The 144179-nt window shown below is 45.5% G+C and overlaps 1 protein-coding gene across 4 annotated transcripts; it reads left to right on the top strand.

The window, feature by feature from the left end:
- Window positions 1-42106: 42106 nt before the first annotated feature.
- On the top strand, window positions 42107-113861 carry GDPD2 (glycerophosphodiester phosphodiesterase domain containing 2). Of its 4 annotated transcripts, XM_088444994.1 has the most exons (18): window positions 42107-42256; window positions 44203-44273; window positions 45889-45936; window positions 46066-46180; window positions 52951-53054; window positions 53177-53270; window positions 57204-57263; window positions 57358-57456; window positions 82882-82975; window positions 87324-87469; window positions 87570-87652; window positions 87734-87884; window positions 88504-88722; window positions 89041-89186; window positions 97842-97989; window positions 100165-100247; window positions 108797-108822; window positions 112780-113861. In XM_088444994.1, the coding sequence occupies exons 4-18, from the start codon at window positions 46085-46087 to the stop codon at window positions 112827-112829; spliced, it is 1599 nt and encodes a 532-aa protein (XP_088301120.1). In that variant the 5' UTR covers window positions 42107-42256; window positions 44203-44273; window positions 45889-45936; window positions 46066-46084; the 3' UTR covers window positions 112830-113861. The 4 variants fall into 4 exon arrangements, with proteins under 4 accessions (XP_088301120.1, XP_088301119.1, XP_088301122.1 ...); XM_088444993.1 differs by lacking the exon at window positions 44203-44273; XM_088444995.1 differs by lacking the exons at window positions 42107-42256; window positions 44203-44273 and adding an exon at window positions 45272-45290.
- The last annotated feature ends 30318 nt before the right edge of the window (window positions 113862-144179 follow it).

The following is a 144179-nucleotide window of genomic DNA, read 5'->3' as shown; positions in this document are numbered from 1 at the left end:
GCTGAGCTCTCCTGTGCGTTCTTTCTTTTTAAGAATATTCCAAACAGTTGATTTGGCCACACCTAATGTTTTTGCTATCTCTCTGATGGGTTTGTTTTGATTTTTCAGCCTAATGATGGCTTGCTTCATTGATAGTGACAGCTCTTTGGATCTCATATTGAGAGTCAACAGCAACTGATTCCAAATGCAAATGTTACACCTAGAATCAACTCCAGACCTTTTACCTGCTTATTTGATAATTAAATAATGAGGGAATAGCCCACAGCTGTCCATGAAATAGCTTTTGAGTTGATAGTCCCATTACTTTTTGCCCCTTAAAAAGTGGGAGGCACATATAGAAACCGTTGTAATTCCTACACTGTTCACCTGATTTGGATGTAATTACCCTCAAATTAAATCTGAAAGTCTGCAGTCAAAGTACATCTTGTTTGTTTCATTTCAAAGACATTGTGGTGGTGAATAGAGGCCAAAATATGAAAATTCTGTCAATGTCCCAATATTTATGGACCTGACTGTACATGTAACCATAGGGATCATTGTGCCTTATAACCAATGCAGGGAAATTATACTAATTATCCCATTTAAATGTATATATCTCTGTTTTTTCTTTTATAGAACAGTGTCATAATGGGGGTAAGGTGAAATGAGGGAGATTGGTAGACTCTTCAGGGAGTCAGGGAGATTGCTGCTATTTCATGGAGTCTCCCTGACAATGAGGGAGAGTTGGCAAGTATGATTATAATAAATGACCAGGAACATGACCCTCCAACATGGTTGCTCCCAGCAGGTACACAATGCCCTGCTCCTGCACTGCCCATGTCAGGTATGATTGCAGTAACTGGTGCTGAAGTCAGTCATTGCTGAGAAGGGTGATTATATCCCAGGTGAGTGCAATCATACATTACATGGGATGTACAGGAGCTCTGTGTACCTGGTGGAAGGGGCCATGTTGGAGGAGACTGCGGTCTGTGGGGGTCATTCAGACCCGCTCGCGAGCGCAGGACGCTCGCAAGCGGGTCAGTGTTCCCCCAATGCGCATGCGCACGACGGAGGGAGCTCCGTCGTGCGCATGCATGAGACCCGAATAACGACGGCCAAGCCGTCGTTATGTGTCTCGCACTAAAGGGGGCGTGCTGTCGATGGTGACTGACAGCACGCCCCCTTTAGCGGGCGTGCCGGGGGCGTGGTTGCCAGACGGAGGCGTTCCCATGGGAACGCCTACCGTCTGAGTCCGGCCCCACTGACATCACTAGTGATGTCAGTGGGAGTGATTTTGGCTCTGATAGAGCCAAAATCACTCTAGGGCTTGCGGCAACGAGACCCTACCACAAGGGTCTCGTCGGAAGCCCGACCATCGCGACCATCTTTTTGGCCGCTCGCATATGCTGTGGGTGGTCACCCAAAGCTATGCGAGCGGCCAGGAGGCCGCTCCATTTTAAGGTAGGAGGGCACTGATTCAGAGCGAGCACTCAGGTTAGAGCGTCCGGCTCTGAATCAGGCCCTGTGTGTGTTTGGCCTCTGACCTACTATGTGACTGTACTCTCTTTCCCTACAGCTCTCCAGGCACATCACCAGAAGAAGAGAGCTGCATATGAGGCTACTATCACCTCCCTCCAGGTTAGCTTCTGTGTTACACCTATTATAGCATAGTCAGGGCATTTCTCAGCTGCAATACAAGGAAAACTCAAAACAGTCCTCTGCAGGGTTGTACACTTTCATGTCACTGTAATGTACTGGTATAGCTACCCATGGCCTTTGCTAAGTATAAAGGTTTCAGTATTGTGTGCACCAGGAGCTGACACTGGGGGCGTGGCTGTGGTGGTCACATGGTGGGCGGAACACACTCTGGTTGGTACGTTAGTGAATGTCTTAGTCTGTTTTATGGCTTTCCCTTACATATACTGAGTGTGTGACCAATCCTGGCACCAGTACCAGTCTGGGAGTAATTTTTAGGTTGGTATGTGGTTGCCCTGTCCCCTGTAATCCTTATACATCTGACTGTAAAGCATACTTGCCAACATTCAGCTCCCTCCTTCTGGGAGGGAGCTGAATGTCAGTTTACAGCGGGGGGCGTTGCCGGATGATAGTGATGTTGTGGGGCAGAGCCAGGGGCGTGACTGCAAGACTGCATCATAGCGGCTCCATGCCCTCTTCACAATGTCGGAATAAATGGCGTAAATCAGGGGGCAGGGCCACAATGATGCAATTCAGCACAAATCACGTTACCGGGCCCCCCTGCTGTGGAGGTTTCTCTATTTACTCTGGGGGGGTCGGCAGGCTTGCTTGCCTTTTCGGGGAGCCAGGAGCGGCACCCGATATTCGGGAGGCTCTCGGCCAAATCGGAAGGGTAGGCAAGCCTGCTGTAAAGGTGATGAGCATCTGTAAGACAAATGACTGGTTAGGGGCCACATAGGCCACAATATATTACAGTGTACTTTGTACAAGGAGAAGCTTGTATTGTAGCTGTGCTTAGCTATAGGGATTTCTCATATTACAGATTATATGAGAGTCACAGCTGTCATTCTATACCCCTCTGGATGCCATGATGTGACTGAGAGCTTGTGACACAGTATCTGCTTCTCTTTATAGGAGACTGTGGCAGCCCTGCAGGCTGAAGCGGCAGCAGCAGAAGCAGAAAAGCCAATGGAAACAGCCGGGGCCTCATCAGCTGTTCCACCAGTGGTGGCATCACCTTCACCACTGGTGGAAGATATACACATAAAGGTACTAACTCATATGACAGCTAATGGCAAAGACATAGTTGATGTAAAGATTTGGATCTGATCTGGGCCAACATTCAGCCTATGACATCGCTGGGGGCTACAGGTATAACATCTTTTATCCAGAATCACAGTATCCAGAATTTTAGGGCGTTCCAGAAAAGAACACGCTGATATATTACTGGTGTTCAATGGTTTTGTCATTTGCACAAACTGTGACAAGATGGGGATGTCAGGATATTGGAAATAGGGATTTAGCCAGATTGACACACTGCACACACTGCTACTATTGTGTAGGCATACCTTGTGTTTGTGTATCATTAGTTGTGTATTAGGCCACCTGGCAGCTGCGTCTATACACAGTCAGTAGACATACCACTGAGTTGCTGATCCTGCTTTAGCAGACATGCTGGAACCACGCATAGTAGGATGTCTATGTAGGTTGTCTTATGTACAATAATGATTCTGGAAAATAGACCCCATACCTGCAGTTTCTTGTGATTTAATTGGCTGCATTCTCATTAATATTATTTCAGTCTCCAAAATGGCTGCCTCCACTGCAGACATGGCTGGTGCCTGTAAAGAACAATATCACTTTCTATTATATACCATTAACCCTGCACCCTCCGCCACCAGTGGTGCAGAGACCCGGATAGCGACGGGCAATCCGTCGCTCCGGGTCTCGCACCAAAGAGGGCGTGCTGTCAATGATGAGTGACAGCACGCCCCCTTTGGTGGGCGGGCCGGGGTGGGTGGCTGCCCTGGCGCAGGCGTTCCCATGAGAACGCCTACCGTCTGGGGGCGGCTCCACTGACATCACAAGTGATGTTAGTGGGAGAGCTTTCGGCTCTGTTTGAGCTGAAAGCTCTCTGGGGCTTGCGGGCACGAGACCCTACCACAAGGGTCTCGTCGCAAGCCCGATGGTCGCGATGGTCTTGACCATCGCTCCCATCATCATGGCCACTCGCTATAGCGACCGGCTCTGAATCAGGGCCTGAGACCTCAAGTGGACCTGGTTCTACTAACAGTAAATCAGAAGACGCAAGTATCAGAAGACGCAAGTACCAATGCAGTTTTTTTATCCAAACGCCCTCCAGCAGGGATGACTACCAGCGGGCAAACAGAAATCATAGGAGAACATTTACCCGCAGAGGCAGACAATACAAAAGGCAGAGGACAATGGAATATAAAGAAGAAAATCTAATTTATAACCTCTCCTCAAGAGTACTCACTGGGGATGAGACCAATCTAAATCAGTTCCAGTAAAACAACATTTGAAGTAGAAAAAATGGCCAATTTATATGTTTAGGTTGTATGACCTGTAGTTATCTCCAAACAGGTGATTTTTTCCCACATCTGCATTCAGGTAAAAAAAAAATATAAATTAAGTTCCCTTTGACATGCACATCTAAATGAGTAATTTATTTTATTAGATGTCCATGCGGACTTGTATACAAAGGCAAGACAACCCGCATGTGTAAGGAGAGGATGGCGCTCCATAGGAGTGCCATCAGATCCTGTTTGGAAGGTACTATTAATGAACAACTTACTGCCAGGCATTTTAAAGAATGTGGGCATTCCTTAGTGACCCTCAGCTATAAGATGATAGACTTTGTGCCAGATAATAAGAGAGGTGGTGATCGTGCTAAAACTTTATTACAGAAGGAGGCATGGTGGATACACTATCTAAATACGGGTAAGCCTTTTGGGTTGAATGATTCTTTTTCTCTGGCATGCTATCTGTAAAAGGTTTATAGGTAGTTATTGCTATGTTTAATTATTTTCTAACTTTCCCTTCAGATCTCCGTTGTCATGGTGATAGTGCTTTTGGTAATAGTGACATGGTGCTTGAGGTCCTGGTGAAGTCTCTGCTGCTGCCACTGACACTGCTGATGACTCTCCTCCCGAGCACACGTGCTGCTACTCCTGTGGATGCCGGACAGGGTGATGTCTCCTCTCAGCGTTGTACTGAAAAATAACAAATACTTGTTGTGTCTTGTGTTGGAGAGCGCTATTGGAAGAATCGGGAGGCAGAGACATGACATCATCACATAGCGCTTTCAGCCAGACGGACGCCGCAGCATGAGAAACATCCAGCCGAGTAGCAAGCGCCGTGGAAAAGATAGGCAGAAGTAGGGAAAGCTTAGACAGCCCACTCCCTATACCGGACAAACTTACCCGGCACGGAGAACGCTTAACCCAGCACAACACGTGGATCTCATCTACACCCGTTCTTCCTCAATTAGTCACTAAAAGACTATAAACATCACTTATTGATTTTTAATAAAGGTATTGCAATAATACACACTTCATACACTAATAGCGCTTTGTTTTTATGGTTTATGATTCCTTGTATTTATTACGAAGCAGCTTACATAGCCACATTTGAGCGCGGTCCCACCACTTTTCAATAAATACATGGCAGTCAGTGCAGGCTCTCATGCTGGGGATGTAGTCAGTATCCGGGTGTGCGGGATGCCGACTGTCAAAATACACAAACCAAAAATCCTGACAGCTCCACCCGGCTCCAGCATCCTGACTACCAGCATTCCCAAGGTAAGTATCAGGGGTTAGGTTTATTGGTTATCATTAGGCACCAAGGAAGGAGGATTAGGATTGGTTTGCGGGGAGGGAGAGGTTAGGTTTAGGGTTAGGCACTAGGGGGTGGTTAGGTTTAGGGTGCAGGGAGGGAGAGGGTAGGTTTAGGGTTAGGCAGTAGGGGGAGGTTAGGTTTTGGGTGTGGGGAGGGAAAGGTTAGGGTTAAGCACTAGGGGGAGGGTAGGTTTAGGGTGTGGGGAGGGAGAGGTTAGGGTTAGGCACTAAGGGGAGGTTAGGTTTAGGGTGCGGGGAGGGAGAGGTTAGGGATAGGCACTAGGAGGAGGTTAGGTTTAGGGTGCGGGGAGGGAGAGGTTAGGTTTAGGATTAGGCACTAGGGGGAGGTTAGGTTTAGGGTGTGGGGAGGTAGAGGTTAGGTTTAGGGCTAGGCACTAGGGGGAGGTTAGGTTTAGGCACCAGGGAGGGAGGGTTAGGTGTAAAGCTTAGTGTTAGCGAGTTTACCTTGTGGTGTCTGGATTATGTCGGAATGCCGCTGTCTTGGAGGGGCACCTGCTGCTGTGTTATTTCCAGCTGTGTATCAGTGAAGTTGCCCGCATGAGACTGTAGCTGTCAACACTGCACCAGCTGCAGGTACAGCTGGTGGTCACAGTCATGATTAGACCACCACCCCTCTCCCCCACAGAGGTCAGGCCGCTGTGCAGAAAAGTCCCTGTGAGCTACTGCAGAGCTGCATAGGTGACCACTTGTTATCATTAGTGTACAGATTCCTTCAACAGAGATTCCCCAATGTTATGTACCTTATGTTGGAACTTTATTTGGATTCACTACAATCAGACTAACTTTTAAGGTTTGGAATATATTTTTAATTTTCTGACCAGCTCCTCTCCTCCTACCACCATTAACCTATACCCCCTGCGCGAGTTATAATCTTTGGGGGGAATCCAAGTAGTCTCTGGATTAGCAGCATGGGGAAAAGCTACAGGTTTTTATGTTAACCACGTGTTTCCCAAACTGTGAGCCGGGGCACCCAGGGTTGCCACAGTGCGCACTTACAAGGGTGTCACCGCTGGGAGTTCTAGTAAGGTCCCAAATCAAAGGATTTGGGCCGGCATGTTGTGCGCTGCTTTAAACTCAGGTACAGCACGCGGCCAATTACCCAGAGCTACAGACTGTGGCTCCACCCCCTCTCCTCTCCTTCTTTGCACAATGAGGGAGCATTGGCAAGTATGATCCCGAGAAGGAGGACAAAGAGGAGGAGGAAGAGGATGTGTGCAGCAAATCACGGCGGCCAAACTCAGGAGCAGCATGATGAACTGGGTGCCCCACTGAGCTCCAGGAAGGCACGGTCACCAGGGCCGGATTATAGGAGGGGCGACAGGGGCGGTTTGTCCCGGGGCCCCCACACGTAGGGCCACATCAGAATATTTATTTTTTTAACTGAGGTCCGTGAATAAGCCTTGCCCCTCTGTCATTTGGCTCCACCCCCTTTCAAAGGACCCGCGAATTGCGCCAGCGAGGGACCATCTTCTGCTGCTGCTGCCTCCTCGAGTCATCTGACGGAAGCAGCTAGATCCCCTTCAGTAGATTGACCATGAGTCCTCTGACACCAGGAGACGTAAGAAGACAATAAATGTATGTGAACCTGTTTCTGTGTTAATATATATATATATATATATATTACATACTTGTGTGTGTGTATATATATATATATATATATATACACAAATATATATGTACATATTAGGGATGTGCGCCGGACCATTTTTGCCGGATTTGGATTTGGATTTGGTTCTAATTCGTCGTCCGGCTTTGGATTTGGATTTGGATTTGCCAAACTGCGGTGACTGGCTTTGGATTTGGATTTGGATTTGGATTTTTTTACAAAAATTGACAAAAAAAGCTAAAATCACATAAATTGGTCTTTTTTTTCTTCCTAGAGTATTATTAACCTCAATAACATTAATTTCCAGTCAATTTAGACCATATCACAGCTTATAATATTGTTTTCAACATTATTGGCCAAAGGTTGCAGTGAGCTGACTGGTTACTAAGCGACAAAGCAGCGGCACAACGACACAGACACCACAGTATAAAGCACATCTATGACACATTGCCACACAGCAGTGGCAGAAATGAAAAGTAGTGCACCCACCCAGTGGGGTACGGCCAGCAGAGTCACAGTACTTGTTTACAAAGTGGGCTACGGCCCTAGGAGTCACAGTGCACAATCTTATTAGCATTACACCGCACATAGGGCCTGATTCACATTACACCATAAAGTAGTGTCTCTTATTTATGTTACGACACACAGTAGTGCCCCTTTTACACAATGCCCACAGTAGTGACCCTTTTACACAATGCCCACAGTAGCGGTGTCCCTTACACAATGTCCCCCAGCAGTGGTGCCCCCTATGCAGTCCCCTTAGTAGTATGGTCCACTATGCAGTGCCCCCAGTTGAATGCTCCCCAGTAGTATGCCCCCCATTAGCAGGCCCCCCCAGTAGTATGTCCCCCATTAGCAGGCCCCCCCAGTAGTATGCCCCCCATTAGCATGCCACCCAGTAGTATGCCCCCCCAGTAGTATGGCTCCCCCAGTAGTATGGCTCCCCCAGTAGCAGGCCCCCCCAGTAGTAGGCTGCTCCAGTAGTAGCCCCCCCTGTAGTATGGGCCCCCCCTGTAGTATGGCCCCCCCTGTAGTAGGCCCCCCCAGTAGTATGGCCCCCCCCAGTAGCAGGCCCCTCAGTAGTATGGCCCCCCCAGTAGCAGACCCCCCCCAGTAGTATAGCCCCCCCCAGTAGCAGGCCCCTCTGTAGTATGGCCCCCCAGTAGTATAGCCCTGCCCAGTAGCAGACCCCCCCCAGTAGTGCAGACCCCCCCAGTAGTATAGCCCCCCCCCAGTAGCAGGCCCCTCTGTAGTATGGCCCCCCAATAGTGCAGATCCCCCCCAGTAGTATGGCCCCCCCAGTAGCAGACCCCCCCCAGTAGTATAGCCCCCCCAGTAGCAGGCCCCTCTGTAGTATGGCCCCCCCAGTAGTATTGCCTCCCCCAGTAGCAGACCCCCCCCAGTAGTGCAGACCCCCCCCAGTAGTATAGCCCCCCCAGTAGCAGGCCCCTCTGTAGTATGGCCCCCCCAGTAGTATAGCCCCCCCCCAGTAGCAGACCCCCCCAGTAGTGCAGACCCCCCCCCAGTAGCGCCCCCGGACCTTTGACAAGTAAAAAAATTAAAAAAATAAAACTTACCTGTATCCCCGCTCCCGCGCCGTCCGCTCTGTCACACGCTGAGGAGGGAGCCGGAAGACGGAGCTCATGTGTGAGCTCCAGCCGGCTCCCTCCGTGCAGCAGCCAATGAGAGTCTGTGTGACTCTCATTGGCTGCTGTAACAAACACACAGCTGCCGCTGGCGGCTGTGTGTCTGTGTCTGTGTAGGGCAGAGCGCTATCACTGCGCTCTGCCCTACACGCGAGGAGACCTGATGTCGGATTCTCTAGTGAGAATCCGACATCAGGCGGCCGCCGTTCGGCCCCGAACGGGGATCCGAGTCAGGCGGTGAACACCCGAACAGGGTTCGGGTGGACTCGGATCCCCAATGTTCGGAGCGGTTCGGATTCCACAGAATCCGAACCGCTCATCTCTAGTACATATGTATATATATATATATATATTGTGATAGGATCACTGGTAAAGTGGTCTGTGACAGGGACATTTATCCCAGATTCCTGTCATGTGTTTTAAATCCCCAGGAGAAAGTCTGCAGTGTAGCAGGCTTGAGTCTCGTCTTTTTGAAAAGCCGGTTTGGGACCTGGGGGTTGTGGGTGAGAGGAGAGGGAGGGCTCCACCCACGGCCACTCCAGGTTTTGGTTCTCGCAGCCTGGTAACAGGCTTGATTGGGTTAACACCTGAGGGTGGCCAATATAAGCCTAGTGTGTTGAGGGCTGATTGTCTCACCTGGGAGAGCAGACAGGGAGTTTGCTCAGAGACACTTGAAAACCCTATTTGTAAGTACTGTGCTGTGCTTTGTTGCTGGTGGGGGCATTAGGCCCTGCCAGGTTCTGGTAGTGAGGGAACTACCTGTGAAGTTAGTGCCCCGACAGGGCTAGGATTTATGTTTGTTTTCTTTGTGTTATTTCTGACATTGTACAATAAAGACTGGCGCCGACCAGCTTGTACTCGCATCCAGACTGGTGTGCTGCTTCCCTGCTGGTGTGTGTGTGTGTAAGGAAGGAGTCCCCTACCCAGGAGAGGGACCTCCTAATCTGACTGTGTCACAATATGGTGGAGAATGCGGGCAACCACACACACTGAAGTTGCAGTGAGAGGAAAACTTTCCGTTTAAAAATTAAAGGAACAGACACCCAATTTGTGAGTGTGGAAATAACACTGTGTCCTTGGAGTCCCATAGAGGAGGTGTCAGCCAATGCTCAGAGAGGCAAGGTTCAGCTTCCAACCTACACCCCAGGACAAAATGGAGGACATTATTAAGGCCTTGCTCCAAGCTACAGCAGCTCAGCAGGAGACAAACAAACTTCAGAAGGAATCTACCAGAGCTCAGCAGGAGATGAACAAACTTCAGCAGGAAGCTACCTGGGCTCAGCAGGAATCTATCAGGGCTCAGCAGGAATCCACCAGGGTGCAACTGTTGGCCTTGGAGACAGCCCAGAGGCAACAACAGGTCGCCATCGTGAAAAACAGCCAGGCCATAAAAGAGGTGGTACAGCACCTGGTTGCCCGGCCCAGAGATGTTAATACGGGTCCTCCCACCATCACTCACTCCATACGAGCCAGTCACTTCCTCCAAAAGATGACTTCGGGTGATGATGTGGAGGCCTATCTCGCCGCATTTGAAAGAATGGCCGAAAGGGAGAGTTGGCCCCAGGAGCAGTGGGCAAGTCTGGTGGCACCTTTTTTGTCTGGGGAGCCACAAAAGGCCTATTTCGACTTATGCCTGGCTGATGCCAAGGACTATAAAAAACTAAAACAGGAGATCCTAACTCGCTTGGGAGTCACCACCTTTGTTCGTGCCCAACGGGTCCACCACTGGGAGTTCCATATGGACAAGCCTCCACGTTCACAGATGCATGACCTCGTCCATCTGTCCTCAAAATGGCTACAGCCCGAGACGCTGACGGGACCACAGATCATGGAAAGGGTCGTGATAGACCGGTACCTGCAATCATTACCTGCGACTCTGCGCAAGTTTGTGAGCCATGCAGACCCTAAGTCCGCGGACCAGTTGGTTGAGCTGGTGGAGAGGTACGTGGCGGCTGAGGAGCTGAGGAGTATGCCCCAGCAAGCCCCGATGGCGCACCGGCGAACTCCCACAGACACCAGTAAGACTGTTCCAGGGGAGAAGGGTGCTGGGTGGTGGGATGAACCTAAGACTGAGGGTGTAGAACCTGGAGACAGGCCTGCCAGGCCAGGAAGGTTCTTGCCCCATAAATGACTAGACATTAATATGATTCAGTGTTTCCGGTGTGGTGACTTCGGCCATATTTCCGCTAATTGTTCACTTACAACTGAACCTATGCAATGTGATACTGCTCATGTCTACCGAAGGGGGTCTTTCTTTGCACAGACAGCCTGTACGGCTGACCGGCAGGCTGAGACTGATAAGCACATGTGTGTACTTACTGTAGATAGCAACCGAGTAGAGGCACTGTTAGACTCTGGTAGCTTGGTGACACTTATAAAAGCTGAGCTGGTGAACCCCTTGAGGCATACAGGGAAAACTGTTGGTGTGACCTGCATACATGGGGATACTCGATATTATGTTACTGCCGAGGTGAACATCGAGACACCCTGTGGCTCTGCTATAGTTTCTGTGGGTTTGGTGCCTGGTCTGATGTACGATGCAATATTGGGGAGAGACTTTGCTCACTTCTGGAAGTTGTGGGAAAGTCGTTTTGTTCCAGAGGTGAACAACCCCGGTCCATTTGAGAAGGTTGTCGATGTAGTGGAGGAGGGAGTTTCTTCTGAGTCAGAGTTATTCCCTTTTTTTATTATGGTTGGCGAACTAGAGAATGCGGAGCGTGACGGTGGCCCGCCAACTGATGTGCCTCCCATTGAGGTGGGAAGTGTTGTTGGGCCAGGTGATCGTCTGCCTGATTTAGAAGTCAGAAGAGAGGTCTTTGCTGTGGAGCAGTTGAATGACCCTACTTTGGTAAAAGCCAGGGAGAATGTAAAGGTAGTTGATGGTAAACCCGTAGTCCCTGATAGTCCTTTGTCCTAATCCCACATGGCAATGTGTCAGGATCTATCCTGCCCTGAGTGTCAGTATCATGCTCCCAGACCACATTTTAAGGGTCCACTAGTTCCATTGCCTATTATAGAGGTGCCGATAGTGAGAGAGCACCTGGAACAGGCTCAACAGGCACAGCAGAGGGTATACAACCGCAATGCTCGGTTACGCAGCTTTGCTCCTGGGGACAGAGTGTTAGTGTTGGTTCCCACTGTGGAAAATAAACTTTTGGCTAAATGGCAAGGGCCCTTTGAAATCTTAGAAAGAGTGGGACAATCAATTACAAAGTTTACCAGCCGGGGAAAAGAAAGCCGGAACAGATATACCATATAAATCTGTTAAAGCCCTGGAAAGATAGAACGGTACTGTCGGCCGACCGAGCCCTCCAGTAAATCTAAAGCCCTATAGGTTGCCAGTAGCACAAAGACAATCGGTGTCGAAAGAAATCAAAAATATGCTAGAGTTAGGGGTTATTGAAGAATCACATAGTGAATGGTCAAGTCCCATTGTGTTGATTCCAAAGCCCGACGGGAGTGTGCGTTTCTGCAATGACTTCCGAAAGTTGAACAGTGTTTCAAAATTCGATGCCTACCCGATGCCACAGTGGAGAAGGAGGCGTTGGCCATAAAGTGGGCGTTAGAGGCTCTCAGGTACTACTTGGTTGGAAGAAAGTTCAAATTGATCACTGATCATGCCCCTTTGAAGTGGATGTCCGGAAATAGGGACAGTAATGCGAGAATTACGAGATGGTTCTTGGCGTTACAAACTTTTAAATTTTCAGTGGAACACAGGCCAGGGGGCCTGTTGTTTAATGCAGATGCGTTGTCACGCGTTCATTGTTTGGGGGCTTCAGTTGTTCCGCCCCATAGGTCGAAACAAAGGGGGGGGATATGTGATAGGATCACTGGTAAAGTGGTCTGTGACAGGGACATTTATCCCAGTTCCTGTCTTATGTGTTTTAAATCCCCAGGAGAAAGTCTGCAGTGTAGCAGGCTTGAATCTCGGCTTTTTGAAAAGCCGGTTTGGGACCTGAGGGTTGTGGGTGAGAGGAGGGGACGGCTCCACCCATGGCCAATCCAGGTTTTGGTTCTCGCCGCCTGGTAACAGGCTTGATTGGGTTCCCACCTGAGGGTGGCCAATATAAGCCTAGTGTGTTGAGGGCTGATTGTCTCACCTGGGAGAGCAGACAGGGAGTTTGCTCAGAGACACTTGAAAACCCTATTTGTAAGTACTGTGCTGTGCTTTGTTGCTGGTGGGGGCATTAGGCCCTGCCAGGTTCTGGTAGTGAGGGAACTACCTGTGAAGTTAGTGCCCCGACAGGGCTAGGATTTATGTTTATGTTTTCTTTGTGTTATTTCTGACATTGTACAATAAAGACTGGCGCCGACCAGCTTGTACTCACATCCAGGCTGGTGTGCTGCTTCCCTGCTGCTGTGTGTGTGTGTAAGGAAGGAGTCCCCTACCTCCGTGTTTTAGTTTCGTGTTTTGGTTTTGGTTTTCTTAAAAAATCAAAAAAACTGCTAAAATCACATAAAATGGGCCTTTTTTTGTTCCTACAGTATTAATAACCTCAATAACATTTATCTCCACTCGTTTCCAGTCAATTTTGACCATCTCACAGCTCACAAGGGGACCAGGAAGTGTGCTTTCCAAAAATAAACAAATGACTTAAATAAGGCTTTGCAAATCTTCTATAAACTGGCATTACCCAACCTGTAGAGGGACATAAAAGAAACATAATTAGTTCAAACTGCCGTTGTTCCCACTGTCCACTTAACCATATGAGATATACTGTGAACAAGCGGAACTGAGCAAATGCAACGTTTCTGACCTAAGGTTTAAGTATTACGTTGTGCGGCTGCGCCATGCCTGCTTGCTGGCATTTTTTTTCATCCCAGAAGGGGACCAGGAAGCGTGCTTTCCAAAAATAAATCTTCTGTTCTGTAACGGAATTTTTCCAACCTGTAAAGGGACATTAAAAAAAACAGAGTTAGTTAGTGGCCTCCAAATTGCTATTGTTCCCACTGTCCACTTATTCTTGGACTGGAGCAACCATGGCGACTGAATTAGTGTCATAACTTGAGGAGGCTGCAAACTGGGTGTCATGTTATGAGTTGGCCATATGGGGTATGTTGCTGTTAAGGGATCAGGCTGGTTATATCAGTGGACACATTAATTATAGTTTTTGTTATTCTGGGTTTCCATCTCCTGAAGGGTGTTTACCAACAGACAGAGACTACCTACCTATCAGCTCAGGCATAGACAGTTCCTGAGGAACAGAGCTCTGTTCTCTGGATGGAAGCCAAATAGGTGGGAGCCCCTGTTCCAAGTCCAACATTTGAAGCTCTTATTCTCTCCACATCATCTATGATAGAAGAAAAAAAATGTCATTGGGGACATCTATCTCTTCTTTCTGTACCCTGCTTACCCTTTTTGGACAGTAAGTCCAGCATGGATGGTTTGGAAGAAGAAGGCCTAGCAACAGATGGGGATGGTCATTATCAAGATCTGGTCCCCCAAGTGGGTGTAATCTGGAAGTTATTGGTTGGCATGCAGGCAGCGGAATAACAAAGGTCTCCATGTTGTCTGTGCTTACTATTCCGTATTTCAGTTTGCCGTTCAGGTAGGAATAAACTAGTGGGTTACAGAACACAGTGACAGAATCACTGGATGTCTTAGTGCATTCAGGCCAAATACGATCCATGAATTCCCAGATTCCGGACAGATGAATCCTTTGCTTGGCTATCTTTGGCTATCTTTGGCTATCTATAACACCCACCTTGGCCAGGAATTACCAGACACTTTGAAGGCTGTAACTTTGAAATGCTTTATAGAAAACATGTGAATGAAACCTTTCCATACTGCAGAACATGATGGAGAAATCCCTTGAAGTTCAGCACCTAGAGCATCTTTTTTCATGTTCTCTGAGGCCTCTCCTGACTGTGAAGAAAGATTTTCCACACTGTAGTCTTCCATTGTGACTTTTTAATGGTGATTTCAATGTTGTCCATTGGCTGAGTTCCATCTCATCTGAGGGTTGAGGTTGTGTTTTCCCCATGCAAATGAGACAATTCACATCCAGAAAGTGACTCTTATGTTTAGCCACGGTGTCAGTCTCTCATTTGGCTGAATTAGGCTTTAGTTTTTTTACAAATATTATAAATATAGGCTTTAGTTTTTTAGAGCATATAACTTTATAAGCTGTTAGGATAACATTTCTGCTATGTTTAAGATTAAAACAAAATAAACTTTTTGTAACCAAATAACTTAAAAAAAAAGTTTTCATTGCAATATTCATGCAGTCCCTTGCCAGACAGCAGCACAACACCGCTGCGCAGCTATGCCGATGACAGGTGTGGCTGACACGCACATAAAAAAAATGTTTATTTATTATTTTGGGCAGCAGCCCCTCGACAGACAGGAGCACAGCACCCCTGCGCAGCTACACCGATGACAGTGTCAGCCAGGTATAAAATTAATAATAAATTAATTAAAAAAACAATTCATTGGTTGCAGCCCCTGGCTGTTAAATTGATCATAAATTAATTAAAAAACAATTCATTGGTTGCAGCCCCTGGCTGTTAAATTGATCATAAATTAATTTAAAAAAATTCATTGGTTGCAGCCCCTGGCTGTTAAATTGATCATAAATTAATTAAAAAAACAATTCATTGGTTGCAGCCCCTGGCTGTTAAATTGATCATAAATTAATTAAAAAACAATACATTGATCATAAATTAATTAAAAAACAATACATTGATCATAAATTAATTAAAAACAATTCATTGGTTGCAGCCCCTGGCTGTTAAATTGATCATAAAGTAATTAAAAAACAATTCATTGGTTGCAGCCCCTGGCTATTAAATTGATCATAAATTAATTTAAAAAAATCATTGGTTCCTAAACCAACCATAACATTAATTTAAAATGTCATGCACCAATGCCCCAATCAGCACATAATGGAATGGAAAAAGGTGCAAGATGGAATAGTCCTTGGGACCTCCCACCCACCCTTATGTTGTATACGAAACAGTACAGTTTAACAAACCAATCATTTCAGCGACAAGGACTTCCAATTGTGGCTGAAATGATTGGTTTGCTTGGACCCCAATAAAACAAGTTGCCAATGTGCTTTGGACATGGAAAAGAAAATAATTCCATACACAAACTAGCTTTACATTACACGTTGTCATCATCGTCATCTTCGTCCTACCCATCAGTGTGTACATCCTCTTCTTCACACAATGTCAATTCATCCCCGCTGGATTCCACCATAGGCACCTCTGTCATTTTTTGATGTAATTGTTGGTCGAGGTCTTCCTCGAGGAATTTGTAATTCATTTTAATGAACATCATCTTTTCCACATTTTGAGGAAGTAACCTCCTACGCCGACAGTGACAAGGTTGCCAGCTGCACTGAAAACTCTTTCGGAGTACACACTGGAGGGTGGGCAACTTACGTAATGCAAAGCCAGTTTGTGTATGGGACTCCAAATTGCCTCTTTTTCCTGCCAGTACTGAAAGGGACTGTCTGACATGTCTATTAGGATGTTATCTCTGACATAGTCCTTCACCATTCTGTGAATGGAGACTGTATCACACATAGTCACGGTAGAAGACATGTTGCTAGTAGGCAATTCTCTCAGGCCCGATCAGATGTCATTTTTTGGTGACTGATCTGCATGACCAGCAGGCATTCTGTAAGGAAAATGTAGTTTTTTCCTGGTAGCTGTTGAAACTGAAGGAGGAGATGAAGGCGTTTCACATGCGGCTGCAGCTGACAATTTTTTGACCAATAGCTCTTTGCATAGTTTTAGATTTTGGTCTTTTGGAAAAAACTCAAAAGGTAGGACTTAAACCTAGGATCCAAAATGGTGGCCAAAATATATTTTTCTGATTTCAATAGATTGATGACTCTTGGATCCTGGTGAAGTGAATCACGGGTTTGATCCACCAGTCAGACATACTTTGTGCAATCGCTACATTTCAGCTCCTCCTTCAGTTTCTCCAGCTGTTTTTGCAAAAGTCTGATGAGGGAAATGACCTAACTCAAGCTGGCAGTGTCTGAAATAACTTCACGTGTGGCAAGTTCAAAGGGTTTGAGAACCTTGCACAACACGGAAATTATTCTCCACTGCGCTTGAGTAAGGTGCATTCCCCCTCCACGGCCTATGTCATAGTCTGCTGTATAGGCCTGGATGGTTTTTTGCTGTTCCTCCATCCGTTGAAGCATATACAGGGTAGAATTCCACCGACTTACTACCTCTTGTTTCAGCTGATGGAAGGGCAAAATTAACTGTACCTGCTGGTCATGCAATCTTATACAAGCGTTTGCCGAATGTCTAAAATGTCCGGATATTTTGCGTGCCACCGAGAGCATCTCCTGCACGCCCTTGTCACTTTTTAAAAAATGTTGCACCACCAAATTAATTGTGTGAGCAAAACATGGGACATGTTGGAATTCGCCCAGATGTAATGCTCTCACAATATTGGTGGCATTGTCCGAAATCACAAATCCCGAGAAGAGTCCAAGTGGGGTAAGCCATTTAGCAATGATTTCCCTGAGTTTTTCTAAGAGGTTCTCAGCGGTATGCCTCTTAGTGAAACCAGTTATACAAAGAGTAGCCTGCCTCTGTATCAGCTATCATTTGGGAGATGTTGCTGCAGCTGTTGCTGTTGTAGGCAATACACCTACCCAGTCGGCTGTCACAGTCATGTAATCCTTAGTTTGCCCTGTCCCACTTGTCCACATATCAGTGGTCAAGTGGACAGTGGGTACAACGGCATTTCTGAGGACATAAGGTTTTTTTAATGTCCTTGTACAGATTTGGAATTGCTCTTCTAGCGAAGTGGAATTTAGAAGAGATCTGGTAGCAAGGACACAGGACCTGAATTAACTGTTGAAAACCCACTACAGTAATGGCGGATACTGGACGCACATCTAATACCAGCATAGCTGTTATGGCGTCAGTAATCCGCTGTGCAACTGTGTGATTGCTGTCATACTTGTTTGCCCTTGCAAATGATTGTTAACAGTTAATTGCTTTTTGGAGGATACGCTACAAGTAGTGTTCCTCTTGGTCCCTTCTGGGATGAAGATCCACCAACAGCAGCAGCAGCAGCAACAGGCATAGTCACAAGGATCCTTCTGAGGAATCACGGATAGGAGAGGAGTCAATCATGTTTGGAATACCAACATTGTATGCAGCAGGACTACTCCCGATGACGAATGAGGATGTTGATGATGCAGGTGTTGGTTTTGGAGATCGAAGGCGCTTGGATCTCACAGAGAGGGAGCAGGTAGGTGACACTGGACTTGTTGTTAGGTTTTGAGTTTTAGACCTGGCAACGTACACTTTGATATTTGATGAATGCGCTCCAAGTGACGTAACAAGGAGGAGGTTCCTAGGTGGTTTAGGTCCCTCCCTCTACTCACTCTTGCATGGCAATGGGCACATATGGCTTGACAACTGTTGTCCGGATCAGGATAGAAATAATTCCACACGTGAGAAGTAGATTTTTTTGTCTTTTGTCCCGGCATGACAACAATGGGCTTTGGCTTTTTCAAACCATGGGCAACAGCTGTTGCCTTACTTACACAAAGGACATCCTCGGCATCAACATCCTCATCACCAACACCAACATCTTCATCATCAACATCCTCATCATCTTTAGCGCCTTCATCCACCAAAATATCCTCCTCCTCCATGTGCAATTCCACAGAAGCATCCTCAATGACTACATGTGCAAGATGTTGACTGCCCTTCCCTACATTTACAGAGGGCACACAAATGTTGGAACTTGGAGGATCCTCCAGTACACTAGTATTTAGGCGGGCTCATACATGGCAACCGCGGACACACTTGCACTCTCCTGGGGGATTTGCGATTTCGATTTCTCAGGGCACACAGTTGGTTTTTCAGGAGCTGTCTTAACAACTTTCACATTTTTAATTGGACTACCACCACTACTACTACAAGCAGAAGGGCTATCAGAATCAGCAGTCTTCTTCATAAAGTAAGAAGGCCAAGTCTTTATCCTTTCCTTGCCACTTTGTGTAGTGAATGGCATATTGCCAATTTTTTGTTTATCTAAAGTCAAATATCCTTTCAATTTTTTTTCCTTCATTTCAGTAAAACCTGCTTTACCATATCGATGGCGTGACAAAAGCCCTGGGGCATGGGCCGTCCTAGAGGTCGAGGAAGTTGACGGCCTTGCATTGCTGCCGGCAGCTACAACATGTTGTCATGTGACAACCCTCCATATTTTTTCTGCAGTCTAGAAGCAGTATCACAATCACCAATAGTGTAGCCAAGGTGCGGTTACAAAATTAACACACGTGCAGTCGTGCGCACACACAAAAATATTTGAAAAAATGACAAATGATGATTTATATTTTTTGTCAGCTCCAGAAGAACTTGGCCCCAGAGTAACGATTGATCACGACTGGAGTCTGTCAGCACAAGGTTGCAACTTGCGTTGCTGGCTGGATCTTGTCCACTAATGGGGTTAAGCCGAAAACCCGCCCATACAAACAAAAAAAAATATGCCACTTTAATTGCATTTTTTTAAGAACGATTGGAGTCACACACAGAAGAAAAAAAAATATAAGACAGTGACACTTGTATTGTTTTTTTTTTAATTGAACACGACAGCAATCGCTGGATCTTGTGCGCTAATGTGGTTAAGCCTAACACCCACGCCCACACAGAAGAAAAAAATATATAAGACAATGACACTTGTATTGTTCTTTTTTTTGTTTGAACACGACTGTACTGTAGTCTGTGTTGGGAATTGTGTGTGCTGTAGCCACACGTGCATCAACAAAGTAGCGCCAAGCGTGCGCCTGTGTCATAAGTAATGGGCCGGCTGACTCGTCTGTTAAAGGGTGGTGTAACCCACAAAGTGCACTCCATACAAATAAAAAAATATTTTTTTCTGTGTTTGTGAATTTTGTGCGCTGTAGCTGCACATGCATCAACAAAGTAGCGCCAAGCGTGCACCTGTGTCATAAGTAAAGGCTCGGCTGGCTTGACCCTTAAAGGGTATTGTAACCCCCAAAGTGCACTCCAGACAAAATAAAAAATTATTTTCTGTGATTGTGTGCACTCTGGCTGCAGGTGCATGAACAAATGAGCAGTGCCAAGCGTGCGCCTGTGTCCCATAAGTAAAGGGCCGCTGGCTCATCGCTTAAAGGGTGGTGTAACCTCCAAAGTGCACTCCAAAAAAAAATAAAATATTATTTTCTGTGTTTGTGAATTGTGTGCACTGTGGCTGCACATGCATCAACAAAGGAGCAGCGCCAAGCGTGCACCTGTGTCCCATAAGTCTGTTAACGGGTGGTATAACCCCCAAAGTGTTCTCCATAAAAAAAATTTAAATTATTCTTTTCTGTGTTGTGAATTGTGTGCGCTGTAACGGCATGTCCATCAACAAAAGAGCAGCGCCAAGCGTGCGCCTGTGTCATAAATCAAGGGCCGGCTGGCTTGACCATTAAAGGGTGCTGTAACCCCCAAAGTGCACTCCAAAAAATTTTTTTTAATTCTTTTCTGTTTGTGTGCGCCTTAGCCGCACGTATATATCAATCAATATAACATAAAGGGAGAACCAAACTTTGTCCCCTAAAAATAAAATAGGGAAAGATCAAGAACCACTTCCTCCTAGTGCTGAAGCTGCTGCCACTAGTCATGACATAGACGATAAAATGCCATCAACGTCGTCTGCCAAGGTCGATGCCCAATGTCATAGTAGAGGGCATATAAAATCCCAAATGACAAAGTGCAGGAAAATGACCTTAAAAAAACATTTAAATCATCTGAGGAGAAACGTAAACGTGCCAATATGCCATTTGCGACACGGAGTGACAAGGAACGGCTAAGGTCTATCCCTATGTTCATGACTAGTGGTTCAGCTTCACATGACGATGGAAGCCCTCCTCCTGCTACAAAAATCAAAAGAGTTAAGCTGGCAAAAGCACAGCAAAGAACTGTGCGTTCTAAGAATATATCACAAATCCCCAAGGAGAGTCCAAGTGTGGTGGCGGTTGCGATGCCTGACCTTCCCAGCACTGGACGGGAAGATGTGGCTCTTTCCACCATTTGCACGCCCTCTGCAAATGCTGGAAGGAGCACCCACAGTCCACTTGCTGATATGCAAATTGAAGATGTCACTGTTGAAGTACAACAGGATGAGGATACTGGTGTAGCTGTCGCAGAGGAGGAAGTTGGTGAGGAGGATTCTGATGGTGATGTGGTTTGTTTAAATCAGGATCCAGGGGAGACAGTTGTTGTCCGTGGGATGAAATCACGGTCATGCCTGGGCAGAAGACCAAACATTCCACCTCTTTGGTCTGGCAATATTTCTATCCAAATCCGGACAACAACTATCTTGCCATATGTACCACATATAAAGGTGAAATAAGTAGGGGTAGGGATGTTAACCACCTAGGAACATCCTCCCTTATACGTCACCTGCAGTGCGTTCATAAAAAGTTACTGTCAAGTTCAGAAACTTTGGCTAAGACCGTAAGCAGTCCAGGGACACCTAAATCCCGTTGTCATGTTGTATCTAAGCACCTGCAAACCACACCATCAACTCCCTCCTCGTCAATTTCCTCCTTAGTTAGGATCGGAAGTAGTCCTGCAGGCCATGTCACTGGCATGACTGACTCTCCTATCCGGGATTCCTCCAGAGGATCCTGCATTGCTATGCCTACTTTTGCTGCTGGGAGTCGTTCATCATCCCAGAGAGGAAGTAGGAACACCACTACTTTTACTAAACAATTGACCCTCCAACAGTTCTTAGCGAGTAGGATGAAGTACGACAGCAGTCATCCTGAAGCAAAACGTATAACTGAGGCCTTGACTGCTATGTTGGTGTTAGAGGTGCGTCCGGTATCTGCCATTAGTGCTGTGGGATTTAGACAATTGATGGAGGTAGTGTGTCCCCGGTTCCAAATCCCATCTACATTCCATTTCACTAGGCAGGCGATACCGAGACTGTACAGAAACGTCAGAAAAAGGGTCCTCAGTGTCCTGAAAAATGCGGTTGTACCCAATGTCCACTTAACCACGGACATGTGGACAAGTGGAACAGGGCAGACTAAGGACTATATGACTGTGACAGCCCACTGTGTAGATGTATCACCTTACGCAGCAACAACAGCAGCGTCACCAGTAGCAGCATCTCAGAAACGCCAGCTCGTTCCAAGGCAGGCTATGCCACCAATATTGTGCGGGCATTATATCTGGGCAAATTCCAGCACATCCCATGTTTTGCTCACACAATAAATTTGGTGGTGCAGAATTTTCTGAAAAGCGACAGGGGCGTGCAGGAGACGCTTTGGGTGACCCAAAAAATTTCTGCTCACTTTTGCCATTCAGCAACTGTGTGCCGAAGACTGGAGCACCAGCAAACACTCTTGAACCTGCCCTGCCATCACCTGAAGCAAGAGGTTGTGACGCGTTGGAACTCAACCCTCTATATGCTTCAGAGGATGGAGGAGCAGCAAAAGTTGATTCAAGCCTATACATCCACCTATGACATAGGCAAAGGAGGGGGTATGCACCTGAATCAAGCGCAGTGGAGAATGATTTCCATGTTGTGCAAGGTTCTCCAGCCCTTCGAACTTGGGCGTGGTCACTTAAAAATGGGGCGTGTCAACATGACACACCCCTTTATTTTCACGCTGAACATTCCTATCCATATGCACCTTAACCCCAGTAGTACCCGTTATACAGTACCCCCAGTATGCAGTTGTGGTCCCTCTTATGCAGGCCCATAGTAGTGCCCCTTATACAGTATCCCCAGTAGTGGTCCCGCTTATACAGCCCCCAATTAGTTCCCCTTACTCAGTACCCCCAGTAGTGGCCCCCCAAATGCAGTGCCCCACGTAGTGTGCCCCCTTATGCAGTGACCCCAGTAGCAGTCCCCACAATGCAGTGCGCCCAGTGGCAGCATCCCCTTATGCAGTGCCCTTTATATGGTGCCCCCAGTAGTAGTCCCCCCCCCTATGCAGTGCCCTTTATATAGTGACCCAGCAGTAGTCCTCCACCCCAATGCAGTTTTCCCAGTAGTGGTCCCCTTATGCAGGCACCCTGTAGTGATCCCCCCTATCCAGTGCCCCCTGTAGTGGCCCTTCCTATTACTTTCCCCAGTAGTGGTCCCCCGAGTGCAGTGCCTCTAGTAGGCCCCTTTTATAATGCCCCCAGTGGTAGTTCCCCCCCATGTAGTAGTCCCCAGTAGAGTAGGTCCTCCCAATGGTGCCCCCAGTAGTAGCCACCCCTCCCCCAGTAGAGGTCCCCCCAGTAGTAGCCAACCCTCCCCCAGTAGAGGTCCCCCCAGTAGTAGCCACCCCCCTCCCCCGTTGTGCAGATAGGTTAAAAAAATATATATATATATATATATATATAAATATACTTACCTGAATCTCTGCTCTTGGTCCAGGTCCTGGTCCTGCTCTCGACGCCGCTCCCGCCCGGGCGGGCGCGCTCAGCATTATGGGACAGACGTCATGACGTCAGTCCCATTACCCACTGCAGGAGCCAGACGGAAGTCCAGCTCTTGCAGTGGGTGCTGCAGCAGTCAATGAGAGTCTATCTGACTCTCATTGGCTGCTGTTTAACACACGCATCGCCGCCAGCGCTGGCGGCGATGCGTGTGTTATGCACAGCCTGAGCCCGCCTCCTGGCGCTATTGGGCAAGCACTCAGGGGGGAGGAACGGGCTCAGGCGTGCAGCACAGGACCGGCGCTGGAAGCCTAGCGCCGGTCCTGTGTAAATGTGTAGCGCTGACCACACTCACTGCGGTCAGCGCTACACTGGCTAACTAGGGCGGGCGGGCCGGTATCGTGGCCGGCGGCGCCCCCCCGCGCCACCGGTCCAACGGCTCCCAGGGCACGAACCCCGCCCACCCTACCCTAGTTACGCCACTGCTGGTATGGTCGTATCTAATATGACCATGCCAGGCAAGTGGTTAAGCCCCGCTCACCTCGTGGAAAAATGCTGTGAGTCACGGGTCAATCGGGAAGAGGAGGAGCCAATATGAGAATTACAGTACGTCTGATCACCCCCTCCCGACTGACCTGCAAACCGCAACATTTTGTAGCTAGGGGGAGGGGCCTAATGACATGGTGCAAGGTAAGTGTGTGTGACGCGCGTGTGTATGTATTTGTGTGTATATATATATATGTGTGTGTACTGTATATTAGGGATGTGCGCCGGACCATTTTTGCTGGATTTGGATTTGGTTCTGATTCATCGTCCGGCTATGGATTTGGATTTGCCAAACCTGCCGTGACTGCTTTTGGATTTGGATTTGGATTTTTTTTTTCAAAAATTGCCATTTACAGTCAATTTAGACCACTTCACAGCTCACAAAATTGCTTTCACCATTACTGGCCAAAGGTTGCAGTGAGCTGGCTGGTCACTAAGCGACAGAGCAACGGCACAGACACAGCAGTTTAAAGCACATCTATGAAACATGGGGGTAGAAGTATGAAAGCGGCACGATAAGTGCCGCTATAACGCTTCCTGCTTCGCCTCTTTACTGAGTCGAAGCAGGAAGCACTACCGATGAGATGTAAGAACATATTATCAGCTGGAGAGGGGGAGCGTTAACTCCCCTCTCCGGTGCTACCCGCTAGAGACAGCAGTGCATCAGCCTAGTGCTGATGCGCTGTGTCTTTGTCCCGGCCGGCTCCACTGAGCATGCCCATTTTTTGCCGCGCGCCTTTGGTGCGCACACATAGGGGGGTGAGCCTCCATTTTTACATTTGCCCTGGGCTCCAAATACCCTAGCTACGCCACTGCTGACCTCACTCAGAAATTGCTAACCTCATTGCACACTGTGAGTACACTAGCTGTGTATGCCATCACAGTGACTAATTTATGCACACCCATGCAATGGCGTTCAAATGGACAGGCATGTCTGCGTTTCTCCAACCACTCCCCCGTCACCACCTCCAAACACTGATGTCCTGTCCCTCGGTCTGCGATGGCTTAGTATCAGCATAGGTGATTGCAATGCTAACTCATGCATGCACTGCGATGCATACGCATGTGCAGTATGCACCATCGGCCAGTCTGCATACGCTGTTGCAGTTGTGATCTATAATGAATCAGGCCCATAGTCAGGTAATAATAATCATCAATTTCATATTTAGAAACAGCTGTGTATGATGCTTAAAACTGGGTGAGGAACAGCCCTGCTACAAAGGTGAGGTTGTGGAAGACAGTTTCATGCCACAGGTTGTACACCATGGCAAGACTAAGCACAGCAACAAGACACAAGGTAGTTATACTGCATCAGCAAGGTCTCTCCCAGGCAAAGATTTCAAAGCAGACTGGGGTTTCAAGATGTACTGTTCAAGTTCTTTTGAAGAAGCACAAAGAAACTGGCAACGCTGAGGACTGTAGACACAGTGGTCAGCCAAGGAAACTTAGTTCATCAGATGCAAAATTGGAAGATGTCCAGCAGTGCCATCAGCTCAGAACTGGCAGAAACCAGTGGGACCCAGGTACACCCATCTACTGTTCAGTCTGGTGGTCTTCATGGAAAAAGCCATACCTTTGACATGGAAACAAGGCCAAACAACTCAACCATGCATGAAAACATAGGATCTGGGTGCAGAAAAATGGCAACAGGTGCTCTGGACTAACAAGTCAAAATTTTAAATATTTGGACTTAACAGAAGGCAGTTTGTTCACGGAAGGGCTGGAAAACTGTACAATAATGAGTGACTGAAGGCAACAGTGAAGCATGGCGGAGGTTCCTTGCAAGTTTGGGGCTGCATTTCAGTAAATGGAGTTGGGGATTTGAACAGGATTAATGGTGTCCTCAATGCTGATAAATACAGGCAGGTACTTATCCATCATGCAGTACCATGAGGGAGACATCTGATTGGATCCAAATTTATTCTGCAGCAGGAAAACAACCCCAAACATACAGCCAATTGTCATTAAGAACTATCTTCAGCGTAAAGAAGAACAAGGAGTCCTGTAAGTGATGATATGGCCCCCACAGAGCCCTAATCTCAACATCATCGAGTCTGTCTGGGATTACATGAAGGGACAGGAGGATTTGAGCAAGCTTACATCCACAGAAGATCTGTGGTTAGTTTTCCAAGATGTTTGGAACAACCTCCCTGCCGAGTTCCTTCAAAAACTGTGTGCAAGTGTACCTAGAAGAATTGATGCTGGTTTGAAGGCAAAGGGTGGTCACACCAAATATTGATTAATTTAGATTTCTCTTCTGTTCATTTACTTTGCATTTTGTTAATTTATAAAACCAGTATACACTTCTATGCTTGAAAGCATTCTTACTTTGCAGCATTTTTTCCACACCGGCATAAAACTTTTGCACAGTACTGTACATATAGCAACATTCACAGATAAAACATCATAAGCAATGAAAATCAAAATTGCTAAAATAAATAAATAAAAAAACAAAATAAATGAAAAAGGAGTTCTCACATTAAAGGTACTTTTGTACTACTGCTGCAGCCTAGATAAGGTTCATCATTCCCTCCATTACAGGGGCTGTGCAGCAAATTAGGACAGTGCACGGCCACTGCCTCCTACCCAAAGGCCTGTCCTCCTCTCTGCTATGGTTGGACACTGGGCCTGATTCAGAGATGAACAGAAATGCAATCTAAACAGCACACTCTCACGGTTTGCAGTTGCAATCTATATTCCCTACCACATGTGTACACATACAGTACACACTAGGGTTAATTTTTTTGTCTGGAGCTTATTAACCTATCAGTTTATTTTTGGAGTGTGGGAGGAAATTGAAGTACCTGGAGGAACCCCATGATAACATGGGGAGAATATACAAACTCCACACAATTAGGGCTGTGTTGGGAATTGAACGCTCAGTGCTGTGGTCCACAAAAATGCTCGATTATAATGGTCACTAGAATGCTTTCTGTTTTTATATTGAAGTCATTAAATGTTCTCTGTAGTGAATGGCAGTCTTTAGGATGTTCTCTGTATTGTATGGCAGTCACTAAGATGCTCTTTATATAATTTAGATTACTAGGATGCTCTCTGTATTGTATTGTGATCACTGGGATGCTGTTATGATTTATCAGGAATTAAAGTTCATCATTAGAGGTATGAATTGATTGATAAAGAAGCTTTAAAGGGTCTATTGATAAAGGGGCTTAGAGGAGTCAATTGATAAGATGCTTTGAGGAATTGATTGATAAGGAGTCAATTAATAAAGATGCTTTGAGGACTGGAGTATGGCCTGATGACCAAGTTGCAGCCTTGAGGGCTGATATAAACTTGGCTATTGGCAGTCTTGAGGGCTGATGTGTACTTGGCTGGTTGCAGCCTTGTGGGCTGGTGTGTACATGGCTGGTTGCAGCCTTGTGGGCTGATGTGTACTTGGCTGGTTACAGCCTTGTGGGCTGGTGTGTACTTGGTTGGTTGCAGCCTTGTGGGCTGATGTGTACTTGGCTGGTTACAGCCTTGAAGGCTGAAGTATACTTGTCTGGTAGCAGCCTTGAGGGCTGATGTGTACTTGGCTGGTTGCAGCCTTGAGGGCTGATATATATTTGGCTGGTGGTACCCTTGAGGGCTGAAGTATACTTGGCTGGTAGCAGCCTTGAGGGCTGATGTGTACTTGGCTGGTTGCAGCCTTGAGGGCTGAGGTATACTTGGCTGGTAGCAGCCTTGAGGGCTGATGGATAGCAAGGAATCCACACAGATGCTGGAGTGTGGCAGAGGCTGCTGATGTAACTAGCAGATAGTCCACACAGACGCTAAAGTGCAGTTGTGACTGCTGTAATGTAAATGGCGGATATAGGGCCTGATTCAGACCCACTCGCGAGCGGCTGTCCGCTCACAAGTGGGTCGATGTTATGCACTGAGCATGCGCACGACGGAGGGAGCTCCGTCGTGCGCATGCGCCAGACGCGACGAGCGAAGGAAAGTCCTTCGCTCGTTGTGTCTGATCAAAGGGGGCGTGCTGTCAATGTTGATTGACAGCACGCCCCCTTTGGTGGGCATGCCGGGGGCGTGCCTCCCTGACGGGGGCGTTCCCACGGGAACGCCTCCCGTCAGAAGCCGGCCCACTGACATCATTAGTGATGTCAGTGGGAGTGATTTTGGCTCTGATAGAGCCAAAATCACTCCGGAGCTTGCGGTTGAAAACCTCAACCGCAGGCTCCGGCTCGCAATTTCGATGGTCGCGATGGTCTCGACCATCGCGGCCATCACAAAGCACGCTCGTATAGCCTGTGGGTGGTGACCCACAGCTATATGAGCGTCCAGGAGGACGCTCCATGAAAATGGAGCCCGGCCCTCATTCAGAGTGTGCGCTCTGCTCAGAGCGTACGGCTCTGAATGAGGGCCATAGTCCACACAGATGCTGTAGTGTGGTTTTGACTGCTGTGATGTAACTGGCAGATAGTCCACCACACAGACGCTGAAGTGCGGCAGAGACTGCTGTGATGTTACTGACTGAAAGCCCACTCTGGTGCTGCAGTGTGGCAGAGACTTCTGTGGTGTTACTAGCAGATAGTCCACACAGACTCTGAAGTGCAGCAGACAGTAGAGATAGATGCTGAACACGAGGAGCTGGAACATACAGGTACATGAACTACTCACAGGAACCGGTAGCTACGTACTGAATGATATAGCTGGGATCAGAGCAGAGAACCAGTGGGGGTAAAAAAAAGAAGATCCATTCGTTGCAGGGAGGAGGTGATGGAGCAATAAGGTAGGAGGACCTCATGGAGTAGCAGCCCAGCATCCTCGCCGGGCTGCTACTCCATGCCATACAATACATTCTGTATTGTATGGCAGTCTCTAGAATGCTGTGATCAATCAATGTGCACTTTCTTCTATCAGTAATTGCATATGCAGCAAAGAAAGCACCTAAATAATGGCAGAATATGCACCTGCCCACAGAGACAATCTAATAGTAGAAACACAGCAGAGCACTAATCTCATTTGGGATCCTGATTCATAAAAAAAACAAGTCAATGCAAAAAGTTAAAAAAGTTCTAAATGCAAATACTAACATCTCTCTCTATATACAGTATATATTGTAACACGGGTATAGAAATGAGGACTCCAGTCAGGCAGGTATTCGGTAAAGCAATGTCTTTAATGGCAGCAAACACTGCTGTTAGAGATAAATATCTTGGATGAAGGCATTTACTTATATAGGTTACAAATTAATGATTAGTCAATCTGATTGTAAGAGATCTGATTGTATGCTATTGTGATTCATAATATTGCACCATTCATTGGGCTTGTTCTGTTCTGTTATCCAATAGGATAACTTTGGTGACCCTGCACAAATCATCACACCGTGCGGTTATGGAACATCATTAATATAATGATCTTATTTTAAATATACTTTAAGTATATTTATAATGTTACATAACTGTATATTGATGTTTAGTCTTATTTTAATTAGCATTTAATTTGTTTTGTATTATAGGTAAATACTGCATCTCTGTTGTAAACATAAATGTAATATTATTGGTATAATGTTTCAGATGCCTTTTATTTGCAGTTAAGCAATGTAATGTGCTTCCCCTGAAACTCAAATATTTCCCCCTCTCCCATGATACTGTAAGACAAAGGAATTCCATAATGGGATAGTCTTCGGCGGGGCCCTCTGGCTAATGAAGATACAGCTGCACACACAAAGAAGAAGGAACTGACCTATCCGACGTTGAGTATATACAGATCCCTGCCTGTACCCAATGATTTTATTTCCTGAGGACTATTTTTGAATGTGAACTTATACTGCAGTGACCGTTGGAAGTCAGTGCATTCAGAATTGAAGCCTTGTGTTGTGCCAACCACGCATTTGCAGTGTAAGGGGTGGTACTCTATTTATTTCTTTGTGCAAATAAATCTTTTGGACTTTGGAACTCCAAGTAAGCTGAGCGGACTTCACAATTATTTTACTTTGATACTGCACTTTAGCATATGTGAGCAAACACAAATAAACAAATAAAGCAAATTTCCCAGCACTCCTCGTAGTCAGCAGTGGCTTGCAGCCACAATCGGCCATGCTCTCCCAGCATACCCCTTGGTCCCTGACACTACAGACACTTAGTCCTACTACCTTGTCGCTAGACAGCATCAGGGCAAAGAGCATCAGATGTGTGAGAGTTTTAAACCCTTCCTGTGCTGCTGACTTCCTGCTGTCTCTGGGCAGTTCCAAACTTCTATTGCAGGTGCAGAATGTGCCGGTCTTGTTTTCCTCTCCCTTGGAGGGAGCTGATCCCACCAGAATGTGGGCAATTCAGGTGAGAGACCACCCCTCTCACCACAATATAAAATAATACGGTCAAATTTTGATGGGGTTTTCACTATTCTATACAGCATTGGGTGAGGAAAATTTAGGTGTATGAACCATTCATATTTGACAAAAGGGAGCCAAGCAGTGAAGCAAGTTTTAGTGAAGCAAGTCACAGAAAAAAAAACTTGCACTTAGCTGCTATATAGGAACTGGCAAGGGTGTTTAAACAGCAAGAGAGCATCTGAAACTGAGGCTTGGAATAAAGCAAGTCACAGAAAAAACTGTTGTGCTGTGTGTGTGTGTGTGTGTGTGTGTGTGTGTGTGAGTGACTGACTTTGTGACTGACTGCTGCAGCAGGGCCGATCAAACATAGCAAGATAACAATGTACCCTGTTGCTTAGCAGCAGTCTAGAGAGGGGTGGGAGTCAAGAACTGAGCAGTGTCAATTCTGAGGTAGGTAGAGAATGAGAGACAACCTCCAACGAACCAATGCAGATGCCCTGATGCAGACACAGAAGCCAGGGGTGGCATAGCTATCGCAATAACAAAAAAAAATATTTCCTTTTGATAGTGGCAAAAATCGGACCTCCACCATCAAATGGTGAAAACAATTCCATTGGAACAAAAACATTGATGGTTAGTAACCATCGGATTCTGATGTCCATCCCTATGCTGAACTTGCAGGTAGATTCCGGTAACCACTTCTCCACCGTAAATTGCTCCCTCTCCAGCATGATGTTCTTGCTCAGCCACAATCCCTAGGTGAACAGGAGGCAACTCCCATGGAAGTCAGCACTGTTTTTGGACAGGGGAGGGGCACCATGGTGATGAAGCTCAACAGTATATCCCGGAAATACAGGGTACATTTTGCAAAGAGTATATTGCTCATCGCCATGTCCGGCAGCTGGGGAGGGGTGCGCATGGAGGCTGTGGAAATATGAACAGATGCCCCAGCCAGGGGCATCTTAAGAGAGGAGGGGGCATGTGTGCACTCCTCGTGCCGGGCCCCCTCCTCTCTCCCCAGTGGCCAGCAGCCGACTGATGTGGCTGGCCATCCACCATAGCATTAGTAGACTCCGGGCACTAGAGTGTGCCCAAAGTCTACTGCGCATGCACAGAGCACCGGGAAAATGTCCGCGGCAGCCATTTCCTGGTGTTCTGAGCAGCGCTGACACCCAACACGGGTCCACGGACAGGTAAATTCTAACTAATATGGGTGCAGGGTGTGCGGTGCAGGGTCCCCCTGGACCCGGGGGCCCGTGTGCACCGCACACACTGCACCCATTATAGATACACCACTGGCCCCAGCCCTGGGGACATGCTGCTGATAATGCATACATGATCCTCCTGCCCTTCCCAGCACATCCCAGTAGCTGGGCCCAGCCAGGTGCAGGGCAGCAGCAGTGGGGGTTGTGGTGGCACTATGAGATGCAGGGGGCAGGATTGGGTAGCGGGGGCTTGTGGTGAGATGCAGGGAACTGTGGTGACAAGGCGTAGGTTGTTATGAGATGCAGGGTTTTTTTTGGCAAGATTAAATTGCTCCAGTGCGAAGCCGGGGCAGGTCGCTAGTTAAACAATAAAAACAACATTATGAGCCAAATATTGGTAGATACACTATGATCAATAAACAGGGAGTAATTGTATCATTGTTAAGTTTCAATGAAGAGCACTATTAATTAATGTAATTTTGGATCTCCTTATCAATGTTTTAGTCCATGTACAGTATGTACAAGAAAAAGCTTCAAATACTTGCTTAGGATTTTTCTGGGACTTGTAGTCCCTCCAAGAGGAAACCAAGTACAATGACACTGCTATCTATATAGTCTAATGTCCTACTGTGTAGTGGATTAAGGGCAACTCATGGATATTGGAAAGCAATGATGACACAGAAATCTTCTCAGTGAGTACATGAGCCCAATGCATGCATATCAAGGGACCTATATACTAAAAATTGCAGAAGTGCAGAGATTTTTTTTTTTCAATCTATATCAATTCGAAATAATTATATTTTTTTACATGATTATTCCTGCAATGTACTAACAATTTATACAGGGACAGTGCTTTTGATAAAGTGCTGTCCCTGTGAAATCTTCCCGGCACATTGGAGGAGTCTTTGGCATGCGCACAATGTCAGTCTTTGAAACTCCTGTACGCCGGACAGAGTCTGCTTCCATAGGCATCTTCTATGTGGCTACTGCTATCTGAGGATGGCAGCAGTTTTCAGGTCCATTCATAGGGATTCAGGGCCTGATTCAGTACTGAATTAGGGCGTCCCTATTTTTTTTTAATTCTGGCCTCCAGGCCGCTCGCACAGCTGTGGGTGACCACCCTCAGCTTGTGCGAGCGGCCTGGCGATGGTCGTGATTATCACTACCATCGGCATTGCGAGGAGACCATTGTGGTAGGGTCTCAGCACTCGCAATGCCAAGTGGACTTCCAGCTCTAATAGAGCCGGAAGTCCACTACTGACATCACGACTGATGTCAGTAGGGCCCCCCACAAATGGCAGGCATTCCTTTAGGAACGCCTCAGTTTGTTCAGCCACCCCCCCCCCTGCCCGCCTACAAAACGGGGCGAGCTGTCGATCAACATCGACAGCCGCCCCGTTTTGCTGCGAGCTCCGGAGCAAGTAAAGGTCTCACTTGATCCGGGGCTCACGCACGCGCATTGCACTGGGCCACCATCGACCCGCTTGCGAGCGCAATGCGCACGCGAGCGGGTCTGAATCAGGCCCTCAGTTTCACACATAGGGATCGAATTGCACTCCCCTTCGAAAATAAACAGGACTGAGATTTGCAGTGGTAGTTAGTCTTTTGCAGCTGTGGTAACATAGCTGTGATACATAAAATTATGCAGAAACTGTAGTTTCTGCATACTTTTATGAAATACGGGGGGAAATTAGGGTTAGGCGCCAGGGTAGGGTTAGGTTACTCATCTTCTCCTGTCGGGATTTTCATACCCAACCCCATAGGCAAACAGAGGGGGATTTCCGGTTGCCTGGAACCCACCCACCCCCCCTTCCCCAGGCCACACCATGTCCACTATAGAAATAGTAATATAGAATTGTATTACTGTTGCATGTTATTCTCAGTATAACAAATTAAATAATTAGCACCGCCTGTGGATATTTTGTGTCAGACAGTAATAATTAATTACACCTGTACACCAATTAGGAGATCTGTAAAAACAAAAAACATGCACTGTAAAGGGCCCCACACATCTGTGATGGATTACTGCGATCCTGCAATGCTGCAACCCGGCATCGCAGGATTGCAGAAATCCAACATGTTGGATTTTCCCGATTTTGACGATCGTAACCAAAAAATTATCGTGACTGTCTAATCAGGGACATTTAACATGGAAAATTTCAGCGATCCTGCTACAGATCGCTGACCATCGATGGTGGTCGGCTGACGTTTCCACCCAGCAGATCGGCATTTCCGATAGCGTCGTCGCAGGATCGCGGAAACCCCTCTCTGGGCACCTTTTGGGGTGCACTACTATAGAACATCAATAGGGTTAATTATTAATACCATATACTAATACACTATCCAGTGCATGATGAGACCAACATGTACATATATGTCCAGGGCAGTGCTAGGTTCTTCTGCCCGGACTTGCTCCAATGCTCTGGAATGGTGCCCACATCTGAAATAAAAACATTCAGCTCAGGCAGGATGGCCCTACTGCTGCATTTACAGGGTTACTGTGGTTGCTGGTCCTGTATATGCTGGAATTATGACACACAATATACTTTATATGATGCATAATAAAGCTGATTAAGTGATAAGTATGCCCTCTTCATGGTCTGGCCACACTCACTCTAAAATTAAGCATTTGGAAACCCCCCTCTATAAATCCTGCGTTTGCCACTGAACCCATCCATAATATTACCACCTCAAAAAATTGGCTCATTTGTACATAAAAATGGTATAACTCTATGTAAACAATATAACAAGGAAATAAATTAAGATTGATTTCATGTGGAATCAAACGAAAAAATATAGACTAAAACATAGTGGTATATTTTCTTTGTATTAGACTGGATTTCCACGCCGATTTCGGATTTTTCCCGGCAAAAAACGGGACTCAGAAAGAGGCAAAACGTAATTTTTCATGGACAAACATCATCATTCCTGGACTTAGGGCCTGATTCAGAGGCGCTCGCAAAAAGCGAGCGCTCGCTCTGAATCAGGGAGGCCGCTTTTTTTTTATTTACCTGGCCTCCTGGCTGCTTGCTAAGCTGTGGGTGATTACCCACAGCTTTTACGAATGCCCAGGTGATGGTTGCGACTTGCGACAAGACCCTTGTGGTAGGGTCTCGTCCACCACAAGCCCCAGTGAGCTTTCTGCTCTAATAGAGCAGGAAGCTCACTACTGACATCACGAGTGATGTCAGTAGGGCCGCCCACAAAAGGCAGGCGTTCCTTCAGGAACGCCTCTGTTTGACCAGCCACCCCCCTTCCCCGCCTACAAAACGGGGTGAGCTGTCGTTCAACAACGACAGCCACCCAGTTTGTAGCGAGCCCTGGAGCAAGTGAATTTCTCACTCGCTCCGGGGCTCGCGCACGCCCATTGCGCATGCCGCTTGCATGCGCAATGCCCCACCATCGACCCGCTTGCGAACGGGCCTGAATGAGGCCCTTAGTTCAGATTTCCACGCCAAGTTCGGATTTTCCTGGCAAAAAACGGGACTCACCAGGAATGATGATGTCTATGAAAAATGATGTTTTGCCTCTTTCTGAGTCCCGTTTTTTACCGGGAAAAATCGGAACTCGCTCATCTCTAATATTTTCTACTTAATGGATTTTTAAAAAGCACGTTTTTAGCAGATTTTGCTGCCATATTTAAAAGGGCATTAATAGTAAATGCGGAATCAGGCTTGTTTTGCATTAAATATTATTGCCCTTTTAAATCTGGCAGGCAAAATCTGCAAAAATGGAGGGTTTTGAAAATCCATTGCTGTGTAAATATACCCCATAGACCAGTGGTTTCCAAACGCTGCTACTACAATCCAGGTTAAGGATATCCATGCTTGAGTCCAGTTGGTTAAATCGAATTGACTGAGGTACTAATTAAGGGGGTCATTCAGATCCGCTCGCAAGCGGGTCGATGTTGCCCCACTGCGCATGCGCACAACGGAGGGGGCTCCGTCGTGCGCATGCGCGAGACCCGGATAGCGACGGGCTCTCCGTCGCTCCGTGTCTCGCACCAAAGGGGCCGTGCTGTCGATGTTGATTGACAGCACGCCCCCTTTGGTGGGCGTGCCGGGGGCGTGGCTGCCAGACGGAGGCGTTCCCATAGGAACGCCTACCGTCTGAAGCCGGCCCCACTGACATCACTAGTGATGTCAGTGGGAGTGATTTTGTCTCTGATAGAGCCAAAATCACTCCAGGGCTTGCAACAGCGAGACCCTACCGCAGGGTCTCCGTCGCAAGCCCGATGGTTGCGATGGTCTTGACCATCGCGACCATCATCATCATGGACGCTCGCATAAGCTGTGGGTGGTCACCCACAGCTATGCGAGCATCCAAGAGGACGCTCCATTTTCATGGAGGAGGGCCCTGATTCAGAGCGAGCGCTCTGGTCAGAGCGTTCGGCTCTGAATCAGGCCCTAAGTCTCCTGTGCTTAAGCATGAATAGTCCTAAAACATGTACTGTAATGGCAGAGTTTGGGAACCTCTGCCATAGACTGTTGTTTCATAATATGTTCATAAAGATACCTGTTAATAGATGAAACAAGAAGAGACACGAATTAACCCATGATATACTGAATAAGATATCCATATTCACATAAACTAGAGAGTATATAAAAAATGGGCTCCTAAGTGTGAATTTGGATGTGAAAACGACTTTCACAAATTTTTCATTCATTACTTTTCCATAACACTATGGGCCTATGTATTAATAATCGAGGCGCTGCCGCGATTATTAACAGTATTGCAACAAATGTTTTCATTTAGAATGAAAATATCCCTGCAATGTACTAAAGTTACAGCAGTAGTGATAAACGCTGCTCCAGCCAGTTACATCGCCGGCATATCAGAGGAGTCTTTCACATTTTTGAAGGTCTCCTCCGGGGAATATAATACTGCGTATGCACACAGTGCCAGATTCGTAAGCTGGACAGAGGCTGCAGGAGAGGCATCGGAAGATCCCTCTCCTGCGAGAATGTCTCCATAAACATAAAGCATTTTACACCTTCTAAGGATGGTGTAAACCAACGGGGGCAAACTCAACAAAGCTACGCTTTTTGCAGTTTGGTACATAAAGGTCACATAGTAGCAGGGCCATAACAAGGCTTAACAGCGCCGCCCCAGTTCCCTTTACACATTATGTCATGCATAGGGGGCGGGGCCACCAGTATCCAGAAGTGGAGCAGTGCCCGGAGCGTTTAGAAGACACTCCTGGCAGCTGTACACATGGCAGGTTGCCTGCCTGTAGCACATACTCGCCTACCCTCCCGATTTGGTCGGGAGCCTCCCAAAAATCGGGTGCTGCTCCCGACCTCCCAGGAAGGCAGGCAATCCTCCCGGCTGATGCCCGCCACCCCCCCCCCGCATTTCCTTAGAAACCCCTGCAGCATAGGGGGCCAGTGACGTGATTCACGCGTCATTTTGGCTCCGTCCCCTGCTTCACAATGCCTGTAATATCGTCATTGTGTAGCAGGGCTGGGACCAAAAAGATGCGATCAGATGGCCCCGCCCCCCGCTACGCCCACAAATACATGTCGTCTGGCCACCCCACCTCCTCACGATGGCCACGCCCCCTGTCAAGCCTATCTGGCTGCTCCCTCCCGGAAGGGGCAGCCAGAAAATCGGCAAACCTGCTGTAGTGTCCAAAGCACCCTGCTAGCCAGAAGGAAAGGGCCATTGGACAACGACTGTGCCACTCACAGCACCCTGCACTGCACTCTGTGCAGCAGCACTGGCCGCACACCCCTAGTTACGGCACTGGATCATAATCCCCACTGAAAATAATGGGGACTGCGATCTTAGCCTTTTGCTAGAGATTTCTGTGGAAACTCCTGCATTAGGCTACTAATACATAGTGGTGATAGTAGTTCTGCATCATTTTATGAAAAACTGCCTTGATAAATAGGCCGATATGTGCAGGGTTGCCGACAGCTCTGCCGGGCCCAGGTAAAGGGAGGGGGCGTGGCCAATCGGGGAGGTGTGGTCAGACCCCCTCCTTCCAAGAATTTTTTTTTTACAGTATCCACGACTCGAACTGGCCACATGAACCGCATAGCTGGCACATGTGTCAAAGGGGTGGGGTGCAATCGCTCCCCCGAGAGGCATATAACGGTGGGAGAGAGGTTTGACTGCTGCTGCAGCCTCTCTCCCTAGCCCAGCACCAGGGACATATCTATAATGGGTGCAGTGTGCGCGGGTCACACGGGCCCCCGGGTCCAGGGGGGCCCCGCACCGCACACCCTGCACCCATATAATTCTAAACTCACCTGTCCGTGGTCCCGCGTTGGGTTTCAGCGCTGCTCAGAACACCAGAAAATGGCCGCTGCGGACATGTTTCCGTTGTTCTGCGCATGCGCAGTAGAGTCCAGGCACACTCTAGCGCAAGGAGTCTACTAATGCTCCGGTGGCTGGCCAGCCGCGTCAGTTGAGGGAGAGAGGAGGGGCCCCGCACGGGGAGTGCACATGGGTCCTTTCCTCTCTTAAGATGCCTCTGCCCGGCACACAGCATGACAGCAGCATGTGTGCTGGGCTGGGGAGAGAGGCTGCTGCAGCAGCAGTAAGTCCTCTCTCCCTGCTGCTCGAACTTGACGGCGGCGGCTGGGGCGGGATGCAGGACCCGGGCCCCTTCAATAGGCACAGGTAAATAGTACCCGCTCCCCCCCCCTCTCGGCGCCCCTGGATATGTGTTATTCACAGTGCACCCTTAACTGTGCATGTTTTCCAGATCTCCTAGTTGGTGCACAGGTGTATTTATTACTGGCTGACACAGGGCTGTAACTAGGGTGGTGCCAGGGGCGTATCTATAATGGGTGCAGGGTGTGTGCTGCACACGAGCTCCCGGGTCCAGGGGGGGCCCACACCGTACACCCTGCACCCATATTATATAAAACTTACCTCTCTGAGGTCCTGCGCCGAGTGTCAGTGCTGTACAGAAAGCTGGAAAAATGGCTGTCGTGGCCATCTTTCCGGCGTTTTGAGCATGCGCAGTAGACACCGGGCACACTCTAGTGTCCAGAGTCTACTAATGCTCCGGTGGCCAGCCAGCCGCGTCAGTCGGCTGCCGGCCATCAGGAAGAGAGGAGGGGGCCCCAGATGGGGAATGCACACGGGCCCCCTCCTCTCTAAAGACGCCCTTGGGTGGTGCGACATGTGCTACGGCACAGGGCACCGGAGGACAGGGGTTGCTGTTCGGGCCATGCCTGTTAACTTTCTGTTTATAATCATTCTCACTTGTAGCTTCCTCTTCTTTGATCCGCAGCATCTCCTGGGCTCCCCTATCTTCTCTGTGGCTGACTCCCCGTCCATGTGACCACCTCCCCAAGCACCTTCAGTCACATCACCCTTTATTTAACGCACATATTTTAAAATACTGTCATACCTGGGATTCAAATGCGCTGTTGATATTTGCTGCATATATACTACAAGCAACACTCTTTCCATACCTTCAGTCGGTGATCTACACTGCCGGTTCCAGGCTTGTACACGGCTGCTCTGATGGACAAATCCTGCTGCAGCTTCACCAGCACTCTTCAGCCTCCTACATCTAGAGCTTGTGAGTTATACTGCATAATTATTGTGTATCATCACTGCAGCCATTGGAATCACACTGGCACCGACACCTGGATAACAGTGGTACAGAGGGATTGTACCCCTTAATCATCATATGGGACAAATCAGATTTGCCATGCCCTTTCCCCATGAGGTCAAGCCCCTTTTTTCAGGCACACGCCTTATGTCTCTATTTGAAAACTGGGAAGGCATACGTGCATGCAGAGGGGGTTTCCGAGTACCTAGAAACCCCCCCTGCCCATTGCTCCGTCTACCCGCACCCCCCCTCCAGCCACCGCAGGGAGGCTATATTTGCCGGACGCCCGCTGAGATTTTGTTGCCAGCGGGCACCGGGCTCCTTCCCCGCAGCGGCAGGGGAGCACGGCTTAAGGTACGTATTGTGTTTGTATTTTTTTTTTTAGAGGTGCTACCAATGGGGGCATTACTACTGGGGGAACTACTATAGGGGGCATTACCACTGGGGGAACTACTAATGGGTGCATTACTACTGGGGGCACTACTATAGGGGGCTTTACCGCTTGGGGCATTACTAATGTGGACACTACCACTCGGGGCACTACTACTAGGGGCATTACTTTTGGGGTCATTACTACTGGGGGCACTACTACAGGGGGCATTACTGCTGAGGAGTATTACTACAGGGGGCACTACTACTGGGTTCATTACTAATGCCAGCACTACTAATGGGTGCATTACTTCTGGGGGTATTACCAATGGGGGCACTACTAATGGGGGCATTACTACTGGGGGCACAACTACTGGGTGCATTACTATTGGGGGCACTACTACAAGGGGCATTACTACAGGGTGCATTACTAATGGGGGCACTACTTATGGGTGTATTACTACTGGGGGCACTACTAATTGGAGCATTGCATAGGGGGCACTGCATAAGGGGCACCACTACTGTGGGCACTGTATAAGGGGCACCACTACTGGGGGAACCACTACCAGGGGCATTGTGTAAGGGGCACTATTGCGGTGGGCATTGTATAATGGGCACTACTACTGTGGACACTGTATAAGGGGCACTACTACTGTGGGCACTGTATATGGGGCACTGCATAGGGGGAACCACTACCAGGGGCATTGTGTAAGGGGCACCATTGCGGTGGGCATTGTATAATGGGCACTACTACTGTGGGCATTGTGAAAAAGGGGCAGTACTGTGTGTCATAACATGAAGAAGGGACTACTGTGTGGCGTAAATTGCATTGGTAGTTTAAATTTTGTTCGTACATACTGTTACACATTGTGCATAAGCCATACTTGTCTACTCTCCCGGGACTGTCGGGAGCCTCCCGAAAATCGGGTGCCGCTCCCAGCACCCGCAAGATTAGGCAAGTCCCCCGCATTGTCCGGCGGCCCCCCGCGCCTGCACGTGAAAGTGGGCAGTTCGGGGGCGGTGTCGCGTTTTGTGCTGAATCGCGTCATCATAGCCCCGCCCCCTGCTTTGTAATGACAGAAATTTCGGCATTATAAAGTCGGGGGCGCGACCGTGCCCCCGCTCCACCCTCTTTAGCTACCCCCACCCTCCCTGTTGCACCCACCTGAGGGGGCTGCCAGAAAGTTGGTAAGTATGGCGTAGGCAAGTTTTATGCCCAGCCCTAGATGCCTCTTATTTATATTTTTTTATGTTATTTTTATTAAAACACTTGAAGTACACAGTAAAGTGTATATTGCAGGCTTATTTTGATTAGACTTTTCTGTGCCATAGGCTTATTCTGGTTTAGGTTTAGGTTTAGTTATGGCTCTGGGCTGACACACGTTAAAAGTAGGGATGTGCAGGCTCGGATAGGTTAGAGTTTGCACGCCAGGAATGATAATGTTTGTCCATACAAGATGACGTTTTGCCTCTTTCTGAGTTCCGTTTGTTTGGAGGGAAAAATCCGAACTCGGCGTGCAAACTCGAACCTATCCGAGCCTGCACATCCCTAGTTAAAAGGTCCACAGGTGGTGCTAATTATTTCATTTGTGATACTGAGCAGGGCCGGATTAAAGGCAGGGCGACAGGGGCGGTCGTCCAGGGGCCCCCACACATAGGGGGCCCCCACACACTGTCCCCAACCCCTGGCCACATGCCTCAGGTCAGGTCCGGCTAAGGTTGGTCGCGATCTACTAGAAGCTCGCGGAGCTCCTGCATGTACATCGTGACCAACTAATTGGGAACGCTGGCCTCTGATCGCTTCAGAGGCCAGCGTTCCCAGTGATTCATTGCGCGGGTGACGTCATGACGGCACCCGCACGATGAGAGGAGCCTGCACGCCTTTACTGGATCTAGTTAGATCCAACAGGCAGCGGCAGCCGTGATGGCGGGACCCGGGAGCCCTGACAGGTAAGTTTTTCACAGGTATGTGGGCGCAGAGGGGGAGTTAATACTGGGGGCACTACTTTAGGGTGCACGACTACAGGGGGCATTGCAGGGGGCACAACTACTGGGAGTATCGGACAAGTGGCACAACTACAGGGAGCATTGAATAAGAGACACAACTACTGGGGGCATTAGAGAAGGGGCACAACTACAGGGAGCATTGAAGAAGAGGCACAACTACTGGGGGCATTGCAGGGGGCACAATTACTGTGGGTATCGGACAAGGGGCACAACTACAGGGTGCATTGAATAAGAGGCACAACTACTGTGGCATTAGAGAAGGGGCACAACTATTGGGGGCATTGGAGAAGGGGTACTATATGTGTGTATATATGTATATATATATATCTATATATCTATAGATATATTTAACCTTTATTGATAGGGGCCCCCACATGTTTGTTGCCCAGGGGCCCCCACAGAGCTTAATCCGGCCCTGATACTGAGAACATGCAGCACTAGTAATACCTCTTTTCCACCAAAAACCCAGGTCCGACCTGGGTTTTTGGACATGGTTCCAACCCTGGTCAGACCCAGGTCAGACCCACTTACACTGCACCTTTGATCCGGGTTACTCCCAGGTTAGCCCTGTTCACACTGAACTCAGCTCTGCCCTGCTAAACCTGTGAGGTCATAAAAAGTGGGAGGTGAATGCTCCATAACCACCAATCAGCTCATTTTAGGCATGATCCAGGTCAGATAACCTGGGTTGCACCGTTTACACTGCACCATTACCCGGGTCCATCCTGGGTCCAACCCTGGTAGCTACCTGGGTTGGATTGCAGGGTCACTTGACCCAGGTTATTTTTCAGGGACCCTTTTACACTGAGCTGCGACCCGGGTAGACCCAGCAAAAACCCAGGTTTTTGCTCTGGTGTAAAAGGGGTATTACATTCTATTATATTACGGTTTCTATTGTGGTCATGGTGTGGGCTGGGGGGGGGGGTTTCCAGGCAATCGGAAACCCACTCCCCCATCCTGCGTTTGCCTATGATTCACATTTATCATTAATTTCTATAAAGTTCCCAAATTGCCCAACTCTGTAATGATGTCCATATACCGTACGTTTTTAGTAAATGGTCCTCGCAGATTTTGATACTTTATTGTGTAATATCCAATCACGTCAGCAGGTGGCTCTCTTTGGAAAAAGAAGGGGGCGCACAATCAGGACTAATGAGAAGTAAAGTAAAATTAAGGCGGATTAACACGGGAGCAACGAGGCAGAGGAGGGAAAAGACCAGTAGGAGATAATGAAGGCGAGATATGAGGTATAAGCAGCGGAGAGGACGCAGGAAGTAACAACGTTATGATTCTGGATTTGAGTGAAACAGCCGGACTGCAGGTACTACAAGTCCCACATCTAATACTGACTGAGTTTATACACCACATGTGCTCTGCAGGAGCAACAGGACAGCATCAGTTACTGAATTACTGGAGATACAGCTGTAGTAGGTCCCATATGTAACACAGTTATAGCTAGAAGTCTGTCTATACTGCAACGACATGAGAACATGTCGATGAATGAATGAATGAAGAGGAGGAGGATCACACCTTCTGTGCGAGCTGTGCTGGACTGCAGGAAACACAATCTCTAACAGGCACATAATGAATGTTTTGGATGCTGTAGAAATTACTCTTCTGCTATGTTATTTGTGTTTAATTCTATTTATGTGAAATGCAGCATGTGCTGGAGGGTCCAATTGTAAATCTAATGGATATTGGCTTACAGTGGGAAGAGGGTAAAAGTCAGATCCGTACTACGTGTATACACCAAATGCAGGATCTATACTAAACATACTCTCACACAATTTAGCATTAATGTGAGTTCAGTATAATCTAGAGATCCCCATGAAAACAGCAATGTCCCTTTGTAGAGACACTACAGTACTTTCTTTTCTGCTACTTGCCTCCACTTTGACACTTTTAGCTTCCTAATCTTTGCATGTTTGATTTGTAGCATTTCTCTTTAAGGGGTGTATGTACTAATAATCGCAGACCAGCCGTGATTATTATCGACCTAACTCGCCAGGGATATTAAAATTTTAATAAAAATATCCCGGCTATGTACAACGGGGAACTCTCAGGGACAGCGGTTGCGGTAAATGCTGTCCCTGCGAGTTATAACCCCGGCATTTTAGGAGGTCTTTCACAGAAGTGGAATACGTCCCCGGGGGAAGCTGGCACTGCGCATGCTCACAGCGTCAGGTTCCGGGGGCTGCGGGTGAGAGTATGAAAGATATATCTCCTGCCTCTGGAGTTCACACTATCAGGGCTAAACTCCGAAAGGCTTTGCTTTTTGGAGTTTAGTACATAGGGTTCAGATCGTAGTCCCCATTGATCATAAAGGAGACAGCGTTTTGACGGGATTTCTGTAAAATGTCCTGCATTGTGCTATTAGTACATAGGATTGAAACTGCTGTTTCTGCATTATTTTATGTGTAAAAAAAAAAAAAAGGGCCTGACACACAGTAGCATATTTACTAAGCAGTGGTTTTATAAGACCCTTACATTTTACAGATTTTGCCTGCCAAATTTAAAAGGGCAAAAATAAGACAAGCAAAATCAAGGCTTTTATAAATCCACTGTTATGGGGCACATCCACTAGACGATCTACTCCCTGTCCAACCTCTTAACGATTTTCCCTTGAAGTTTCCCTTGAAATTTGATCTTCCACTCTGAACTATTTGCAAAAGATTTGCAAAAGATTTGCAAAGGATTTGCAAAAGATCTAACGATAAACTATGTTGTTTCAATCTGTGATTGAGAGCTTTCAGCTGTAGTGGGCAGATAGTGGTTCATCGTTTGATCGTTCAGTGAGAACGATGTGTAAACGATGTGTAAACGATTTGTAAGCAATCAAGTGAAATTGACCTGCATGTTCAGTCGATGGAGGAGACGATCAAACGACCAGCGGGAGCGCGCATCGTACATCGTTAGAAACAATTACTGCACGATTTGCAAACGATGTTCAAACGATGTTTGAACGATTATCGAACGATTTTATCATAATCGTTCAACTTTATCGTCTAGTGGATACCCCCCTTAAGTAAATATGCCCCATAGGCTCCTAAAACTGTCGTTTAGTAAAACATTGTTGAAAAATAAACCATAGAAAAATCTTGTAATTGGTTTTTAAAAAGTCCATGGTATCGCCAGATATGGGTGTGGTATAATTTGGCAACATTCATCATGTTGTCATTGACCACGCTGCTTATGCATCATGTCGACACTGATGAAATATCAACAAACGTGGTGACTTACCTGGTACACTGGGCCTGGTGGCTCCAGTTGTGTCTTCCAGGTTCAAGATTGACATCAGGATGACTTACAGTAAGGTGCATCCTGCGCATCTCCCGGTGGTGAGTATTTCTAATCCTAACCATCCCCTGCCGCAGCCTAACCCTAGCCTTCCGGTCCATGCAGAATGTCGACATATTAGATGTTGCCTTTGTGAACATGTTGATATTCTGCACTCTCGACATTATGATTGCATCCAGCCAGGTATTGAGAGGCCTTACTAATGGAAAAGGTAGAGGGTCTGAATGTTCTACATATTAAGATTTAGGGACCTATTTATCAAGTAAGTTTTTCACACAAATATACAGAAACTGCAGTTTCTGCAAAATTTTCTGTATCCCGACTATATGTAACAACCTAATGCAGGAGATTTCACAGGGAGATGTAACTGGCAGGGTTATCTCAAACGCTGTCTCTACCAGTTACATTTAGTACATAGCGGGGATAATTGAGAGAAATTATTATCCGCACTGTGACGTACCATGAAAAAATTTCGGCGCTTCCGCGATACTTAGCCCGTATGCCATTAGACATTTTGGAAGTGCCACAATTTATTTTCAATGTACATTGCAGCGGGGATAATATTTTTCTGGCTGTTATCTGGGGAAGAGATTCTAAACAAGTGTCTCACTGTAAAAATGAGAGATGAGATGTTGGGAATAAAGAGAATCCATAAAGCATAGAATCTTCATAAAAACTGAAATACTAAATGCAACGTTGACGTTCTAGAAGTAAGACCTCTATTAACTACAGCCAGACTGCAGATGGTGGTTAGGGCCAGGTATATAAGTGAGTCACGTTCTCACTCACCTTAACTGTTTATGTCTCCAAAAGTGGAGGGTGTGGCAGATAGGTGCCTGCGGCCGTAAGAGAATCACAAGCTTTAGCAGAGTAGTAGAGATTATAGATGTTGTCAATCCAGGATCTTAGAACATGCACATATACTTCTTTCTCAGCATGTGACGCCAGACACACGGAGGTCTTCTTTCATGCCTTGGGTGGACTTTGGGGTGTCTAAGTTGTACCATATATCACTGACTCATTTACTTGTATGTTAGCAGGATTGGCTGGTACAGGAGGTAAAGTCGGCTTCCATGTTTATCCTTTAGTGTGTGTGTTGGCATTTGATAAGTGCAAATGCTCAGTCTTCCTGTTCTAATTGCAGTTTACTCCTCTTGGAATCTAGGCTTGCCTCCTCCCCATGCTGTTCATATATCATTGTAATAAATTGGGTGGTTATAAAGATCAATCTTTTTTATCTTATTTGTGTGAGATTTTTCTCTTGCAAAGTCGACATGAATTGAGATTTACATTAAGAAAATGATCCTAAGTAAATGTATTATCTACCTTTCTGCTGTTTAGAAACAGTGTGCTTTAATCACACCCAGAGGTAATGATCCCTACCTTCATTTCACATTGCGAAATCTTCCAGGAGATGGTTGATGTGTCATGTTTGGCCCCTGGGCTATTCTGCGAGTCTCCTGCATGTGTGACCCTATATGTTATCATGGATGACAGGCTCCCTGAATCACTGGCCTAGGCTGCAGGGAGTCTTCCTCATATTTGCACTGTCTCTCACAGAAGAGGGGTTTCCTTAGTCTATTGTGTTACACATTGTGTGTCCCTCCCAGCCTGGTCTAACTTGTTCTGTACATTTTTGTTTTTGCTCTGTATCAGGTGGGAACTTGCCACGCTACTTATTTGAGAGCTATTAGGGGAAGGATTGTGAGTATTTATGCTGTGTTATTGAGGCCTGTATCTATTCTGCAACTTTTTTATTTATTTTTTTAATGTCTTACCTGCAAATATCAGAAGTTGGACCCTTACAATTATTTGTTTTTTTGACACTCGCAGTGCTCCAAACAGCAACAAGATGTCACAGGGCAGCGTCTGCCCATCCTGCACGCTTTGCCTATGGGGGTTACACAGTTGTTCGTGCAAAAAAAAGAAGAGAGACACATCACCTGTGGTGAGTCAGTGGCCTAATATTCCAAACGATTTATCTTGGTGGTTGTCTAAAGGTGCATACACACACAACGATTCTTTGAACGATTGTCGTTAAACGATATTGTTTAACGATAATCGTTTGTAAAAATCGTTCACTTTCTGAGTCAAACGATGAACGATTGTCGTTCATGAGCGTTCACGTTTGTAGTTTGTGGTTTGTAGTTCAGTCAGACTTGTCAACTCAACGATTTTCAGTAAGGGAATATGCAAAAATCGTTTGTAGTTCTAGAAAATCGTTCATTACATTTAAATGAACATAGTAAATGAACAACTTTAGTAAACGATTTTAGTTCATTTTTTCAAGGGAGAAAATAGTTTACTAAAATCATTCATTAACTAAATCGTTGTGTGTGTGTGTGTATATGCACCTAAACATGTTTTGACTTTGGGACATATAAAGAGACGGCAATTTGGGAAAACGCTGCATAATTTTTGGTGATTTTGCAGAAAAAACACTGCCCTGTTATAAGTATTCTAACGATTAAAAACTTAAATTTAAGGAATGTTTATTTTACCATTTATTTTTTCTGTTATAATTTCATTTTAATTATTATATATTAGGTACTAGAGTATCTATTCAATAGCTTTTTGTTACTGAATGCTAGGTATTTATTTCAGGTATTGACCTTTTGAGGATTTAAAATATTTTCTATTTTAATTCATAGTTTCTGTAAACAACATATTGTCTAATTGTTAAATATTGTCTGCAATGATAAAGATATTAAAGTATGAGAAAATTACGGATGGCATATTTACTAATACTAAGCAGTGGATTTAAAAAAAGAAAAAAAAACTAAGTTTTTACAGAACTTGCATGCCAGATTTAAAAGGGGAATAATAGTAAATGCAAAATCAGGCTTGTTTTGCGTTGAGTATTATTTCCCCTTTAAATCTGGCAGGCAAAATCAGTAAAAATCGAGTGTCTCGTAAATCCACTGCTTAGTAAATATGTCCCCAGATGAGAATAATTGTTTTACAGAGGACTTGAAAATGTTCTGTAGTAAAGAAGTACACTGATATTCATGCTTGTTTAGCCGTAACGTCATTTTTAAAAAGGGGGGGGGGGATTTGCTAACCTTTTTTTTCTGACATCACAAAATAGATTTGAGATGAGAACTACTATATTTATTCGGAGTGGAGGCAGAATATGGGGGCTAATCCAGAGATGTGCACTAAACCAATGGTTAGCGCACATCTCCGATTGTAGCCATTCTCCGCAGGCGCATTACCTGTACTGTGCATGGGCAGTATGGGTCAGTCTGCTGCCGCTCTGCGTACAAGAACGCGATCAGTGATTGACAGTCTGCTGCCGTAACTGGACAGGGAGGGGGCGGTGACGGCCTCCGTTTTCCAAAACTGAGGCATCTTGCCGGCATTGGGGGGGAGGGAAGAGGCCAGGGTCTCTGTCGGCTGACGGAGATTTCCATCCTCTTATGAATAACTGCAATCGCCGGCTTGAGTGAACCCATGGTCGCTCAACCGGCAGAGGATCACGCAGATATTCCGATGCTGCGTCCATGGACACAGCTCGGAACAGAATTGCATGACGGTGGCGTGATGTCTCCTGCTGCATTATCATAATAGTGCTATCGCGGATCTGTCCGAGCCTGAATCACTCCATGGTTTGTAATTTAATATACAAAAGGAAGGGAGGGTCTGAAAAATCTATAGCAGGAAGAAAATATGACCAGGTGTAGGAATATTGGGCCTGATTCAGACCCACTCGCAAGCGGCTGTCCGCTCGCAAGTGGGTCGATGGTCTGCACTGAGCATGCGCACGACGGAGGGAGCTCCGTCGTGCGCATGCGCCAGACGCGACGAGCGAAGGACTTTCCTTCGCTCGTTGTGTCTGATCAAAGGGGGCGTGCTGTCGATGTTGATTGACAGCACGCCCCCTTTGGTGGGCGTGCCTCCCTGACGGGGGCGTTCCCAAGGGAACGCCTACCGTCAGAAGCCGGCCCACTGACATCACTAGTGATGTCAGTGGGAGTGATTTTGGCTCTGATAGAGCCAAAATCACTCTGGGCCTTGCGGTTGAAAACCTCAACCGCAGGCTCCGGCTCGCAGTGGCGATGGTCACGACCATCGCGGCCATCAAACTGCACGCTCGTATAGGCTGTGGGTGGTGACCCACAGCTATACGAGCGTCCAGGAGGACGCTCCATAATTATGGAGGGCGGCCCTCATTCAGAGCGTGCGCTCTGCTCAGAGCGTACGGCTCTGAATGAGGGCCATTGTGTAAAAAAAGAACTACATTAATTTTATTATCTCTAGTGAATTATACATTACCAAGTAATTCTTGTCTGAATATCACGGTTATCCTTTGTTCATCTTTAAAGTTACTGTAATGTTTCATAGTTTAGCTGATTAAGAAGTAAGAATTAAATCATAACTCTATTTAGCGGCACATGGCATAACCTGAAAAACTAGCTGCTCTTCATATGTTCATGTCAAGATACAATATTTTTTTAGATTTCATGGCAGGGGAGGCAGAGATGAGAGGGATTTGATGTAGGAGAAGGACAGATGGGGAGGTGGACAGCGATCAAAGAGAGACAGAAAGGGGGGGATTGGGAAAGGTGTGTGGTGGTGGTCAGAGATGGGAAGTCACCTGTTAGTGATTCGAGCTGTCGTCCCTCTGCGCAATCCTCGCATATTCCAGCCAACTGCAACACACCCACAGCCCCACCCAATGGACTGAGTGGGGTCAGAGATTAAACAGAGGTAGGGATGGCCATCAGTGGGTTAACCATCAATTTACCTTTGATGGTTAACGATGACATGGAACCTTCAATTGTTTGCACCCATCAATGTCAGGCAGGCCAGACAGGGAATGGGCTCAGTGAGCCACTGGAATTAGGGCTAAACTCAGTGCCCCTGGTGATGAGAAAAAAAACATTGTCGTCTGGCAGCCATTGATGCCTGAGAACCAGCAGATTTCCGATATCAATGACAAAGCCATCGACCATTGATGACAAACCATCCATGATCATTGACCAACAATGGTAATCCCTACACAGAGCGAGGAGGGGCGGAGATGAGACTTGGGGGTTGACAGAGAGATGAGGGTGGACTTATATGAAAGAGACAGGTCTGATTCAGAGGTTCATGCAGTGTAATCTGCGCATGTGTCAGAGTTGCACTGCGCACGCGGCCTGATTTTTGCTGCAGTGAGCCGCTGAACAAATTTGGACGCAGAGAGGCAATTTCTGTGGGAGTTTCTGGGTAATAACGGGGATGGCTAGCTAGACGAAACATAGTCGCTGACACGGACACCCCTTTAAGATGCAGTTGCACTGACACAGGCGGCCATGTTTAAATGCTGCAATGTTTGATGTTGGGACCGATACGCATAGTAGTGGATTGGCACTATAGTCTGTAGGAGTACCATTAGCTGTGGCATTAGTATAAAGTCGCAGGTACAATGGCAGGCACCTCTGAATTGGGCCCACAAGGCGCAGCAACACTTGCAAATGACTGGAGAAATATACTAGTAGATTAATAAAGATGATGCATGGGCTACTATAGCTTTAAGCTGTCTGTCTCAGTCTGGGGAAAGCATTTGAGATCCTGCTAAAGGAAGATCAACTTAGATCAGGGTTTCCCAATCTCGGATTTCAAGGCACCCTAACACCCCAGGTTTGAAGTATATCCATATTTGTGCCCAGTTGGTATAGTTAAACTGACTGAGGTTCTAATTAAGTCACCTGTGCTTAAGCATGGCTATCCTTAAAACCTAGACTGATGTGCAAAATGGGCCTTGCGTGATCGCACACAGTGCCCCCTAATCCACAGTGTGATTCACAGGTTTCTGCTTTTTGGAGGTGGGGAGGGGACGGCGACTGGGTCCGTTCCACAAAACAGAGGTGTCGTCTCTGTTTTGTGGGAATGCGGAGGCCAGGGTCTGCATCTTCGGATGCAGATTTCTTGGCCCAGTCAGCATGAACAGACTGGCCTTCCTGAATAACTGAAGGGTTATATTTGTTTATAACCAGAGGAAGAAGGAACATTCTTTTGTCGTGCACTACTGGAAAATGAATGTAATTATAAAGTATAACTTAAAAATAATTTTAAATTATATTTATATACACACATACACCTTGTGACAGGATTTAAAATTTCATTACAGCAGAAGTAAAGATACAAAAGTAAATAGTGTTGCTGCTATTTTTTGTGCATTTGTATGGTTATATTGGTACGGTCAGTTTATATTGTGATCAGGGAACTAATCTCCATATACACAACTGTTGTAGCCGTATTCATTCCAATTGTACTCTGCAACACTATCATTCCAATATGGACTTACCTGTTTGCACGGCTACAGCCGCGGTCTGCTGTCAGTCTTGTGCCTCTGCTGTCCCAGCCGCGCGCACCGCACTTCGCTCCTCTCCTGGAGCTTTTTCAATACTTAAGGGGTCTATTCAGCAAGAGTGACGATGTTGCCCAGAATATTATCAGGCATCATCATCATGAGATTTTATCAATTATGATAAAATATGTAAGCTATGCAGCAATATTTTGAGCAGGGACTGTGGTTGCGGTAACACGCTGCCCCTGCGATGTCACAGAAGGGATTGTTTTCTTTTTGTTCCTCTGCGCATGCTCAGTCATGCACTCGGGAACAGTCTCCGTCCCTGCTTGCGGTGACCGCCAACGGGGTAAGTACAGCTCCAACCTCCTGAATATGATTGACACGTGTATACAGGCTTTATACTAGCCTGTATACATGTATATTTGTGCTTTTATATTTAACATATATAAATGGAAAAAGTATTTAAATCCTGGAACATCGATGGTTACTAACCATTGGATGCCGATGTCCATCCCTAAGCCAAAGGTATTTCAGAGTCTTTAGCTGTAGGTAAATACTCAGGAAAAGGGTGGAAGAGTAGATATCATCATAGTGTATGCCTTTTATGTGATATTGCGCACATGTGTAGTTTTTATACATTGCACACACCTTGATTTGGTAATAATTGAGCCTTGGACATTCATTTAGTGGAACCCGATGTCCATTGGTTTATTTTGTATATAATAGTTGGTGTGATTTTAGTTGGATTGGATCAATTAGGAACTTTCTAAATGAGTCTCATATAAAAGGAGAGCTGATTTATATATACTGAATATAGCAGAGTGCTGTCTCTCTCACTGGCAATACTTCTACACCAAGTGTGACAGCAAAGATTTGTTCCCCCACTTACACATTGTCGTCATCTTCTTTTTTCACACTGGCATACACACATGGGCGTATTAAGAGAGGAGGAGGCCCGTGTGCAGTCCCTGTCCGGGACCACTCCTCTCCGGGGGCCGGCAGCGCACTGAGCGCCGCAGCAGTAGATTCTGGGCACCAGTCTGTGGCCAGAGTCTACTGCGCATGCGCAGGTCACCGGGAAAATGGTGCGGCAGCCATTTTCCCAACGATTTCCCTACTGCGCATGAGCAAAACACCGGGAAAGTGGCCGCGGCGGGCATCTTCCATGCAATTTGTACAGCGCTGATACCGCCGACATGGGACCCTGGAACGGTAAGTATTAAAACTATGGGTGCATGGTGTGCGGTGTGGGCCCCTCTGGGCCCAGGTGCCCGTGTGCCCCGCACACCCTGCACCAATTATAGATACGCCCCTGCATACACACATATATTAGGTGTAGTGCTGACATTACTACATTATCCCCCAGAGGTTGGACACCAGTTGTCAGTGGGATGTAGTTAAATCCCGGTTGTCTGGATGCTGGCGCTCAGAATATCGGATGCTGGCATCAGGATTCTGATCACTGGGATTCCAAGTGTTGGCATCCCGAACCCACCCCGTGTCAGTAGTTCCCGACCCACCAGTCTCTCACCCTTATATACAATTCTAAACTATATTTCTTTGGGGTTCTCCTGTGCTTAGGAAGACCTGCTTCCCATGTGTACTGCAGACTTGCCTTGGTAATTGGAAACGTGCCCTAGTTATGAGTGAGAGTTAGGCTAGCTTATGTCTCCCACTTAATAATGCGTGGGAAGTGTCATATTGATTACACTTGCCAAACTATAATATTATATCAGCCAGGGACATCAAAAGTAATAGAAAGCTTAGTTAACATACATCATTAAGTTTTATTACTTGACAAATATTTGGAAGTAGTATTCTTGGTGCTGTAGTTGTGTCAGTGGAGGATATTTCGCTGTAGGAGCGCAGAATAAATTGATGCCACTTGTGTAACCAAACACAAGTACAGAAAAAGAAGGTTTTTGGGGTTTTGTGTAACATAACTTTTATATGCTCATATAGTTAAAACCAAAACTAATCATTTTAAAATAAACTTACCTTCTTTCTGTATATGTTCCATGAGACAGTGAACTTAAAGGTCATTTACTAAACTAATTTGTGGTTCTGTGACATTATGTGCCTATTTTTATGGAAATGTGCTCATTTTGTACAGGGAGGTGCAAACTTTCAAAGTTCCCAATGGAAATGTGGGGTTGGCACTGTAGTGCCCCTCTTATTGTGCCCACATGTAAAGATAGGTTTTATTTTGCAGTATAAGATGTGTTAAGTGAAAAAAAATATGAAAGCTTTAATAAATGAGGAGTTTCCAGCATACTAGGAGACTGAAGTTATGTTTTTATTCAGTCTCCCATCATGCTTTACCTTATGGACCAAGAATCCTGCAAGAGGCCTCATACAGTAGGGTGTTTCATTGTAATGTAAGTGTTTGACTGTTACTGACCGTGATCATTGTTTTACAGTGTGAGTGTATCTGGGTTCTTCTGGTCCTTTGTGTTTTCCTGTTTACCCTGATATGGATGTATGTTACCTTGATCCTCAAAAATGACATACACAACTTCAATGAGTAAGTATTCTGTCATCCTCTCCATTTCACAGGCCCCTCAGTCTGCTGGTGGCTTATTACACTATGTTCTTATCTTATGTGACTTTCTCTGCCCCCATCATATATGTGTAATGTTTCTGCAGGGAAATCTTCCGACTCCTGGGCTTATGGCAAGATTGGTCTATTGTACTGATCACAGTGGCTGCTGTTCTCCTCACGTATTGCCTCTTACTCCTGGTATGTGTGCATTGGCAGGTGATATTGGGGAAGGGTGAAACACACGTTTTGGCAGATAAATAATACAGTAGGTGACTTGTGAAACACCTACTGTATTAGAACACTTTCTAAATCACTGACGTATTAAGATTAGGCAGTAACTGATAAAGAGCCAGATGTTTCCTAACGTTCGATTATATGGCTAAGAATTAAAAGAAGCAAATATAGGATAAGATGTAAAATGTTCCTCTGTCTTGGCATTCAAGTATGTGTAAATACTGTTTAATATTATTGAATAATGTGGCTATTATTTTCTAATGGGCAAATTTAGCACATACATGCATGCCTCATTTTACATGGTTACACATGCTTAGCAGCTTGCGTGTTCTTGTACAAAGACTGTACACAACCTTACAAACAGCCCTTCAGCCAGCAACTGTTGGGATTGGTCATTCCAACATATCTGCTTCAAACCTTTGCTGGGGAAGAGTTGCTGGGTGTATGGCCAGTGGTCTAGTACATAGAAGTACATACTAACATGAAGCATGGATAACATGGTATTCGCCACACTGCTACTGAGACCCTTTTATTTCCAACATGACAATCCCATTGCAGTAGATGAGTGATGGTATAAATCCCCAGCGAGCAGCCACCATCATACATCCAAAGCAAGTTTTCTCAAAGCACAAGTGCTACAGTACAAGACGTATATATTGCTCAGTATCTTAGATCGGTCTGAGGTGGTTCTGTGAACCTTTTCTGTGAGCTCTCCATACAGACTAGGGGACATTATAAATCCGCTGCTTAGTAAATATGTACCTAGGTGCAGAATTTGGATGCTGCACAATTTTTTTTTCTTTTTATGGCTCGCTCCCCTTATTATTTGGACATGTTATTGTGATGTGTTTTTGTTTAATATCAACCAGGTGTGGTTAGCCTCTATTATCTGGCCCACATGTTCATTATTAGTGGAAGTCCCTCTTCTTTTTTTTTTTTTCTTCTTTCCTTTTTTTTCTGTTCTGTGTATACCGACCTCTCCAAAATGTTTGTCGTAAGCTGCTGCATTACCCTCATTATGAAATTAAATTGTAGACTTAAGAGGCAAATGAACTGTGCTAATTTTATCCCTCTAATTACATGGCTTCTTAGTGCTCAGCAAGTGAGCAAACCACTTCCTTAAAATCACTTTGAAGCCAGCTGTGGAAATTCAGCCAGATTGCTCCCTGGAGCGGCTGAGCCTGTGGTCCTGTGTGTATGAATGGCTCTCCTATCTGCAGAGTTAAGCTGGCGACACATCTAAAGATTATCTGTCCAACCAGCCAACTAGTTGGTTGGAATGAAAATCTGGTAACATATGGGAGTAGCTGATGATCAGCAATTTGCTCCTAAATGCCAGAAAACAGATGAAAATGGTCGTCAGACAAGATTGTTAAATGTTTGATCTAAGCAATTTGTTCAAACAGTTTTTGTCCATTTTCCGGCATTTGGAAGCAAATTGCTGTTTGTCCTTTGCTTTCATACCTTACCAGATTTTCATTCCAACCAATCGACTAGCTGGATGTAAGTTGGTCTAGTGCAGTGTTGGCTAACCTTGACACTCCAGCTGTTATGGAACTACATAACCCAGCATGCACTGCTACAGTTTTGCTATTAGGGCATGCTAAAACTGGCAGGGCATGCTGGGATATATAGTTCCACAACAGCTGGAGTGTCAAGGTTAGCCAACACTGGTCTAGTGTGTGGCCAGTTTTACTGTTCTGTCTGCTCTTGTTGCTGGTTTGTAGTTGCTCTGCAATAGGCATGATGAATGCTATATTCTACGGAGGAAGCACCTTATTTGCTCACTAGTTAGTGAGATGATCTCTTGTTTGCAAAATTGCAATCTTTGCATTCAAAACCTAGCATGCCACTCATGATTGCTTAAGGAAAAATATAATTAGGACACCAAAAATAGACCTGTTACTGTACCCATAATAGTAGGGGTTTCACATTAAAAAGTCTTTCATTTACAAAATATATATATATATATTCTAGCATTTACTTGTGGTGCGAAGCAATTGACAATTATTAGCACTTTTTGTAGTATTGATTATATTTGCATTGTGTGGGAGTATTACAGTAGTAAATTAGCAGTGCTACTTTCACTTCCAGTTGTATAAGATCCTTTTATGACTAACATTCTTGTATTGCATGTTAGCCCCAGATCATAAGACCTGTATTTCACTGCTCTTATAATCGGGATCAGCAAATGCACAAGTGGTGCCCTCAGCTGCTTCTTTTTGGATAAAGTATTTTTATTGGACAACCAATGGCATACAAGCCAACAGGACAACTATTAGGGTTGGGTTACCGCAGGCAGGGCAGGTGCAGCTTTTTGCTTACATACCCTATTGCCCCAACCAAAGAAACAAGAAGTTTTATCTGGATAGAGCACCATGGACCACACATGTTTAATCTAAATCTTCATACTTTATTGATTATGCTATAAAACACACTTTTTTTTACTTCTGTTCCCTCAAATTGGGATTCTGATAAGTGAAATGTAAAAAATTATTATAAAGAAGGTGCAAGAAAGGATTAAGTGAATTAAAATTCTGTATAGACTACAACCTGTTTACCACTTTTCAGTGGTGCTTCCTGGTTGTGATAAAGCTGTCCCTATACATACAATAAAAGTATGTAAAGTGGTAAATAAGATATTCTAAAAATATATACAGATAATTATATCCTAAATAGGTGGCCGTGAACATGGGGCCTGATTCAGACCCGCTCACGAGCGGGTCGATGTTTGGCCACTGCGCACGCTGGAGCTAGCGACGGGCGCTCCGGGTCTCACACCAAAAGGGGACAGCTGTCGATTTTGATTGACAGCTCGCACTGTTTTGGAGGCGGACGGGGGGGGTGGCTGGCCAAACGGAAGCGTTCCCGACGGAACACTTGCCGTTTGGGGGTGGCCCCACTGACATCACGAGTGATGTCAGTGGTGAGCTTCCGGCTCTATTAAGAGCTACTGGGGCTTGCGGGAACGAGACCCTACCGCAAGGGTCTCGTCACAAGCCCCGATGGCCGAGACCATCGTGACCATCACCTGGCCGCTCGCAATAGCTGTGGGTGGTCACCAAAAAAAAACCTCCCTGATTCAGAGCGAGCGTCCGGCTCTGAATCAGGCCCATATTCCCTTCTTTTGCATCGTTTTTATTATATTTGTTTATATTTTGCTTACTAATCAGGATCACAATTTAGGGGACATCAATTAGTTATGTGTTTAATCAGTAAAGTATGAAGATTTTAAATACTAATAGTGGTGCATAGTGCTCTATCTTGATTGAACTCTTGTTCTACTTCTTTGGTTGTGGTAAGATTTCATGAGTTCATCATATATGGAATAATTGTCTTAAATGCGAAAAATAACTTACTTTAAACCATATTTGATCTATACCATAATTAACTACATATCCCTTAAAACCACAAAATAAAGTACACATGAAATACTTTATCTGCTTGAATTGTATGTACAGTACTTGGGAAGTGAAGAAGAAATTAGTTTGCTAAGATCCCTTGTGTCCTTATTGTTCTAACATCGCCATCTGCTGGTGATTGAGGAGATTGGAAGTCTGTGCTAATAACTAAGGGTGCATACACACCAGGACGATATTGGCACGATTTGGCGGATAGGCACGACAAATCGTGTATATCGCCTAGTGCTGGTCGCATGCGTTATCATGTGATTGTGCTAAACAGTCAATCACATGATATCGCATGCGGCGCCATACATATTAATGAAGGACGGAACAAGTAATCGTTCCATTGTGCATTCAATTGTGCAGTGTGTACCGGCAATCATGCGATGTCCAGGGTGAAGGCAAATCGCCTTGAACATTGGCGCGATTGCCGGTCGTTTAGGTGTGTAACCAGCCTTACTCTTCACATTTCTTTCTTTGTGTCCACATGTAGTTACTCTCCATGTGCCTGGTAATGTGTGCACAACCTCTCCAGCTGCACTGGCTCCATAAGGTGAGTCACCATCTCCCAATCACTTGTCCTGTACTTGAATCCTGCTAATGTTACATCCCTGTAAGATGGTTGTGCTCTCTCCTGTATACACTAGGTTCTCCTCTTTGTTTGCATTGTGTTGGTTTGTCTTGGAATTATTGGTCTGGATTTGAAGTGGAATATAGAGTGGAAAGTGGTTGCGATTTCTTTGCAGGTAAGTTCCCACTTTATTCAGTACAGTCAATCCAAATTGTACATTGATAGAACAGCATATTTGCAGTCAGTTATTTATGCACATTAAGGCCACATATCCCTTGTGTTTTTTTTCCCAGTTGCATAATACATTTGCAGAATGCATTTTAAGAAAAATGCAAATAATACCCGATAGTATGGGTCTGGATGGGGTGGACGAAGTTCATGCGTGGCTGCGATTTATTATGGTTCTGCAATAGAGGAAATATACAAATGCCAGTTTCCGCATTCACCGTCTGTAATAGCATGTGAGTGACCTGAGTAAAACATGAGATACCCACTTACATTATCTGAGGAAGTCTGCTGGTGGTTAAGAACACTCCACTATCAGCGTACCATCAAACTCTCGCGCGGCCTGTGGCATGCGGTGCTGTGAAAGTGATTGCAGATGCATGCATTTACATGCCCATAACACTCCCATGCCTATAGGACGGCCTCTTTGCGTTGACATCAGGTTACCTCCCATAAAAGCCTATGATTCGCAGTTGCCTTTTATAATGATACTGATCCAGTGGTGTATCTATAATGGGTGCCATGGCGGCCCACACTGCACACCTTACCCCCATTTCTGTGCAAACATCGGCTGTGCGTTCACTTCTGATTCAGGTCCTAAGCGTGAACCAGGCGTTTGTGTGTGACATGCTTTTTACAAGATAAAATAAATATTTTTTAATTAACTATATAATGTATTTGGTTGAACTTCCTGTAAGGCATTCTGGGTGCTGGAGGTCAAGTGGAGGGCCACAGGCTGCTTATGGCTTTTTGGAAACCTGGTAGTCATAATGTATTTAAGGTTCACTAAATACTCATTTGTTTTGCTACTCCTCCTCTTGTAAATCCTGCTGGGCTACTTGTCAGAATATTCCATGTGGGAACCATGAATCTTTCTTGCTCTGCTGCAGCCATTTCGGCGAAGCTTCCAAGTCTTTCTGTTCACCTCCCACACAAACCTGCTCGATTTAACAAAGCCTTCAACTGTGCAAACTTTGTTAATTAACTTGGTGTATTTAATCAGTGTGTAGCTGTTTCAGCAAACGTTATCACAGCTTCAAATTGCAGAAAACAGTAATTTAATCGCCCAGTGTGTACGCACCTTAAAGTGGACGACTGAACAATATAGTTATCTTTCAGTTGTCCACTTTATCGTCCATTATTAACACAAAAACGATGAACGATAACGACGCGCATTCCCGCGGGTCGATCGTCATTATCGTTCATCGGGTTAACATGCAGGCGAACCTGACGATGTCAGGTTGCTGCATGTTATGGTATGGGCGAGAGAGCCTGGCGCTGAACGATATCGTTAATGATATCGTTCAGCGGATGTGCTCAATGTCATGAACGACATTGAGCACAGCCTGCCGGGGACACACTAGACGATATCGCTCAGGGAGCATATCGTCTAGTGTGCCCGCTCCTTTAGAGTTATGATGATAATGGATGATAGTAAATTTACCCCTCACTGTCAAATATATAAGTTCGTGTTGGTCCCGATTTGCATTTTTGGGTGATATCACTTTTTTGCAAATCTACTATCATTAAAGTCGGGTGATTTTCTTCATTTTTTTTTTTTTTCAGGTTCAAATCTGGTGGTTCAATGCCGTAAATTCGGCCGTTTTGAACAATAGAAATTATATTACTATCGGGTTAAATCGGAAGTACTTTTCACTTTTTTAATACAAATTGGGAATTTACCATTATTCGTTTTGCTAAAGTCGCCCGTTTTACACTCAAATCGGGGCCTCAATAGAAGTTTTAAATGCACCACCTCCTGAGCTGCGAGTTGCCATCGAACATGCACAAATCAGTGTGATTTGTGCATGTTTCTGAATGGCAATTGTATTCTAAGAGTTAATTAAAAAGAAAAAAAAAAAAAGACGTGAGGTCCCCTCCCCCCCCAAAAAAAGCTAACCAGCCCTGGACTTGCCAGCCTGTCCTGGCTCTTAAAATTACGGGGACCCAAATGAGTAGGGTTCCACCGTGGCTGCAGTGCCAGTCCTGGTTTTAATTATAGGGGGAAAGATTGCGTAGGGGTCCCCCTATAATTAAAACCAACACCGGACCCTTTCTAGCGGGAGGGGCTGATGCCCTTTCAACGGGTCCCCCAGCCGCAGCATCAGTCCTGACCGCTAGTCAGCCCAGGCCAGGGATGGGTAGTTGGGGACCCCCCCCCCCCAATAAAGGGGTCCTCTTCAGGGCACCCCTGGCCTAGGCCGATAGCCCGGGGGTATCCCCGCCACCCTAGGGAGGTGGGTGGCGGGTTGATAGTGTATGTGGTGTGTAAAATAGAAATAAAAAAAATAAAAAAATTACAAATATCAACATTTGTCTTTACAGTGGAACTACAGGTCCCAGCAAGCATGCTGGTACTTGGAGAACCACAAGTACCAGCATGCGGGGCATTAAGGGCTTGCTTCTTTACAGGTGAACCTGTAGTTCACCTGTAAAGAAATGTGTTAAAAAACACAACACACACACTGAAAGTACCAGGAGCTTGGCAAATTCCCGAATTACTTTATTTTTATTTTTTAAGTGAAAAAAAAACCACGCCGTTTTTGATCGATCCTATCAGAGTTGAAAAACGGGACAAATCGGGACCAAATCGGAAAAATTTACCCATAAGGGTGTAACTCCTGCTCAGCTGGATACAGTGCTATTTTTCACCTGATACAGAAGTTCTTATTAACAAAATTGTAATCCAGAATGGCATTCCGGACCCACCTTAAAAATAGAATGCGTGTGTTCCCGTAACTGAGAGGAGTGAAAGCTATGCAGTGTTTATAGGCAGCCAGGGAGCTTAGAGGAAGAGCACTGGGACAAAAGAAACGACTAGTACTATGTCTTCCCAATACACTGGCATGTTGTATGCCACAGCAAATCTGTGTACTAGAGCTCAAACTGACTAAACACTTCCAGTACTCTTCACTTACCATCATAATCATTCTTTATTATCCCAACCATTCATCATTTGGTTCACTTGGACCTGACTGTGTCTCCTGTTTCTTAACAAATACGCCCAGATTCACCTATCTCCTACAGTTTTGGGTTACTGGTTCACATTCTCCGTAATCCCACCGTGCCTATAGACTTGTCTGGGTTTCCTAGCTTGCTGCGGGCCCCAGTTCTTTTCCAATTTGTTAATAGTCCCCAATTTTCCACTCTAGACAACTCTTTTCACAACATGCACCCACTCACTCAGGTTCAAACTTTAATGTCAGAATTAAATGCATCTTAAACTGGGTACACTATGATATATGATGCAGTCATGTGACCTGAGACCAATCTGCACAGCCATTTTATAGTGTGCACATCATGTAGTATGTACGCAGGACCATAAATATGCTAGACCACAGGTTCTCCAACTTTGTCCTCAGTACCCCAAGCTGTGCATGTTTTCCAGGTCTACTCACAGTGCAATAATTACCTCTACCTGTGGAACTTTTAAATGTGTCAGTAAGTAATGTATACACCTGTGCATCTGCTGGGTGACCTGGAAAATGGCAACTGTGTGGGGTCCTGAGGATCGTGTTTGAGAACCACTGTGCTAGACTATTGTACCACTGAAATTTGTCACTTCTCTCCATGATGATTGCCTAGTGTGTACAGCAGGGGTTCCCAACCACGGTCCTCAAGGCACACTAACAGTCCAGGTTTTAGGGATAGCCATACATGAGCACAAGTGACTTAATTAGTACCTCAGTTATATTGATTTAACCATCTGTGCACAATCATGGATATCACTAACACCAGGACTGTTAGTGTGCCTTGAGGACCGAGGTTGGGAATCACTGGTGTACAGGAACAAGGATTAATTGGATACAAACCTTGAACCCTATTGTATCATAGTTCCGAGGATGGAATAGTGTGTACACACAAAATCGTGTATTCTGGGATCCTAGGATTGTAAGTGAATTTGGAAGGACCGTCGCATTGTTTGTTACATCGCTCAGGTGTGTACCCTGCATGAAGTTCTCTTCCTCTTGAAGCTGACACATGCCCTGCCTCTACATTCCACATGGAACCTCAGTTGTTCCTCGCCTGCTCTTGATTCAAACTTAACTGCTAATAAATTCAACTCCTGGTCAGGGGCGTTTTAAGAGAGGAGGGGGCCCGTGTGCACTCCTCGTGCGGGGCCCCCTCCTCTCTCCCTGGTGGCTGGCAGCCGACTGACGCGGCTGGCCAGCCACCGGAGCACTAGTAGACTCCGAGCAATAGAGTGTGCCCGGAGTCTACTGCGCATGCGCAGAATGCCGGAAAATGGCCGTGGCGGGCATTTTTCTGGTGTTCTGAGCAGCAGTGACACCCGGGGCGGGACATCGGACAGGTAAGTTTAATAAAAAAAATGGGTGCAGTGTGTGCGGTGCGGGGCCCCCCTGGACCCGGGGGCCCGTTATAGATACGCCACTGCTCCTGGTACTACTACTGTAGTGCTGCTTGTTGTCTTAAGGTGTTTTTTGCTGTCTGTCAACTTTCTAACAACTGCTTTCAACTATTTAATTAGCCACAATAGAAATAGTTTTGAAAACCACAAACCACTGGTTTTGCACAGTCTTGTAAAGCCCCTTTGTGGTACAGTATAAGTATCATGCAATGCAGGCTTGGACACACACCTAGCTTTGATCTTAGACCTTTATCACATTGTGGATACTTGTATTGTGTGTAGTGCCTCAATGTGCAGTATATCGCATAAACTGGATTTTTACATTATAATTACCATTCTAGAATAGAGGCTATTCCATTTCCCTGTACAGTGGAAGCATTGCTTTTCCCAAATTCTTCATTATATGACTGAGAGAAATGAAACAGGAGGGTAAGGCAGGTCGCACATGGGCTGAATCACACATGTATCTAAATTTGGTTATGTCCAGCTGTTTGATGCTGAGGCCATGCAGCAGAACCAGATGGGAATCTTAGTGCAGTAGGAAGGTGCTGTGAGTAAAGACGCTTTACAGAGAGCAAACCATGTGCCAAGGGGCTTGTCACATGACGTAAACTTCCAGACTTATGGCTATAAGTATTCTGACATGTAACCATTACAACATGGCTTTTTTTTAATAGCATATTAAATTGCCACCTTTTTTCATTGGAGTGCTGGTCTCTTCCTCACTTGGAAACATTGAGGACTAATAAAAAAAATATTTATTAAATATAAATTCTTTTAGATTATAAGCAGAGAAATGTATCCTGGGGCTCAGACTTCATGCAGTTCGATGTGTTCTGACCTTGGCCCGGATCCTCAAAGATGGTGACTCTCCCATTTTTCATACCCTGTGTGAATTGGCTTTTTCTTGAACATTTGTATACAGATTGGATTCAATGCTTTGCGTTTATTGGTAGCCGTGCTAGGGCAGTCCCGGGAACACTAGCATCCTCTCTCCCTTTGACTTTTACCCACAAATGGCATAATTACCATGATATCTGAACTTGGGATTTCAGATCTTACAGTTCTTAGGCCTGATTCTCTGCCCTTTCGATGACGAGGATCTTACCTTTTAGTGGCTATGGCTGGCTGTCGTGGAAGCCGGATAGAAAGCAAAGATGTTAGCTCAGGGTCCTTGACTACCTACGGTATGCACACTATTCTTTGAGTGCTGCAATTCTTTAGGTCATTAGCTTTTCCGGCCAATGGGCTGATTAACTTCGCCCAACAATGCAGCTTTCATCTTTATTGCTTTAGAAGCTTTCTAAGATTTACACCTCTTGTGCAATGACAACTGACAATTAGAATAGTTGGACTTTAGTTCTAGCATTCAGAATGTCATATGGAAATGAAAGGGTTGTAATTTTTGTTGCATCAGGTTGTAATTTGTGCAGGGACTTTACATCTAGCAAGGTTTCAGACGTATGTAACATGTTGCCCTCTAGTGGCTGTTTGGTTGATTGCGACAATATAATGGAACTGATAACACTAGTAAGACTAAACCCATTGGCAGAGACAATGTTATTCTGGGTAGCAGTATATTTTTGTAGAACATCCTGATTCTTATAAAAATCATTGTTTACAGAGGAGTATGCTGCTATGTATTGTCTATGTACCATATACTGTACACACAGCCAAAACATAAAAACGACTGAATCGTGAAGTGAATAACATTGATTAACTCCTTACAATGTCACAGGTCAAGTGGTAGGATATATTAGGCAGCAAGTGAATACTCTCCTTCAGTTCTTAAAGTTGATGTGTTGGAAGCAGGAAAAATGGGCCTAAGGATCTGAGCAACTTTGACAAAGGCCAAATTGTGTTGTCTAGACAACTGAGCCAGACCATCTCCTTGGCCTGCATTGTTTTGTACTGTAAGTCACTGTTTTCTTGTTTTGCTCATTTGTAAGGCGCTGCAGAACCCTTGTGGCACCATAAAAATAAAGGGATAATAATATCTCAAACGACAGGTCTTGTGGGGTGTTTCTGGTATGCAGTGGTTAGTACCTACCAAAAGTGGTCCAAGGAAGGACAACCTGAAAACTGGCGGCAAGGTCCTTGGGCGCCCAAGATTCATTAATGCGCCTGTGGAGTGAAGGCTAGTACATCTGGTCCTATCCCACAGAACAGCTGCTGTAGCACAAATTTCTGAAAAAGTGATTGCTGCCTATGATAAACGGGTATCTGAGGACACAGTGCATTGCAGCTTGCTATGTATGGGGCTGCATAACCGTAGATCAGTCAGAGTGCCCATGCTGACCCTTGTCCACCACCAAAACTGAACCATGGAGCAGTGGAAGAAGGCGTCCTAATCTGGTGAATCTTTTTTTTTTTTTCTTTTACATCACGTGGACGGCCAGTGGTTTTAGTGTTTTGGCTGATGGGTGTACTGTATATTGATAGATTGTTTAAGAATTACGATAAGACCGTTTAATGGTGAAGCTGCGTCACTCTCCTAGTCACATTTTTGTACTGTCCCACTGATTTATGGTGACATCGTGCAGGCCGTATTCCTTTTTTTTCTCTTGCTTTTTTTCCTCCAATATGTTTTAAAGAATTCCTCTATTGTGCTTATTTTAATGACATAATTTGTAATTTATACTTCTAGGCTCTTTTTTTGTGTAATGACACATTCTTCTCGCTGTAGCCTAGTACACAGAAGCATCTATTGACCATTTACATTTAAATACAACCTCCTCAGTCTCCATTTATTCCCTTCTCCCTGCAGTCATTTTCCCAAATACTGGAAGGCTGTTCAGCTCCTTACAGCTAACTGTAACTCTGGCGGAGGCCTTTCACATACTCCCATGGCGCTCTCATGCCTTCCTAGCCTGGTGGGGAATTGAAAGCCCTCTTGTAGATCTGCACTGTACTTGTGAACCTGCTTCTTACCTTTTAAAAGTGTGTATAGATGGAGATAGAGTTATACAGTCAGGTGCATAAATATTGGGACATTGACAGAATTTTCATATTGTGGCCTCTATTCACCACCACAATGGCTTTGAAATGAAACAAACAAGATGTGCTTTAACTGCAGACTTTCAGATTTAATTTGAGGGTAATTACATCCAAATCAGGTGAACGGTGTAGGAATTACAACGGTTTCTATATGTGCCTCCCACTTTTTAAGGGGCCAAAAGTAATGGGACTATCAACATCCCTCGTTATTGCATTATCAGTTAAGCAAGTAAAAGGTCTGGAGTTGATTCTAGGTGTGACATTTGCATTTGGAATCAGTTGCTGTCGACTCTCAATATGAGATCCAAAGAGCTGTCACTATCAGTGAAGCAAGCCATCATTAGGCTGAAAAATCAAAACAAACTCATCAGAGAGATAGTAAAAACATTAGGTGTGGCCAAATCAACTGTTTGGAACATTCTTAAAAAGAAAGAACGCATCGGAGAGCTCAGCAATACCAAAAGACCCGGAAGACAACTGTAGTGGATGACAGAAGAATTATTTCCCTGGTGAAGAAAAAACCCCTTCACAACAGTTGGCCAAATCAAGAACACTCTCCAGGAGGTAGGTGTATATGTGTCAAAGTCAACACTCAAGAGAAGACTTCACAAGAGTGAATATAGAAGGTTCACCACAAGATGTAAACCATTGGTGAGCCTCAAAAACAGGAAGACCAGATTAGAGTTTGCCAAACAACATCTAAAAAAGCCATTACAGTTCTTGAACAACATCCTATGGACAGATGAGATAAAAATCAACTTGTACCAGAGTGATGGGAAGAGAAGAGTAGGGAGAAGGAAAGGAACTGCTCATGATCCAAAACATACCACCTCATCAGTGAAGCATGGTGGTGGTAGTGTCATGGTATGGGCATGTATGGCTGCCAATGGAACTGGTTCCCTTGTATTTATTGATGATGTGACTGACAAAAGCAGCAGAATGAATTCTGAAGTGTTTCGGGCAATATCATATGCTCATATTCAGTCAAATGCTTCAGAACTCATTGGACGGCGCTTCACAGTGCAGATGGACAATGACCCGAAGAATACTGCAAAAGCAACCAAAGAGTTTTTTAAGGCTAAAAAGTGGAATGTTATGCAATGGCCAAGTCAATCCCCTGACCTGAATCCGATTGAGCATGCATTTCACTTGATGAAGACAAAACTGAAGGGAATATGCCCCAAGAACAAGCAGGAACTGAAGACATTTGCAGTAGAGGCCTGGCAGAGCATCACCAGGGATGAAACCCAGCGTCAGGTGATGTCTATGCGTTCCAGACTTCAGGCTGTAATTGCCTGCAAATGATTTGCAACAAAGTATTAAAAAGTGAAAGTTAGATTTAGGATTGTTTAGTTTGTCCTATTACTTTTGGCCCCTTAAAAAGTGGGAGGCACATATAGAAACCGTTGTAATTCCTACACCGTTCACCTAATTTGGATGTAATTGTCCTCAAATTAAATCTGAAAGCCTGCAGTTAAAGCACATCTTGTTTGTTTCATTTCAAAGCCATTGTGGTGGTGAACAGAGGCCAAAATATGAAAATTCTGTCAATGTCCCAATATTTGTGCACCTGACTATATATGTGTGTGTATGTACCTGTAAGAATATATATATATATATATCGATTCCTATCTATCTGTACCTTCTAAAATCGATTCCTGCCTATACCTTCTAAACAATATTCCTTCCTATACCTTCTAAAGTTGTTGCTATTCAGCGTAATGAGTCGCACAAGAAATAAATGCTTGCAGACTTCGAATGTGGTTCCAAAGCACAAAAAGATATTATTCAATATAAAAACAGATGGTTGCACGCTGTGATCTAAAGACAATTAGCGCAAATAAATCATACAGACCCAAGGTACAGTTGTTACATACGCACGCGCTCTGGGCCCAGATACCGGCATCAGCATTAGAAACCTCCGTCAACAGCACAGCAAGAAGACTCAAGACTAGGGTCAGAGAGCACACATATATACTCTTGCAGGGATAGGCAATACAATAGACAAGTTTGACATGATTCCATTGGTTCTTCTTAAAGGTGCCTTTGTTACAGGATAGTCCATAGGTCAATTCAAATAGACATAAACAGCCTCCAACCGCCCTTTGTGTCCTTTTTTCCGCTGCATGCTAATCTAAGCTGCTAACATTACAGAGTACATTTTAATGTTTTAACCCTTCTATAGTCCATAGTTTGCAGGCGCATGTTCAGATTTTCTCACCGATGATACCGGAAATCTGTTGAGACACAGTGGATCAGTACAACACCAAACACTGTCTGTTTACCATGTAGAAAGGTTAGCTATCAAATAATCTTTATTTCACAACATTAATAATTACTGAATAAACCTTGAATATTACACTTTAATACTAGGGAACCTTTTATGTAAGTGTGCAGTGTGTATGTATTGGGGAATTGGGAAAAGACGCTAGTTAGCCCTGTGCGACTGTGTTTTGTGGAGTACACCATGGAACGTGTTTTGCAGGGATAATCGTTTTATATGTTTTAGTGACTGTATTTACAGGGTGAGGACTTTTAACTTCTTTCTATTGCATGGGAGTCGCACGACGCTAATAATAGCATCGCCGTATGTACTTATAATAGCGTGTCTCACTAAAATGGCGCTGGGCTGCCAGTCGCAAAATGGCGCCGCACAGATCTAATTTTAAACCAGTAATATCTCATCCAATTATCTGGCTTCGAAAAAAAAAAAATATATATATATATATATATATATATATATATATATATATATATATATATATGTATGTGTGTGTGTACAGTGTATATATAATGGTTTGGTTTTTTGTTTCGTTTTTTTTTACACAATCCCACCCAAGCGAATAGCATTTGCACTTGGAATTATTTTGGGAGTGTTTCTGATACATGAAATCATTTGAAATATATTTAAAAAAAGGAAAAAAAAACACCTAGGTGGGTGTAGCCAAGGCAATATACAAGAGGTGGACTGCCACTGATAAACTTCAACCAGTTAGTTTTTATACCAGTAATAAGCATCGGGCTTAACCAGCCAGGGGGTAATGCCATAGGAGGTGGACATATCGGGCACACCAGCTCGTGTGTGCCCGCTATGTCACTGGTGATGCACGCTCCCGCCAAATGCAGCATGGACCCCGCCGTCGCTCCCGGCATTAGCAAGTGTGTACGCATTTGCAGATGCCAGCACCCCACTGGGTCCCGTCGCTAACAAGGTTTGTACACACTAGGCATCGTCTAGTGTGTACCGGCCTTAAGACCTTACCCACCTGCTCTGACATTGCTTTTCCCATAGTGGTCTCTCCTTCACTCACACCAAAAGATTCCTGGATAAACCTGTGAATGGATTTGGTATCCTACTGTTCCCATGGTGACCACTCCATCCAGCCAGTGACTATTTAGCTCAAAACTTTGAATGCTATAAAGCACAAAATCGTGCAGTTCAAAACCTAAATATTCACGACATTCCGTTACTTTTACGTACTATGGGGCATATGTTTCAAAGTGCAGACTATTATGTGATTTTCAAACAGGAATCAGTCTTGTAATACAGACTGCATTAACTCTTAATCTTTGTGGTCTCCTGGGCCATTTGCCGCAACATTCTTCACCTTGCTCTGCTCATTGCAGACAATGGGGTAGATGTACGAAGCCCAGAAGCGGTATCAGCGCACGTTATGTGCGCTGATACCGCTTCTCCCCGATGTATGATCGGGGGTCTGGGCAGTAAATGACAGGGGCGCTATGTCATTATCGGCGCTGCAATCTACAAGATAGCAGCGCCGACGGCAGGGCTATGTATGAACGGTCATAACGTATGACCGTTCGGCCGGCTGTAGCTGTCGTTATCGACATCTACAGCCTGGCGCTAGCCTATCCCCACAGCAGGGACAGCGCTGTCCCTACTGTCTGCTCCAGGCTGCGCGCGGGTATCTCGCGATACTTGCGAGATCCCGCACATGCTCAGTGGAGCGGGCCGGGACAGAGACACAGCGCATCAGCACTAGGCTGATGCACTGCTGTCTCTAGCGGGTAGCGCCGGAGGGGGGAGTTAACGCTCCCCCTCTCCGGCCGATGAGATGTTTATACATCTCATCGGTAGTGCTTCCTGCTTCGCCTCGGTAAAGAGGCAAAGCGGGAAGCGTTATAGCGGCACGGTAGGTGCCGCTATAATACATCTACCCCATTGTCCGTTCTGTGCAGCAACTGACCAGGAGCTCGCTTTGCTTTTTTAATTATCGCAAGTCACAAACAACCACTTGTTACAGTTTGCTCACATCTTATCCATGAACATCGCTGACCCAACTCTTAGCCAGCATGATTAAAGTATCAACTTTATTAAAATCTAATGGTCACTGCTCTACTTCTGTAACATTTAATGTTTCAATGGACGTTTTGTAGTGCTTTTTTTTTTCGTGTGAAAAAAGCTACTGGTACTATGAACAAAAGGTACTGGTATTCACCTAACTACTGTTGGTCCTGTGGACAGGTTAGTGTGTCTCCCTGGCCTATAGAGTAGTCTGGTAATACAATGCTTCAGCTAGGAAAGGTAAACTATGCCAGCGATAACGATAGAAGTACTCAGGGCCGCCATCAGGGGGGGACTGCCGGGCCTGTAGTCCCGGGCCCGGAGAGAGAGGGGGCCCGGATGTCAGCATTAAAGTATTATAGCTGCATCCAGGGAGAAGACTCAGCGCTGCGCAGCAAAGGCAGTATTCCAAATAGATAGACAGCCGCGAGCCAATTAGAGCTTGCGGAACGGCAGCCAATCAGGAGGGGCAGCTCCTGATTGGCTGCTTGTAGAACGACAACCAATCAGGAGCTGCCGCTCCTGATTGGTTGTCCCACGAGCAGCCAATCAGCAGCGGCCGCTTCTGATTGGCTGCCGGTCTGCGAGACACATTTGAAGTGACACCGACGCTTTCCAGCTGCCTGCCGCTGCATAACTGCACTGCTGCTCCCGCTCTCTCCGGACTAGCTGAAGTCAGTCCATAGGTAAGTCCTCCTAATGTGTAGTAGCCTTTCACTGTACGTCCGCCCCCCCAAGTCCAGACAGCCTCCCCTGCCCTCTGCCTCTACCGTTTGCTCACTAGTGCACAAGTGTTCCAGATCCTTGCACAGTATAAGACCAACTTAACCCTTTGTCACCACTTTACCCATGTACCATGCCATCCCTCCCTTGTGCCTCCCCCCTACTCCAGCCTTTCCTAACCTGCCCCCCCCCCCCCCCAAATAAGGTTCAGCCTTCACTGTCCTATGCTCTCCCCCAGGGGGGCCCTGCCTATGTTATTTGTACCGGGCCCCACAATTTATGGTGGCAGCCCTGGAAGTACTTCCTGTTATCAGAAAAGAAAGGTGCTGGTAATCTGTACAGTTGAGTACTATCAGACAAAAAGCAATGAGTCTTTGTAACCCTGCATTTCCTGGTTCAAGTCTTGGTGGTCTAACCACTCTGTGAGGTAAATTTAAGATTCTTGTCTGGCCGAGTGTAAACACGCTGGACATCGCAGGGACTCTCATGAGTTTTTTACAACCAATTCACGGATTTACTAAGAATCGTGTTTGCCTGTCTGTTTTGACTCGATGGTGATACTGATCGCGTGTTTTATTGTGTCTGAGTTCCATCATATTGGCCCCTACTCCATAGTCTCTGCCGAAGCACAGCTCATAGTGTGATCTGTGCAGTGCCTTTGTGTGTAGTGTAAATAAAGTGTTAAAAATTAGAAATATAATCGGCATGGGTCCCCCCTTCCTAAAAGCATAACCAGCCCTGGACCTTTTGATCCCGTTCTGGTACTGAAAGTTCAGAGGAAAAATGGCGTGGGGGTTTCCCTGTATTTCCAGTAACCAGCACCAGGCTTAACCAGCCGGGGGTGTAATGCCATAGGAGGTGGGCACACATCATGGGGTCCCCCTGCCAGAGCATTATCCAGATATAAAACGGTCACCTCAGCCTGGAATTCCCCAGAAAGTGGGGTTGTCCCCTAAAAAAAAAAAAAAAAAGTGGTCCCTTCCCAAGGTTACCCCAGGGCTCGGGTGAAGTCCGGGGCTATTCCCGGCACCCCAGGTGGTGGTGGGTGCAGCGTTAATGGATGATAGTAATTGATATTGTTCTTTACAATGGGACCATAGGTCCCATCAAAATGGCCCCGGCACTTTGAGAATCACAAGTGCCACCATGCCAGGACAGGGGCCTCATTACGGTGCTCCTGTCCCAGAACAGCTCTGACTTCCATGGGAGGTGCTTCCTGTTCACCGAGGGCGTGTGGATGAGCAGGAACATCACGCTGGAGAGAGAGCACTTCATGGTGGAAGAGTGGTGGCCAGAGTCCGCCTGAAGGTTCAGCGTAGGAATGGACATCTGTATCTGATGGTTATTAACTATCGATGTGTGTGTTTTGATGGTAGCGTTTTTACCATTTGATGGTGGTGGCCCAATGTTTGCATCCATCGAATGGAAATCAATCTATGGTTTTCCGATGGTGGTTTTTTTTTAAATAAAAAATTCTGATAGCTATGCTTCCCCTGGCTTCTTTCTGGCTACTGTCTGTATCAGGGCATCTTCATGGGTTCATTTGGAGGCTGTCTCTCACTCTGTGTCTGCATCAGACTTGACCCTGCTCCGTCCCTGACTCCTTTCCCTCTAGTCAGCTACTAAGCAACAGGGCATATTGCGATCTCTGATTGATTGGCTCTTACTGTCTCTAGTAGTTTCACCTAAACCTTCCTCGACCAATGTTGTGTAGAACCCCATCAAAATAAGTCTAGTGGTTCAAGAAATTATCCCAAAAGAACAGTCAGACTCCTAAACTGAGGACTTTATTATATATATATATATAACACACAGATGATCCGGCACTCTCCTTCAATAATAAATCAATTTACTTGCTCCGGTGCCCTCCTTACCAGGGATGCTATCCCCGCAATATACGGACCACAGAGGCGGCACTCAGAGAACTTGGAACACCAAAAGTATAAAGTCCAATTTTATTCCATCAACGTTTCGGGACCTCTCGTCCCTTCCTCAGGATGCGACATATAACATAGACACCATACAGAGTTATCAAACAGCTAAAATCTTTTTGGTGATTTAGCGGTTTAAGTCAGTATGGGGCCATAGTTTATGTATATTTTATTGGAGTAGCTACTTTGGTCATGATATGTCTTTCTTCTGATCATTGTACATGTATATGTTTTTATGTGTTTGCCTTGATGTATTATGTATTGGTTGTTATTTAATATGTTGTTATGGCAACCATTTGGCTCCGGGCTGCTTCCGGTAGACGCTATGCCTGAGGGGATCACATGAGCCTCTGGAACGCTGTGTATTTCCGGTGCTTGACACGCACCGTGTTTCCGGCGGATCTGGTGGCTCATGTCGCGGTCTGACCCCGGGCGCATCACACGGGTGGAGCGGCTGGCGTCCTATATGGTAAGCTATGTAAAGCTGTTTGATAACTCTGTATGGTGTCTGTTATATGTCGCATCCTGAGGAAGGGACGAGAGGTCCCGAAACGTTGATGGAATAAAATTGGACTTTATACTTTTGGTGTTCCAAGTTCTCTGAGTGCCGCCTCTGTGGTCCGCATATGTGTGTGTGTGTGTGTGTGTGTGTGTGTGTGTGTGTGTGTGTGTATATGTGTAATATATATATATATGTGTGTGTGTGTATATGTGTATATATATATATATATATAATATGAGAGAGAGAGATTCATGTGCAAACACACACTACATACTTATCTTCTCCCTAGAGGTGGCTGGTCCCCTTCTCCAGGTTAAAGTCCAAGGTCGTCTTAAAACAAGAAAATGGAATTTGCAATTCCAAGGACACAGAAGCACTAAGTACAAGGGTGGTTCAATAAATGAGGTAACAAGACCTCTCGTGTAAATTTATTCAACTCGTACATATACTTATACTCGATAGTATGGCCTAGGTACAGATTTCTACTTCAGGATCCATAGAAGGTCCACAGGGTGACCTTGGGGTATAGGTGATGCAGAGTCATCCGGGAACCTTACGCAGTAAATTCTTCTCCCAGGATGCAACTGGTCTCCCTCTATACCCCGCTCCCGGGCCGGAGGCTCCTCAGTTTCGTTGGGTGCCCGGCCGGAGTCTAGTCACTGAACATGCAGTGGGGCTGTTACTAACAGCCCCTGAAAATTTGATTCTTCTAAGTGTGGTCAGCGCGAACAGTCCGGTGGAAGTTTGCACTGCCGCGTCATCACCCTGCTGGTGCTGAGACACCGGTAATGATCCATGCCTCTCGGCGAGCCTCTGGGGTCTTGGCTAGCAGAGACCCCGGAGAATTCCTAGACTGCAGCCGGATGCTACGGGGACCCCCCATGAGTTCTTCGATGGTCATTCTCTTGGCTGTGTGTCGCAATGCACCAATCAGCAGACCAGCTAAAAGGGTCTTGCTGTCATCGCAATCTACTGTATGGGATGAAGATTATGTGTCATCTGATAATGGACTGCTTTTGGATGAGTCTGACTCAGAGCCCCCTCCTCAAGAGGCAGGGGTCAAGTCAAAAATATATATTCCAGGTCTGATGCAGGCTGTAAAGGCAGCCCTGATCATTGATGAGGATGAGCATATTCATAGAAGCAAAGGTGACTGAGGCTACATTTCCATTGTCTGACCAACTGTTGAATCACTTGGAGGTAGCTTGGAAAACGCCTGGAAAGCATTATCAACCACAGAAGCGTCTAGTCTCTGTTTATCCTTTTGCTGAGAATTATTTTTCCAAGTGGGAGATTCCACCGGCGGTGGATTCTCATGTCACGCGCTTGGTAAGAAGCGCAACACTTCCTATGCCTTCCATGTCGGCCCTGAAGGATTCTGCAGATAGGAAGGTAGAGGTTTGCCTTAAATCTGTTTTATTCCCTTTCGGGGGGGCATGCAGACCAGTTGTGGCCATTTGCTGAGTGGCTTGGGCCATGGTATGCTGGGCTAATAGCCTGGAAATGTCCTTAGCCCCGAATGCTACCAGAGAGCAGCTGAATCTTGTGGGAAACCTCAGAGATTCTGCTAAATGAGGCAGCATTGGATATGGGCTTACTAAATGCCAGGATTTCTAAGACGGCCATTGCGGTTCGCTGCTCTCTGTATCTCCGTTCTCGGAGGGCCGATGTGGAATCCAAGAAGGGGTTGGAGTGTGTGCCTTATGACGATAAAGTTTTGTTTGGCCCTGATTTGGACAAGATTGTGAATACCTTAGCAGCAGCTAATGCTGGCCATACACTGGACGATTGATCACACAATTTGGGCAGTTTCTACAGGTTGGACAGACCAATCATTTGAAAATAGTTGTATTTTGAGTCTTCTGCGACCCTCGATGTGCGTCCCCGCCGTAGTCTAGTTGGATCGCAGATCAGATGGTTTTGCAGAGAGATCCCAACTGATCGTATAGAAATTGACACACATTATGTGAAGTGATTTGATCAAATCGTATGGTCTTATGTGAAATAGTTGCATTTTAAATACAAATCGTCCTGTATCTGACGGGAAGAATGTTCAAGAGAAATCATACAACTGATCTGACCAACTTTTGAATCTCACCGTATATGGCCACCTTGTGTCAGCTTGTCTGCCTTCTGCTCCAGCCTCTTCGGGGCTATTGGGCCCCAGGGAAGGCTAGACATCAGTCCTTTCCCGGGCCATGACGGGATGGGCCTCCTCCTGGGGGACCCCAGGGCGGGAGGCCGACTTCAGTTCACCCAGTACTGGTGTCAGACTACCACGGATCCCTGGGTGAGGGAAGTGGTCCCTCTGTTGGGGAGGCCTTCTGCGGAAGGAGAAGGCATACCCCAATTATTTTGCACAGGACTGCCGAAAAACGCGGACAAGGCCTTAGCTATTCAACAGATGGTACAATCCATGCTGCAGGCAGGAGTCATTGTACCAGTCCCGATGTCCCAAAGGGGCTGGGTGGTATTCCAGCCTTTTTCTAGTCCAGAAACCAAACTATTCTTACCATCCTATTCTCAATGTCAGGTCCCTGAACAAATTGCTCAGGGTACCCAAGTTCAGGATGGAAACCCTACACTGTTTTATACTGGCTATGGAACCTGGGGATTTTATGATGTCTCTGGATATCCATTATGCATACCTGCATATACCAATTACTTTAACTCGCCAACGTTTTCTCAGATTTGCTGTGCCACAACATTTCCAGTTCCTGGCTCTACCGTTTGGCCTTGCAACTGCACCTTGGTGTTTACAAAGGTCATGGCAGTAATTGCAGCCGATCTGTTACCATAGCTGGATGACCTGTTACTGCTAGCAGGGTCTCCAGAGATGCCTCACCACCACCTGCAGCTAATGATATTTGTGCTCCAGGTACATGGGTGGTTCGTCAACTGGAAGAAGTCCTCACTGATTCAGTCTTTGCAGATGCGAGTACGCAGATGCCTTCACAGTCGCCGAGTATCAGTCCACTCAGCGATGCAGTTGCTGGGATCTATGGTGTCAGTGTTCGACATGGTAGAGTATGCCCAGTTTCATTCCCGGCCTCTGCAGAAATCTGTCCTCTCCAAGTGGGACGGATTACCCAATCATATACGGACTCAATTGATGGTGCTCTCTCCGGAGGTGCGCCTATTGTTGACTTGGTGGCTACAGATGGCCCACCTCAACAAGGGGCGTCCCTTTTGGATCTCTGTGTGGGTCCTTCTGAAGACGAATGCCAGTCTTCGAGATTGGGGCACAGTGATGGGTCCACACTCTTTTCAGGGAAGGTGGACCGCAGAGGAATCTGTGCTTAAAAGCCATCTACCAGCGGTGTTCATTTCGGGAGTGCTGAATTGGAATGTAGACTTCCTCAGCCATCACAACATGCATCCCGGGGAATGGTCTCTTCACCAAGAAGTGTTTCAGCTCTTGGTGGACAGGTGGGGCCTTCCAGACGTGGACCTCATGGCCTCTCGGCAAAATCACAAGCTGCCACAGTACGGGCCCAGGACAAGAGACGCTGAAGCTCTTTTGGTGGACGCTCTGTCAGTCAGGTGGACCTCTAATCTCTCTTCTTCGTCAGGTTCTTCGAAAATACAAACAAGAGGGAGGCACGGTCCTGCTAGTGGCTCCAGAGTGGCCCCGACGTCCATGGTACTCAGATCTTCGGAGTCTCTCCATCGACAGTCCGTGGCTGTTGCCTCAACGTCCGGGCTTGTTGTCTCAGTTGCCTTTACCCAGATCTGGGTCGTCTGTCTTTGACAGCGTGGCTCTTGAGACATCCATCCTAAGGTCCAAGGGTTTTTCGGGCTCTGTGGTTAACACCATGCTCAGAGCAAGAAAACCTGTCTCTGCTAGGATTTGCCACAGGGAGTGGCATACCTATTTTGAATGGTGTCATCCAAAAAGTTATGACCCCCAGGTGTTCAGGATATCCAGAGTGTTGGCTTTCTTGCAGGCGGGTTTGGACCTTGGTCTCTGCCTTGCTACACTGAAGGTCCATATCTCGGCTCTTTCAGTGTGGTTTTGGCGAAGGATTGCTCCTCTTCCTGACATCCGCACTTTCTTGCAGGGGGTCCTGCGTATCCAGCCTCCCTTTGTCCCTCCTGTAGCGCCTTGGGATTTGGCTGTTGTCCTTAGGGCTCTCCAGGGCCCTCCCTTTGAACCACTGGGCTCAGTGGACCTCAAATGGCTTACTACCAAGACTGTGTTTCTTCTGGCCATTGCTTCCGCCAGAAGAGTTTCTGATTTGGGGGCTCTCTCCTGTTGTTCCCCATTTCTAATTTTTTACAGGGACAGGGCAGTGCTTCGACCTTGCCCTGGGTTTCTTCCTAAAGTGGTCTCCTAGTTTTCACATTAATGAAGAAATTATTGTGCCGGCCTTTAATTCCCCAGACCTCTCGGTCGGTGAGGCCTCTTTGGATGTGGAACGTGCCCTCAGGATTTATGTGGATCGTACCAGTTCCCTTCGAAAATCAGACTCCTTGTTTGTACTTTATTGGTTGGCCATCCCCTCTTCTGGAAACCATAAACAAACTTTGGCTAGATGGCTTCGCATGACTATCTCTGAGGCTTACACTCAGAGCCTGCCAGTGCCGCCCTCGGTCACTGCTCATTCTACTCTGTCTGTGGGTCCTTCGTGGGCAGCTAGCCGTGGTGCCTCGGCTGTGCAGCTTTATAAGGTGACCACATGGTCTTCTGTCCAGACCTTTTTGAGGCATTATGCTTTTGATACCTTTGCAACTCAGTATACTTCCTTCGGGCTGCGGATTCAACTTTCTGCACAGGAGCATCCCCACCCTTGGGGGTACTGCTTGGGGAATCCCCAAGGTTTCCTGTGGACCTTCAATGGGCCCTGAATTAGAAAAGTAGAGCTATGGTAAGAACTTAACAAAAAAAGGTATCTCTTTTTCTACGAGGTCCACAGGGCGCCCGCCCTGACACACCTGTGCTTCAGATGGGTTTCGCTCTGGTCACCATTTTTCCGTCTCCTGTGTGAGAATGTGATTCTTGAGTGTTCCAGACTTTCTTTTTTTCTTTTATCCTCCTCCAGCCTTTGGCTTGCTACGTAAATGAGGGGCCCCCGGCCCGGGGGCGCGTTATAGAGGGAGGACCCGTTGCATCCTGGGAGAAAAAAAGTAACTGTGTGGTGGCCGGATGTCTTCACCAACACCTATCCCCCAAGATTTCCTGTGGACCCTATGGACCTCGTAGAAAAAGATAACAAAGGTAAGTTATTACCATATCTCTACTTTTTGGGGAGGTAACTGGGTGGCTACAAAGACACAAACCTGTCGCCACCCTTTTCTGGGCAACTACTAGTGTGCCCCTGTAAATATGCACGCAGCTGGAGAGGCCCCGGCGTCCTAGGTGAGATGGACGGACATTCTGAGACAGCATAGGGTTGATCAGATGTTTTACGTGCGACTGATGTATCGTCATTTGTACGAAAGCAGAGGATACGAGATGCTGCAGGTGGGTATCTCCGTTAAGTCATTCGCATATTTTCGCAAGTCCACTGCATACGTAAATAGTCATGACAGGATTTGCATGCACCCCTGAATCAGGCCCATGATTTTGTTGATTCCCAGTCTACGGTCATTATGTTCAGTCAGTACTGTGTAGATTTTCCTGAAAAGATGGGAGTAATCTTTATAGGAACTTGACCTTAAAGTTGAAAGGTCCGGCCCGGGAGATCCTGGTAGTAGTAGTAGACTTTATTCTTGACTTTGAAGTGGTTTTATTGTTACCATCATGACCACTTTCCAGAGAATCTTGGCAGACAATTAAGTGTATTTGAACAGAGAGGGAGTATTATTTCCGGGCAGCACATGAATTTTAATCAAAAGGGCTTGGCAAATTATACATACATACAGTCAGGTGCATAAATATTGGGACATTGACAGAATTTTCATATTTTGGCCCCTAGTCACCACCACAATGGCTTTGAAATGAAACAAACAAGATGTGCTTTAACTGCAGACTTTCAGATTTAATTTGGGGGTAATACATCTAAATCAGGTGAACGGTGTAGGAATTACAACGGTTTCTATATGTGCCTCCCACTTTTTAAGGGGCCAAAAGTAATGGGACTATCAACTCAAAAGCTATTTCATGGATAGGCATGGGCTATTCCCTCGTTATTTCATTATCAATTAAGAAGGTAAAAGGTCTGGAGTTGATTCTAGGTGTGACATTTGCATTTGGAATCAGTTGCTGTCGGCTCTCAATATGAGATCCAAAGAGCTGTCACTATCAGTGAAGTAAGCCATCATTAGGCTGAAAAATCAAAACAAACCTATCAGAGAGATAGCAAAAACATTAGGTGTGGCCAAATCAACTGTTTGGAACATTCTTAAAAAGAAAGAACGCATCGGAGAGCTCAGCAACACCCAAAGACCCGGAAGACCACGGAAAACTGTGGTTGATGACAGAAGAATTATTTCCCTGGTGAAGAAAAACCCCTTCACAACAGTTGGCCAAATCAAGAACACTGTCCAGGAGGCAGGTGTATATGTGTCAAAGTCAACAATCAAAAGAAGACTTCACAAGAGTGAATATAGAGGGTTCACCACAAGATGTAAACCATTGAGCCACAAAAACAGGAAGACCAGATTAGAGTTTGCCAAACAACATCTAAAAAAGCCATTACAGTTCTGGAACAACATCCTATGGACAGATGAGACAAAGATCAACTTGTACCAGAGTGATGGAAAGAGAAGAATATGGAGAAGGAAAGGAACTGCTCATGATCCAAATCATACCACCTCATCAGTGAAGCATGGTGGTGGTAGTGTCATGGCGTGGGCATGTATGGCTGCCAATGGAACTGGTTCCCTTGTATTTATTGATGATGTGACTGCTGACAAAAGCAGCAGAATGAATTCTGAAGTGTTTCGGGCAATATTATATGCTCATATTCAGTCAAATGCTTCAGAACTCATTGGACGGCGCTTCACAGTGCAGATGGACAATGACCTGAAGCATACTGCAAAAGCAACCAAAGAGTTTTTTAAGGCTAAAAAGTGGAATGTTATGCAATGGCCAAGTCAATCCCCTAACCTGAATCCGATTGAGCATGCATTTCACTTGATGAAGACAAAACTGAAGGGAAAATGCCCCAAGAACAAGCAGGAACTGAAGACATTTGCAGTAGAGGCCTGGCAGAGCATCACCAGGGATGAAACCCAGCGTCTGGTGAGGTCTATGCGTTCCAGACTTCAGGCTGTAATTGCCTGCAAAGGATTTGCAACAAAGTATTAAAAAGTGAAAGTTAGATTTAGGATTGTTTAGTTTGTCCCATTACTTTTGGCCCCTTTAAAAATTGGGAAGCACATATAGAAACCGTTGTAATTCCTACACCGTTCACCTGATTTGGATGTAATTACCCTCAAATTAAATCTGAAAGTCTGCAGTCAAAGCACATCTTGTTTGCTTCATTTCAAAGCCATTGTGGTGGTGAATAGAAGCCAAAATATGAAAATTCTGTCAATGTCCCAATATTTATGCGCCTGACTATATATATATATATATATATATATATATATATATATATATATATATTTATTTTTTTATTTTTTTATTTGCACTAGTACATAGCAATCGTCAGCCAGTAGCTTTGATCTGTCTACTGCAACTTAGGTAAGCTAATTTACAAGCTGCAACAAATGCAGTCCCTCTCTTTGTGTAAGGCAGCCTATGTGTCCTACTACTGCCTCATTAGGCCCACATGCTTTTTATTCCTGTGCCCACAATGCGGGAGCGGATGAGTTGTATTCAGCTCTACATCATGCCCAATGTCTCTATCACAATCAGTAGTCGTTGACAAAAACACTACACAAAGTTGCTGTCGGGGCTATTTTTGGCTCTGTACTTTCACTAATCGTACTTCTCCCATTGCATGATAGCACCGTGATTGTGGGCCTGATTCAGAGCCGCAAGCAACACTGATGTTCACGTAGTTGAGCGTTTAATTGCAACTGCGCATGTGCACAACTTTCTGAAAACCCAGATGGCGCATCTGTTTGAGTGTGCGCACAAAGGTGCTATTATCAGTTCAGACAGTATCAGAAATGTGCTGGATAAGTGATGGGCGTTCCTAGTGGTGACGGGAGGTGGCTACTAGTGCACGCAAAAATGGGCTGTTCACTGGGCATATTATGGGAGAGTCACGGACTTGTAAATGCAAGCGGCTGCACACACGGGTGCACAGCCACAAGAATAGGAGGCTATAGATGGAGAAACTGCACCTGCCATAGGGCTGGCACAACCGATGGTGACGTAAAAGGATGCACCAATCAGTATTACAGCATGCACGGGTGGTAAGAGTGGTTGTCTCAGTCCTTGCACATTCAGCTGCACAGATTTACACCAGGGAAGGAGTTTGTAGGGCATTTACATAAAGTCATAGGTGGGCGACCACCAATAGACGCTGCTGTGTGTGGCTCAAAATCGGGCCTTATGGGTGGCGTAGGATGTGCTTGTGATGGAGCATAATGGATGTGCAGTTACATGGAATTGTATATCCTTCTTGGTTTCTTTTGAATTATGGCCGTTAAATGGTTTTTGGTGTTATGTTGTTGTGATAGATGATTTGTGTGCACCAGAGACATGGACAGTGGGACAAACCGCACATAATTACATACATACTGACATTAGAGATCTTACAATCTATGGTTTGTCCTGGGGATAACCGTCTAATCTCCATTACACATACCTTTGTATATTATCTGAGTCCTTATTTCCAGTGTTCCTGGCTATTGATATGTATGTCGTGTTCCTAACGTTACTCTGTACATTGCTATGGAATATAGTGTGTGTGTGTGTGTGTGTGTGTCAGAAATGTCAACACTCCACGTCTTGGACCCATATTCAATTTGAGACGAATAGCCGTTTTCGCGTGTTTTTGGCGGAAACTTTTCGCTGATGACATAATTTCGCCAGGTGGAAAAGTATCGCCGTATTCAATTTGAAAGACTTTCCACCTTGGCAGAAAGTCAATGCAATGTAATAGGCAAAAAAGATTCGCCTATGAATAGCAGGCGGAAAAAAGTGCAGAATTGGGGGGTTTGGGGTGCAGCGTTGCGAAAACCCTCGTGCAGCCTTCAGACAGTCCCCCAAAAACTGTGTAAAAAAATAAAAAAAAGAACACCCAAAAAAATCACTTTGAATTTGGGGACGGAAAAAAAAATTGGGGTGGACAACGTTAAAAACTAGCGAACTTGACTCTGGGGGGGTCCCCAAGCGTGCCCCAGGTGTGGTGTTGTTTTTTTTTTATTATTTTTTATTGTAGGGCCTTGCGGCAGGTGGATTTTTCACGTTTTTTTAAATTTAACTTTAGCAACTTTAAAATATGCTGGCCCCCATTTTCAAGTACCCCAAATTTGCTGGGATAAGTTATTTTCTGCAAAATAAACTTCAGAATACTATTCTGCACCACTTACACAAAAACCCTATTTAGCAGCTATTGAGCCAGTTTAAAAACACCAAATACCTTCAGCAAGCCAAATCGGGGGTAACCATAGGTAACCCCCATGTCAGAGCATCTTTTGGGGGGTGTCAGGCTGATTTTCCCAAAACTGACAGTACTTTCCGCTTGTTTAAGTTTTGCCGGGTCCCTTTTTCGCCTACTTTCAAATTGAATACGTGGGCACGTGCACGATACTTTTCTGCCTGCAAAACAGGCGAAGTAGGTCCTACTACTAGGTCCTTAAAGTCCTGGGAGGCGAAAAAGTATCGCTTGTCAGCTCAAATTGAATACGGCTCTAGGTCTGATATAAACAAAGTTTAATCCGACGACCGTTTCGGGCACATGCCCGTCCTCAGGGATATAAACCAACAATACAGAATTCACATACATATATATCATAAGTAATTTATCTTAATCAGCCGATTGTCCACAACGCTGCAAACTCCCAGGGACACGTGCCCTCACAGTGGCGTCGCTGCCTCTGGAACGTCACAGAGCCGCGTCAAGCGGCCGGTCCAGTCAGCTAACACACCAAGCTTTGTCAAGACAATGTGATACACATTAAAAACAAATACAACAACACATGGCAATATTATAAACATGCATCAATGCATATCATACAGACAAACAATCTATAAATAGATCTAGCATTACATACAGTTACATTCAATCGATACATTAGCATCGAGAAGGTAAAATATAGCTGTAACACATCAGAGAAAACACTGCAGCCCCCAGGATTCTTTAAGCCCTTTAGGGGCCATTGTATCCAATTTAAAGATCCAGAGGCATTCCTCTTGTAATAAACTTTTGGCCCTAGTGGGTGGGGGGGGGGGGGGTGCGTGTGTGTGCATAATATAATAAAATTATAGATAGATAGATAGATAGATATAGATATATATGTAAATATAATATAGCTGTTGTGCCGTCTCCCACCTTTTATTAACCAGATGTTGTTGTCTTTCTTGTGCTGCAGCCTCCTAGGGAAGGATGTAAGTCTTGTCATATGTATTTATTCTAAACTCCATACACTTTAATTTCCACAGAACCGAACCATCTTACCGACTTGCTTGTGTTATTTCATTGTAGGCAACTAGTCCCTTTCTGCACATTGGCGCTGTGATTGGGGTGTCTGCATTGGCCTGGGTCCTTGCTGGCTATTTCTGGGAAACCAACAACAAAGGTAAACCAATAATTTGGGTGTGGCATTGTGTCGACATGGTCATAATGTCAACAGACAGTGATGAAACGTTGACATATCATCCCTGGTGGGCCAGCAGTGATTTATCTTCTCCCAACGTCTCCGGTGGCGTCTTCCAGGTCCTTGCGGTCATGTGAGTGTGACTTCAGGTGCCTCCACCCGTAGCCTAACCCTTACCTCCACCTAGTGCCTTACCATCCCGTCCTGCAGTCTAACCTTAATGTTATCATTCTGACAATGTTGACACTTTAACAATGTCAACATCATTTGAATCCTTGGGTACAGTAGAGTACATCTGAATGTCAAAAGAATAAAGTGGCATTGCTGTGAACTATTTAGAACTGTACTATACTTACAATTGCCCTATAAATTAGTTAAATTATACTATACATATGGAGTGTCCACTTTAGTAGGTACTTTCCCTTTCAATAGGACTGGCTGCTCAGTCAGTGACCACATAATATATACAGTATATTAGAATAGTGGACAAAATACAAGATTCAGGTCCACAATATGACATAGGGCACCAGGCTATTGGTGTTTCTGATATACGTATGCCTACCAATGTTGGTTGTACAAAAACAAATGTCACTGCAACAATGGTTTTATAGTCATACACAGCGGGGAAAGGGAACAACTGAGACGGGCTTAACTTGTGCAAAACAAGTGATTATCTAAAGTCTGTCTATTAACAATGGAGCACTGCAGCATTGCATATTAGAGTGTTCAACTGTTTCTACCTTGTCATAAATGATTCTAGTATCTTGTGGCTCCACCACATATCTCAGTGAAAACTGTGCAGTTGCAGTAGGTCATAGGATACAAATATTGAATGCAGGAGGATTGGAAAAAAACCTGCTATCTATTTTAGGCTAAAGACTATACAACCATGGATCCATCTCACTGTGTGCTAGTGATACAGGCTGATGGTGGTGGGAACATTTGTACTTAATATATACAGTTGAATCACCTTATTATGACCACCAGCTAATAGCCAGAGTAACTGACATGTGCTGCACAGGCAGCAGCTGGGAGTGACTCAATAAGGTGCTGGTAGGTTGGCACAGGTATCTGGAGCCTTGCTGACTGCAGTGCATCCCACAGCTGCTGCAGAGTGAGTGGTGGAGTATCCATAGAGCGAACACAACAATCGAGGTGGTCCCACAGATGTTCAATTGGGTTCAAGTCCGGGGAATTAGGGGGACAAGAGAAGTACTTGGAAGTCTTGGTCGTGCTCGTCCAACCACTGTCGGGACATTTCTAGCTGTGTGACATTCGCATTGTCTTGCTGGAAGATCCCATCTGCCTCAGGGAAGAAAATCAGCATGTATGGGTGTACGTGCTCTGCAAGGATGGATTCATAACCAAATCGGTTGAGGGTGCCTTCCACATGGATGAGTGGGTCCAGAGAATGCCATGAAAACATTCCCCAGACCATAACGCTGCTACCACCAGGTTGTGTTCTTCCAGCAATGGTTGCAAGGTGTTTGTTCTCCGATGTTTCTCGCCTGACACGCCAACGTCCATCAGTTCGATGAAGCAGAAAATGTGACTCATCGGAGAAGGGCAACCCTTCGCCAATCAGCGGAGGTCCAATTCCGATACAGGCGTGATTATTGAAGCCTCTTCCGCTGATGCACTTTTGTTAGCATAGGTGCAGTGACCATCCGTTTGCTTTGGAGCTCCATATGAGGCAAGGTTTGCTGAACTGTCGTATTAGACACACGTCTGGTGGCCCCCAGGTTCATTTTGACAGTGAGCTGCTCCACTGTAGTGTGTCGGTCAGCCCTCACGTACCTTCGTAGCCGACGTTCACATCTCGCATCAAAGGCACGTGTTGCTCTGCAGTTTCCATGTCTGTTATTTGTAATGGTGCCATATGTCCAGTCCCAATATACCTTCACCACAGCAGCACGTGAGCAGTTCACAAACTGCGCTGTTTCAGAAATACTGCCATGCTTGGCCCGAAAGCCAATAATCATCCCTTTTTGCAACTCTGATAAATCGTCCCTTTTACCCATAACAGCAACGAGTGATATGTGTGCAGATACCCTATCGCACACCTTATATACCTACCAAGCCAACGCACGGTAAGTGACGTACTGCATCGGTTACGCGCTGCCGATGTCAAATGTAAGAGGTGGTCATCATAATGTGACTCGACTGTTTAGGTGTAGCAATGCTTGAATCCCACAGAGGGCATGTTTTTGAGTTCGGTGCATGCAGAGCAAAAAAAGCAAGTAACTTTGCACCTGGAATAAACCATGTCTCACTGCAAGGGGTGCAAATACATTTTGCATGCAGGGTAAATACTGGCTGCTTTTGCGTGTAGCCTATAAATGCTGGATGGGATGCGGTCATAATACTGACAACGGGGATTCCGGCGCTCAGAATCCCGGCACCTGCATCCCCAAGGTAAGTAGCGGGGTTAGGGGGAGTGTTGGGCACTAGGGGCAGGGTAAGGGTTAGGTACTAAGGGGGTAGGGATAGGTTTAGGGTGTGAGGAGGTTAGGTTTAGGCACTGGGGGGGAGGGTTAGGATACCAACTGATAGGTGTCTATATTCTGACCGCCAGGATCTCGAGCGCTGGCATCCTTTACCCAACCCCTGCTGGACAGCTTCACTCACTGTAACTTAGATCTCAGTTAGGACATGTCCCCCTCACATCTAAATCTCCCCCACCTGCACTGTGACATGGTTCTACCAAGGTGCACCGTTCCTTGCTCTCTTTTGCTCAGTTCATAACTCAGAATCAGCCCCAGACATTACATTTAATTTATGTGCATCTTGTCTAGACAGCATTACAACAATTTTCTGTATGAGCTTTTTCAGCAAGAAGGCAAAGAAAGTTTTATAATGGTTATAGGAGCATTACAGTGAATTTTAGATTAGTGCAGGGCCTTCTCTGTCTCTCAAGATCTCTATACCGTGGTCTCTGGCATTGGATGAAACGCCTATACAATGGGAAAATACAGCACCCGGTTTGAAATAACAATAACTGAACACACTGGAGCTGACACAGGCCTGTACCACTAGGCACATGCTGCTGAATTTATCCTACTTTTCTTGAATGTGCTTATCGGACAAACTGAGATGGAAATTGCCCAAGCCAATTTATACTGAAATATACCAGCTAATCCAGTATATTGGTATAAGAGAGATTATATACAGTACTATATGGTGCCTTGGGCGAGACCATATTATACACCCCTCCTCCCCTGCAGCCCCTTTGTTAGAGAAAATGTGTATTGCAATAAAATCTAAATACACAGCGATGATGAGATATGAATAATTATAGGCACTTTTTCACTGACACTTTTCAAACAGAAGAGCAGTTTGGGAGATAAAACATGTGGTTACTGATACTGTAGGTTAGAATCTTTGTGAGTTATTACAATATATTACCTTTGGAAGTGCTGTGTTTCAACAATTCAAAACTACACCTAAAAATACTGCAAATTGCTGCACAAATCATCTTGAATGGAATTTGGGGTATGAACAGGTAGAAATTGGAATGAATAGAACCTATGAGAGCTTTACGGAACTGTCAGATCATACATTTTACAAGAAAAACAATAGTGTAAATAGCTCATAACTGTTATAAATAGGGGTTGATATAAAGCCTTATTTATCATATAATACACCCCATACAGCCCCCTCAATGCAGTTCTCTTACCTTAGCCTTAAGAAATGCTCTTTGTAAAACGTGCAACTGTATAAAACAGATCACATGCATTTGTCCTGCAATGACCTAAACATTCTATTCTGCAATGACCAAAACATGATGGGTGCAACGCCCAACATGTCTGCTCCAAAATCACCCAGCATCTCTGAAACTGTAGCACCCATCATGTTAGGCCAAACGGACTGACCATGTCAGGCCCAGCGGTGTCTGTCTAGAAATAAAAAACTTGTCAATAACACTTCCATTTCACCAAATTGTATCCGTTACACTCTTCCACCGGGATATAGTCGGCATCTTGGAGTGCGGGATGCTGATGGTCAAAGTAAAGGCGTCGGGATCCCAGCTCCAGAATCCTGACCGCCAGCATCCCGAAGGTAAGTATCGGGGGTTAGGTTTAGGGTGTGGGGTTAGGGTTGGGCACTAGTGGGAGGGTTAGGTTTAGAGTGAGGGGAGGGGGAGGTTAGGTTCAGGCACTAGGGGGGAGGTTATGGTTGTGCAACAAAAATGGAGGGTTAGGGTAGGAAAAGGGGGAAACAAGTGTCAGTAAGATCCCTGTTGGGATCCCGGCGTTGGGATTCTGACCAGTCACCAAGAAAAAAAAAAAAGTGTGTGTGGTATTTATACCAGGTTGTCCTTTTCTTGCAGTGTTAAAAAGTATCCTTACAGTGGTATACATCATCCTTGTTTGTGCCCTTTTTGTGAGTCCCCTCTTCATCTCCTCACCCTGTATCATGAAAGCATCAGAACTTCAGCCAAGGCCAAGGCTCATGGGACATCGTGGGGCCCCTATGGTAAGAGCAGAGCCAGTCATACTGAGCGTATCAGACAGTGCAGTTCTGCGATGGAAGACCTTGATATTTGTCCACATTCACAGTTCTTTTTGTTTTGCAGCTAGCTCCAGAAAATACAATGATGTCATTTGAAAAATTGGTGGAATCCGAGGGAAAGGTGTTTGAGACTGATGTTATGATGAGGTAAGAGAACAAGTAAATAGGTAGTAACCTGCCCTGGACATGTGCTGCAGTTCTCCATTGTCTCCTCTTCCACTGTCTCAGCTGGGACGGAATCCCATTCCTAATGCACGATGAATCACTACTGCGGACAACAAATGTGAAGGAAGTGTTTCCTCAACGGTCTCGTGAAATCTGCACCAACTTTACTTGGTCTGAACTCCAGCAGCTTAATGCCGGTGAATGGTTTCTCCAGGTAATAGTTTTTATTGACAAACCATTGTTGCAAAAATGTTTTTTTTTTTTTTATTTGCAAACTCTGATTACTGTAATATTGGCTTACAGATGTTCCCTCGCGTATCTTTGCTGCAATCACGTGAAATAGCCCCTTTTGGCGCTTTAGGTCCTATGAGACTCTGCAAGTGCGCGCTTTTTCACATTTTGTTTTGCAAAAAATACATCTGCGCGATGCTATGGACTGGGACGCCCCAGGAGACTGTACTGATTAATTTGATATGTGACGCTTGCATATCTGTGTGTGATTGAGTCTCTGAATCCAATGCAGCGGCTGCAACTATTTTCCACTCTGTCCCATTTACAGTCTGTCGCACACAGATATACAAGTGTCACATATCAAATTAATCAGCTCAGTCTCCTGTTGCCTCCTAGTCACATCACATTGCCACTCAGACACACTTTTGGCAAGAAGACATCCAACTCTAGCAGAGTAGCACTGGACCTGGCGGCCCACTCAAGCCAGGCTAGTTGCACTGTGTGGGGTATTGAGGGTAGATGTAGGAGGACACATCTGTAGGTGCCTAATTAGCAAGCCTTCTATGTGCTCCACTTATTTTCTGTTATGGTCTTCTTTTCAGAGAAACCCATTTGGAGCACGAATTGCATCGGCAGATATTGAACGTGAGGTGAAAAGCCAGAAAATTCCCACTCTTGAGGAAGTTTTGCTTGCATGCAAGAACCTCAGCATCTCTATCATATTTGACCTGCGACAGCCACCTCCTGGGCACCCATATAATGAGAGCTTTGTGAATGTCACTGTGGATACTATTCTGAAAACAAATATTAGTCAAGAGCTAGTGAGTGCGCCGTTGTCTGTCCTTATGTATTATTATTATTTACTAACAGATATTTATATAGCGCACACATATTCTGCAGCGCTTTACTGCATATTTACCACTTACTGCTTTGCGACCATAAGCCATCTTCCATATTATAGTCTTGGAAAGGGTAAAAATATTAAATCAAATAGAACTCAAGTTAGATATAACTCGTGCACCTTCCTCAGCATAATCTTAAAGAATTGCACATTGCTAATATGACCATAATGCACAGGTACATTTCTCACAGAAGGAAGTCTCTCCTGCATCCATACAGTGGTCTCTTGTTCCCATTAGGTACTTTGGCTTCCAGATGATGAGCGGGAAGAAGTTATTAAGAGAGCTCCTGGATTTCAGCAGATTTATGGGAGAAAGGTGGAGAAGAATGACACCCTGGATGCTGTGAACCTGTCCTATACAAATCTGAGTGTTTCCGAGATCAGGTGAGACCTGCAAACGCCCAGTTGCTCATGTACATTATATATTTTTTTTCACAAATTGTCCTCTCCTGGTGCTGTGATTATTTTTGCACAAATTGTCCTCTCCTGGTGCTGTGTGATTATTTTTGCACAAATTGTCCTCCTGGTGCTGTGTGATTATTTTTGCACAAATTGTCCTCTCCTGGTGCTGTGTGATTATTTTTGCACAAATTGTCCTCTCCTGGTGCTGTGTGATTATTTTTGCACAAATTGTCCTCTCCTGGTGCTGTGTGATTATTTTTGCACAAATTGTCTTGGTAATGTCACTTGTGAATTTTTAAGATGCATTCTCACTTAGATTTAGCCTGCAGAATGGCTGCCCACTGGTGGTCCAAAGTGCGCAATATATTTTTTCTTATGTTTGTTTAGCCAACCCTCAACAGTTTTTATGTTGAACTCCTTGTTCAAGAAGGAAAGCGATTCAAACGTTTGTAGTCAGGTGATATGTAAGCTGTTCGACAGAGGGATGAGACTCACCTCGCATAAATCTTTCACTTTTTATGGGAAGGTGGGGCTAGTTATTACAGAGGCAGATTGTTACAATGAATCTAAAACTACGCCCAGGTCGCGCCGCGTCTCCTGCGACTGGGAACAAGTTTGAACACGTTACCGTCAGTGCTCAGCAAAACGACGCTAACGCAGACCTTATATAGAAAGATGACCATACAATAACGCAGTTTATGTAATAGGCACCTAAAAAAAAAAAAAAAAAAAAGTTTCATGTTCCAAAGTAATAATTTTCACCTAGATTTGAAGTCGTATCTTGGCTGGATTGTTAAAGGAAAGGGTTTATCATTCGTTATGTTAGAATCGCAGACCATTAGTGTATTTATTATCATTTTTATAAACGTGAAATGAAGCACGGTATTCAAACTATGGCCAACTTGGTTATCTGACGTCACTTGGGGCACAACTTATTTTATTTATTTTTTTTGCAGCAAGGCGTCGTATGAGATGCCTGTGGTGCAACTCCATCTACCCCCGCCGGCGCAGCAACTCCACTACCCTGCGTGGTCTAGTGATTTTGGCAGGGTTGCGGCGGGGCTTGCTAGCCGCAATGCTGCGGCCTTGACTGCATCCGGAGGTCACAGGGAAGTCAAGTAAGAGCGAAACAGTCCCTTCCTTCCACCGGGGCCATATCGCCTGGTGTCTGGGACGGGCTTTAGACGCTTTCTGTTGCCGGGAGGCCAGTGTTCCCGGTGGTTGTGCAACATAGGGGAGGTAATTGTATGTGACTTTGTGCTAGTGCTGCTGTGTGTGGACACTGCCTGTGTCGGCTATTTCTATCACTGCTTTTCTCCTCATCCCTCTGAGCAGGTGTGGGGTAAAAATAAAAAATGACACATTTTGCATTTTTTTTTAATGTCTAAGGCTAAAGGTAAACATGAGACTGAGGCCGCAGTGTTGGTGTCATGTACATCCTGTCAGGGAGGCATGTCACCTCTGGATTTCATGCAGGAGGGGTTGTGTGCTCTTTTTTGTAAAGGAGCACACCCATCCAGGCCAGCTGCTGCGCAAGAGCCACCATGGGTGTCCTCGTTGTCGCAGATTATGACGCATTGCGGCGCCTATACTGGCTCCTACTGTGGGAGTTCCACAGCAATTGCAACCTGCTATGAGTGTGTACCCCCTATGCAGCCATCCTGCTGTAATGCTTGGGCGCATTCTTCACAGGGTATGATTCAACAGTCTGCCTCTCTAGAACCTAAACAGGCGGATAGACTGGCAACCACTAAGGTTCAGGGCTGGAAGAGGTCTTTTGCATCATTCCGCCCAGCCTTTAGACTCCGATGAGGAACCATGTGCAACATCCGATGCATCTGAGTCTGTATCAGGATCATCATGCCTCTGTGGACTTTCCCTCTCTGGTAAGGGCGGTTAGATTCATATTAAATATAGAGCATGATAAGGCACCCCCTAGGTCTAAAGCACCGCTCTTTAGATGACAGAAGGTGGTTAAAGATGAGTTTCCTCAGTCCGAACAGCTTTCAGAACTCATGGCTGAGGCATGGAATAGTGCGGATGAACGGTTCCGTGCTACAAGGAGGTTATCCTCTTTGTATCCATTTTTTGCTAGTGAATGTGATAAGTGAGCAGTTCCTCCTACAGTGGATTATCACGTAACTCATTTAATTAAAATGTTGCCTATTCCGTCTGCAGCCTTTCTTAAGGACGCTACTGATAAGAGATTAAAAACTTGTTTGAAATAGGTGTTTTCTTTATCTGGAGCGATTTCACGGCCAGCTATGGCGATAGCCTGGGTAGCCAAGGCCATGGAGCAGTGGATGGTGGCATTAGAAGAGACTATGCCAGACGCTATGAAACAATTATCTTATCTCTGTCTTATGCGGGAGGCAGCATCTTATGCAGAGGATGCGGCAGTAGATGCAGGAATTATGGCATCTAGGGCATCGGCAACTTTGGTTGTAGCTCGTAGAGCTCTCTGGTTAAGATCCTGGAAAGCAGATATGAGTTCCAAGAAAGCTTTGGAATCCCTGCCTTTTCCTGGTAAAAGACTGTTTGGTCCAGAATTGGATAATATAGTGGCTACGGTGGCAGCGGCAAAGTCTGCTGGGCTGCCATAAACAGCCACTTACAAGAGAGAGTCTTCCTTTCGGCCGCAGAGGAAGGTTAAGGGACAGTCGTTTTCCAGGCAGTCGAATTCCAGCAGAACGACCAAGCCACAACAAGGAAGGAAGTCTTGGTCTGCCAGACGTCCAGCTGTCAAGTCTGACGACCAACTCTCTGCCTGATTGTGCGGGCCTCCCCCTAGGGGACCTCAGAGTGGGAGGCGGCTTCTTCAGTTTTGCGACACCTGGCATCAAACAGATGCCTGGGTCAGAGAAGAGGTCTCTCAGGGCTATGTGATCACCTTCCGACATCCTCCTCAGAAGTATTTTTTGCACAAGTCCCCCATCAAACTCTGCGAAGGCCCTGGCCCTCCAGGAAGCCATTCAGACTCTGCTGAATTCAGGGGTAATTATTCCGGTTCCCTTGACTCAACAGGAAAGCGGATATTACTCGTATCTGTTCTTGATTCAGAAACCAAATGGGTCTCATCGCCCTATCCTGAATCTAAAGCTTCTAAACAGATTTATTTATGTACCCAAATTCTGTATGGAAAGCCTATGGTCAATTGCGCTGGCAATGGAATCTGGGGATTTTATGGTCTCCTTGGACATACAGGATGCATACCTGCACGGGCCTATAGCATTATCCCATCAGAGGATCCTACGGTTTGCTGTTCGTCAACAACTAACCAGTTTCAGGCTCTACCCTTTGGGTCTGTTCACCGCTCCTCAGGTGTTTACCAAGATAATGGCGGTCATGACAGCTCATCTCAGACAAGGGATCAGAATACTACCATACTTGGACGACCTTCTGATACTGGCTTAATCTCAGGAGGTTTTGCTTCATCATCTCCAGCTGACAATGGCCTGCTTAAACTAGCACAGCTGGATTGTCAATTAGAAAAAGTCGTCACTTTTTCCAACTCATCAAATGATACATCTGGGAGCACTCCTGGATTCTCAGACACAGAGGATCTTTTTACCAGTATAAAAGATTGCAGCTCTACTTTTGCAAATTGGGCAAATTGCTCCACAATTAAAGAATATCAGTCCGACATGGTGGAATATGCTCAGTTCCACTCCAGGCCCTTACAACTATTAATTTTGTCTCGTTGGAACGGTCAGTATCTGTGGATAAAGTCTCAGATGATCAGTCCCGTCTGAAGCCACCATGCATCTGCTCTCCCTAGCATGGTGGCTACAGATGGCTCATCTGAACAAGGGTCGCCCACTGTGGATTCCAAGGTGGGTACTACTCACCACAGTCGCCAGTCTTCGAGGATGGGGAGTGGGGACAAATGGTCGCACTTTCCAGGGTAGCTGGGCGTCTCAGAAATCGCCTGCCCATAAATATCTTAGAACTCCGGGCAATTTATGCCCTATTGGGTCTAGCACAAGACCTCCTTCATGGCAGGCCTGTTCAGATCCAGTCCGACAATGTGACCGCGGTAGCCTACCTCAACCATCAGGGAGGCACGCGAAGTCTAACAGCTATGTGGGAAGTGGCAAACATTCTGACTTGGGCAGAATGTCATCTTTCGGCAATATTCATTCCAGGAGTCCTCAACTGGGAAGCAGACTTCCTCAATCGTCAGGACATACATGCCGGAGATTGGGCTCTCCACCCGGATGTCTTCCAGCTCATAGCGGACTTCATTACCTTTTGAAAAAAACCCTGCAAGAGGGGAGAAACATGTCACGGTGTTCCCTGGACTGCTTTTTCAACTCTTGATCAACTACACTGCTGTATTCCATCTGTGGAACCATTGTTTGGTGATTTGCACTACCTGCATATTACCCACCAATGTTGCTGAGACACACTGACGGACATTGCTGAGCCTGTTTGTGTGGACCATCATTTCTGCTATCTGTTGCCTCCGCTGGACGGGGGATTCCCCACAGAGGCAGACTGTCCAGCCTTTACCCCTTGCGGCCTGATCGGGAGTCGCTGAGGCGCGAACGGCTCACCAATCTGCACGGCTTTCTGCTTGTGAGTTATTGGAGCCTCGCACAGTCCCACAGGTAGCCGCTGAAGCGGCGCTGGTCACAGGGACCAACATCACACCTACTTGTTTCTATTTGTCTGGGAGTCGCAGGAGCAGTTGGTTCCTGGGGAGTCTTTGGAGCTTTGAGTCCACTGGGACAGGTCAGATACTGGACTGCGGGTTTTGGTCTTGAGACCCCCCGCTATTATATTCGCCATTCCAAGATTTGTTAGCTCCACGGCTCTGTAATTTAGTGAGTCACTATACCCTATATCAGGTTTCAACAGAGTGACTATACCTACTTTACAGATTGATATCATTCTGAATGCCATTAGCAACATATGCTGATTACCATAAAGGCTCTAAATAGTTTTAAACATCTATCATTTATCCTATGATATATTGGAAACAGTATGTGTTTAGATTATTAATGTAACATTTAATTTTCTTTTTTTCATTCAATGTGTAATGTTTATGTTTTTAGAGTCGAACTGCAGTTACATTTTTCATATGTTCAATAAAATAATATTTATAATTTCACAGCCTATGTTTTTTATATAGTGATTAACGCAGACACCTTATTTGTATTTCATAGTGGACAGGTGGGGACTGCCAGAGGTGGATCTCATGGCCTCGCAGCACAATTACAAAGTCCCAAGTACAGGTCCAGAACAAGAGACCCCTCAGCCGCCTTCGTGGAGTTCTCAGAAAATTCAAGCAAGAAGGCGGAAGGGTGATTCTAATAGCTCCAGTTTGGCCCAGGCGCCTTTGGTTCACCGACCTGATGTGTTTCTCCATAGACACTCCACTCGCACTTCTCCCTACGGCCGGATCTGCTAGTACAGAGTCCTTTCCTACATCTGGACTACCTCGTTTGTCTTTGACGGCTTGGCTCTTGAGTCTTCCGTCTTAAGAGCCAAAGGGTTCACCGTCTCGATGATTCATACGATGCTTGCGGAAACCCTCCTCTGCCGCATCTTAGAGGATTTGGCATTGCTTTTTTCGGTGGTGTTCCCTCAGAAGAGTTGATCCTAAGGTTTTTAGAGTCTCTCGTGTTCTGGCTTTTCTCCAGGCAGGATTGGGCCTTGGTGTCCGCCTGACCACTTTGAGAGTTCAGGCTTCTGGGCTGTCAGTTTGGTTTCAGCATAGAATTGCTCCCTTGCCGGATGTTAGAACATTTTTTCAGGGTGCTCTCCATCTGCAACCGCCTTTTGTTCCTCCGGTGGCACCGTGGGGGTTCTCACGGCGCTACAGGCTCCCCCCTTTGCATACAGTGGACCTTAAGTTGTTGACAGCGAAGACTCCTTTTCTCCTCGCTATCTTCTCAGCTTGCAGGGTCTGTGATTTGGCAGCACTCTCGTGTTGGCCCACATATTTGATTTTTCACCAGGATAGAGCTGTCCTTCGCACGGGTGGGCTACATTCCAAAGGTGGTATCCCGTTTTCATATAAATTAAATAGTTGTACTGGCTTTCAAGTCTTCAGGCCTTTCTGCTGGTGAAACTTCATTTTATGTGGTTTGAGCTCTTCGTATCTACATAGCTCATACCAACTCCATCAGAAATCAGATGCACTGTTTGTTTTGTATGACTTTCACAAACGTGGTTGACCAGCTAACAAGCAGACTCTGGCTCGGTAGCTGCGTATGACTATATCTCAAGTTTATACACAGGCTGATCTCCCTGTTCCTAGCAGGGTGACAGCACATTCAACTCGGTCTGTGGGACCTTCATGGGCGGTTAGACATGGCACCTCGACTGAATAGCTGTGCAAGGCAGCCACTTGGTCTTCCATTCATGGGGGAGGATCTAGTGCATCCTGGGACCGGAAAACATTGATTGTTTGGTTCCTGGCTTCCTCCAAACCACAACCCCCAATGTAGTTCCTGTGGTCCCTATGGACCTCGAAGAAAAAGTGTTATCAAAGGTATGTTATACCATAACTCTAATTTTTTTTTTTTTTTGTTCCTATAGTATTATTAACCTCAATACCTTTCATTTCCTCTCAATTTTGACCAGCTCATAATATTGTTTACCAATACAGGCCAAAGGTTGGACGGCTAAACTAAGCAACAGAGAAGCTACGGCAGTTATTTCTGTTAACTAATTTTCAAAACATTTTTAATGTATTAGCAATAACCAAACAAACCAACTCACAAGTACTTGCGATAGTACATTTTGTGTTTGAATCGTTCTCTAAGAACTGTGCGTGAAATATCCTTGTTCTAAAGTAGTAGTTAACAAACTGCAAAGAAAAAAAACACCTCCTCCCTTGGGGCACTGGGCCACTTATGACTGGCACTCTCTGACCTTGGAAAGCCCAGATTTACCAGCCATTTTGTTGAGTAGTTCACTGAAATCTCCCCGACCATGAAAACAGCATTCTTTAGCTACAGATCAGATACAGTGCCGGTTACATTGTGGGTTGGATACAGCGCAGGTTACAGTGCAGGTTGGATACACCATTGGTGCGATAGAGGGTACCAGGGGTGTAGCTGTGCGGGGGTGGTGGCGGCGTTCTCATTGCTGGAGTTGCCGCTGGTGTCGGCAGTGCCTGCTGTGTCCTCACTGCCGGAGTGTTGGTGGTGGTGTCGGCAGTACAGGAGTGCCGGTAGTGTTCTCAGCGCGGGGGTGCCAGCAGTGCTCAGTGCGGAGTTGCCGGTGGTGTCGGCAGTGCTGGGGTCCAGCGGTGACAGCAATGCGGGGGTGTCGGCACTGCGAGTGGAGGTTTCTTCGGTGCAGTGGGTGCCGCCATCTTGCATCCGTCTGCTCCATTAAAGTCTATCTGGAAGCGATGATTGGCTGAGAGCCGTGACAGATGGCTCTCTCAGCCAATCAGCACATTGATTTCAGTGGGACTTTTGAAATTGGTGCCCGAGCGAAAAAAGATCCGATAGCGGGATCTCAAGGTTTTGGTTGGGCTAGGGATCCAAGGCACACAGGGAGATCCGATCTACAGCTCCGATCGCCTCTGATCCCAGAAGTTCGGCTGTATATGGATTCCAAGGAATCCGAACCGATCATCTCTGGTGTTTAAGAAGTGAAATAAGTGGACTTAAGGGTATACTGTAAATCAATGAATCTCTGTAGTGTAGGGGGGAAGAATTGAGGGTGATGGGTGGGGGGACCAGAATATCAGACTACAGTATGCCAAATGTGATTTTGTGATAAACGTATAAGGTTTTCTAATGAACGTTTTTATATAGTATTATGATTTTGTATAGATTATTTTATCGGTAACATTTTGCCCCAAGCCCTTAACAACTTACCCCCGTCGGGGGCAGATTGTTACGATTGTTTTTGTTCCAAAAAACATGTTTTTCATTGTTAATAATTATTATAGGATGTTACTTACACCCAATATAAAAAGAAGAAAGAATACTGTTTTTTGTTTTTGTAATAATTTGTTTGGTTGCGAATTAAAGATTTTTGAGAGAGTTGAATTTCTGTATTTTTGTAACAACTAGCCCCGCCTACCTCTATACTAGTCTTCTTCTTTACCATTGTCACTCTCATAATACATTTTTACGTAATTGTGTGATTATATTTTGCTGTATTCCCATACAATGTATTAGGATTACATTTTCATGTAAATAATCAATATAGGGGAGTGATACCATTACTTTCTTTTAATGTATCTGTAAGAAAATTAAACTATAAATTATATGTAAACTTGTTCATTTTTCCTGAGTGCCCTATAAAGGAACATGTTTGTCTCTTTCCTTGCTGCTTACATATCCACGTTAAACCTTTTGGGTCTACAGCAGTGGTTCCCATACTTTATCCTCCAGGCCCCCTAAGATTTTAAAGGTATCCATGGTGAAGCACAGATGTGTAAACAAACTTTTTAAGGCACATGTACTCAAGCATGGATATCCTTTAAGACCTGGACTATTTGGGTGCCTTGAGGATCAAGTTTGAGAACCACTAATCTACAGAATAAGGAACACTAGTAGTTGAATCTATTCTCTAGTACCCAAGATTTCAAGTCCATAATGTCACTTCTGTGTAGAGATCTGTGTGGCTATCCCTTCCATCCTGACTTTTACTTCTCCTCTCACCAAGGTCATACCGTCAAGATAATATTTCAGTGAATCTCTTTGTGGTCAACAAACCCTGGTTGTACTCCCACGTGTGGTGTGCTGGAGCCACATCTGTAACCACGAATGCATGCCATCTTCTGAAGGATCTGAAGCGTCCAGTTTGGTTGCTGGTAAGAACACATTTGCTTTTGTTTACATCTATATAACCTACTCATTAGTTCACAGCATTCCCATCCTGACGGCGTCTTCCTTTCTCTTAAGATCTGATCTACATATCAAGCACTACGGTACTACTTGGGATCTCTTGTTCATACTGATTCTTGCCATAGGCATGTACAAAAGCCGGCACAGGGAGATGCCGCTTCAGCACTTCCCCCTCCGCGGGTCATGACTACCCTGTCTCTCCCTCCCACCGGGACATACATTTCTCACCTGGCCGCCCAGGTGAGAGTAGTGTATGTCTTGCAGGGAAGAGGGATAGTCCATGACCCGACAGAGGGGGGAAGTGCCAAAGCGACACCCCCTGCTGTGCCAGCTTCTGTGCACGCCTATGATTCTCGCATGTTTAAATATTTTTAACAGTTCATAAAAGGAAGAAAAAAATGGTGTTACTAAAAACTGTACAGCTGAACTTAGTCTGTATCATAAGTGACAAACTGCACATAAGAGGACACACATACAGTACAGTATGAACTACAAATATGAATTCTTATACAGTGATCTAAGGTACGGATTTGCTGGAATTCTTGGCATTGTAAAGCAGGAGGGCGGGGGTGTGATGATGCAATTTCACTGCCCCGCACTGCCCACTATTGCCGCCGCCACGCTCCCTGCAGCGCCGACTTGGCTGCCTCCCAGAGGGGGCAACCAGAGATTCGACAAGCATGACTAAGGGGTATTTTTTTTTTTTTTTTTTTTACATCTTTATAATTGCCACATATCAGATGCAGTGTTTGGTTTGAAAGTCCTGATTGCTGGTGATGTGTGTCCATTTCACAACCCCTAAGTCGCATGCAGTTTAAGCGACGTGATGTAGACCAAATCGCATGGTAAAACCAGATGGAAATGGCTTTAGCAGATAATTTGTTTCCATCCCTCTGCTTCCCAGAACCTATCTGTTTACCGAGATCATATACATGTTTCAGTAAACACAATTAAGATGTGTCTGTTTGTTTATTTTGTAGAAGATAGTTACAGATGAGACACGTACATCACCGCTACATATCTATATCTGCTATAAAGAGGGATCACTTTGCACCAAACCCGCTTTTAGCACTAGTCAGAATGTGACCAATTAAATACCCATTACGTAGATCACGTTCGTAAAAAAAATAAATTATACATATATATATATATATATATATATTTGCAGCAGACTGAAACACTTGTCAGCAGTATTTTGCAGGAGTGGAACAGGATTATTGCTTCTGAGCAATCCTTACCTGGGAGTATAAATCCATCCACTATATAAAGTGCGTCTACTCCAGTTTATTTTCCGTAAACAGATCTTCGGATCGTTTGATCAGTGTTCACATTTTCCTGACTATTAATAGGACTGATAATACAGTCATTTGATGATGTACCCCTGATGAAGTCCCATGTGGGGACGAAACGTGTTGAGTCTCCATCGTATTTTGACTAGTGTTTGATGTAAGCTCATCAGATTCACTGATTTTATTGAATAAATATTGTTCTTTTTTATTGAGATTGAAGTATTTATTCAAATAATAATAGTGGCCTTTTGGCCTGTTTGGGTGTATTTTTGGTGGAAGGGTATTTTTCAGTAACATTACAAGGAATCATTGCTAACCCTGAAAACAGGATTTATGACCTCTACAAAATCATTTAAAGACCAACAAAGGACTCAATAAATCTACTCTCTGGGAAACGAAAGGGAGATTCATCCTTTGTGTCGATATCTAGGACTGATCATTGAAGTAGCTTCATTGCTGCGTTAATTGTTGTTTTTTTAATTATTCAGTTTGTGTTATTTACACATTATGTATTTTAATATATTTTTATATTTTGTACATTAGAGCGACCTTTCTCTTCTTTCTTGGTTTCCATTTCCCTCCATATCTGTCTAACAGAGATATTAGGTGAAAGGTGGAAAGGTGCAGTCATCCACTCTGTGTGTGTGTATATATATATATATATATATATGTGTGTGTGTGTGTGTGTGTGTATGTATGTGTATATATATATATATATATGTGTGTGTGTGTGTGTGTGAGACCCTTGGCTGTCGGGCTTTCCACAACATGGACTGACCTTTATCTAGATAAGTTGTTTGTCATGCGTTATATGTGGCACTATAACATACATTAGCTCTCTCATTGTTACAGGATCCTTACAACTACTTGGTTATCTGGATTGTAGCAGATGTCATCGCTCTTATCCACATAATTTGGGCATTTGTCTTGCAGAGGTAACTAGGGGGAAAGGTTGCCAAGAGCGTCCCTGTTTGGTTGTCTAATTAAAATATTTGTTGGGGAATATATTGAACATGTTGAATGCAACCTAATGACGTATGTTGTATTAGTAATAATAACAAGATAAATAAAGTAGAGCTGTTCGGTTTTCCCTCGGGTCTTCCAGCAAAGTTCGATTCTCAGAACGAGGCAAAACGTCATCTTTCACGGAAATCTGTGCCTCGTTATGGGAACCGAGCTTGGCAGGAAGATCCAAGCCAAAACCGAACCGCTTGTCTCCAAAATAAAGGTGATTTACATGGTTGTGTAGACAAAACCGCATTAATCATGTTTTAGATTAGGACTCCTCAAACCGCTATGAATGTTATGCATTTTGTATCTTATAAGTTATACAGCCATGACCAAAAGTTTTGAGAATGACACAAGTATTGGTTTTCACAAAGTTTGCTGCTTCATTGGGGGGCGTGGCCAAGACGGACATGGAGTAGCTAGCACCTTGCTGAGCTCTCCAGCCGTGTTATCCGCTATTGATATCCGGCCCTCTGCCCAGCGGTGCCCACTATACCTGGCTTGTGGGGGAAGTTGTGCTGCCTCTTCGGAAGTAGTTTGCGCCGCCTCCCGTCTCCTGTCCATCCGCGCGGCTCTGCAGTGCGTGTCCTCCTGCTCTGACACGCGGCTTCGTCTCCTGCTGAGGCCTCCTTCCGGTTGCTGGGCTCCCTGGATCCGACGCTTGCGGTGTCTGCTGTTGAGTGTCCCTGCGGTCGCCGGAGCTGTCTGCGGGACACGTGCTCTCTCCTCCTGCCCTTCTGTTGCCGGGTGCCTCCTGAGATTGCCGCGGCAGATTGGGTCCTGCAGCCTGCCGGAGCTGGTTGGGGGGCTGCTGTGGGTGAGTGCCTGACACCCCTCTCCGCATCCTTGATCTCCTGAGTAGCGGTGCTGAGCTACCCTTTCCATTGATGCACAGCGTTGGTACTATCACTCCTCTGGGGCTGAGAGGCTCTGTGCTGCCCAGTGCTGATAAATAAGCCAGTGAAGTTGTATCCTGATTTCCTAGGAGCGGCCATTTTCTTTTCTCTACTTTGTTAACCCATTGACTTGCTGCCTCCAGTAGCTCTCTATATTGGTAGTCTGTGTTGCCCTTCAGCCATGGGAAAAACAAACCACACATCTGCTGCTGCTAAATTGGAGCGCTTTTCCCGTAACCCTGTGTCTAATACTACACAGAAGGAAGATCCTGTGGAAACGCCCGATCAATCACCTCCTTTAACTATGGCTCCTCCTGCTGCGCGGGCCCCGGAGATCACCATGCAGCAGGTGTTGGATGCTGTAACTACCAGTGAGAAGCGCTTAGCTGACCAGATTGGCTCTGTACAGTCTGATCTGACTATTATACATCAAGATTTACAGCGTGTTCGTGAGAGGGTTGGCGAGGCTGAGACACGTATTTCCACCTTGGAAGATTCGTTTTCCCCGCTTAAAGTACGAGTTAATACCCTGGATTCTCAGATGTCGGCCGTGCAATGCAAGTTGTCGGATATGGAGGGGCGATTGCGTAGCAACAATGTTCGCTTCGTAGGACTGCCAGAAAAGGAGGAGGGAAACAATCCGGAAGAATTTCTAGAAAAATGGCTCCTGGAAGTTTTTGGTCGCGATGCTTTTACTTTTCACTTTGCGGTGGAACGGGCTCATCGCCTCCCTACTAGGGCACCGCCACCTGGAGCACCTGCCCGCACGTTTATAGCCAAATTCTTACATTACCAAGATCGGGACTCAATACTCCGGCTAGTTCGTGTCAAAGGTCCTATGGAAAGGAATGGCTGCCGTGTTTCAGTATTTCCTGATTTTTCTATTGATGTGCAAAAGGAGAGAGCTCAATTTATGCCAATTAAGAGACGCTTGCGTGAACTGAATCTCTCATATGCAATGTTATTCCCATCCAAGTTAAGAGTCATTGCTGATGGGGAAACAAAGTTCTTTGTCTCCAAAAGAGGCTGCTCTATGGCTAGATCGTTACAGGCCCGGTCGCAGACAGGTGGCTGAAGATTAAGTCAGCTGGATCATAAATTGCCTTGAACTCACGTAACTATGCTTAATTTATGGTTACTGAGTGTTGTTCTCCTATAGGCTGGGCGCCTATGGCTTGGTGTGATCTTCAAGTTATTATTTCTTTGTTGACAATAAGATTGGTAGAATTATGAGATCACTATATCCATATTATTACTGATTGCAAATAACGAATATTTTTTTTTTTATCTGTCGGTTTATTGCATTGCACTCTGAGTGCGCTATACAAGTCTATGTCACCTTTTTACTGTATGTATTATGTTTGGGTTTATGCATCTTCCCCTGCTATCGTAGATTTTTTTTTTTTTTTTATTTGCAGGGGCACCCCTCATGTCTAGGGGTCATATAAATTCTTTGCTCTGTACTCTGTAGGGGGGTTGCTGTATCGGGATAGTTGTTAGGATTTATAGTTAGGGATTTAGGTATGCCGAAGTTGGGGTTAGGTATACGGGGAGGGAATGAGGGTTGGGGTTTTTCTTTTGTTTTTTGTTTTTTTGTGTTTTTCAAGGGATGTTCCTATAGAGATGTCATGTCAATTGTTTTTGTATCGCAATTTATTTTTGTTTTCTTCTGTGCATATACCATTGTATATTTAATTTGTCTATTTGTTTGTCTCGCATGCAGCAATGCTATTTTGCGGGTTATCCGCTGTCTATTGTTACTAGTATCTGGTACTAATCTGGGATGATGGCTACTCCATTGAGAATTGTATCTTGGAATGTTCGAGGGCTTAACGATAAAATTAAAAGATCCTTAGTCCTCCGGCAGCTCCGACAATATGGTTCTGACATTGCATGCCTCACTGAAACACATTTGTCGGGGGGTAGATTAATGTCACTCAAGAAACCGTGGGTCGGCTGGGCCTACCATACCTCACACACTTCATCATCCAGGGGTGTTTCAATCCTTATACGCAGATCACTTGGTTTTGAGTTGGTTTCAATGCAAAGTGACACTTGGGGCCGGTATGTCTTTTTACAATGTCGAATAAATGCTGCCCCCATTCTTTAATTGGCTATATATATCCCACCCCCGTACTCCTCTGAGGTTATGAAAAAAGCAGCTGAATTTATGGCTAGATTTCCAGATACACCTGTAATCTGTGTGGGAGACTTTAACAACGTAATGGATCCTGTTCTTGATTGGCGAAGCAATGCCTCTGGTTCCTCTTTCTCTAGTAGTGGTCGCTTCGGGGCCCTTGTGGCAGAGCTGGGCTTGGTGGATGCTTGGAGGACAAGACATCCTGCGGAGAAACAATATTCATGTTTTTCACATAGCTATCATTCGTTCTCCAGGATTGACCTTGCCCTGATCTCCCCCAATCTGTTGCCTAAACTTCAGTCAGTTGTTTATGAGGCAAGAGGGATTTCAGATCACTCCCCATTGGTACTTGGGCTGGACCTGATTGGTCAGTGCGGGCATTCCTTTTGGAAGCTCAACCCCTTTTGGTTAACTCGTATGGGTGCGGGGTCGGAGCTAGAGGCAACCTGGGTTGAATTCTTCTCTAATAATCATGGCTCGGCTTCCACTACGGTAGTTTGGGATGCCTTTAAATCCTTTTTAAGGGGTACCCTGATTAGACGTGTGTCTGAATTAAAATCTTCCTACAAGCACCGTGAGAAAGAGTTGGAATCCTCCTGCAGGGCTTTGGAAGCAGCGTATTTGTCCGATGGGCAGGACTCTTCCAGACTTGCCTGGCTTGCCACGCAGAGGGAGTGGAGTGACTTACTATTGGCTAAGACTCAGTATAGGCTGCTATTTGCAGCGCATTCCCACTATGCCTTGGCTGACAGGCCGGGAGGTTACCTTGCTAATCTGGCACGTGCAGAGACGTCCCCTGTAGCTGTGGTTGAAGTTCTTGATTCTGCTGGGGTGGCCCAGATACAGACCCCAGATATTGCTGAAGTCTTTGTACAATTTTATAAGGCTTTATATACTTCTAGACTGACCTGCACATTAGATGATGTACAATCCTATTTAGCAGGTATATTATTGCCCACTTTGACGGCGGAGGACAGGGATTACTTGGACTCTCCCCTGACTAGGGAGGAGGTGGATGAGGCTTTGCGTTAATTTCCTGGCGGTAAGGCACCCGGGTTAGATGGAGTTCCGATAAAGCTGTACAAGAAGCACAGTCAGTTTTATGTCCCTCGTCTCCTTGACTTATTTAATCAACTATATGAGGGCACTGCTCTCCCACAATCTATGTCAGAGGCTCTTATTGTGGTCTTGCCTAAGCCGGGGAAGGATCCGAGGCTTTCTGACTCTTACCGACCCATATACCTTCTCCGTACAGATGTTAAAATTTTAGCTAAATTATTGGCCATTCGATTAGGTAGGGTGATTTTATCTGTTGTCCACCCAGACCAGACGGGGTTTATGCCCGGCAAGTCCACATCCATTAATTTACGTTGCCTTTTCACTCATTTGCAGGTCTCTTATGGGCAGGGGTCCTCCTCAGTTGTTGTCTCGCTGGATGCAGCGAAAGCTTTCGATTCTGTCGAGTGGCCCTTCCTATGGGAGACCATGCGCTGTTTTGGGATTGGCCCTGGGTTTATAAAATGGGTTCAGCTCCTATATTCGACCCCAACAGCTAGGGTGTCAGTTAATGGTTTTATATCCTCTTCCTTTCCTTTATCACGTGGAACAAGACAGGGATGCCCTTTGTCTCCCATCCTGTTTGCTATGGCAATTGAGCCTTTGGCTTGTCTCATTCGGGCACATAGGAGTATCAGGGGATTGGAGTTGGGGGCCAGAACAGACAAAGTAGCGTTGTACGCTGACAATATGTTGCTCTTTATTTCTGACTGGTCCAGCTCCATGCCTCATGTTCTTGACCTCATTACTCAATTTGGTAGTTTCTCGGGACTTACAATAAATTGGGATAAATCTTGTATTCTCCCCCTTAGAGGACCATGCCCTGTGAGTTCGAGTGTTTCACTTCCACTGAAGTGGGTCAATACCTTTAAATATCTTGGTATTTGGATATCTAATGCTCCCCGAGATTATGTGACCTTGAATGTGGTGCCCCAGGTGGACTATTTACGGGCTCAGGCAAGGACATGGAGCAAACTTCCGCTCTCACTCACCGGGCGTGTCAACTTAATTAAAATGGTGCTACAACCTAAACTGTTATATGTACTCCATAACTCTCCGTTTATTTGGTGGAAAATTTTTTGGGGAAGATAAACCGTTTTGGTCTCCTCTCTGGTCTGGGCGGATCGCAGAGCTCGCATAAAATTGGATGTGTTAACTAAGCCTCGTTCACAGGGGGGTCTGGCACTTCCCCACTTTCGCATGTACAACTGGCGCATCTCAACTGGCGCATTTGTGGCAATGGATAAATGTTACTGACCCTCTGGCCCTACATTCTGTTATGATCTCCCAAGTTACTCCAGGTCATACTCCTCTGCAGGCACTACTTAGTGGTAATATATCTAATAATATGTTACCTATATTTACTCAAGCTGTCAGAATATGGCACTCTGTCTCAAAAATTCTGAAGACACAGGGTTTAGATCCGGCTACTCCATTATGGTGCTCTCGAGCTTTGCCTGAACTTTTGGCGTTGCAGACCAGGGGGACTTGGGGCAGGTGGGGAGTGGTTTCCTTGGGACAGCTATATAATGCAGGTGTACTTAAATCCTTTAGTCAGTTGCGGTCTGAATTTGGCCTCCCACGGTCACATTTCTTTAGATATCTGCAACTTAGACATGCGCTGGCAGCCCAATTCCCTGGTACTCCCCCAAACATTCAAGATTCCCCTGTCAAAAAATTCTTGTCTGTAGGCTCTCGTCGTTTTGTTTCTCATGCCTACTCCTTTGTGATGCAGGCTCACCATCATGATGATCTGCCAGCTCTCAGAGCTAAATGGGAGGTTAATCTGGGTGCAATACAGGACGATTCATGGCGGGATGCATTGGGATGCCCACGATTAGCTACCACCTCAATTCACTTCCAACAAATCCAGCTATTCCTATTGCACCGGGTTTATTTAACCCCTGATCGTCTGTTTAGGTTTGGTGGTCGTTCAGATTCAAATTGCCCTAAGTGTAGGGCCCCATCGGCCAACTTTTGGCATTTGCTTTGGGAATGTCCTCGGATTGTGTCGTTCTGGGACAAAATACTCAGGGTAATATCCTCTACAGGAGTTCCGCGGGCTGTTCTTACTCCTAATGTATGTACGCTGGGAATTATAGAAGAACATTTGCTTGATAGACACACTCGTCAGTATGTGCTGAATGTTTGCATGTTGGCCAAAGTTTGCATTGCCCGCTCCTGGATGGCCTCCACAGGGCCGGAGTATTATGATTGGTTGTCGTTGGTCTCTGCCACAATTGCACATGAAAAATATACCTACTTGGCTAGAAACGCTGAATCTAAATTTGAACACATATGGGCCAAATGGCTTAATTCTGCTCATGCTCAGACCGCACATCACCGGCTCTCTGTCTCCAATTCTTCATTCAGTGCTGCTATGTAATAGTAGCAATGGGGGTAATACTGCTACATAATCACTTATTGCTGCGAGCGAGAGGGGAAAGAATATGTGTGTGTATATATATATATATATATATATATATATATGTGTTTATGTATATGTGTGTGTATATGTATTTATGGACAATTGTTGTATATGGGTGTTATATGCTAGTCTGTTTGCTCATTTTAATGTGACATCAATGATATGCTAGTCTTACATCCTTTTATTTTGTATTATGTTTGTTTTATGTTTGTCTCTTTGTTGTTGTTTTAAGTTTTGAAAATTAATAAAAAAAGCACTTAATTCGAAAAAAAAAAAAGTTTGCTGCTTCATTGTTTTTAGACCTTTTTGTCAGCTGTTACTATGCCATACTGAAGTAAAATTACAAGCATTTCATAAAGGTCATTGGCTTTTATTGACAATTTACATTAAGTTTATGCAGAGAGTCAATATTTGCAGTGTTGACCCTTCTTTTTCAAGACCTCTGCAGTTCGCCCTGGCATGTTGTCAATCAACTTCTGGGCCAAATACTGACTGACTGGCCGTCCATTCTTGCCTAATCAAGGCTTGGAGTTTGTCAGAATTTGTGGGTTTTTGTTTGTCCACCCGCCTCTTGAGGATTGACCATAAGTTCTCAATGGGATTAAGGTCTTGGGAGTTTCCTGGCCATGGACCCAAAATTTCAATGTTTTGTTCCCTGAACCACTTAGTTATTACTTTTGCCTTATGGCAAGGTGCTCCATCATGCTGGAAAAGGCATTGTTCGTTACCAACTGATGGTTGGGAGAAGTTCCCCTTGGAGGATGTTTTGGTAGCATTCTTTATGCATGGCTGTGTTCTTAGGCAAAATTGTGAGCTCACTCCCTTGGCTGAGAAGCAACCCCACACACGACTGGCCTCAGGAAGCTTTACTGTTTGCATGACACAGGTCTGATGGTAGCACTCACCTTTCCTTCTCCGGATAAGTGTTTTCTTCCAGATGCCCCAAACAATCTAAAAGGGGATTCATCAGAGAAAATAACTTTACCTCAGTCCTCAGCAGTCCAATCCCTGTACCTTTTGCAGAATATCAGTCTGTCCCTGATGTTTTTCCTGGAGAAAAGTGGCTTCTTTGCTGCCCTTCTTGACACCATAAGTCTTCGCCTCACTGTGTGTAAAGATGCACTCACACCTGCCTGCTGTCATCCTGAGCAAGCTCTGCACTGGTGGTGCCCCGATCCCGCAGATGAATCAACTTTAGGAGACTGTCCTGACGCTTGTGGACTTTCTTGGGCGCCCTGAAGCCTTCTTCACAACTATTGAACCTCTCCTTGAAGTTCTCGATGATCAGATAAATGGTTTATTTGGGTACAACCTTACTAGCAGCAATATCCTTGCCTGTGAAGCCCTTTTTGTGCAAAGCAATGACGACTGCACGTGTTTCCTTGCAAGTAACCATGGTTAACAGGAAGAACAATTATCTGTTCTAACTCAATCGGCATGACAGAGTGATCTCCAGCCTTGTCCTCATCAACACTCACCTGTGTTAACGAGAGAATCACTTGACATGTCAGCTGGTCCTTTTGTGGCAGGGCTGAAATGCAGTGGAAATGTTTTTGGGATTAAGTTCATTGTCATGGCAAAGAGGGACTTTGATCAGATGAATTGGAATTAATTGCACTCTTCATGACATTCTGGAGTATATGCAAATTGCCATCAAAAAAACTGAAGCAGCAGACTTTGTGAAAACCAATACTTGTCATTCTCAACTTTTGGCCATGGCTGTGCATACCTGCTGACAGGCATGAATTGACTTCATTGCAATGAACTAACTTTATATGATCGTTGGTATAATTTTTCCACATAACTTTCTGAAAACTGCATTCCTGATTATCTCCTTTTAGCTTTTACTATAATTTTAGCAAAGCCTAGTTCCATGACCACTCAGCTCTTTATTTAGATGTAGACTTGCATATAGTGTTGCTGGATTCTACTATAAATCTGTGCTTTTTGTTACAGGAAGTGTTTAAGAAGAAAAGAAGAAGGTAATTATATCCATGATGGCATGCTTATCTCTGTATTAAATTAAACTGTCTCCATGTCCCTATCTGCTTTACTTCATACTTTCTGTAAACCAATTAGACAATTTCTTTAAGAAATATTTTCTCTATGTTCAAAACACATATTTCCCAATCATAAGCATTGGAACTAAGGGGGGCGGGGCGACTTACCTCCTCTTTCATCCCCCCCACATCTGAGAGAGCCGCCAGCTACATGTAGGGATTAGGCATCGAGGCACACTGAATGTACAAGTGCATTGCTGGGTAAGTCCCATGAGACACCAGAAAAGGTCAGAGAGGCATGAGCTGAGCTCTGATTAGTGGAGCTCATTACATACTTCTCTGACCCGTGGAGATCAGCAGCAGCCTCATGAGAGGGATGGATCTGAGTGAGGCAGTGCCTGCTGCTGGGTGTCTGTGATCTTTGCTGAATGCTGTGGAAGAATCCTGGAGCCCCCATAATGTGCAGAAGCAGTGAGGTAATTACACATTTACTCCTCTATGTAACATGTCTGACTTATTAGAGGATAAAGTTTAGGGAAGACGAAGTGTGCATATTTTGTTTATTTTTGACCATATTTGCCAACTCACAATACTGTACATACTGCTGACACCTCTACTATTGTTTAGGACTAAACAAACCCAACTTAAATGTGCACCTATTGTGTCTGTGTTTGGGTGGAGTCAGACGTAGCCACTGTATGTGCATATCCATGCCTGTACAGAGGGTGGCCAGATGGTGCAAACTTTGCTGTGTTTGATATACGGATTTTTTCACCCTTGAATTTTTTCTTGTTTTATATCTTTAGAATATGTGCAGTGGCGTGTGTGTGTGTGTGTGTGTGTATAGTACAGGGAATAGCAGGGTGCATATTAGGTGTGAGGAGGGTCCTGCAAGCCACTCTCACAGCAATCTTGCACTGTGAACTCCATTTGAAAATCAATCTGAGTTTGGAATTTGATTGCAGAGGAAATTTAGCTTCTTTTTTTTTTTTTTGGTGCACACCCCCCTGAGCAGGTGAAAATGTAGCTCAATAGTGGGTCAAATGATGGGGGACAGGTATGTGGATGTGTAAATGATGTTGGACAGGTATGTGGATGTGTAAATGATGTTGGACAGGTATGTAGAGGTGTAAATGATGTGGGACAGGTATGTAGAGGTGTAAATGATGCGGGACAGGTATGTAGAGGTGTAAATGATGTGGTACAGGTATGTAGAGGTGTAAATGATGCGGGACAGGTATGTAGAGGTCTAAATGATGCGGGACAGGTATGTAGAGGTCTAAATGATGCGGGACAGGTATGTAGAGGTGTAAATTATGCGGGACAGGTATGTAGAGGTGTAAATGATGCGGGACAGGTATGTGGAGGTGTAAATGATGTGGGACAGGTATGTGGAGGTGTAAATGATGTGGGACAGGTATGTAGAGGTGTGTATGATGTGGGACAGGTATGTAGAGGTGTGTATGATGTGGGACAGGTATGTAGAGGTGTAAATGATGCGGGACAGGTATGTAGAGGGGTAAATGGTGTGGGACAGGTATGTAGAGGGGTAAATGGTGCGGGACAGGTATGTAGAGGTGTAAATGATGCGGGACAGGTATGTAGAGGTGTAAATGATGCGGGACAGGTATGTAGAGGTGTAAATGATGCGGGACAGGTATGTAGAGGTGTAAATGATGTGGGACAGGTATGTAGAGGTGTAAATGATGTGGGACAGGTATGTAGAGGGGTAAATGATGTGGGACAGGTATGTAGAGGGGTAAATGGTGTGGGACAGGTATGTAGAGGTGTAAATGATGCGGGACAGGTATGTAGAGGTGTAAATGATGCGGGACAGGTATGTAGAGGGGTAAATGATGCGGGACAGGTATGTAGAGGGGTAAATGATGCGGGACAGGTATGTAGAGGGGTAAATGATGCGGGACAGGTATGTAGAGGGGTAAATGATGCGGGACAGGTATGTAGAGGTGTAAATGATGTGGGACAGGTATGTAGAGGTGTAAATGGTGCGGGACAAGTATGTTGGGATATTATATTGATGGTAAATGGGCTTTTGAACTTGCAGATGAGAGGTAAGTGTTTTTCACAACTTTTTACAAACTTGTATAAAAACACTGCAAAATTACTATGCAGACATTTGTCTGAACCCAAAAATACTGGAAAGACTTTATTTGCTGAAAAACACTTGCTTGCTAATATTTTTCAACCATTAATAAAAAGTGCACAAAACAGCCATTTGACGCCTTTTGAAAACCTCCAGTACTCTCCTTATGGTCCTGCTATGTCAGTAGTCACTTTTTTGGGGTCCTGTTTCCCCACTTTTTCATGCACTTCCCCTAGGTCTCATTTTGTAGAAAAGTCGCACCCACCGCTGCAAGTACCACAAACTTGCATTTCTCAGGTGCACATTTGTGCGATGTCTGCAAGTTTCTAAACAAACTCACATTTGCAAACTCGCACCTAATAATAGAATTGATCCCACTGTGTTTGGTCTATGGCTGATTTGTGTGACATGGATTGCTGCAGACCAGGGAGCTGGAGGGTATATAGGTGGAAGGACTGCACCGTGCAGTGTAATATGGCCTGCCCATGCTGCATCATTACCCAGCACATCTGCACTTTACTGGGGTTTAAATTAGGGGTGGGATTATTTAAGTTGTCTGTAAAATATATATATATATCCTGAGCAAAGGCAAAGTCCCCAGATAGTAGTGGTAGTAGGGCAATCCTCTGTGAATTACGTTCCCCGTCTGATGATGAGAGATGCCGCTTGCCAGTGCAGTGACGTCAGCGGCAATGGGAGCAACACGTCGACGGCCAGATATGGAGAGATGTCACTCTTATATAGATCATCCGTAGTACCACAATGTTGAACGGGTCCACTAGTAAAACAGCCAGTATTAGATCCACATAACTATTGGTTCATGTTTTAATTGGTTAGTGTCTCCAGCACCACCATTGGGAGATGCTATATAGCTAACAATTGTTCATTATTGTATTCTATTGGTTGCGCCTAATATATATACATAGGTATTTTTTATTATTAGACAGCCTTTCATTTATTTGTGCGGTTTAATAAAGTTAGGAAAGCAGCCGGCTTCGTGTTGCATGATGGTCTCTGTAGTCCAAGAGTGAGGCTCATTGCGCAGTAGCAATAAGCACCTAAACCTTCGTCAAACTACAACTCCCGGTCGCACGCGGGCAACTGCTCTCCTCTCCCAGCGCTGGTTGGATAAATTGTCTCTACAAGGACACACACTTGGCTGCATGGTCGGCGCTGTGCCAGTGTTGTGTCTGCGAGTGAGGAGACTGGGAGAGAGCAGTAATGTCCGCACACAGAGGCCAAATCTGCAAAAGTAAAGACCCATCAGGCTTTCTGATCTCTGTCATCAGGTAGGTGGCATGGCGGGGCACCAAAATGAGATTGTATCTAGCCCCCCCCCATCCTAAAACATTGTGGCGCCCCAGCTCCAAATCACCCAGTGGTTATTAATAGGCCACACCTGTAATCTTCTCTTGCCAATCCCCATCTACCCAGTAACACTCTGACCTATTACATTAATATCTGGCCCATTTCTATTGCCTTATACAATGTGTACTGGCTGCTTGGTTTCATTCATAGATTTTCTTAGGAAGTTTATGCTACTGCAGGACTACTTAAGTATTAAGTTTTGGAAATGTTAGTGAGCTAGTTTGTCATGGGCTATCTCTGATGTCTAGTCTTTTGTGAGGACCTAAAGATAAAGGGAGACACCTTATTATACCAGTCTACTCCTATTTTTCTTAAATCTTACTTTGTATATGTTGTTATGCATGTCTTCTTCATACGTAGCTGCATAGTCTACTGCAGCTGTCTTTATGTAAATTAGTATTACATGTTACTGAGGATTGCAGCTCTTAATATGTTTGACACAGCATATATCCCTGTCTGCCTTTCAGAGTCAGAGGCTGTTCTGCTGATGAAGATAGAGAGTCTGATCTCCTCATAAGCTCGCGGCATGCCACAGATTCACAATGTGCTTCATCACGGCTCCATCCCGGCCTCATCGGAGACTGATGTCCGGAAAGGGAGGAAGTGAATCTAGAATGATGGCAGAACGTGTCAGAATGTTTCCAGGCTGTACTGTAGCTTAATATTCACCTCTGAGTAGTGTCCTGCATAACTACACTGTTCATACTGCATGTTCTAGTTGCCATCTGCTACTTGAAGGTGTTTTGGGGTGTTATGTGATATGTTATGTACAGTATGTATATTATAGGTTATAAATGTTCAGGAAAATATTTTTATTCATCTAGAATTAACTGTCAGGTGCAATTCATTTTTTAAAGGTTTTTGAGCAATGTAACATTTTCTTCATTTGTTTCTGTAGATGCTGAGGTAACTTGTTGGATTTTGGTTGTGTATCTGCCTTAAATTAAGATGATGGTTTAGAGAGTGTACAGTCTATATGGCTTGTTGTTTTTTCCATTCCTGTGTTTCCCTACCTCACTCTGGGCTGTACTTTTTGTTTAGCTGTGAGAAGTGGCTACATTTTCCATTTTAAAGTTGTATTCTGTTAAAAAGAAAAAAGTCTGTCTTTCTACCACTGGTTACTTTAAAGCACTACCAGAATGTTAATGGCTTATTTGTTTTTGTATATATGTATGGTAGTGGTGTAAAAAAAACTAAAATATATATATTTTGTAACTTTTCTATTGTAAATAAATAAGTGGTTTCTACAAAGTATATAAGCTCTGGATAAAAGATCCACAATGCATACCATCTTGCTTGATTGAGTTGAGTAACTGATTTCAATAAGAACGTTTTGTACTTTTGTAGAGAACATTGCATAAGCCAAGACACTTGCAACATAACCACTAGAGGGCATCAGATGTACTGTAGATATGGATGAGCACCTTATAACGAATATCTATGTATATGGTACTTCATATTATTTTTTTTATAAATTGTTTATTGAAAAACATACAAAAATAACTTTGAAAATAAATATATACGATAGCAGAACAGAGAAAAAGAAATACTGAACAAACAATGTTAATCAATATAATAAACGAAGATACACAAAAAGACACCAGTGCGACATCCAGTTTGTATATATCCATAAAACTGCAAAAAAAATAATAATCAAATACATAATACAAGACAAACAGGGATACACAAGGGCAATAAGGAGGGGGCATAAGGATTGATCTGGAGCAGAACACATATACATACATACAGTCAGGTCCATAAATATTGGGACATTGACAGAATTTTCAGATTTTGGCCTCTATTCACCACCACAATGGTTTTGAAATGAAACAAACAAGATGTGGTTTAACTGCAGACTTTCAGATTTAATTTGAGGGTAATTACATCCAGATCGGGTGAACGGTATAGGAATTACAACAGTTTCAATATGTGCCTCCCACTTTTTAAGGGGCCAAAAGTAATGGGACTATCAACTCAAAAGCTATTTCATGGACAGGTGTGGGCTATTCCCTCATTATTTCATTATCAATTAAGCAGGTAAAAGGTCTGGAGTTGATTCTAGGTGTAACATTTGCATTTGGAATCAGTTGCTGTCAACTCTCAATATGAGATCCAAAGAGCTGTCACTATCAGTGAAGCAAGCCATCATTAGGCTGAAAAATGAAAACAAACCCATCAGAGAGATTGCAAAAACATTAGGTGTGGCCAAATCAACTCTTTGGAACATTCTTATAAAGAAAGAATGCACTGGAGAGCTCAGCAACACCAAAAGACCCGGAAGACCACGGAAAACAACTGTGGTGGGTGACAAAAGAATTATTTCCCTGGTGAAGAAAAACCCCTTCACAACAGTTGGCCAAATCAAGAGCACTCTCCAGGAGGTAGATGTATATGTGTCAAACTCAACAATCAAGAGAAGACTTCACAAGAGTGAATATAGAAGGTTCACCACAAGATGCAAACCGTTGGTGAGCCACAAAAACAGGAAGACCAGATTAGAGTTTGCCAAACAACATCTAAAAAAGCCATTACAGTTCTGGAACAACATCCTATTGACAAATGAGACAAAGATCAACTTGTACCAGAGTGATGGGAAGAGAAGGAAAGGAACTGCTCATGATCCAAAACATACCACCTCATAAGTGAAGCATGGTGGTGGTAGTGTCATGGCATGGGCATGTATGGCTGCCAATGGAACTGGTTCCCTTGTATTTATTGATGATGTGACTGACAAAAGCAGCAGAATGAATTCTGAAGTGTTTCGGGCAATGTTATATGCTCATATTCAGTCAAATGCTTCAGAACTCATTGGACAGCGCTTCACAGTGCAGATGGACAATGACCCATAGCATACTGCAAAAGCAACCAAAGAGTTTTTTAAGGCTAAAAAGTGGAATGTTATGCAATGGCCAAGTCAATCCCCTGACCTGAAGCCGATTGAGCATGTATTTCACTTGATGAAGACAAAACTGAAAGGAAAATGCCCCAAGAACAAGCAGGAACTGAAGACATTTGCAGTAGAGTCCTGGCAGAGCATCACCAGGGATGAAAGCCAGCGTCTGGTGATGTCTATGCGTTCCAGACTTCAGGCTGTAATTGCCTGCAAAGGATTTGCAACAAAGTATTAAAAAGTGAAAGTTAGATTTAGGATTGTTTAGTTTGTCCCATTACTTTTGGCCCCTTTAAAAAGTGGGAGGCACATATAGAAACCGTTGTAGTTCCTACACCGTTCACCTGATTTGGATGTAATTACCCTCAAATTAAATCTGAAAGTCTGCAGTTAAATCACATCTTGTTTGTTTCATTTCAAAGCCATTGTGCTGGTGAATAGAGGCCAAAATATGAAAATTCTGTCAATGTCCCAATATTTATGGACCTGACTGTATATATTTATTTATTATTTTAAAAGTATGTGGCCTTTCAAGATCTAGTTGGCGAATATATAACCAAAGCTACATATTATAGCCCAGGTAAACCGTTACTTATACTTGATCTCGGGGTATCAAATCTTTATAGGGAGAAGATGATTTGAAGTCCATCCAACCAAACCACAGTGTCACATAATCAGAATGCTTTTCAGAGGTCGGATAAAAAATTTTGTCCATTGACATAAAGAAATCTATGCATTGAAACCATTCCCAGGGTGAGGGAGGTACAGAAGAACGCCCTTTATAGCTCTTTTTAGATAAATTGGTGGAGACCGTGTGTTCAATTCTGATGTGTGTGATGTGAACACCATGAAAGTCCGGATGCTAGCTTTCCCTACTTCGATCTTCTAATGATAGCGGCAGCTTGGACCAGTTTGCTGGGTCCCGGCTGGGGTATTGTCCTCGCTAATGCCTCCTGTCAGCGTTACTCTGCAACGTGACTGGCTTGGGCGGCTGATGGTGATGTCACTTTCCCGGGCAGGTGGTTTGATGTGCGGACAATGCCGCTGGGTGTATTCTTCCTGTCGGTCTCCACTATTAGCCTCCAACACGTTTCTTGCGGTGATCGCACTTTATCAAGGATGGCTTGTGTCCATAAAATGCTCCTTCTTCTTTTTTTTTTTATAGGAGAAAAACTTTGTTTCCATTAAAAACCGGAAGTACAAACCGGAAGTATACTAAAAAGCAGTGGTAACCGCATGTAAAAGGGCCATTTTTAATTCTATATATTATATAAGATAGGAATTAGATTGAAAAAGTTGGAAATAAGAAAATATAATTTGAAAATAAAGAGGAAAGCTCGAAGGAAAAGGAAACCAAAAATATATAAACAATTAAAATAAAGAGATTAAACAGAAATAATAAAAGTAATTTGGGTCAAGTTTATGCAAATCTTTTTGTATCAAAATGGGAGGACGAACGCATCTGGAGTAATAACTAATTAAGAAATATATGCTGGAAGAGGTACATAGACTATGTATTTTTTATTTGGGACGGTCCAGACGAAGATTTGAAGATTTATATTCTCTATATCAATAGCAATACAATGAATCTGGAATTTACAACAACTACAGAAAGAAATGGTGGGTTTTGTTTAGACTTAGAAATCTACATAAAAAATGATCTTGTACACACAAGAACGCAAATAAAAAGTCAATGGGAATAACATACTACCTTGTTTCAAGTAACCACCACCAACAATGGAAAAATAATATACTGGTTGGCCAATTCAGAAGAGTGAGCCGTAATTGCACTGAAGACTATGAGGGGTATTCAATATGAAAGGTTAACTTCCATGGCGAAGTTAACGTTTCATATCGGAGTTTTTTTCTGCGTAAAGGTAAGGTGCGCGCTCCCGTTTATCCCCGTATTCAATATCAAATTAACGAAAACGGGAAACTCCAAAGTTGGATTTGCGTAAAGTTACGAATTTTTCCTTAAAATAATTGTAAGACCCCCCAAAGTTATAAAAACATGGGGGAACACTATGGGTACCCCCGTTTTAGCCTTTAATTGAAAGTCGGGGCTTTAAATAGCCGCAGCAGGTGTTTTTTTTCCAGACATTGAAGAAGTGATGCAGAAGAGCACTTAAGTTATTTTTTTTTTTCGTTTTTTTAAGTGGTCCCATCAAATTTGGGGTACATGAAAATGGGTACTAGCATATTTTGATGTCCCTAAAGTAAGTTCTTAAAAATTTTGCATTTGTGCACCTGCCGCTATAATTCTATTCTAGGAAACACCAGCCGCATACTTGCAGAATAGCCCTGAACCTATTTGCCTATTGTTTAACAATTTTTGCCCATTTTTTTTTTTTTGCACCCCAATTTTTAAAGTACTTTTTTGGGGTGTCCCTATTTTTTAAAAAAACTTTTTTGACACAGTTCTTTTTAAAATGTCAATCTCAGGGGTGCAGGCTATTTTTTTTTTTAAGCCTGCACACCTAAACCCAAATTCTGCACTTTTTTTTCGACACCTATTCAATGGTGAAAAGTTATCACCGTTTTTTATCAAAGACTTTTCAAAAATGCGATAAGTCTATGAAATTGAATACGGTGTAAAACTAAAACAAGTGATATTAACGCGAAAACTTTAAAAAGTGCGATATTAACGCAAAAAACTATGTTATCGCACCCATATTGAATACCCCTATATGTCTATCAAGCACTAAGTAATGAATTGAAAAGGAACTTTATCCATACAGGATATAAAGAAATGGAATTAGAGAAACAAATTAAAAAAGTAAATCAATTGGAAAGGAAAGACCTGGTGCAATACAACTCAAAGAAAAAGAATGAAAATCCGGAACTCCTCTTCAACACACAATTCAACGGAAGTAGTAGGTATTACTGCCGGCCGCATGGACGGTGGTTTAAATCAAGACAGCGGCAGCCCGGCAAGGCTGAAAATCCCGATCGTCAAAAGGCAAGTATGTTTGTAACCCAATTCTACCCCCTAACCCCCCCTTAGGTGTGCCTAATCCTAACCTCCCCCCAATTGCATAAACCTAACCCTCCCTTCCCCTAGCCTAAACCTAACCCTCCTGGGGGGGTGCCTAACCCCAAGTCCCCCCCCGGGAGCCCTAAAACCTAACCCCCCCGCGACTGTCTGCGCCCAGCTTACCTTCGTTCGGTCTTCCGGTGTTTGGATAATGATAGGCATCGAGTTTTCGACGCTTGTCATTAGTACCACGCCGGGATTAGAGAGTCGGGAAGCCGGCGGTCGGTATTTAGACCGTCGGCTTGCTGACTACATCCCAATTCAACAGCAACTCACACATAATAGAAAACAAGGAAGCACTGGTATATTCTCAAACTAGATGAAGACCTGAGAGCAATAATTCCAGACAGACTGAAGATAGTCTATCGAAGGGAGGAAAACATCAAACAGGAACTCATAAAAAGTTTTTTACCATCTGAGAAAACCATACATAAAGAAAATAAAAACAAAGGATACCATTACTGCTTAAATTGCAAAGCATGTAAGAATTTGGATAAAGCCACCATGAAACGACTTTAAATCAAACCAAACTGGAAGAACATATTACATTAAAGATCATATAACTTGTGATACAGAGGGGGCAATTCACCTGCTAGAATGCCCATGCGGGCTTCAATATATTGGTCAAACTAAAAGAAGATTAAAGATCAGACTAGCAGAACATTTATATAACATCAAAAGGGGACTAACCACTCACAGTGTGTCAAACCACTTTTTAGAAGTACACAACAAGAATCCAAAAGGACTCGCTTTTCTGGCAGTGCAGAAGGTGGACCGCAATTGGGAGAGGGGGAGACCTAATAAAGAATCTAAAAATGAAAGTGTTAGAATGGATTTTCAAAATTATAACCTTACAGCCATCTGTATTGAACACTGATTTTGAATTTAATGCATTCTTATAAAAAATTAACTTGGAGCAAACAATATTAATATTTCCCTGAAGTGGCACATATAATATTTTATATATTAATTTTTACTTTTATATATTTCTTATTTTTATTACTTCTTTCTGTTTTATCTCTCTTTATTTTATTTTGTTTATATATTTTGGTTTCCTTTTCCTTCGACCTTTCCTCTCTATTTTCAATTTATATTTTCTTACTTCCAACTCTTTTTCAATCTAATTACCATCTTGTATGAATGGCCCTTATATTCTTATAGAATTAAAAATCGCCCTTTCTACTTCAGGGTCCATAGGGTATCCACAGGATACCTTGGGGTATAGGTGTGACGTCAGTCGCAGGGCACCAAAGAGTTAAGCTTTCAGCCTCCCAGGATGCACTAGGTCCCCCTCCTATACCCCGCCCCCGAGCCAAGGCATCTCAGTTTAGTTTGGTGCCCGGCCGGAGTCGGGTGCACCTGTTGGAGTGGGGGCTAGAAGAGCCCCTGAAGCTTTTTCTTCATGCAGCTGTGGCTGCACATCTGGATGAACAGCATGGACAGTCAGTCCTGACGTCCATGCTGTCTTCCCTACACCCCGCCGGTACCAGAACGCCGGTACTGATCCGGGGATGCTGGTGGGCATCTGGGGTCACAGCTAGCGGTGACCCCAGATATTCCGGACCATGGCCGGATTCAAGGGGGACAGAGGTAAGCAGCGGGGTCCCGCGGTGGGTCCCCGCTGATCACATGGTCCTGTCCCCAGGCAGGGGACTCCCTGGGGACTGGCTGCAGCGTGGAGCCAGGCGACCAACCTGCGCTTCCACTACCCCCTGGGACAGCGGACCGCAGCAGAGCGGTAGCGCTGCGGCGTCCCAGGGGTTAAATGCATGCCAGGGGAGCGCGCCTTCCCTGTCTCACAGCCGGCGCCTCCCCCGCTGCACACAGCCCTCTCTGCACTGTGCTGACTGGCCCTGTGTCAGCGCTCCTCCCCCAGGCCAGCCTTCTCTCTGCTCCTCGGTGGCCATCTTTTCAGAAGCATGGTGAACGCTGCTGGAAGCCTGCATTGGAAGCATCGTGGTCTGGGTCCCCCTGCATACCTCTCCTCCGCTGTGGTCAGGTCTGTGTATGCAGCGCTGTGTCCTACCAGGCCCTGTGTCTGTGTAGTTGAGTGATCAGCGCTGTTAGTGCAGGAATTGATTTTCTTTGCATTGTATGTGACTGTGCTAGCGCTGCTGCCTGCAACTTTTCTTCTCAAGACTGTCAGCTTTATTACTGTCCCTGTTCTTTCTGCTAAGCCCTTGCGGTGCGGTGCTGCAGGGTGGTCTCTCGCCTATTTAATATATAATTGGTGAGAGGGGTCACATACGTGGTGCCATCATGTCTGAAAGTGATTTTCCCCTCCGGCTACAGTGTACCACGTGTAAAGTACCGTTAGCGGAGGGGGAGGGTAGCGCGGAGGGCCTTTGCCGGCAGTGTTTGTCCATGGCACGGCCTCTTACGGTTACAGCACCGGTACAGGAGCCGCCCTGGGCTTGTTTCGCTCAGGCGCTAACAGCTTTAGTGGGCCAGTTAGCTCCGCAGCCCGCGTTTACTCCGATGGGTTTGTCCCAGCAGTCGGTGGTGTCGTCACCCATGCAGGGTTTCCCACGACAATTGGTGGTACCCCACAGTCTCCCTATTTCCCCGCTCCCGGTTTCTCAGGAGCCAGCGTGGGTTAACTCCCTGACGAGTTCTGTACAGCACTTGTCGGATGTGTTGCAAGGGGAGTCTGTGATGCGGCCTCATAAACGGCCGGTGGCGTCTCTGTCCGCTCCTTATGAGGATGACGAAGGGACGTCTGATGATGGGGAGATTCTGGATCCTTACGATCAGGAACCTCTCCATACTAAGGACGCTGATGCTAAGTCCAAAGTATATATTCCTGGACTTATTCGGGCGGTCCGCACAGCCTTGGTGATTGAGGACGAAGTTCCCCCAGCGGCTAAATCTAAGTATGCCTTTTTCAAAGACGTGAAGGGCGATGCCACAGTCTTTCCTCTTTCGGGTCAGTTGGTGGACCATTTAGAGGTGGCGTGGAAACAGCCTGGCAAAAGATACCAGCCGCAGAGACGCCTGGCGGTGGCTTATCTGTTCGTGGATAATTATTTTGCTAAGTGGGAATCCCCTCCACAGGTGGATTCTCACGTGACCCGTCTTGTCCGTAGTGCCACATTGCCGATGCCATCCATGTCCTCCCTTAAGGATGCTACGGACCGCAAGGTGGAAATCTGCCTGAAGTCCGCTTATTCCCTTGCAGGGGGGGCAGCACGGCCGGCTATGGCCATTTGCTGGGTTGCCAGAGCGATGGAGCGATGGGTGGATTCATTAGAGGCTTCTTTTGATTCCGACTGTCCAGCCGAACAGGCGGAGTTGATTGGCAATCTCCGTGATTCGGCCACCTACATCAACGAGGCGGCTCTAGACATTAGTACTCTGGTGTCTAGAATTTCTTCAGCAGCGGTAGCTGCTCGTCGCACCTTGTGGCTGCGATCCTGGAAGGCGGACGCAGATTCCAAGAAGGGTCTGGAAGCGTTGCCGTTTACCGGAGAAGTTCTCTTCGGTCCGGATCTGGATAAGATTGTGGCCACGCTGGCGGCAGCCAAATCGGCTTGTCTCCCGTCGGCCGCTGCTCCTTCTGGTTCTGGACCATCGTCCTTTCGGTCATCTAGGGCCCAGGGCAGGCCCAAACCACAGTCGTTTCCTCGTCAGGCTGGCCCTAGGAAATCGGTCAAGCCCCGGAAGCAGGCATGGAGTACCAGACGTCCGGCCCCCAAGCCAGATGACAAGCGGCATTGTCCACACATCAAACCACCTTCCTGCAAAAGTGATGTCATCACCATCGGCCGGCCAGGCCAGTCACGCAGCAGAGTAATGCTGACAGGAGGCATTAGTGTGGACAATACCCCAGCTGGGACCCAGCATACTAGACCAAGCTGCCGCTACAGTATCATTTCAAGATAGAGGTAGGGAAAGCTAGCATCTGGACTTTCATGGTGTTCACATCATACACACCAGAATTGAACACACTGTCTCCACCAATTTATCTAAAAAGAGCTCTAAACAATTTATCATGCATATTCTTCTGTTCTTTCTTTCTCTTTGTTTTAACGCTTTTATGTTCTATTTTTTTATTCTTACTTTTTATTTATATATTTTTAGTTTGACATTTCAGGTGCCACTGATACCGATAGCGCTCTTATTATATTTTCAAAATTATTTCATTGAGCTGCTGTACATTTTCGAAGCGTGATTGCACTGAAGTCTTCTGGATCTACCTTCTGACCAAGCTCGGTATATATCTCTGTTGTCTGCATGTTGAATTGATTTGTATTGATTACTGGTCTGTTTGTTGGATGTAGGCCTGATTCATACTTGCTATGGGCCTGATAATGACGCAGTTCCAATCGCAGTTGCTAGTTAGCTGTGTGCAAATATGCCAATGCTGCAGGAGGCATCTGAGGACAATGCCATCATCGCAGATCTGAATGCCACGTCCGAAGACAAAACATTGGCTCATCCTCATTCCCATCAGTCGCAATGATCGCAGCATCGACCATCTGAGTCAGCTAAAGGCCGGGTACACCCTAGAGTGATATCGGCACAATATGTCGTTTTGAGGCAAATTGGAATGACATATCATGCGGAGCGCACAGTGTGTACGCTCATTACGACATCTTCTGGTTGGCCATGCTGCACGGTCAATCAGAAGATATCATGAACGATGTGGTGCATATCATGTAGTGTGTACAGCCAACCAGGCGATATGTTGTTTCAATATGGCATCTGAAGAGGTCACCTCTTGCCAGTAATATAAAGATGGTTGTTCTAGTGTGTACTGGAGAAACGATAAATCATATACGATCAAACATACGTTAAATAGTTCCGTCGCTTGAAGGATTGCATACTATGTACACTCAATAACGTTTGTTCTGGGATGAAGGGAAATTAGAGCAACTTCGTTTTGGCATCGTTCTGATGTGTACACAGCCTAAGGCTACTTAGATTGACCGTCTCCTCTGCTCTGCCGAGACCAGTAAATATGCATCAGAAGACGCAGACACTGGCCTCTGCACTACTGTTTTTGGGAACACTGCTCAGCGCAATCCCCACCCCATCCCCAAACAGCCCCAGGTTGCGGCATAAGGGGCACTGCGCAGGATAATGCTGGACCCGTTGTGCACATGCACTGAACGGGTCCGGTGCATGCGCAGTCCACCCTACATCGGACTTTGCACACAAGTCTGAATCAAGCCCATAGTCTCCATCTGTCTCCCACTTCCTTGTAAGTGACCTCCTGTGCATCTGACCATGGTATAGTGCTCTGGACTATTGTTTCAAAACCTCTACATATTACTTCTAAAAACTGGGTATTAATTACTGGTCTGATTGCTACAGGTCTGAAATGGCCTAGAAACTACAAGACAGGTGAGCAGCATAGAGAAAGAGGCATATATGTTATTGTTGCTTACTATATATTGCAGCGATCTTAGGTGTTGATTGTGAAAGCAACACCTATGATCGCGGTGTTAAAGTGGATATGTACTACTACATCTGAGAGGCGTTCCATAAAATTAACTTATATACACATGTAAATGAGGCCTAATGCAGTTAGTAATATCTATTTGTTGATTCTTTTTAGAAAATGCATGTAGCCATAGGGATCATTGTGCCTTATAATCAATGCAGGGAATTATACTAATTATCCCATTTGAATGTGTATATCGATTTTTTGGGGGGATTTTTTTTGTTATATACAGCAGCTTCATAATGGGGTTAAGCTGCAATCATGGACATTGCTAGACTATTCATGGAGTCAGGTAGATCACTACTATTTCATGTAGTCTCCCTGACAATCAGGGAGAGTTGGCAAGTATGCTCTGCACCCAGCATCGAGAACCAGCATAGATGCAGGTGAGCATGAAATGGGATGTTGTCTTGTAATAGTATTTCAATACTATTTTTACTATTTACTTCAGAAATGACAAACAGGGTTTTGCATATACACAAATATATAATATATATATATATCTATCGGTGTATAAAGAATATATTATTCGTAATCTTGACATATAATCCATATAAGATGCTAGTAATAGTGGTTATATATATATGTTCGTCCCGCTTAATCAAATTACTGCACCTAATGCAGTCTGAGTGTATGGTACAGACAGTAACTGTCCAAGCAAAGAGCGCCTAAAAACTGGGATATAACACATTTTTAACACAAATTTAAATTAAAACGCATTAAAAGAAACCACAAATTAGCACACAAAGTATATTAAACTGATAAAGATACAATATACCTCAAACATTAATGCACAATCAACAAAAAGGGATCACGCCTGCAGTGGGTGTAGTAGGTTCAAATCCCGACAGCGGCAGCCCGGGAAGGGTGAAAATCCTGATAGGTCCCTAAGGTAAGTATCGCTAACCTAATTCCCACCCCTAACCCTCCCTTAGGGGGTGCCTAACCGTAACCTCCCCCCATGTGCCTAACCCTAATCCTCCCTCTAAGTGCCTAAACCTAACCCCCACCTTCCCCACCGCCTAAACCCAAATACCCCGAGGGGGTGCCTAACCCTAACCCCCCCTACCCTAACCTCCCGGGGGGGCTGCCTAACCCTAAGTCCCCCCCAGGAGCCCTAAACCGTGCCCCCCCCCCCCCGCAGCTGTCCCCGCCCGGCATCACTTCGATCAGGATGCTGGGCGTCGGTCTTCCGGCGTCTGGTTAATGACAGGCGTCTAGATTTACACGCTTGTCATTAGAACCAATCCGGGATTAGAACGTCTGGAAGCCGGCGGTTGGGATTCCAACCGCCGGCTTCCAAACTACATCCCCCTGTAATTTTTTTTTTTCAAAAATTGTATATTTGTGCTCCTACTTTCCCGATTTGTTAGCAAATGCTATAATCGCCAAGTCTTCGCAGGCGCATTGGGACAGTTTAAACACTGTTTTCTGGGCATCCATAAATTAGCCACTGCATTCTTGCTTGCAGCAGGAGAGCCCTCTGCATGGCTGGAGACTCTGTCACCTACTCAGAAGGCTGATATTTCTGGTTTTGAGCATGAGCGTCAGATTTTAGATGCTTTCAGTAGGCATCTCTAGGCATTGGACGGTGAATGACTCATTAGCATATTTTAGCAATTGCGATCTGGGAGAGATCACCGCTGCGATTGCATTTGAGTTCATTCTGAATTGGGTCAACAGCTCACAGTCTAAATTAAAATAAAATTGTGATCTTATTTCATCATATGCCATCTGGCAACTTTAACATTCCAAAGAACAGCAATGTGATAGAGGAGGTGCCACAATGTAAGGGAATAAGCAGGGTGATGGAAGAAAGGATGTGGCCAGGGTGTGAGGAAAGCGACGATGGAGGAGAGGCTGCTGCCGGGGTGCGAGGGATGAAGATTGATGGAGTAGATGATGTGGCGTAAGTGAAGGAGCAGGGTATTAGAGGAGAAGATGGGGCCTGGGTGTGAGGAAAGGAGGAGGATGATGGAGAAGAGAATGTGACCAGGGTGTAGGAGGATGATGGAGGAAAGGATGAGGCCTGTGGGCCTGATTCAGAGGCGCTCGCAAAAAGCGAGCGCTTGCTCTGAATCAGGGCGGCCGCTTGTTTTTTCTGAGCCGGCCTCCTGGCTTTAGCGGGGGGCCAGGTGATGGTCATGATAGTCCAGACCATCGGGCTTGCGATGAGACCCTTGCGGTAAGGTCTCGTTGCCGCAAGCCCCAGTGGACTTCCTGCTCTAAGAGTACATCAACATCGACAGCCGCCCCTTTTGTATGCGAGCGCCAGAGCGAGTGCTTTTTGCACTCGCTCCGGGGCTCGCGCACGAGGGGAATCAAATTATAAGGGAAGGAAGGTGATGGAGGAGAGGTGGCGCCAGGGAGTTAGGATGATGGAGAGTAGTTGACCGGGTGTGAGGGAAGGAGCAGAGGATGGTGCTAGAGTGTGAGGGACAGAGAAGTGTGATGAAGAGGATGTGTTCAGGTTGTAAGGGAATGAGCAGGGTGATTGGGGAGAGTATGTGGCTGGGGTGTGAGGGAAGGAGGGTGATGAAAAAGATGAGGGACCAGGGTGTGAAGCAAAAAGGATGATGGAGAGGATGAGGCTGGAGTGTGACGGAAGGAGCATGGTGATGGAGAAGAGTCGTGGCCAAGTTGTGAAGGAAGGAGGGTGATGGAGAGGATGTGTTTGGGGTGTGAGGGAAGCAGCAGGGTGATAGAGGTTGGGGTGTGAAGGAAGGAAGAAGAGAATAGAATCTGGCCAGGGTCTGAGGGAAGGCTGATGATGGAGAGATTGAGGACAGTGTTAGGGAAGCAGAATGATGGAGAAGAGGATGTGGTAGGGATGTGAGGCAAGCAGCAGGGTGATAGAGAGTTTGTGGCTGTGGTGTGAGGAAAGGAAAAAGATGGAGAAGAGAATCTGGCAAGGGTGTGATGGAAGGATGATAGAGGAGAGGTTGAGGATAGGGAAGGAGAATGATGGAAGAGAGGATGTGGATAGGGTATGAGGGAAGGAGATTGATAATTGTGAGGATATGGGCTGTGTGTGAGGGAAGGACGGTGATGGATGAAAGGATATGAGTGGGTGTGAGTGAAGGAGGGTAATGGAGGGGATATGGCCGTAGTGTGCAGGAAGGAGTGTGTTAAACAAAGGATATGGCTGGGATGTAAGGGAAGGAGGGTGATGAAGGAGAGGATGTGGCCAGGGTGTGAGGGAAGATGATGAGTAACAGATCAACCATTAGGCAGATCAGACTGCAGTCTAGCGTACCAGGGCTTGGGTGGACACCAACTCTCCCTATTAGGTCATAGCCTGAGCAATCATGGACAACTTTGAGATGCAACCAGCTCCTCCCAGTACTTTCAGAATTGTGACACTGTAGCTTTGGCAGATGTCAGTTTAGAGGAGCTGGAGGGGAGCAGTGACCAAGCCTGAAAAGAAAACGCAGAGTATATAGGATGGAGTTTGAAGTTAAGTAGTTAATACTTATATTTATAAGTGTGATGCTGTATTGATTATGGGAGCTGGTGTCTTGGCATAGACAGGAGTGGAGGGAGGGGTCACGGGTCTATAGGGTTCTTTGTATTGTTAGGAAAAGGGACACATCCTCTTAACCTCTCACCTCAGCATTATTCTTGCTACTAATAGCAGGAGGCAATACAATAGTGATATGAAGTTATCTTTGTTAGCAATTAAAATTAAATGGAGGGTGAGGGGGCCAGAGTATGATGGAGTGGCAGTGTTATTGAGAGTAAGTAAAACAGAGCGGATGGGGGGTAATTACCATGTTGACCACAAAGCAGTGCATTTTCCACACATTGGAGGAGGCAGGGACCTTAACGCCATTTCTGTTTTTATTAGTGATGATTAATAATTTCGTACCCTCGTAACGGGAAGCAGTCGGGAAGCCGATGGATGAAATCCCGACCGCCGGCTTCCCGACTGTCTAATCTCTGCAAGGTACTAATGAGAGGCGTTGAAATCCTGACGCCTGTCATTAGACTTACACCGGGAGCTTGACACCCGGCATACCGATCGAAGGTAAGCCGGGTGCCGGGAGCAGACAGCTGCGGGAGGGTTAGGTTAGGGGCTCCCAGGGGGGAAAATAGGGTTAGGCACCCCCCTGGAGACTTTTAGGTCAGGCTGCGGGGAAGGGGGGGTTTGGTTTAGGCACCCCTAAGGGAGGTTTAGGGGGGGGAATTAGGTTAGCGATACTTGCCAAAAAGGAACATCTGGATTTTTACCTCTGCCGGGCTTCCGCTGTCAGGATTAGAACCATGTGGCCAGCTTTAAATCATACTGATTCCCTCCTAACACACCATTTTTACAACGGCAAATTGAATACCATTCTGATTTCACCTCTGGTCCACAACCCCTCCCCTATAGATTATAAGCTTTTTATCCCTCTTCCCTCCATGTACTCTTTCATCGCTTACCTGCACCGTCATCACCTTAGTATTATTTTGCAAGCAGTGGCTCTAAACCCAGGGATGAAGCGATTTTTCTGTCACCTAGGCAAAATCTCATCTTGGCACCCCCTCCTCCTGACTCAATTATTAACAAATTCGTATATGCTGTCAGACATCCAGATGCCCCTTATATGCCATCAGAGTCCTTCATATGCCCTCATATGTCATCACACTATTCCACATGCCCCTTATATACCATCAGACCCATCTAAATATGCCATCAGACCCGTCCCCCGATATAGGGCTGCTTCTGGAAATTCCGGGCCGGTTTTCCATCCAAATCCACCCCTGTATCAAAGAATGAATCCAGGTCCCAATAAATTAAAAAGGGACATGCTAACCACAGCTCCTCCCTCCTGAAAGGCTGTTAGAAGGAAGAGTATTGTTGGGGACAGCTATCATGTATAAACATATTTTCTTCTTCAGGGTCCATAGGGCTCCACAGGGAGACAATGGGGTATAGGTGGTACTTGGAGGACTGGACACAAACAGAAAAGCTTTTTCCGGTTCTTCCCCCTATACCCCACCCACAGCCTGAAGGCAACTCAGTTTCGTTAGTGTACGGCAGGAGCTGGACCACCGTTAGAACAGTGGGGCTGCTATTAAGCAGCACAAATGTTAATTTTATGATTTTATTTTTTAATTTTTACTAAGTGCTACATCGCTAGACAGCCCTCGGGTAGGTACTCTCGGCGGGGCTTCAGGGGGGGGACCTAACTAGCAGGGCTCCTGCAGCCAGGACTCAAGGGATTAGGTAAGGCAGATCTCCACATGCGGGGACCCATGTCTATGCGCAGTCTTACCTCCGGTCTCAGGAGTCACACCGCAGGCGCTGATGTGGTCGCTGGTTCGTCCGGGACTCCACTAGACCACCACGGGATTACAATACTGGCGCAGGGCATAGATTAAGGCCAGGGACCCGGTGGTTGATGTGAGCATAGGAAAAAAGGTGCTCTCCCTGCATCCCTTCCCCCGGCTCAGGGCGCCATTCCACTGCGGTCTTGCCGCCCCTGAGCTGCTTCTCCCGGGAGTGCTGGGTCCGGTTTCCCTGTATACCTCTCCCAAAGGCCAGGTTATACAGCGCTATTTCCTACCAGCCACTGCAGTCTGTGTAGTTGAATTTAGTGCCCACTGCAGTTATTTTCTATCCTCTGCATTGTATGTGACTTGTGCTAGCGCTGCTGTTAATTTTTTCTCAAACTGTCAACTTATACCTTTCCCTTTCTTTCATTATAACCCTGGAATATTGAGGTATAGGGGATTTATTGCACCTCATCATCTACTCCATCAATCTTCATCCCTCGCACCTCAGCCTCTCCTCCATCGTCTCTTTCCTCACATCCTGGCCACATCCTTTCTTCCATCACCCTGCTTCCCTCACACCCCAGCCCTATCCTCTCCTGCATCACCCTTCTCTCACAATCTGGCCCCATCCTCTACTCCATCACCCTGCTTATTCCCTTACATTGTGGCACCTCCTCTCCTCTCACCTGTTTGTGAGTGCTATCACATACTGTATATCGGTGTTGCACACTACACTGTGCCATATTGTACATATATCTGGGTTGCTCACTGCACCAGATTGTGTGCTACAAGTATCCTTGCAGCTATGTCTGGGAAATGCAAGAATAACAAGCAGCCTGCTGCTCCCACTCTGGTGTCTTGCAAGTCCTGTTTAGCAGAGGATCTCATTCAGGATGATCTATGTCAGGGGTAGCCAACCTCGGTCCTCGAAAACTACAGTTCACAATTTCCAGACCACCTAGCTGGTGTACAGGTGCAGTCGTTACTCACTAACACATTTGAAAAGATCCTCAGGTGGAGCTAATTACTTCACCTATGATTCTGTGAGACCTGAAAACATGCACTGTTGGTAGCTCTCGAGGATCAGGGTTGGCTACCCCTGGTCTATGTGCATCTTGTTATATGGTACGTGGCCCCTCAGCCCCGGCATCCTCTCCTCAGGTCTCCCCTGGGTTTCCTATTCACAGGTGTTGGCAAAAATTGTGGACCACCTAGTGGACTCGGTGGTAGCTCCCCCTGTGGGATGGCCACAGCAGGTTGCACTCCCTGCAAATCCTTTGCCTAACCCATGGGCAGACGTACTTTCTACCTCAGTCAGAGTCTAGCAGCTACCTCTACAGCCTTTCGACAAATGCTGCAAAAGGAGAGACCCTTACCTGGTAAACCTACTAAGCATGCTGTTTTATCATCCCTGTCCACCCAGCTATCAGATTCTGAGTTATCATTTGGGGAGGCAGAAGACGCAGACCTCTCTTACTTTTACTCCCCCTAGGGAGAAGAGGAGTAACCCTCTAAATTGAATATACCAGCACTTGTAAGAGCTGTAAAATCTATTCTGCAAATAGAAGAGACAGAACCCACTCCTAGGTCAAAAAGCCACGATGTAAGCGACAGAAGGTACTTTTGCCAGAGTTTCCTCACTCGGATCAGCTATCTGATCATGTGTGAAGAATGGAATATACCTAGTAAAAGGTTTCAAAGACTATGGATAAAAGGATGGAAGCTTGCCTGAAGTCTATATACTCTCTTACTGGAGCTATTACTCGTCTTGCCAGGGCTACGGGCTGGGTGGCAAAAGCCATTGAGAGTTGGTCAGAGGCCCTAGAAGATACATTTCCCTCTTATGCTTCCAGGGAACAGCTGTCATACATATCTCACATTAGAGATGCAGCCTCCTATTTAGGGGAGGCAGCTTTGGATACTTGCCTCCTAGCTTCCAAGGCATCTGCTACTTCCGTGGTAGCTTGCCATATTATTTGGCTTCGCTCATACAAAGCAGATTCGGACTCTAAAAAGGCTTCAGAGTCTCTGCCTTATTCTGGGGAGATCCTGTTTGGCCCAGAATTGGACAAGTATGTGACTACCTTGGCAGCTTCCAAGACGGCGTTCCTGCCCTCTGCATCTACTACGAAGCCTCGGATGTCATCCTTTTTTGCCCAGTTCTGGCTTCAGACCACCTCAGACGCCTTGGTAAAAGAAGTGGTTTCCCACGTATACGCCATCTTATTCCTGAGGCGGCCCCCCCAGCAATTCTTTTGCTCAGGACCTCCATCAGCCATAAGCAAAGCCCTGCTCCTCCAGAAGGCCATTCAGTCCTTACTACTCTCGGGGGTAATAATTCTGGTCCCCTCATCACAGAGAGGGAAGGGCTATTATTCTACCCTTTTCTTGGTTTCAAAAGCCCAACGGGTCTCATCGGCCTATCCTCAAGTCTCTGAAAAAATTTATCAGGGTGCCCAAGTTTCGTATAGAAACCCTACACTCTATTCTTCTGGCCATGGAGCCTAGGGACTATATGGTGTCTCAGGACATTCAGGACGCTTACCTACATGTACCTATAACGCCTTCTCATCCGCATTATCTCCGGTTTGCTGTACTACAACAACATTACCAATTTCAAGCACTACCTTTTGGGCTTTCTACAGCTCCTCTGGTCTTCATCAAGATCATGGCAGTTATGGAGGTCTATCTTTGCCGTCATGGGATCAGACTGCTTCCATACTTGGATGATCTCTTGCTCTTAGCAAGCTCCACAGAAATTCTTCACCGCCATCTACAAATAACCATTGCCTTTCTACAAACGCATGGTTGGCTGATAAACTGGAAAAAGTCTTCCCTGACCCCTTCTCAAGGAATGGTACATCTGGGAGCCTTCCTGGACTTTCAAGCTCAGAGAATCTACCAGACAGCAGACAAAATCTCTGTATTACAGCACCGAGTGCACATGGTGGAGTTCGCTCAATTTCACTCCAGGCCCCTACAACACCTGATCCTCTCCAGATGGAACGGGCTGATCCCAGACAATGGGCCTATCTCCGGAAGTTTGCTTGTCCCTATCCTGGTGGCTACAGATGTTCCACCTAAACAAGGGTCGCCCCTTTTGGATCCCAGACTGGGCACTCCTCACAACAGATGCAAGCCTCCGCGGGTGAGGCGCAGTGTCCAGACAGCACTCCTTCCAGGGGCGCTGGACTCCAGCTGAGGCGGTCTTACCAATCAACATACTGGAACTCCGAGCCATTTACAAAGCCCTCACTCTGGCTCAGGATATTCTTCAGGGCAAGCCTGTACCTCAATCACCAAGGAGGCATTTGAAGTTGGTCAGCAATGGCAGAAGTGTCCCGCATTCTCACATGGGCCGAACGCCATCTCCGCAGTGTTCATCACGGGGAGTCTCAATTGGGAGTCGGATTTGCTGAGCCGTCACGACGTGCATGCAGGAGAGTGGTCTCTCAATCCAGAGGTCTTTTTAGCTACTGGTGGACAAATGGGGTCTACCGGATGTGGACCTCATGGCCTCACCTCACAATCACAAGCTTCCAGTGGAGCCAGGACAAGGGACTCCGATGCAGCCTTCATGGAAGCATTATCTTTGAAGTGGACCTTCCATTTGGCATACTTTTTTCCTCCGGTCTCCCTTTTGCCTCGAGTTCTTTAGAAGTTCAAGCAGGAAGGGGGCACAGTCCTGTTGGTAGCTCTGGCATGGCCCAGATGCCATTGGTACTCCGATCTCTAAAGTCTCTACATAGACATTCCTCTCCAACTTCCTCTACAACCAGACCTGTTGTCTCAGGGTCCCTGACTACATCTGGACCTGGCCCATCAGTCTTTAACAGCTTGGCTCTTGAGACATCCCTCCTAAGGTCTAAAGGGTTTTCCAGCTCAATGAGGAAATTGTGGTTCTGGCCTTTCAATCACCAGACCTCTCAGCAGGTGAGGCCTCTTTGGATGTGACCTGTGCCCTCAAGAGCTACGTGGACCGTACTAGTTCCATCAGGAAATCAGATTCCCTCTTCATCCTATATGGATTCCATAAAAAGGGGATGGCCAGCTAACAGACTCTGGCCAGATGGCTTTGCATGACTATCTCACAGGCTTACACGCAGACTGGCCTTCCTGTGCTAACTAAGTTCCTGCTCATTCTACTCACTCTGTGGGTGAAACACCCAAGCACGCCTGCGTTCGCATCACCAACCCCCCCGTTATTAGTGTCCTGCCCCTGTTGCCACCCACAAACGGCCTCTCCTGTCACTCATTACACTGGGCTGGATTTGCTGGTCAAGCTAGAGGATTGTGAACGCAGTGTGTAGTTCGCACACGCGCAGAACAAGGTGTGCTCATGCGTGTATGCAGACCATCGGGCCGCTTGTGAACACACAGCACTAGCGGGCGGCTCTGAATCAGGCCCTCAGTTCTTAAAGTTGGTGTGTTGTAAGCAGGAAAAATGGGTGTAAGGTTCTGAGCGACTTTGACAGCGGCCAAATTATAATGGCTAGATGAATGGGTCAGACCATCTCCAAAACGGGAGATCTTGTGGGGTGTTCCCGGTATGGAGTGGTTAGTAACTACCAAAAATGGCTCAAGGAAGGATAACCAGTAAACTGGTGACAGGCTTATGGGCGCCCAAGGCTCATTGACGTACATAATGGAAGCAAAGGCTTGTCCGCCTGATCAAAACCCACAGAAGGTCTACTGTAGCACAGCTTGCTGCGTATGGGGCTACGTAGCTGCAGACTTGTTAGAGTGCCCATGCTGACCCCTGTCCGCCGCACTAAGCGCCTTAATGGGCAAGTGAGCATCACAACTGGACCATGGAGCAATGGAAGAAGGTAGCCTGGTCTGATGAATCTTTTTTCTTTAATATAATTTTGACAGCTGAGTGCATATGCGTCATTTACCCGGGGAAGAGATGGCACCAAGATGCACTATAGGAATCAGCAGAGGCAGTGTGATGCTTTGGGCAATGTTCTGCTGGGAAACCTTGGGTCCTGGCATTCATGTGGATGTTACTTTGACATGTACCCCCCTACCTAAACATTGTTGCATATCAAGTACATCACTTCATGGCAACGGAATTAGCTGACAGTAGTTGCCTCTTTCAGCAGGATAATGTGCCCTGCCACACTGCAAACATTGTTCAGGAATGGTTTTGAGGAACATGACAAAGAGATGAAAGTGTTGACCTGGCCTCCAAATTCCCATCTCAATCCAATCGAGCATCTGTGGAACGTGCTGTTAGGGCCGTAGCTAGGGTAGTGTGGCCGGTGCCATCGCACAGGGCACCACGGTCAGGGGGCACTGTTTGGACCTGTCAAATTTCTGTTTATTATCATTCTCACTTATAACTTCCTCTTATTTCATCCCCAGCATCTCCTAGCCACCCCTATCTCTTCCCTGGCCCTTCCCCATGAAGCAATTCCCCTTTTTTTGGGTGCATCATGTCCCTTTGAAAAATGAGGGGGGCGCCAATGCTCTTTCTGGCACATGGCATCAAAAAGTCTAGCCACGGCTCTGTGTGCTGTAAATACAAGTCAGAGCCATAGAGGCCCCACCTCACAACTTGCTGGTCTGGGGGTGGCAGGGAAGGCTGGCTGGACTAGAAAGGGGGGGGGGCACATGGAAGGCTGACTGGACTGTGGGAGATACAGTACAGGGAAGGCCGGTTGTACTAGAGGGGGGCAGAGGGCAGGGTTTAGCATACCTGGTGTCAGGATCCTATTTCTTTAATTTGTTTGTCTTTTAACTTACCCCTGCCATCTGACCTGTGGATCTGGATGTTCTAGTTGCCTGGTAGATCTGCTCAGACATGCAGGCTGCAACACTTCCAGCGTGTGCATTTAGACTGTGCTATTACTTCCAAGTTGATTACTCACCTGAGTCTCCTGTCTGTGAACTCTGCAAAGGCCTGATTGGAATAGCAGGTGTAGTCCAAACAGTGGTACTGGCTTTGAACTAGAAATGGTAGATGCAATTGCTCTCTGTGCATGCTGTTCCCTCTACACGTCCACAGCATGCTACACGCCTCCCTCCTAAATTGTGTATGGATGCAGCCATGTTAGATCCAGTCACCTGACTTTCCTTCACCACTCAGAGCACTACTACCAGACCACCTGACTGCATCAGCCAGTCCCTGCCTGATCTAGGGTATAAGTATCCTGAACTGAAAGAATTCAGTGCCTGAACAATAGTTACTTCCTGCCTTGTAACAGGTTATGCTGTTACACTCTCCCACCTTACTAGTTACTATTCTAGGTCCCTGTGGTTCCAAGCCTAGTTCTGCCAACATTTCTGCCAGTCCGGCTCTGCAAGTACCTCCTGCCGGTCCAAGTTTGGCTCTGCAAGTTCCTCCTGCCGGTCCCAGTCTGGCTCTGCAAGTTCCTCCAGCCGATCCACTCCGGTTCAGCCTGACCATTGTCACTACTCATCGCTTATAGCAGCTACAATATCTAAGCTGCTCCTCCCGGTTCCTGACCGGCTGTACAAGTCACTCCAGTCGGAGCAGCCGGCTTCCTCCTGGTCGCATCTCAGCTATCCATTACTGTCATTCATCACCAAAGGCAGTTCTCACATTGCCTCCACAGGTCCCTGCTGCGATCATCTGCTACTGATTCTACCCCGACACCTGGTTTCTTCTGCCGTTAGATTTCCGGAGAGAGGGGTAGCCTGGGTGGCAGTGGTGCGGAATGCACCGGGCGGCAGCCAGGGAGAAAAGAGAGCATTGGCGGCATTTGAATTACGGCGCCGGTCGCGATCCAATCACAGCTCGCTGAATGGCAGCCAATCAGGCTGCTGTGATTGGCTTGCGACCGGCTCCGTATTTCAAATGCCGCCATCGCAAATGCTCTTTCTTCTCCCTGGCTACCGCCCAATTTTCTGTGCACTGCTGCCAGGCTGCGACCCGGGCCCCCTCTCTCACTAGGCCCAGGGCTGGAGCCCCGGCAATCCCCACACGTGGTGGCGGCCCTGCTTACAGGACTTAATGGAACTGCTGCTAATATCTTGGTGCCACATACTGTACCACAGGACACCTTCAGTGTTCTTATGGAGTCCATGCCTCAATAGGTCAGAGCTGTTTTGGAGACACCAGGGGGACCTACACAATATTGGGCAGGTGATTTTAATGTTATGGCTGATTGGTGTATGTTAATATGCAAATTGCTGACCACAATTTAAGATAAAAAATGTGATCTGGCAGACACTAACAATGCATAATTTGTATTGTTATTAAATAACTCACTCCCCCCCCTCCATATTTTCATACCAAATTTCCTCACCCATTCATTTCAGCTTAATTTTCTTTTCAATTTCTACAATTCATATTTGGAAATGTAATAGTAGTTTGTCAAATACTGCATGTCAAATTTATATTGATAACATTTTCGCAATAAAAAATTTGAAAAGACAAATGTAGCATATTTTTTTTACTATTATAGAATACATTATTATTACAATGTTTTGACCACTAGATGTCCTCAGTACATATATTTTTATGGGACACATTTACAGTGGAGCAAAATAAAAACAGATAAAGGATGCATATTTGAACCTGGACAAACCATGAGGTGAAAATACTGTCTGCTTTTTTTATATAGCACACAAATATTGGGCAGCTTTATTTCAACACTGTGACTTACAGGCATATTTATCAATATTATTTTTACTAAAACAATGTGAAACAGGTGTTTTCACATTATTTTACTATTACTTAAATGTATCAAAGGGCTTTTGGAAACGTTTTCGCAAGATACTACTCCAAGCCCTTTAATTTGCATTTTTTTAGTAATCCGATCGCATTTTCCGAACTTTTAATGAGAAATACGATCTGCTTCAAATTTATTAATGTTCAATTGTAAAAAATACTAGAGGAAGCCCTGCAATAATAAATCCATCTTCAGATTGTTATGCAGGCTTCCCTTCTGTCCCCTGACTCCTTCTCTGCTCTGTCATCTGACAGGCAGAGCCCGGAGCCGATGCCATCAAGCCTAGTGTGTCTAAATAGACCACAGGCTGATCACAGAGGTTTAGAAAAGAAAAAAAAAACTTTCCTGCACCAGATGGCTGATCAGTGATCTCCTCTCTATGACCCAGTCAGCTGATGTGCAGTCAGCTGAGATGTAGTAATGTGCAGCATCTCAACTGACTGCACACAAGAGATCACCGATCAGCTGTCTGCTGCAGGGTAACAGTGATCTTCGGCCCCTGCTGTAACCCGGATCACTGCCTACTTTCCTGTCGCCGCTGACCCCGTCCCCCACCGCCCCCTCTTCCTCTGTCTCTGCCCCAGCTCCCCTTCCCCTGGTGTAAAGAAATAAAATATGACTTACCTGCACTGAATGGCTGATCATTGATCTCTCTGTGATCTGATCAGCTTTTGTGTACAGTCAGCTGAGATGCAGTGAAAGTGCCGGCTGGCACTTAAGTGCAGCCAGAGATGCAGTAATCAGTCCAGTGCAGGTACGTTTTATTTTATTTATTTTCTACAAACGGGGCATGGGGGCTAAGGCAAAGACACAGAGAGCGGGGGTGGGCAGCGGAGACAGGCAGGGAGCTGGGCTGCAGCAGGGGGCCAGGGAAGACAAGGAGGAGAGGGGGAGGGAGAATTGTGCAGAGGGGATTCTCAGGGACATTGCTTTCTTGCAAGCTCTGTCCCTGCAAGTGATTTTTGATCAATTCACATATTTCCTAAAATCGAAATGTGAATTTAGATGACAATATCACTCTAAAACCTCATTGTAAATGCGGATTGTATTATGGCCCTTAGAGCTGAACCAGTATGCACTCCTTCCCAACTCTAACTATGGGGCATATCCAATTACCCGCGGGACCTCTCCAACGAGTAATTGGGTCTTGAAAGTCCCGCGGCGTGGGGTTAAGCTATTCAATAAAATAGCTTTCTCCCCGCGCCGTTAACTTTGCTGTCGCGCGCGGGAACATACTGTTTCCGCGAGCAACGCGGAAACAGTGTGTAGTAACCTCTCGCGCGAGGCCGAACAGGGCAGCCTCACGCTGATTTTACCTCGCACCTACAAGAGGTGCGAGGTAAAGTCAAACAGCGGGGACTTGCGCGCGGGGTCTCAGGGACACCCGCGCGTGGAATCCCCGTCAATTGTATCCCGTCCAGAGCGTCAATTAGCCGCGGGGCTAATTGAATATGCCCCTATGTCTGTACATGTTGAATTTGATGCCCCCCAATTGGTGCAAGATATGATTTTACATTTTACACCATTTAAGCAATAATTATAATTATGTGATTTACAAAGCAGGTAAACTTATATTGTAGGCATAGTGCTGCAATTAATTCCAATGACGCGAATGGAAATTTAAACAAAAATGTAGCAAGTTTAACTGTCATAAAAAGGTAATAATAATTAAGGACATTTCAAATAATGCACTTACAAAGGACGTTATATCAAATACTTAGTTTACCCTTCATATATAACTACCTTTTCAAATTCTGAAATGTAAAAGCTGATTGGTTGCTATGGGCAACTTCTATTCTAATTAGGGTGCCCATTTATTAATGATCGCATTTGCAATGCGATCTGGCCATGATATTACCCCCCATGAACGCATTGCAAGATGCGATTATATCGCCGGAATGTATCATCGGGCACCCGAAAGGAGCCCATCCCTGCGATGTGCTGTCGGGGCTACTGCACATGCACGGCCGCCATTGCCAGGGAGGGTTTCGGGGGGAAACTTCTGCTGGCTAATTATGCCATGAGTAGCCCATAGGCTACAGCGGCTAACACCATCTGATGGCGATAGCTGCGACGGCCAATCTCCCGAAAGTTGGTAATATGGCAGCATTGCATCCCCCATAGAAACCTATGGGGGATGCGGCTGTCAGCGGGAATGGATCGCAGCAGGTATCTGCTGCCGTCCCTCCTTCATACATGGGGTTGATACTAAATATTTGCGGTTACCCCTCTATAAGCTGCAAATATTTAATGATAAATGGGCTACTAGAAGGCTTGGTACATGTCCTCTAGTCACTAAACCTGTGTCACACCTGTGTCAAGAGGGGTGCGGGCCACACCCGGGTGTCACCCACCGAGGGGTGACACCAAGGTGCAGACTCCCTCTCAGTGACAAGAGCAGGTGCTGCATTGTAGTATAAGTGCAACACTCGGCTCCTGACACTGTGAGGGAGCCGGCAGTGAACACAACACAGTGTGCACCTCCTGCACCTTCCCCCCCATAAGAAGCACAGGACCTACCCGTGTGGTCACGCTCCCTTTCTGGTGGCGCCACGCACACAGCGTCCCTCCCAGCATTGGGTGACACCGCGGGGAGGGACGCCACTGCCTATTAAACACTTTTTTTTTAAAGTACTGTGCATATCTATAGTGCTACTTTTTCCTCAATTTTGTGTCTTTGGGGGAATTCAATTCAACGCACATTGAATAGCGCCGGGAGCGTGCTCCCGGTGCTATTCAATTCAGTGCGCTGTGTGGTCGGAGAATGCCAGTTATCGCACCTTAACAAGGGTGTTAAGGCGCGGTAACCGGTATTCTCTGACCAAAGTGCCGGGCGCGCGGCTGTTAGCGTCGCGTTATGCAGAAAAACAGCTGCGCGCCTGGCACTTTGGTTGGATTTCTCCTGGCATCCCTAGGGGGGTGCGAGAAGAAATCCTTAGCCCGCTCAAACAGCGCATTGAATTGAATAGCTGCGGGAGCTCAAGAATTGCACAGCCGCTTGTGTGTGGCTCTGCAATTCCGTCCATCTCTCAATCAGGCACACAGTAAATAATACAATGCTTTTTATTAAACTGGAATGTTTCAATTACAGAATTCCCTTGATCAAAATATAGTAATCAAATGTCGAACTTCAATACAGTGTTATGCTTTTAACCAATACGTAATACAGGTACAAAACTACAAATACATCACAGTAACAATACTTGAGATTGAATATATCCAGTTATCAATCTACTTTTTGGTTACTGTTCCAACAATAATAATACTCACAATAACACTATTTAAAACTAAAATTTGTTTAAAATAATTATTTGCTAAACTCAATTTAAAATATAAATCTAACTACTTGAAATAAATAACCCTTTTCCCCACAATCAAGCTAATCTTCCTTGGCCAAGCTTTCTAGTTCTGCCCTAGTTATTTGAAGAGAATTATTAGTATGTAGAATTCTCCTTTCCTAGTAAAATTTCTCTATTTTTAATACTTTGTTCACTGACTCAGGTGTTTTGCTGTTTTAGCAGCTAGAAGTTAGTCACATAACCACTAATATTCCTTCCTGAGGAGAGGTGATGCCTGTGTTCGAACTAACTCTGGCAGTAGGCTTGCTCTATAGTATTAATGGTGCCTGTTTAATGTGAGAAGGTGAGGGGAGGAATGCACAGACCTGTTCCAGAAGCCACAGTTCAGATGCAGTCTCCATTTTCCCGTGCAGTCAGCTGGGCGCTGGTCCTTCTCTGCGCTAACTCTGTCTCCCTCCAGTCACAGCCGCCTGTCACTTCAGCTCCCCTTTCACACACTTTGAGCCCCGGTGCTCAGTAGACCGAGGCTGATTCAGGGACTGGTCTGTGGTGCCACTCTCCGCCTCTGTGGGCCAGCTCAATAGCAATGCCGCCTGTCACACAGCTGTTGGTTCCTGTCAGGTGCCTTTTACCAGCACCGGCGTCCTGCACTCTAAACGTTACCTCAGACTGCGCCGATCTCCTGGAGGTCACTTCCAGCTGTCACTGGCCTGACACTGGTCATGTGACCTGCTCCTGAACTCTTGAGTAGCTAAAGAGACTGCTGGGAATTGTCTGCCTACGTAATGACAGACATGTACTGTGGTGTGATGCACAGTGTCAGACATAACAACTCGTATAGTGGAGTATTACAGTCTCACTGGGCCTGGCGGCTTAGTTACAACATACATTCTGAGCAGCCATAGGGTTGCTCAGAATTCAAAGGTGCGACCAATGTTGCATCTTTGTACGCAAGCATCAGATTAGACACAGCCAGTGGGCGTCTCTTTACAAATTACAGCGGCTGTGGCTTTAGTACAAAGACACAGCTGCAACAGGATTAGCGGCCACCTCTGGATCAGGCCCAGTGTGGGCAGAGAGACAGATGTGCTTTGTCTGAACTCCTGAGCCAGCTTAGCTAAATCTGCTACTATCACAGATCATTTCTGCCTAAATCTCCTGGAACTTTATCCACTGACTGCTGTCTATTAGGCAACTGAAACATCTGCAACTGCTTATTTTTAGAATATTTAGCAGAATAGTTTTTGTGCCTATGGGCGCTTTTTTACAGTCTACTTATCTTCCATCCTACCATCCATAAACACAATTTAAATTTATTATCTCAAACAAAACACTTCCACAAAGGTATTAATAGCACAAACATCATCTCAGTTCCGGGCCAGAACTCACCCTGAAGCCTGCAGACCATTATCTCATCATCCTAGCACAGGTGGCACATGAGGATGTTTGGAGTGGCACCCACTATTTCCGAGCTACTGCTCCTCTCACGGATTGCCTTTAAGCTGTGCAGAAATCTCCCCACATTAGGGGAAAGATCAAACTGGGCCCCACTGGGGTGAAGGTGGAGATGCAGCCAGCTGTGATATTTTATTCCCACAGGAGTCCCACTGGGGTATGAAAGAGATGGACTGTCAATTGGCTAAGAGTAGGTTAAATACTATGCCAAGGGATGTGATTGGTTTTGGAGGAAGCAGTGCTCTTTTATAAGAGGTATGATAGAATGTGAAGCAGTCTAGGCAGTGACTGCTCTTCCTCCAGATCTTACAGCTCTGTTACTGTTTCCGGCTCTTTCTGCCACAATAGGGGCTTATAGGAGGGGGTATCTTTAAGTACCCCGGCCACTGGTTGCAGATAGTAGGGGAACAGGGAGAGAGGTGGACTGTGAATTAGCCACATGTTGTGCATTCTCTCACACCATGCACAGACACAGATGTAGGGTGAGCTCAGCTATGTGCGCAGCCAAAAGAACAGGCCTGCTGAACTGCAGCCAGCAGATGGCCCTAGTCAGAACAGCAAATAGACCAGTGTGGAGGTTATGCCCAAGCAGCTAGTAAGTGGGGTAAGATGGGAGTAGAAGGAGTGGGAAGCAGCACAACACTGCTCACCATTACTAACTTGCAACAGCAATCCAAACACTGCCATCCCCCTCATTCTATTGCTAACATTTACCTACACAGCAAACACTGCTCCCCATTACTTACCTACCTTATGAACATAACCTAAGAAAACTAGCTTCAAATAAAGAAAGACGAAAAGGCCCCAAACATTTTTAGTATCCGTCTATTACATTTCTAAAGTTTGTATTATGTTGTAATGGTGGTGGCTGGCTCTGATAATCTGTTTGGGTTTGTAATGTGGAATGTTTGGCACCCAAAGACTAAAACATTGCCTACCCCTGATCATCTGTATTACTGTGCCATACTCAATGCCTACTAGCTGCTTCAGCTCTGGCAGCCTCTCATTTGATCCATTAGGCAGATTTTTTTCCTTGGACTACTGACAGCTGCATGGTCCAGCACCCTGAGTGCCATCTCCCCTCCCCGACCAATCCACTGCTATCTCCATTACCTATCTCTATTTTCATGTGGTCCTGCACATTCTTAAAGGTATAATTCCCATTTGATTCCTTTCAATACAAACTCCACCAAAAGGGAGGGTTCCTTCATGACTCCAACCCAAATATGGTCTCCAGCCCTCTACTACCACCTGTGGCCTTGTCTATTCACACAGCCTGTCAGCTACTCTTTAAATCTTATTCCACCTTCCTACTACTTTGGCCTCAATTAACAAGCCCCACTACTCCTGCAACTTTTGAATCACATCTCCATCATCTGTTGATTGCTTCTCTTTATCTTGTTACCCAAAGTCCAATGGAGGTATAGTTTAGACCATTAGCATAGTGCCACAAGTTGGCACTCTGGAATGTCTTGAATGGCACTTTTGGGGTCAGTCCTTCTCCTGTACAGGATACCCTTTTGGTGCACTAAGCGCTCTCCAAACAGAAGGACCAAAATGTGGCCTGCATACTCAACGAAACCTGGGCTTCTGGTAAGTGAACCAGTTAGTCCTGGTCACCGTCAAATAATAGCATGCAATTCTGAAGCATCACTTCATCTCCACACTACAAATTATCAACCTAACCTAAGCAAACTAGCTTCAAATAATGAAGGCCAGGGAAGCCAGTAACACTTTTGTACCCATCAACTACCTTTGTAAATGTTTGTGTATGCTGTAATCGTGGTGGCACTTTTTTAGTCTATAATGTTGAACGCCACTCAAGCCAAAATTTGGCATTATGCATTGTGATGTGAGGTTTGTGTGTGGCTATTTGGCCATGAACACCAAATATGAATACCTAATAACCTTTATACCGAAATATCGCTTAAGTGTATAAATACATATATATATATATATATATATATATTAATATATATATTACTAGTTATTTATAAAGCGCACACATATTCCGCAGCGCTTTACAGAGAATATTTGGCCATTCACATCAGTCCCTGCCCCAGTGGAGCTTACAATCTATATTCCCTACCACATGCTCACACACATACACACTAGGGTTAATTTTTGTTGGGAGCCAATTAACCTACCAGTATATTTTTGGAGTGTGTGAGGAAACTGGAGCACCCGGAGGAAACCCACGCAAGCACAGGGAGAATATACAAACTCCACACAGTTAGGGAAGTAGTGGGAATCGAACCCACAACCTCAGTGCTGTGAGGCAGTAATGCTAACCATTACACCATCTGTGCTGCCCTATAGAGATATATATATATATATATATATATATATATCCATAACTTCAAACAGTAATATTACTTCTGTCTGAACTAAAATAATGACAGACAATAGAGTTTGTCCTGTTCACAGGTGGAGCAAACTTTGGCAAGAGGTCTGATAACTTTAACAAAAGGCTTTCCTATGTTTATTCAGAATACAATTGTCAGTCCCTCTTAACCACATCAGCATGGGACACAAGGCCTACAATTTCTAACGATAGCTAAACGTCTGACAATTGTTTCTAAATCCACATTCAGAACACTCTCTCTCTGAGCATATCAGTGTATGTGTTATACTTCAATTGCCACAGGCATACTGTTTCTATATGTGAAGTAAACACTCACAGTATCTTTGTATATTCCAATTACGAGTCCCAGACATGTCCACAAGACTTGTTTGTCAGCACTGAATATATAAAGTCTTTAAATATATGTGTATTCATGATTA

The sequence above is a fragment of the Taudactylus pleione genome, unplaced genomic scaffold, assembly GCF_031769625.1.
Source record: "Taudactylus pleione unplaced genomic scaffold, aTauple2 ptg000375l, whole genome shotgun sequence".
NCBI classification, from domain to species: Eukaryota; Metazoa; Chordata; class Amphibia; order Anura; family Myobatrachidae; genus Taudactylus; species Taudactylus pleione.
Note: the sequence above shows the minus strand (reverse complement) of the source record. Positions and strands in the feature narration are given on the sequence as shown.

Coding starts and splice junctions, on each gene's coding strand:
- GDPD2 (XM_088444996.1), top strand. CDS start 46,085: ATGTCACAGGGCAGCGTCTGCCCATCCTGCACGCTTTGCCTATGGGGG. Junction 57,264..57,357: donor AGCTGCACTGGCTCCATAAG/GTGAGTCACCAT, acceptor TGTATACACTAG/GTTCTCCTCTTTGTTTGCAT. Junction 100,248..108,796: donor TGGGCATTTGTCTTGCAGAG/GTAACTAGGGGG, acceptor TTTTTGTTACAG/GAAGTGTTTAAGAAGAAAAG.